The sequence below is a fragment of the Vicia villosa genome, unplaced genomic scaffold (genome assembly GCF_029867415.1).
Source record: "Vicia villosa cultivar HV-30 ecotype Madison, WI unplaced genomic scaffold, Vvil1.0 ctg.000210F_1_1_3, whole genome shotgun sequence".
NCBI lineage: Eukaryota > Viridiplantae > Streptophyta > Magnoliopsida > Fabales > Fabaceae > Vicia > Vicia villosa.
In genome coordinates this window covers 96,519-240,697 of record NW_026705075.1, presented here as the reverse complement: position 1 = coordinate 240,697, position 144,179 = coordinate 96,519, and the positions used below count along the sequence as shown (strand labels likewise).

General features: G+C 35.5%; 4 protein-coding genes and 2 long non-coding RNA genes across 8 annotated transcripts; 4 read left to right on the top strand and 2 right to left on the bottom strand.

The window, feature by feature from the left end:
- Positions 1-11,435: 11,435 nt before the first annotated feature.
- On the bottom strand, positions 11,436-13,421 carry LOC131625372 (uncharacterized). The gene is made up of 2 exons (XM_058896236.1): positions 12,570-13,421; positions 11,436-12,308 (listed from the first exon to the last, which is right to left on the bottom strand). Exons 1-2 carry the CDS (start codon positions 13,419-13,421, stop codon positions 11,436-11,438), a joined length of 1,725 nt encoding a protein of 574 aa, XP_058752219.1.
- Positions 13,422-47,472: 34,051 nt separating this feature from the next.
- LOC131625370 (mitochondrial thiamine diphosphate carrier 2-like) lies at positions 47,473-50,940 on the top strand. Its single transcript, XM_058896234.1, has 8 exons — positions 47,473-47,626; positions 47,709-47,908; positions 48,000-48,122; positions 48,211-48,322; positions 48,829-48,956; positions 49,942-50,094; positions 50,239-50,379; positions 50,494-50,940. Exons 2-8 carry the CDS (start codon positions 47,792-47,794, stop codon positions 50,707-50,709), a joined length of 990 nt encoding a protein of 329 aa, XP_058752217.1. The 5' UTR covers positions 47,473-47,626; positions 47,709-47,791; the 3' UTR covers positions 50,710-50,940.
- Positions 50,941-62,690: 11,750 nt separating this feature from the next.
- LOC131625376 (uncharacterized) lies at positions 62,691-67,505 on the top strand. Its single transcript, XM_058896239.1, has 4 exons — positions 62,691-62,836; positions 63,024-63,066; positions 64,167-64,916; positions 65,036-67,505. Exons 2-4 carry the CDS (start codon positions 63,061-63,063, stop codon positions 66,998-67,000), a joined length of 2,721 nt encoding a protein of 906 aa, XP_058752222.1. The 5' UTR covers positions 62,691-62,836; positions 63,024-63,060; the 3' UTR covers positions 67,001-67,505.
- An 8,395-nt stretch (positions 67,506-75,900) lies between these two features.
- LOC131625375 (uncharacterized) lies at positions 75,901-80,984 on the bottom strand. The gene is made up of 4 exons (XM_058896238.1): positions 80,824-80,984; positions 80,596-80,638; positions 78,764-79,513; positions 75,901-78,644 (listed from the first exon to the last, which is right to left on the bottom strand). The coding sequence occupies exons 2-4, from the start codon at positions 80,599-80,601 to the stop codon at positions 76,728-76,730; spliced, it is 2,673 nt and encodes an 890-aa protein (XP_058752221.1). The 5' UTR covers positions 80,602-80,638; positions 80,824-80,984; the 3' UTR covers positions 75,901-76,727.
- A 38,418-nt stretch (positions 80,985-119,402) lies between these two features.
- Positions 119,403-121,436, top strand: LOC131625369 (uncharacterized). Of its 2 annotated transcripts, XR_009290844.1 has the most exons (4): positions 119,403-119,903; positions 120,006-120,135; positions 120,376-120,445; positions 120,590-121,436. It is a non-coding gene; the product is annotated as an uncharacterized LOC131625369 (long non-coding RNA). The 2 variants fall into 2 exon arrangements; XR_009290843.1 differs by having other exon boundaries at positions 119,403-120,135.
- A 15,522-nt stretch (positions 121,437-136,958) lies between these two features.
- LOC131625368 (uncharacterized) lies at positions 136,959-138,995 on the top strand. Of its 2 annotated transcripts, XR_009290842.1 has the most exons (4): positions 136,959-137,462; positions 137,565-137,694; positions 137,935-138,004; positions 138,149-138,995. It is a non-coding gene; the product is annotated as an uncharacterized LOC131625368 (long non-coding RNA). The 2 variants fall into 2 exon arrangements; XR_009290841.1 differs by having other exon boundaries at positions 136,959-137,694.
- Positions 138,996-144,179: the final 5,184 nt, after the last annotated feature.

Below are 144,179 nucleotides of genomic sequence, written 5' to 3'. Positions count from 1 at the left end.
TTGAATATTAGCGGGAATATGAAGTTACTGATTAAAATGTTAAATATTAACAAGAACATGAAGTTAACCCCCAAGGGTTGGCCTAGCGGTGGAGGCTTGGAACTTGAGAGTGTGCTTCTCTCAAGGTCCTGAGTTCGAATCCTGCTTTGTTCTGGCGGGGCCCCTGCTAGTGGACGAGCTAGTGGACATATTGAATATTAACGAAAATAATATACATTTTTCTATTAAAAATACACATCTGAAACAAAAGCACGTCTCGTACCAGAACCCGTGCGAAGGCACGGGTTTGTTACTAGTTGATAAATAGGTGTGAGTGGTAAGAAATGTGAAAAACTATGTTAAAATAAAGAAAAGAAAAAAATTGCTTATAAGATAAATAATAATAAATTAGTAAAGAAATAAATATAATAAGATAAATAATAACAACTTAATAAAAAATAAAAAATTGCTAATAAGTTATATAATAATAAATTAATAAAAAAATAAATATAAATTAGAATTGTGAAATTACAAAGTTAATCTCAATTTTGGCTTCAAAATTGTGAAGAGACTTAACAACTTAATAAGATACTTTAAAGTTAAAACTGTAATTATAAATTATTTAGATGAAAATAGAAAAATATTTAGAGATTAATTGTTATGCACTGTCAGTGTAAAATACTTTACGGTCAATGCTTCACAACCACTCACAAGCATTACTTTATATGAGATTAAAGAAAAAGTCAAATATTTATAAAATTTTAACGGTTGTGATTCACTGACAGTGTAAAACTTCTTTACATAGTGTATTTCAATTAAAATCAAATATTTATTGTATAATCATTTTAATAATAATAATCTATAACTCTATATATATATATATATATATATATATATATATATATATATATATATATATATATATATATATATATATATATATATATATATATATATATATATATATATATATAATGAGAGACGAAAGGAATAAAGGGATGTGTTGATGTGCATAAGGTATATCCTTAGGCACGGTGCATAAGTCTCGTACGAGTAATATTTAAATTATTCCGAGTAACATTTTAGTTAGAAACGAGTAATAATATCATAATCCATGAATAATATATGTATTATTTATACACATCTATTAATTATGAGTAATGATTAATTATGAGTAATGAGTACACTATTCTGAGTAATATTTACACCACTCTGAGTAATATCAAATTTTAACTATTTTGAGTAATATATTCATTGTTGTGAGTAATATTTATACTATTTTGAGTAATATATTCATTGTTCTGAGTAATATTTATACTATTTTGAGTAATCTGTATATTATTTTGAGTAATCTATGCATGGTGCATAGATTTTTATCTATGTATGCTAACTGCACCCAGGAATAAATATCAACCATTAAATTCACTAAGAAAGAATGTTAATACATTAATGTGACTATTAATTTCTCTCTCTTGATTAATCTAATAATTAATATTTGTTTCTTTCATCTCTCCTTATAAAATGATTTCAATATATATATATATATATATATATATATATATATATATATATATATATATATATATATATATATATATATATATATATATATATATATATATATATATATATATATATATATGGGATACCTCTATTAATTGTTTTTTCATTTATTATTTTATTATATATTAAAAACTAAAAATACTAGTGGTTAATCTTCCACTAACTTTGTTGTGTTTCTTAACTTCTTACTAACTTTTTATAACTTTATATTCTCTAACTTTATTTTGTTTTTATGCAGTAATTTATATCTAAGGTTCTCTTCCTTTACCATTTTCAAATTTATACTTTTTTTATTCCTATCTAAAGTGTATGGCTCCATATTATATTAGATTAGTTTAGGGTCAAATCTTTTATACTCTCGAATTTTATCTATTCTCAATTTCTTTAGAAAAATTTTTTTGAAGTAACAATGAAAATAATTTGTATTTATATTTCTTCACTTTAATTTAATTGTTTCTTTTTCTATACTAATTTGTTGGGCATGCATGTGGTATATATTTAAGACATTAAGCATACACTTTTTTAGATGAGTTAAATTTTATAATTTATTTTTGTGCATTACTTATAGTTTATTTTGTGTATAATATATATATATATATATATATATATATATATATATATATATATATATATATATATATATATATATATATATATATATATATATATATATATATATATATATATATATATATATATATATATATATATATAAAGAGAGAGATTAACCAATTAGAACATAGAACATAGATCTATAAAATATATGTTCTACATTAGACACCGTGAAGTATTATATTAACCATTAACACATATTTATTTATTTGTTTCATGGGTAATTAAAATTGAAGAGTCTTTTGAAAAATAATTTATGCTTCTTAATATTACTTCTCCAAATATAAACAGTGAAAAATATAGAATAAGCCTTTTATTTTGGCAATAAATACTGTTGGTGATTTTAGTATCATCAATGTATTTTGGTAGTAATGTGATTTACTATAGGCCAATGCAATTATGCGTTAAGTTTGAAATGAGTTAGGGTAGTGCGGAGTGCACGCTCGTCGAGCCAAACGTGTAATTGAATACGAATAATTGAAACGGGGTTCCAAGGGGCGTAGCCCGTGGCGGGGTGCGGGGCAGCGCCCCGTCGGGGTATAAGGGGCAGAGCCCCTGGCGGGGTGCGGGGCACCGCCCTGTCGGGGTCCAAGGGGCAGAGCCCCTGGCTGCCCTTTCGTAACCGATATAACCGTTTTTCTGAAAAGTTGTGCCTTTTCGATTTCAGTTATTAATCTCCTATATAAGGAGTCATTTGGCCTCAATTTTGGTACACGAAAATTATACTTCCTCTCTACATTCCTGATCTGTTCTCTATTGTCAGAAACAGATTGTTCTTCGAGAATTATCCCAGCAAAGATTTCGTGAACCCAGACAAGAATAGGGTCGAAATACTTTATTCGGAAAGTGAACAAACACGATTCTTCGAAGTTATCCAGGATTATCATACCCGAATTTCTAACAAATACTCTTATAACTAAAACCACTTATTATTTTAATTATCTTCCTATTAAAATATCCTGTAACACTTGCTAGAACCAAGAAATTGACACAACAATACACTTTAATTTAAATTGACACAATAATACAAATAAATATGAGAGAGAGAGAGAGAGACTCACAATAACGATGTTTTGTTCAAAAGAGCAAATTATATTTTTGCAAGACGTATATCGAAAACTTCATAAAAGACATATACGTTTAGCCCAACAAAAAAAACGGTGTGACATATGTGGAGGAAAAGAAAGAGTAAAATGTTAAAGCATATTGAAAATGTTATTGATCATATTAAGTTTTATTATACTAATCATATTTAAATAATATTATTTTTAATAAGATGTATAACACAAACTTTATAAAAAAAGACGCCCTATCAATAAAACTCTATTAATTTAAAAAAATAATAAAATTAGTTGCAGTTGGTGAAATTTTTAAATTATTTAACAATTGTAGTTGTTTCGGGCTATCCATGAGACTCACAAATGCATAAGTTAAATAACAATGAATGGCAACGTTTGACGCAAAACACATGAGCTCGTTTTCCACACCAAATAGTTAACTTCTCTCGCAAACCCTTATCTCAGCCATCCAGATTAATCTGACGGTTGACTGCATCTCACATCTCATTACACATGTTTTGTTGTCATTCAAATTTCATTTTCACTCTCTTACTGACTTGAGCATTGAAGTGTTAAACTTGCAGGTCAGCCCTTTTTTCATGCATCGGAAGCATCGAACCACCCCCAACAAATTTCACCTCCCTTAAATCATCCATCAAATTTTTCAATAATGGAGGCTTCCAAAGCTACTCGATCCGCCGTCCAATAGAAACCCATTGAAGCTTCCAGGAATCCTTCACTTCCTCCTCAAGGGACACACTATCAAGTTTTAATAACAGTTTCATATGTTCCCTCGCCACAAGATCTTGTCCAAATTTCAGGCAGATCAAGAAGCATTTCAACCTCCCTTGTTTCTCAAATATGCATCGCAAATTCAGATAGGTGAACCTTCATTCATACTTCCACTACCGCTTACCATGCATGGACAAGAAATGCTATTCGACTTTCAACCGTTGTATGGTAACTCTTGGTTTGTAAGGAGCCAACGATCTGTTCAATAGTATCTGCCAAATGGTGCAACTACAAAACTCTCAAGCCTTAGTGGGGAGACTAACTCAGATTGAAGAAAGTCTCCACAACAATCCAAAGAACAATATTATACAAGAGACAGCTTTGTACAAAACCATCATCTCTAAATCAAGAAGGGACCTAGAAAAGATCCAGAAGTCACCAAGTCGACAAAGAGATAATCATGGTACGTATTTCCTTGATCCTGAAGGAGGGAGACATAGTCATACTCCCCTAAAGTTCTCCATCCTAGGAAGAAGATGCTCTCGTTCGACGAGGAAGAAAAACTCCATGTCAGCTTGTGTCCTAGACAATATAATCCTAAAGATGTTGGAGAAGTCTATGAAACTCTATAGCTACAACGATATGGGATATACAAACGAGCATCTCGAACATGTAGACAACTGACTGGATAAATATCATGTCAACTGAGTTATGAAGTGCAAGATCTTTACACTAACCTTGATCGAAACATCAGTATCTTTATACAAGCCCCTTCCAGATGGAAGCATAGATTTTTGGTCTGGCTCGTGCCAATAGCTACGACCACCTTGTTGAAGAACTTGTTTAGTAGAGTACAACCATACATCAAATATGAAGAAAAAAGTTTTACCAACGGGGATTAAATAAGTATTAAGAGGTGCAAGCTCTAACATCGGCCTATATTGTCTCCTTGTTCTTTGATATTCGTCGTGCTTCGGGAAGAGACCAGAAGGAGGGATCCTTTTGACTTGGTAATGCTTCTCTGATCTCATCGACCATGGAGATTGATATTCATATTAGCCCGGGTTTTTCGGAAAAATTCCCAAGGTCAAAGTCAGGAGTTACATTCTCCATTGCAAGATACTACTTCGGCAATCTAGATTTAAATTAAACGGATATGCTCGTGGAACTATGCAAGAATCAAGAGTCGATTACCACAAATTAAAAGACTATTCCAAATTGGAACCATAATTAAGTTTGAATTGAGGTAGTGGAATCCTAATGCAGTGTTACAAGTCTCTAGAGCGATTGAACGTTGTGATGAACCTACAAAGTTAACACTCCAATGCTCAATATCATCTAAAAATGATAATTTGCTAGTTATTATCTTCTAATCTATTCCCTTCACCCCTTCTAGATTTGATACATCATACTGACCATTAAGTGGTATCATGATATTGGATTTTGGTTAAGAGGAAGTGAATAAATGGGTGAGTGGGGTTTGTGGGAAAGTTATAATATATTTATAATTATAAACATGTTGAATTAGTAATGGAAGATATTTATTAAATATTAATTGGCAGTTATAAAAAATAATTTTGAATTAGTAATGGAAGGTATAAATTACGTGATTGCTCTATTGAATTTTTTAGAATTTAATTATTTATTATTATTAATTATGATAAATTATTCAATTTTTGTATCAAAATAAGATAAATAAATATAATTAAAAAAATAAAAAAAAATTACAAAACAACCTTCAATTTTGGCGCAAAAAATTATTAAGAGACTTAACAACTTTAATATATAAGATATGACCAAGTCATAATGTGGAATTGAATGGATAAAACTTGAAAATAAAAAGGTGAAGTATAATTAGAAGAATAGAAAATTTTGATTCCTTCTTTAGAGGTCTATAATTAGTATTTCATCTTTCATCGCAAGGCAACCTCAGAAATGGAGAATGCTTCATAAGCCCTTCATCAATGTAAAATTCTCTAAAATTAGCACTTGTACATAAGAGTGTGAACTATTTCTTATGAGACATGATGAAACCATTGCAGAATCTTGTGAACAAGTTAAATAATTGGATAAAACTATATCAAATGAGAATTTAATGAACATAGTTCTTATATGTTTGACCAAAGATTAGAATCAAAGGTAACAATCATAAAAAAATTAAAATATAAAAATATTGGAAATAATATCCTTCCTTGGTAAACGTGAAGAGCATGAACAATTTTTTTGAATGTTGAGTAAGTAGGAAGAAAACAGTAAAATGAAAGACAAGGGAAAGACAAACATAATATTGCTCTAAAGGCCTTACTATCTAAGGCCGAGATTGAAGAGAATTCAAATAGTAGTGATCTTGAAAATGATACAACAAGTGATGAATAATTGACCTTGTTTGTAAAACGATACAACAAGTATATTAAGAATTATGGTATACAATATAGTGACAAAAACCTTTATGCATTTCAACATGTCATGAAATAAAGAAGGATTTGACAAGAAAGATAGAATTTAAATCCAATTCTATAAGTATGAATAAAATAATCATATAAATAAAGAATGTCTTAAATATGGATCTATGTGCTTACTTACGGGTACAACTATCAGTAGACGAGCTATTGTTTATGCCATTTTTTATTTCTTAAAGAACTCTTTAAGTCTGGTGTGAATAATAGAATGACACTCTTTTCCCCTACGTGGATAAGATTTTTAATAAGACTCCCCATATTTGTATTTGTATTGTGTCCATTTTTGTCGGGTCATGTGTTGAAAAGGACTAGTGAAACCTTGAAATAAACGATGGACCTTCACTGAATGATTATTTCCACCCCACGAGGTGAATACAAATGTTAAACCTTAAATGAAGAATCCTTGTTTCCCCATAAAGTGAATACAAATGATGGGACTTAACTGAAGAATATTGCCTTCGTACATGGCTAATACATCGTTAGACTGTCATAGAAGAATCCTTGACACCTTAATAAGTTGCTCATTTAATGTCAATATAACAAATAACAGAAAGGATAACACTAAGAATTTCATAAACAAACCTTCAAAAGCATGAACATAGTCAATAAAGAAAAGCACTTAAAAGGTGTAGTTACAAACTCTCCACCAAAGGGCGAGAATACGAATTACATACAAAATAAAAAGAATTGAAGCCGCACCAAGCCATGCTTGAGGGAATTTCCTTCTAACGGACTGAACTAAATTCTCGCCAGATGGACTCAACAAAAGTCTCGCTTGAGAGACTCAACTTAAATTCTCATCTGAGGGACTCAACTAAAAGTCTCGTCTAAGAGGCTGAAATTAAAGTCTCACCTTAGGGACTTAACTTAAATTCTCATATGGGGACTCAAATTAAATTCTCGCTTGAAGGACTCAAGTTAAAGTCTTTCCTGAGAGACTTAACTTAAACTCTCGCCTAAGGGACTTAACTTAAAGTTTCGTATGAGAGACTCAAATTAAAGTCTCGCTTAAGGGACTCAACTTAAAGTCTCGTATGAGGGACTCGATTTAAAATCTCACTTGAGGGTCTCAACTTAAAGTCTATCATGAGGGACTTGTTAGAACAAGATTTGTTCTGATCAATATTCTTAGTTTTGATGATAACAAGGATATGAATTTTGTGTGAGATAATGTGGTACTCTAATACACTGCAATTTCCTTTTCAGGAAATATATATAAAGAGTATGCACAAATCAGCGCTCAGAAGCTTTGTCTCAGAAGGTTCAGCATGCAACATCAGAACATGGTCTGGCGAGACATCAGAAGATGGTCAAAGCAGAATCAGAACATGGGTCTATGGAAGCATCAGAAGAACTTGAGATCAGAAGCAGAAGCACTGAAGTTCTCATGGTATCACGCTCAGAAGCACTTCAAGGTCAGAAGACAAGAAGATGCTTTGCACCAAGCTGTTTGACTCTGATGATATTCAAACGTCGTATACACAAACATCATATCAGAAGCAAGTACAAGTGGCAGGCTACGCTGACTGACAAAAGGAACGTTAGAAGCTATTAAAGGCAACGTCAGTAGACACAGCGTGAACAAGGCTCAAGGTAGTTGACAAAAGAGTGAAACATTAAATGCAATGCTGTACGGAATACGCAAAGCATTAAATGCTCCCAACGGTCATCTTCTCAAGTGCCTATAAATATGAAGTTCTGATGAGAAGCAAGGTTACCAATTCTGAACGATCTTATTCTGAAAAACTTGCTGAAACGCTGTTCAACTCAAAGCTCAGAAACTTCATCTTCATCAAAGCTCACTACATTGCTGTTGTAATATATTAGTGAGATTAAGCTTAAACATTAAGAGAAATATCACTGTTGTGATTATAGCTTTTCAGAAGCATTGTAAAACTCTTATTTGATTACATTAATTTGTAAGTAACTAGAGTGATCAAGTGTTGATCAGGATACTCTAGGAAGTCTTAGCTTGTGTCTAAGCAGTTGTAATTAGAGTGATCACGTGGTGGTCAGGATACTCTAAGAAAATCTTAGCTTGTGTCTAAGCATTTGTTCCTGGAGTGATCAGGTTGTGATCAGGATACTCTAGAAGACTTAGTCGTGGGCTAAGTGGAAAACCATTGTAATCTGTTGCGATTAGTGGATTAAATCCTCAGGTGAGGTAAATCACTCCGTGGGGGTGGACTGGAGTAGTTTAGTTAACAACTAACCAGGATAAAAATAACTGTGCAAATTGTTTTTATTGTTCAAGTTTTTAGACTACACTTATTCAACCCCCCCCCCCTTTCTAAGTGTTTTTCTATCCTTCAATTGGTATCAGAGCGCCGGTTCTAAGGTGCAAGCACTTAACCGTGTTTAGAAAAGATTCAGGAAGAGAAAAACGCTTCAGTAAAAGATGGCTGGTGAAATTCCAACAGATCCACCTGCATCTACATCTGGCTCTGCTGAGCAATACAACGGTAACAATGGTTATACTAGACCACCAGTATTTGATGGTGAAAACTTTGAATACTGGAAAGATAAACTGGAAAGTTACTTTCTTGGTCTAGATGGTGAACTATGGGATCTTCTGATGGATGGTTACAAACATCCAGTGAAAGCTAGTGGCGTAAGGCTTACAAGGCAAGAAATGGATGATGATCAGAAGAAGCTTTTCAAGAATCATCATAAATGTAGGACTGTTTTGCTGAATGCTATCTCTCATGCTGAGTATGAGAAAATATCTAACAGGGAAACTGCCTATGATATATATGAGTCATTGAAAATGACCCATGAGGGAAATGCTCAAGTCAAGGAGACCAAAGCTCTTGCTCTAATCCAGAAATATGAAGCCTTCAAGATGGAGGATGATGAAAACATTGAGAAGATGTTCTCAAGATTTCAAACGCTAACTGCTGGATTAAGAGTTCTGGATAAAGGCTACACCAAGGCTGATCATGTAAAGAAGATTATCAGAAGCTTACCCAGAAGATGGGGTCAAATGGTGACTGCATTCAAGATTGCCAAGAATCTGAATGAAGTTTCGTTGGAAGAGCTTATCAGTGCCTTGAGAAGCCATGAAATAGAGCTGGATGCAAACGAGCCTCAGAAGAAAGGTAAGTCTATTGCGTTAAAATCTAATGTTAAAAAATGTACTAACGCTTTTCAGGCTAGAGAAGAAGATCCTGAAGAATCAGAATCTGAAGAAGAAGATGAACTGTCCATGATCTCCAGAAGGGTAAACCAACTCTGGAAGAGCAAGCAAAGGAAGTTCAGAGGCTTTAGAAGTTCAAAGAGATTTGAACGAGGAGAATCTTCTGGTGACAGAAGATCTAACAAGAAGAAGGCTATCTGCTATGAGTGCAATGAGCCTGGACATTACAAGAACGAGTGTCCAAAGCTTCAGAAGGAGAATCCCAAGAAGAAGTTTCATAAGAAGAAAGGTCTTATGGCAACATGGGATGATTCTGAATCAGAATCAGAATCAGACTCTGAAGGAGAGCAAGCCAACTTCGCGCTGATGGCTACAGAAGATGATGGATCAGAATCTACATCAGAATCAGATTCTGAAGAGGTATTTTCTGAACTATCTAGAGAAGAGTTAGTTTCCAGTTTAACAGAACTTCTTGAACTCAAGGCTCATCTTAGTATCAAATACAAAAAGCTGAAGAAACAGTTTGAATTTGAAACTAAGAAGCTGGAATTGGAAAATGAAATTCTGGACTCAGACACGCGATGTCGTACAGGATGTCACGACATTACTATCTGAAAGCTTTTAAACAAATGAACAGAAAGTAAACTGAATATCAACACAAGAAAGTTGTTAACCCAGTTCGGTGCAATCACACCTACATCTGGGGGCTACCAAGCCAGGGAGGAAGTCCACTATAAGTAATATTAATTCAAGGTAATACAGATCAAGATTACTCCTTTCACTTAATATCTACCCAATGCAACTTCAATCTAAAACTTCTTAGATCAGAGATCCTACTCACTCCCCCTCAATCACAGCAGTGATGACAAATGCTCTACTAATAACAGAAGAAGACACACTTCAAAGACACAACTTGATCTTGCTTAAAAGCTTTGATCAAGTACAATAGTACTCTTGCTTAAAAGCTTCGAGTACTTCTTACAACTCAAACCAAAACACCTAGACCAAGACAATCATCATGATGATTGTTTGGCTTACAAGAAAGCTAGAACGCAAAACTTAAAAACAAAGAACTCTCAAAGCTTCTCAGTACAAAACCCTTAATCCTAGTCTGCAGCTTCTTCGTAAAATATATAGTCTTCATAAAACGCAGCAGCTGGGCCTTGGATCCAAATTAGTTTTAACCTAATAAAACTAATTTCCATAAATCAAGGAACTAAAAATAATAACCATCAAAGACGTCCTTGAATCAGATCAGAATCCAACATTTCCAAATAAAGCGCATAGGATCTTATCAGATTACATAACCATAAAAAGTAACAGAAAAGAACGTAACAGCTGCGAATGTCATGACATCGGCCTTGACATTAGGTAAAGGCCTGCATAAGAAAAACTTCGCAACAGAGAAAGCATGTCATGACACCAGTTTTGACAAGATAGAAACACAATGAGTTTTACCAAAAATTACAGCCAATCAACAACATCTACAAACTCCCCCTTTGGCAAATTTTTGGCTAAAACACTAATTGATGTAACCAAACAGATATCAGAGCATACACAACAGCCAACAACAGAAAAATAAATTCTGTAAGCAAACAACAGCAGCCAACAACAGAAAAATAAATTCTGTAAGCAAACAACAGCAGCCAACTTGATTAAACACCAGAAAACCAGAAAACATCTAATTAATCAACTGTTACAGAAACCACTTGTCATTGTCAGGGAGAGCCAGGGAACAACCAAAATAAAGAAAACAACAAACCAACCATGTCCATCAACCAACAGGATCAACAACAAAAAAAACCAAAAAAAACCACCAAAACAACCAACACAAAACACAACCATTACTCCCCCTTTTTAGCCACAAAAGGAGCCAAAACCCAACCAGAATCAGAGCTAATCATCAGACCCATCACTGTCTTCATCACTAGAGCCACCAGTATTGTCATCAGAATCAACAGCATCACTGCTCCCAGTATCCTCAGAGCCCTCACCATCCTTAGCCTCTTCCTCAGCCCCACTAGCAGCACCTTTGTCTTCATCCATATTGTCACCAGCAAGATCATCATCTGTAGACTGCTCAAGACTTTGGATGAGCTTTTCAAGCTTTATCTTCCTGTTGTCCAACTCCTGACAAGTCTCTTTCAGCTCAGCAATAAGAAGGGCTTTGTTCACAGATTTGCTGGGTTGTGATGTCCCAGCAGATGTCATGTCATCAGACCTCTGGAGCAGTTTGTAGTGAAAAGACAAAGCACTCTCCCTCTTACATACAGAATCTTTACTTTTCAGAATTCCAGGGTGTTGCTTGAGGATTATCCCACATATCAGGGATGGGAATGCAATAGGGAGCTTGGTAGCAGAGGTACCAGCATGCCTCATAGTTTGATCAAATATATAAGTCCCATAGTCAAATTTTGTCTTGGTTCCCACAACATAAATAAATCTTCCTAGGCCAACAGCAATGGTAGAAGTGTGATTGGTAGGTACCCAGTTAGCAGCACCAATTTTGTGTAGCAATGCATACCTGACATTAAGAGAACTAGCAGACAGTTTGCTCTTTATAGGCCACTTCTTAACCTTACCACCAGTGATTACTTTGCACACCTCGTTATCAGTCACTTCAAGCTCAGGTTGAGCCTCAGCATCTCTACCTAGATATAGGTTGATAACAGCAGGGGAAAAATCTATACACTTTCTTCTAACATACACCTTATGAAAATCATCAGTTCTTCCATCACCACAATCTTGAGACAAGTTCACAATAAATTCCTTCACACGCATTTCATAACACTTTGAAAAATGAGTGACAGTCTTAATCAAACCTGCAGACTTGATGAGCTTCATGACCTCTTGACATTCCAGAGCATCATTTGCTAATTCTCTTTCAAGAGCCAGCCTTCTTTGATAAACAAACTTCCACTGGATGGCATTTGAAGCATAGTGCAAGTAAATGTTGTCCAGAGGAACATCACGAACCTTTGTGGAGGATTTTGTGACAGCAATCTTCTTCTTTGATGGGATGTCAGGGACATCACTTAAGACATCATCTTCAGGGGCAGAAACACTTCTTTCCTTCCTCTTCTTCACTGCAGTCTTGCTCCCAGTGGTTGAAGGTTCAGCAGGGACCTTCTTGATCTTCTTTATAGTGACATTCTTTTGAGGAGTAACTTGAGGAGTAACTTGAGGTTTGGAAAAATCTTGATCACAAACCTGTTTGCCCTTACGAGTCTTGACTCTATGAGAGATGCTAGAGATGAGCTCATCATCAGCAATGTCAATAGAATCATCCAGATCATCCAGATTCACCACATCATGCACAGTAGGGCCTTCATTAAGGGTTTCTTTAGAAGGAGCAACAGGAACCTCTTCAGCTTTCTCAGGTTCAAGAATCTCAGCATCTTTAGTACCAGATGTTTCAACATTGATAGCTTCAGATGTCTCAACATCTTTGGCACCAGGGGTCTTCTCATCATTGTTGTCAACAGATGTCTCAACATCACCCTGATCTTTGCTAGCATCATCTTGACCATCTTGATCATCTTTGCTGTTCTCAGAGGCAGGAATTTGGGCTAGAGGAACAGATATTCCATCAACCTGGTGCCCTTCATTCAAGATTCTTGTGACAATACCTGCGATCGCATTGTGAACATAAGCAGAGCCCTCTCTGCCTTGAGCAGAAAAAGTTTCTGGAACAGATCCACCAGTTGATTTTCTTGCATGCATCTTTCTTGGTGGATTACGAACAGGATCGGTAGCAGGAACAGAGTTCAATGGCACAACATTCAACACAACATCTTGATCACTCACCACATTGGGTGCCCTAGATCCTGATGCTGTTTCAGAGGAAGGAGACGATTTCTTTGAGGGAGAACTCTGAGACATGATGAGAGAAAATGGAATGCTGGGTAAAGGTTTGTGAATGCAGAGACACAGAGAGGTAGCGTGAGTGTTGAGGATAGGTTTTGGGGGAATGGAAACCGTTTGGGCAAATTGTAAAAGGGGGGGAAAATACACTTTAATGTGTAATGATAGCAAATATTTGGAGAGAGAAATAATGTTGGCCCCACACCCAATTAATTGCTATAATCCTTCACAAAGACAAATGCCTAGTTTACTTCTTAGATTTTCAAATTGATTTGCATCCAAGGCTTTTGTGAAAATGTCAGCCAGTTGAAGATTTGTAGCAACATGTTCCAAGGCAATTATTTTATCCTCAACAAGATCTCTAATGTAGTGGTGTCTAATATCAATGTGCTTGGTCCTGCTGTGCTGAATGGGATTCTTTGAAATGTTAATGGCACTTAAGTTGTCACAATATAATGTCATGACATCTTGTGTGACATTGTATTCTGTTAACATTTGTTTCATCCAAACAAGCTGAGAGCAACTACTTCCTGCTGCAATGTATTCTGCCTCTGCAGTGGATAAAGACACACAATTTTGTTTCTTGCTGAACCATGAAATAAGATTATTCCCCAAGAAGAAACATCCTCCTAAAGTACTTTTTCTGTCATCAGCACTTCCAGCCCAATCTGCATCACAATATCCAGTGAGAATAGGTTCACACCCATGAGAGTAGAGCATTCCATACTCACAAGTACCATTCACATATTTCAGGATCCTTTTGACTTGGTTGATATGACTGATCTTGGGATCTGCTTGATACCTAGCACACACCCCAACAGCAAAAGCAATATCAGGTCTACTGGCTGTGAGATACAGCAGGCTTCCTATCATGCTTCTGTATAAACTTTGATCAACACTGGTTCCCTTTTCATCTTTGGACAATTTTAAGTGAGTAGGAGCTGGTGTTCTTTTGTGAGTAGCATTTTCCATTCCAAACTTTTTAACAATGTTTGTAGCATACTTACTCTGAGAGAGAAAGATTGAGTCTTCCATCTGTTTAACTTGCAGCCCAAGAAAATAAGTTAATTCTCCAACTAGGCTCATTTCAAATTCTGATTGCATCTGATCAACAAAATGTCTAGTCATCTTGTCTGACATCCCACCAAACACAATATCATCCACATAGATTTGAGCAATCAGGATCTTCCCTCCTTCATCTTTAACAAAAAGAGTTTTATCTATCCCTCTTTTCCAGTACCCATTACTAGTAAGAAACTCAGTTAGTCTCTCATACCAAGCTCTAGGGGCTTGTTTCAGGCCATAAAGAGCTTTTCTTAGTTTGTACACATAGTCAGGATGGTTTGGATCAGCAAAACCTTTAGGTTGCTCCACATAAACTTCCTCATTCAAGTATCCATTCAAAAAGGCACTCTTCACATCCATCTGGTATAATTTGAATTTTAGAATACAAGCAACTCCTAGCAGTAATCTAATTGACTCAAGTCTACCAACAGGAGCAAAGGTTTCATCAAAGTCAATTCCTTCAACTTGAGTGTATCCTTGAGCAACTAGCCTTGCTTTGTTTCGGATAACAGTTCCCAGTTCATCTGACTTGTTCTTGTAAACCCATTTTGTTCCAATGACATTAGTACCTTTAGGTCTTGGTACCAGCTCCCATACTTCATTCCTTTCAAACTGACCTAATTCTTCCTGCATGGCATTAATCCAGAACTCATCTGTTAATGCTTCCTTAACATTCTTAGGTTCGATTTTTGACACAAAACAAGAGTTTGAAGCTAGTTCTCTTGACCTTGTAGTAACTCCACTGTTGAGATCTCCTATAATAAGTTCACTAGGATGATCTTTTTGAACTCTTATAGATGGACTCTTGTTAGGAGGTTCAGTCTCAGACTCTGTGATAGTAGGACTGCAATCATCTTCTCTTGTAGATCCTTCAGCTGTGATATCCCAGAATGTTCCGACATCTTTTGTGACATCTGCTTGATTGTGGACATCATCAACCACAACATTTATGGACTCCATTATTACTCTGGTTCTTGAGTTGAACACTCTATAGGCTCTACTGTTTGTAGAGTAGCCCAGAAAGATCCCTTCATCACTCTTGGAATCCATCTTCCTTCTGTGATCTCTATCAGCAAGAATGTAACACTTACTACCAAACACATGGAAGTATTTGACAGTGGGTTTTCTTCCCTTCCAGATCTCATATAGTGTGGTAGAGGTTCCTTTTCTTAAGGTAACTCTATTATGGACATAACAAGCAGTATTCATGGCTTCAGCCCAGAAGTAGATAGGAAGATTCTTAGCATGGATCATAGCTCTGGCTGATTCTTGAATGGTTCTATTTTTTCTTTCAACAACCCCATTTTGCTGTGGAGTAATAGGTGATGAAAATTCATGATGTATTCCTTCAGAGGAGCAGAACTCAGCAAACTTTTGATTCTCAAATTCCTTTCCATGATCACTTCTAATTCTCACAACACCATTTTCTTTTTCTCTTTGAATTCTATGACACAGGTCCTTGAAAACATCAAACACGTCTGACTTTTCTCTGATGAAGTTTACCCAAGTGTATCTGGAGTAGTCATCCACAACCACATAAGCATATTTCTTTCCTCCAAGACTTTCCATTTGCATTGGTCCCATCAAGTCCATATGGAGCAGTTCAAGAACTCTGGAAGTGGTCAGATGTTTAACCTTTGGATGTGACATCCTGGTTTGTTTTCCTACCTGACATTCACCACATATTCTCCCTTCATGAATTTGTAGATTAGGAATTCCTCTCACAGCTTCCAGAGAAATAATCCTTTTCATACCTCTTAGATGAAGGTGGCCAAGTTTTTGGTGCCACAGCTTTGCTTCTTCTTCTTTAGAACATACAGTTGAGTAGCTGGATTCATGGGACACCCACAAGTAGCAGTTATCTTTAGATCTGACTCCCCTCATTACTACTTCCTTTTCTTCATTAGTAACCACACACTCAGCTTTAGTGAAGTTGACTTGGTATCCTTGGTCACAGAGTTGGCTGATGCTTATGAGGTTAGCAGTCAGGCCTTTGACCAACAAAACACCTTCTAAATTTGGCACTCCTGAACAGTCTAGTTTTCCAACTCCTTTGATTTCTCCTTTAGCTCCATCACCAAAGGTTACATAGCAAGTAGAGTGAATCTTGATATCAACAAGCAGATTCTTGATTCCAGTCATGTATCTGGAACATCCACTGTCAAAATACCAATCTTCTTTGGCTGAAACTCTAAGAGATGTATGGGCTATTAAAGCCATATTTTTAGGTTTCCATTGTTGCTTCTGGATGGGCATGATCTGCTTAGGTTTGTAGTAAGGAGCTTGATCTGGGTATCCATATAATCTGAAGCAAAAGGGCTTAATGTGTCCAAATCTTCCACAGTAGTGACATCTCCATCTTTGAAACTTTTTCTTCATTCCACTTTTGTCTTGATGTTGAGTCACATGTTTTGACATTGGTTTCAACATCTCAGCTTCAGGTTTAGCTCTGCTATTATCTTGGGAATGTTTCTTTGTACCAACAAATCCTATACCAGACATATCTCCTGAACTTTTTCCAATCTGCAAAATCTCCTCCAACATATCCGAGCCACTGTTCAACATTTTTACAGATTTTGACATCTGATCAAGCTTTGATTGTAACATGATAATTTCACTGTTTAGTTCAGATATAGTTTTACTAAGTCCTTTGTTATCAGCCTCCAACTGAACTATGTATTTCTTCTGCTTTTCACCTTGTTGACAAACTTCAGCACTTCTGATACACAGCTTTCTGTAGGAGGCTGCCAGTTCTTCAAAGGTTAGCTCATCTTCACTAGAGTCTTCATCAGAATTACAAACCCCAGTAAGGGCTGTGACATGTTTGGCTGATTCTTCTTCAAAATCACTCTCAGACTCTTCATCAGACCAGGAGACTGACAATCCTTTCTTTTGTTTCTTGAGATAAGTAGGACATTCAGCTCTAATATGTCCATACCCTTCACATCCATGACATTGAATCCCTTTGCTGTGATTGTACTTTTCTTCTGGTTTTGCTCTTCTACCAGAGTCATAAGATCTGCTGGTATCTGATGAGATGTTCTTGGCATTAGGTCTTGGCTTCTGATCCATTCTTCTCATTATTTTGTTGAATTGTTTACCAAGCATAGCTATAGATTCAGATAGATTCTCTTCTCTATTTTCCTCTGCTTCTTCTTGAGAGTTGGACACAAAAGCTACGCTTTTGTTTTTCTTTTCAGAATTGTCACTGATCCCCATCTCAAAGGTTTGAAGAGATCCTATTAACTCTTCTACCTTCATTTTGTTGATGTCCTGTGCCTCTTCTATAGCTGTAACTTTCATATCAATTCTCTTAGGTAGGGATCTAAGGATTTTTCTTACCAGCTTTTCATCAGACATTTTCTCTCCCAAAGCTCCTGGGGTATTAGCAATATCAAGAATATTCATATGAAAATCCTGAATACTTTCATCATCTCTCATCCTTAGATTTTCAAACTTCGTAGTTAGCAGTTGAAGTCTTGACATCTTCACTTTGGAGGTGCCCTCATGAGTAGTCTTGAGGGTATCCCAGACATCTTTGGCTAGTTCACACTGGTGTACTAGTCTGAATATATTCCTGTCAATTCCATTGAATAAAGCATTTAAAGCTTTAGAGTTGCCAAGCGCCAATGCCTCCTCATCTTTGTCCCATTCTTCCTCTGGTTTAAGAGTTTTCTTGCCATCTTTATCAGTAATGACAGGATGTTCCCATCCTTTGTTCACAGCTCTCCATGCTTTACTATCCACGGATTTCAGAAAAGCCACCATGCGAGGTTTCCAATAATCATAATTGGAACCATCCAGAATGGGTGGTCTAATCACAAATCCACCACCTTCTTTGTCCATAGTACCAGAAAATACTGTCCCTAGATCTCACCCAGTAAAAAACAGGCAGGGTGCCTGCTCTGATGCCAATTGAAATTCTGGACTCAGACACGCGATGTCGTACAGGATGTCACGACATTACTATCTGAAAGCTTTTAAACAAATGAACAGAAAGTAAACTGAATATCAACACAAGAAAGTTGTTAACCCAGTTCGGTGCAATCACACCTACATCTGGGGGCTACCAAGCCAGGGAGGAAGTCCACTATAAGTAATATTAATTCAAGGTAATACAGATCAAGATTACTCCTTTCACTTAATATCTACCCAATGCAACTTCAATCTAAAACTTCTTAGATCAGAGATCCTACTCACTCCCCCTCAATCACAGCAGTGATGACAAATGCTCTACTAATAACAGAAGAAGACACACTTCAAAGACACAACTTGATCTTGCTTAAAAGCTTTGATCAAGTACAATAGTACTCTTGCTTAAAAGCTTCGAGTACTTCTTACAACTCAAACCAAAACACCTAGACCAAGACAATCATCATGATGATTGTTTGGCTTACAAGAAAGCTAGAACGCAAAACTTAAAAACAAAGAACTCTCAAAGCTTCTCAGTACAAAACCCTTAATCCTAGTCTGCAGCTTCTTCGTAAAATATATAGTCTTCATAAAACGCAGCAGCTGGGCCTTGGATCCAAATTAGTTTTAACCTAATAAAACTAATTTCCATAAATCAAGGAACTAAAAATAATAACCATCAAAGACGTCCTTGAATCAGATCAGAATCCAACATTTCCAAATAAAGCGCATAGGATCTTATCAGATTACATAACCATAAAAAGTAACAGAAAAGAACGTAACAGCTGCGAATGTCATGACATCGGCCTTGACATCAGGTAAAGGCCTGCATAAGAAAAACTTCGCAACAGAGAAAGCATGTCATGACACCAGTTTTGACAAGATAGAAACACAATGAGTTTTACCAAAAATTACAGCCAATCAACAACATCTACAGAAAATTCTGAACTGAAGGAAAAAGTTTTAAATCTATCCAAAGATAGTGGATCTCCTTCTGAAACAGAAAAATCCATTCCTAGCATGAATCATATTCTGAAAGAATATGACTCGAGCTTCAGAAAGTTATTATCTAGAAGTATTGACAGAAGTCATCTTGCTTCTATGATATATGGTGTTTCTGGAAACAGAAGGTTTGGCTTTGGCTATGAGGGTGATACCTCACATAAATTTGAATCCATTGATGATCTGAAGATCACATACAAGCCATTGTATGATCAGTTCAAATATGGCCATGCACATGATATTAGGCTCACTTCACATGCACGGAGTTTTAACACTGTTCACACCAAGAAGCATGTGACACACCCTAAGAAATATCATGCTGACAAACCTAAAGAATATCATGCTGTTCCTCCTGTTAAATATTTTGCTAAACCCAAGTTCAATCAGAACTTGAGGAGAACTAACAAGAAAGGACCCAAGAAATTGTGCGTACCTAAGGAGAAGATAATTTCTGTTGCAGATATCCTTGGCGGCAAAGAGGACAAAAAGCAAAATGTCATGGTACCTGGACTCTGGGTGCTCGCGACACATGACGGGAAGAAGGTCTACATTCCAAGACCTGGTGCTTAAACCAGGTAGAGAAGTCAAGTTTGGAGGAGATCAGAAGGGCAAAATCATTGGCTCTAGAACCATAAGTCTTGGTAACTCTCCTTCCATATCTAATGTACTTCTTGTAGAAGGATTAACGCATAACTTATTGTCCATAAGTCAATTAAGTGACAATGGTTATGATATAATCTTCAATCAAAAGTCTTGCAAGGCTGTAAGTCAGAAGGATGGCTCAATCCTATTTACAGGCAAGAGAAAGAACAACATTTATAAGATTGATCTTTCTGATCTTGAGAAGCAGAAGGTAACTTGTCTTATGTCTGTTTCTGAGGAGCAATGGGTCTGGCACAGAAGATTAGGACATGCTAGTTTGAGAAAGATTTCTCAGATTAACAAACTAAATCTGGTCAGAGGACTCCCAAATCTGAAATACAAATCAGATGCTCTTTGTGAAGCATGTCAGAAGGGCAAGTTCTCTAAACCTGCATTCAAGTCTAAGAATGTTGTGTCTACCTCAAGGCCGTTAGAACTCTTGCACATTGATCTGTTTGGCCCAGTCAAAACAGCATCTGTCAGAGGGAAGAAATATGGATTAGTCATCGTTGATGATTATAGCCGCTGGACATGGGTAAAGTTCTTAAAACACAAGGATGAGTCTCATTCAGTGTTCTTTGAATTCTGCACTCAGATCCAATCTGAGAAGGAGTGCAAAATCATAAAGGTCAGAAGTGATCATGGTGGCGAATTTGAGAACAGATTCTTTGAGGAGTTCTTCAAAGAAAATGGCATTGCCCATGATTTCTCTTGCCCTAGAACTCCACAACAAAATGTAGTTGTAGAACGAAAGAATAGGACTCTACAAGAAATGGCCAGAACCATGATCAATGAAACCAATATGGCTAAGCACTTTTGGGCAGAAGCAATAAACACTGCGTGTTATATTCAGAATAGAATCTCTATTAGACCTATTCTAAATAAGACTCCTTATGAATTGTGGAAGAACAGAAATCCCAACATTTCATATTTTCATCCTTTTGGATGTGTGTGTTTCATTTTGAATACTAAAGATCATCTTGGTAAGTTTGATTCTAAAGCACAAAAGTGTTTCCTTCTTGGATATTCTGAACGCTCTAAAGGCTACAGAGTATACAATACTGAAACATTGATTGTAGAAGAATCAATCAATATCAGGTTTGATGATAAGCTTGGTCTTGAAAAACCAAAGCAGTTTGAGAATTTTGCAGATTTTGATATTGATATATCAGAAGCAGTAAAACCAAGAAGCAAAGCTGCAGAAGCTGATAGTCTCAGAAGCAATGGATCAGAAGATCAAGTTGCTGCATCTTTAGAGAATCTCAGGATTTCTGAAGAGCCAACAGTCAGAAGATCACCTGGACTTGCTTCAGCTCACTCAGAAGATGTTATTCTTGGGAAGAAAGATGATCCTATCAGAACAAGATCATTTCTAAAGAATGACAATCAGAAGCAGTGATCAGAATCAGAAGGCGTAAAGTCTATTTAGAAAAATACAGTTGTCATCTATTTTTTGATGATGAACACGTGTATGTACGGTTAGTACAAAGCGTGCAGTTGAAAAGACGCCGACCTAGGTAACTGTGTTAAATCATTTCATTTACCACGTTCTCTCTCCTAATGTCATTTCTCATTAAATGCATAATAATGTTTTTTTAATCAATTTCTTTTCAAATCATTTAAATAACCCGCTTCACCTTCATTTTTTTCTCCCTCTCTATCTCTTTTGTGCATCTCTTTCGTTGCATCCGTTTTCAAACCCTAGTTTCTGATTTGATCTCAAAGCATAATCATCATGAACTAATCTTCAAGTTCATCAAACCCAAAAGAAAGACTCACTTCTACACAGATTCTTCTTCGCAAATATGGGTATGCTCCTTTGAAAACTTGCATGATTCCCACGGACGAACTGGAAGTTATTTGTGAATGTGCTGTGGACTTCGACAATCTTAGAGCAAATGGTTTTCTGTGTGACGTCAGAATATTGGAGCAAGGATGGTCGAAATATCTTGATAGACTGGTTGGACCAATTTATCCTGAACTCGTGAAGGACTTCTGGGTACATGCAACGGTTACCCCAACTGCTATAATTTCCTTCGTACTACGGCATGAAGTGGTTATTACTGAAAAACTCATTAGGAAGCTGTACAATCTGAATGATGAAGAAGGTTGGTCTGGCTTTCGACTTGGAACGGTTAACTGGCATCAAGTTGAAAATCAAATCTCTCTTGCCTTCGGAGCTGATTCTCATAAAACGGGTACCTTGAGGCCGTTTTATCAAGTATGGGCTGAGATTATTCTGGGTTCTCTTCACCACAGAAAGAAGATGTTCTCTCCCTCCGCCTACATCATCCCGGATCACAAGTACACTCTCTTCTGCATTGGCAGAAAGATAGAACTCAACATCTCTCACATTTTATTTGAAAATCTGAAGACTTCTATAGTTGAATCAAGAGAAGATGAAAGGGCGAAGTACCCTCATATTCCTAGAAAGACTATTCCTTTCGGAAGAATGATTTCAAACATTCTGATTAAAAGCAAATTGCTGGACTCCATCAGAACACTTGATGCGTCCCATTTTCTTGGAGTAGTTCAGGGTCCCATCTTCAATGGTGTGGATTTGTTCAGACTAGAGCTCATCCAGAATGTATCTTCTGTGTGCACAAGCTTTCCTGACATTCTGTCAAGAAGAGTTGTTGTTGAAGGTTTTGTCTCATTGTTTCATAATGAACTTCATCAGGTTGTCAAGCTTTACCTGGAAGATTGTGTTAGGAAGCAATCAGATATTGATCCTGCTTGGATCCGTGGCAGAGTACTTCTGTCCAAGGCTGATCTTCTGAAGAAGGATCAGAAGGAACAATAGGCAAGGCTAAAAAGAAAGGCCCGAGAAGATGAGGCTAAGAAAGCCAAGAAGCTGAGGGTCACCTATGACCCTGACAAGGTGGACTCTGCTGAACGCAGGGAGAAAAGGATCAGAGACTCCTTTCACAGAACCAGATCTTCACATGCTTCTTTTGAACACGTCTCCAGGCAGGTTTTTACTCCACCTCCTTCTGTCCCTAAACCTTCTCTCCAATCACCTACATCTGAACCAAAACTAAACTTCACTTTACCAAATCCTTCTCCATCATCTCTTTCCTCTCCAATTCTAAATCCCACACCTCTAAGTATTCTTCCCCCAACTCCTTCTGATAAATCTTTCTCACCAATTCCCTTTACAAATACTCCATCCTCTTCTCAACCTATCTTTTTTGATACTCCATCCTCATCAATCATTCTCTCAGATATCCCTTCTTCCTCATCCACCGCACCTCCACCTTCTATATCCCATCCCTTACCTACCAGAAAATCCAAACCCTACTGTCTTCTCTACCCTGACTACAAATTCACCTTCAATCCGCCTGAACCTGAACCCTATACCTACCTAGAACTTTTCAGACATGAGGTGATTAGCAGTCTAGACCTTCTGAAGGATGCCTTCCTAAATGGTCTGGATGATGTTTCTACAAGAAATCTCTGGAAAAGTTTTCGCAAGGATTTTCAAGTAGAAGCAATGGGAGTACAGAAAAGACTAGTGGCTGCTGCCCCTGGTTACCATGGTTACCTTCTGGAGGGTGATAATGGTATATACTACCATCCTCTCAGAAATTGTGTTGCTGCTGAGGAGAAGCAGTTTGTGGATGATATGGAGGAAGCAAGACTGGCTGCTGCATTGGAAGCTAACCCTTACAGGGAGATTGTGGTCTGGATACCTCAATATCCTGTTCTACTTGGGGATTTCAAGACTCTCTTTGACTTTTTGAGGGAAAACCCTTCTAAGAAAGACCCAAGCTTGGTCATTCCAGAAGTTGTTGACACACCAGAAGTTGAAGGTCCTTCTGCCCCCAGGAATCTAGCTGCCATTCTTCAGGCACTTGAGAATGGAGATTCTGAGGTTCCTGCTGCAGAGTATGGAGATGTTTCTATGCAAGAAGCAGATGTAGAAGATCATGTTGCTGAATCAGTTCCTGTTGAGGAAATCCCTGCAAATGATCTATCAATGGAAGCTACAGATCACAATGCCATCCCGTTGGATAGAAGCTGTGAAGCTTCTTCTGATGAACCTTCCTGTCTTGCAAGGACTCTGGAAGTTCTTCAGAAGACCCAGGATGAGCAAAGCTCAGTCAATGCTGAGTTTAGAGCTTTCATAGAGAAGCAGAATGAGCACAACAATGGGGTTCAAGAGATGCTGGCCAAGATCTTGTCAAAGCTAGGGTCATCTTAGATTGAGTCTTAGTTGTTTTGTTTTTGCTTTTGCTGCATCTGTTATGTGCATCTTCTCTTCCTTATCTTCTTGTACTTCTGTCTTTTTGAGCTTCAATGAAAATTATCTTTTTCTTCCATGTGTTTCTTTTTGTTTTTCATCTGAATCTTTTATGTTTTTGATGTTATGACAAAAAGGGGGAGAAATATGTGATAAATGATTTGATTTAATCAGTTGCTTTACTAACAAAATATGTGATAAATGATTTGATTTAATCAGTTGCTTTACTAACAGAACTTGCAAAGTTCTATGCTTTAAGTTGTGTTGTTGCAGGAATTGAAGATTCTCTTTAAAGATCAACATAAGAAGCAACAAGATGAATCAAGCTCTTGGATTCTTGAAGCAAGCTGAGTGCTATGAAGCTTCAGGATCAGAAGCAAGAAGGAAGAATGTTCAGATATTCTGATGATAGAATATGATCTGAAACATTATGTCTATTTGTTCTGATACACTTTATATGGATCTGATACATTTTATATGGCTCTGATACATATTATGTGTTCTGAAACATATTCTATGTTATGGCTCATTCATGCTGACTTTTGTCGTTTAGTTTTGTTCTGTAACATTTCAGGATGTAGAGATGCTCTGATGAAGCTATGGTACATTCAACAATGTTCTGATACAATCTAGCATGAAGTGATGTAAGAAGAAATTCAAGCTCTGAAGTTGTCCTGATGGAAGCAAGAATCAGAAGCTGTGAATGATCTGAAGATCAAAGAAATTCAAGTTCTGAAGTTGTCCGATGGAAGCAAGAATCAGAAGCTGTGAATGTTCTGAAGATCAAAGAAATTAAGTTCCGAAGCTGTCTGATGGAAGCAGGAATCAGAAGCTGTGAATGTTCTGAAGATCAAAGAAATTCAAGTTCTGAAGCTGTCCGATGGAAGCAGGAATCAGAAGCTGTGGATGTTCTGAAGATCTAAAGAAATTCAAGTTCTGAAGCTGTCCGATGGAAGCAGGAATCAGAAGCTGTGAATGTTCTGAAGATCAAGCATATGTGAACGTCTCTACTGAAATACTCAGGGAAGTCTTTTATTTATAAAATTCTTCTAGTATTAATTTCAGGGGGAGAATATTCATCTCAGGGGGAGATTGTAAATCTCAGGGGGAGACATATTCACATGCTTATGCTATAGCTGTGTAAACTGTCTTTAGCCGTCTGCTCTTTCTGATCGCAAATTCATATCATTTATATATGTTTTTGTCATCATCAAAAAGGGGGATATTGTTAGAACAAGATTTGTTCTGATCAATATTCTTAGTTTTGATGATAACAAGGATATGAATTTTGTGTGAGATAATGTGGTACTCTAATACACTGCAATTTCCTTTTCAGGAAATATATATAAAGAGTATGCACAAATAAGCGCTCAGAAGCTTTGTCTCAGAAGGTTCAGCATGCAACATCAGAACATGGTCTGGCAAGACATCAGAAGATGGTCAAAGCAGAATCAGAACATGGGTCTATGGAAGCATCAGACGAACTTGAGATCAGAAGCAGAAGCACTGAAGTTCTCATGGTATCACGCTCAGAAGCACTTCAAGGTCAGAAGACAAGAAGATGCTTTGCACCAAGCTGTTTGACTCTGATGATATTCAAACGTCGTATACACAAACATCAGATCAGAAGCAAGTACAAGTGGCAGGCTACGCTGACTGACAAAAGGAACGTTAGAAGCTATTAAAGGCAACGTCAGTAGACACAGCGTGAACAAGGCTCGAGGTAGTTGACAAAAGAGTGAAACATTAAATGCAATGCTGTACGGAATACGCAAAGCATTAAATGCTCCCAACGGTCATCTTCTCAAGTGCCTATAAATATGAAGTTCTGATGAGAAGCAAGGTTACCAATTCTGAACGATCTTATTCTGAAAAACTTGTTGAAACGTTGTTCAACTCAAAGCTCAGAAACTTCATCTTCATCAAAGCTCACTACATTGCTGTTGTAATATATTAGTGAGATTAAGCTTAAACATTAAGAGAAATATCACTGTTGTGATTATAGCTTTTCAGAAGCATTGTAAAACTCTTATTTGATTACATTAATTTGTAAGTAACTAGAGTGATCAAGTGTTGATCAGGATACTCTAGGAAGTCTTAGCTTGTGTCTAAGCAGTTGTAATTAGAGTGATCACGTGGTGGTCAGGATACTCTAAGAAAGTCTTAGCTTGTGTCTAAGCATTTGTTCCTGGAGTGACCAGGTTGTGATCAGGATACTCTAGAAGACTTAGTCGTGGGCTAAGTGGAAAACTATTGTAATCTGTTGCAATTAGTGGATTAAATCCTCAGAGGAGGTAAATCACTCCGTGGGGGTGGACTGGAGTAGTTTAGTTAACAACGAACCAGGATAAAAATAACTGTGCAAATTGTTTTTATTGTTCAAGTTTTTAGACTACACTTATTCAAACCCCCCCTTTCTAAGTGTTTTTCTATCCTTCAGGACTCAATATAGAGTCTATTTTGAGAGACTCGACTAAGCGTCTTTCCTGAGGAACTCAACTTAAAGTCTCTTCTGAGGGACTCACCTTAAAGTTTCATTTGAGGGAGTCAACTTAAAGTCTAGCTCGATGACCCGACTTAGAGTCTCGCTTGAGGGGTTCTACTTAAAGTCTCGCCTATGTGACTCAACTTAAAGTCTCGCTTGAGGAATTCAACTTAAAGTCTAACCTGAGGGACTCAATTTAAAGTATCTCCTAAGGGACTCAAAATTAAAGTATCGCGCAAAGATAAAGGGACTATTTACTAGAATAATCTTATTGGGCATAAAAGGTGGCCCATGATGATAAATTGAGTGAAATTCCACGATGTTGTACTCGACCGCCCAATTGGGTTCGGTCACTATATTGGTTTGGTCGCCATATTAGGTTTGATCGCACGATTGGGCCCAGTCGCCTTGGTCTACATAAGTTGGGCCTGAACACCATAATCTGTGAGTGATCCATTTGTTTATAAAACATGGACTATGAGGTATTAGAGTAATATTAGTCAAAGGAATAATAAGTCTTTCATTACTTCCATGTTCTTGATCATGGAATTGTGGAAACCACCTCTTGACTCTCTATACTAAGCTCAAGAGACAAATACTAGATATATAGTAGAAAACACCGCTTGACTCTCTATTATTGAGAATCGACTTCTAATTCCTACGATACCATAACTGCATGTTCATTCTCTGATTGATCAATTTGTAACCTCTTCAAGTCACCGAATCAAGAGCATTCCAAATCAAACACGAGAATCCATCGCGTTTCGATTCGATTAATCATCTTCTTAAGTTTGATTCTTCAAATTTCCAATTTTAACAATTTCAAGGGATCTCTATATCTAAAACTACTCGTTTCGCTACCGTGCGAAGTTGTCGCTGGTGCTCTAGCAACGAGCAATTATCCGCCTTTACCTTCTCCGCAAGGCATCACAAATCCTGGAACGGGGATTCCAATAATCTAGATCTGGTCCAAGATCCACAAATAACTAGGTCTATTCAAGTTGCTCGAATCAATATTTTCGTCCACCTCCAGTTCTACAATCAGAAACCTTGCCTGGTCTCGAAGTGCTACAAGCAAACCTCGGAGTGCTCGACGCGAATGAACTGTTGAATAATGTGTACAACATCGCTTGACACCAAAACTCAAACACACTTGAAGAAAGGCTACAATGCCTTTGAAGAAAGTCCCCATAATGCACCACCTTATGGAAACACCGTTTAGAATGTTGCATCTAAGAGGACACGTATTGCCGTCCTTGAGCCATTTGGGACAAAGAAAGACAAAGCTCCTTGATTGAGAGATCAACATAGGAGCAAGAAGCATCAAACTACATCCTAGAGCCTCTTGGGAGGAGACTGAGGTAGTAACGCTCTTTCCTCTACTCAAGATTAAAATCAACTAGGAAAGGTGCAGTCGAAGCATTTGCTATCTCATAGGATTCTGGAATGCAAAGTTCTAAAATCCATGGAGAAATTGCCTAATATGGGGCATATATGATGGGAAAAAAGACACCGGCAAGCATGTGCAACTCATAAACGGTTGACTAAACTACTTTAGCATCAATGAAGCATCCAAGTGCAAGCTTATTTCTTATTCGCCATGGTCTTCACCAGACGAGTCACTTGGTCGGAGAGAGAGAGAACCCGCAAGATTCAAGGGAAGCAATGCATTTTCCAACCCGATGTGAGAGGTAGAAGCTTTATCTAATTCCATCAGGTGTTCATTCCCCTGAAGCTTTAGATCGCAAATGCTCTTCTCCAACCGTTACTTCTCAGCATGATGTCGGTCAATAAGGTTTTGCAAGCTTTAGCTAAAAAAATGATTACATGCACCTTAAGGTGCATGTTGTTAAAATAGGCCTTCATAAAAATGAATGGAATTATTTTAGAAAATACCATAAGAGTTTGTTAAAATATATCCACTTACTTTTATGAAGGTGTGTTTTAGCAAGCTTTAACTAAAAAATAATTAAATGTATCATGAAGTATATGTTGCTAAAATAGACCTTAATTAAAACAAATGGCTATATATATATATATATATATATATATATATATATATATATATATATATATATATATATATATATATATATATATATATATATATATATATATATATATATATATATATATATATATATATATATATATATATATATATATATATATATATATATATATATACACACACACACACATATGAGGTTTTCTAACATAGATCCACTTGTTTTTATAAAGGTCTATTTTAGCAAGCATTAACTATATATATATATATATATATATATATATATATATATATATATATATATATATATATATATATATATATATATATATATATATATATATAGACACACACACACATATGAGGTTTTCTAACATAGATCCACTTGTTTTTATAAAGGTCTATTTTAGCAAGCATTAACAAGTGGATCTATGTTAGAAAACCTCATATGTGTGTGTGTGTCTATATATATATATATATATATATATATATATATATATATGAGTACTCTACATGCAGTACACTCAGCAAAAAAGAGAGTCTACAGGTCTACTTTCGCATAGTGACGGCATTTCCATTTTTGACCACTTGATCTGACTGAATTTGCTCCTTAAAGATAGTCAAAGGACGGTGGAAGTGATCGACTTGCTACAAAGCATTTTCAAGCGACTGCAAAAACTGCCTTGAGGGTAGCATTCTTACAGTCATCCAACTGGTGAGTCAACAAAGCATTATGAGGGCGCAAGGACTCTAATTCTCTTTAAGCAGATGCTAAAATGCCTCGAACGGAAGTCTGAACTTATTTCTTATTCGCCACGGTCTTCACCAGATGAGTCACTTGGTCGAAGAGAGAGAACCATCAAGATTCAAGGGAAGCAATGCATTCTCTAACCCGATGAGAGAGGTAGAAGCTTTATCTAATTCCATCAGGTGTTCATCCCGCTGAAGCTTCAGATAGAAAATGCTCTTCTCGAGTCGTTGCTTCTCAGCATGATGTCGGTCAATTAGGTGTTGCAAGGGTCTGTTTTTTACCTCCTCCACGAGAGTACCTCTTTCGAAGTATCTCAAATTGCTGATAAAGTTCATTAGTTGGGTTTTCTTGTAATGAGCCTCTTCAAAAACCCCTTCCTTAAATACGTAAATACGGTTCCCCAACAAAAAGTGACCCTCAATCTAATACTTGGGGAACAACTCGTCACGCATGCCTTTTTACTCTGCCGTAAATGCTGCAAACCACAACATAGGCTTTACGGCCGACAAGGGTTACTAAAAAGAATCAATCCTCAAATGGTTGAAGCTCCAAAAGAGGTCAAAAGTCATGAATAGTCTATTCTAGATAGATTAATCCTCTACCCCTCACCTCTGGTCGTCTAAATGCGGTGGCATTTGAAGAGATGAAAGAAAAGGGTCACATAAGGCTCTCCATTCAAATATTCACACCAATACAAGTATGCATTCACCCATGCCCAACTTGTATAATGAAGTTGTGAAGGAGCCATTGTCAGGTTCTTCAGGACCTCTATCTCAAAGATAATAAAGGGAAGACGGAGACCCATGACGGAGAAAGTGCATTCATAGAAGAGAATGGCGCAATCGTCGTACTTGTCGCATATTTTTTATCCTCGGATGGACTCATAATTCCCTAATAGGAAGGTGGACCAACTTACGTAAAAGTGTCATCAAGACTGCCCATATTCGTAAAAGCAAAAAAAAATTGAAGAGTAGACAGAATCCATCCAAGAAGATGGAGTATTCTTTTAGGGCTCTTAAGGACTTTTCAATGATTTCTTGTCCATAATGTGCTAACTTTTAAGATGCAGTGAAGTAAAATGCCAAAGAAAAAGATAGTTGCCAACCTAAGGAAGAACTAAAAAAAAGTACTCATTCTTCGAAGATTATAATCTAGCATGCAAAAAGAATAGACCAAATATGTCTAATCACTCCCACGTAGAACCCAAGAGTTTTAGTTCCTAGGAGCCGTTATGATAACACTTCCGAAAAGACATTTCGAAGCATGAAGCATTAAATGCACGAATCCCTAAAAAACTTAATTGTTTCCCTTTCGTCTGTTTGAAGGTGATAAGTATAGTGGTCAACATACGAGGCTGATGCAACAAGCCCATTACGCGCAAACAAGGGCTTGAGGGAAAATTATTTTGGATTGACCATATCGACCTTTGATCGACCACTGTAATACGGTGAACTGACTTTTTAATAATCGAAATGTACGGTAAGCAAGAGTCGCCACCGACTTTTATTTTATCCAAATTAATTAGAAAGGCTAAAAGAACAGGAAAAACCTTTTAAATAAAATAGGGTTCGGGGGGTAATTATGCAAAGGGAAGGTGTAAGGCACCCTTTGCATCCATGGTTATCCATGGGCTCTTAACTTGCTTTGCTCTTTTTGTTTCAGAAAGGTAGAAAAAGAAGATATGGACTTTAGCTCGTAAATGAGCGTAGCCATATTGAAGAATTTTGAGAAAGAATATTTGAAAGTATTTCAGAGCAAGGCAAAGCAACTTAAGAGCAATTTACCTTATATTTGAGAAATCTGTTCTTTCAGCCTTTCAGAGCGAAAGGGTCTATCCTTGCCATAAGAGGGCAGGAAGCCTTCCATTTGGAGGTTTAAGGGTCATCGAAACATCCTTTACCATAAGACTATCCCATGCCATAGAAGGGCAGGTAGTCTAAGGCAAGGATCAGAATAAGCCTTTTCGTAGGCAGCCAGAAGATACCTCAGCCTTTTTCCGTAGGCAACATCCGAGGGTCGAGGTCATTTGTGTATCGAAGGCAGCATCATTAGGGTCGTGACATTTTTATCGAGGCAACACGGCTGAGGTATCCTCGAATTCGAGGGACATGGCTTATTCTGCAGAAAAACGAAGGCAACAGGCAACAGGCAACAAGGCAACAGAGAGGGTTACCCAAAAGGTGTGCGTGTGTGCAACAATCACGTGATTAATTCGATTAAATTATCTTACAATTAGTGAGGCTAATTCGATTTAAAGTTGCACTCCCTAAATTAATAACCACGCAGTTATAGAGTGATAATAATAATAATAAAGGGAAGGGGGGAATTGAAACCAGCGGAGGAAAGGGGAATTGAAACCAGCGGGATAATAAATAAATAAGTCTGACATAAGTAATAATTAGGGTTTAGAGTTACCGACTATGCGAGGCTTTGGCATTTGGCAAACCTGAAAAGGCGGAAAAATGGCAAACAGAAATAGGGTGAGTGCATTATCGGTTCGGAGGCAAACATTATAACCCTAAAAATAAAGAACAATGAAATTTAAAAAATAAATAAAGTAAATAGTCACTTAGCTTCTAATTTGATCTGATATGGTTAGAGTCGGAGGAAACCTCGGAGGTAACCCTGAAAAGACAAGGCAGAACGAGAAGGTGAACGCAAGGCAAACCCTAACCAAAATCAATTAAAAGAATAAGATTAAATAAAGCAGCACACTTATCTTCGAGGTTTGTTGAAGGCGCGCACTCGAGGCGAATCATATGGCTAACCCTGAAAAGGCACAGAAGAAGAAGATTTTTAGTGCATGGCATGATCTTCGTAAACCCTGATTAGGGCACAAGTTGATCAAGGTTAATAAATAAAACCAATTAAATTAATTAATTTGAATAGAGAAAATAAAATCAGGCAAAAAAAACATTTTTTATTAATTTGGAGTTAAATGAAATAATTATGATTTTTTTTTTGAATAATTTTAACATGATTAATTAAATTAAGTAAATATGATTTAGAATTAAAAAATATAAATAAATAAATAAATAAAGAATATTAAAAGAAAATAAAAATAATCATTAGATATTAATAATAATAAAAAAAGGTTTAGAAATAAAGAATATAAAATTTTATTATATATAATAAAAATCAAATAATGAATATATATATAAATATGAATATATAAAAAAACATGGAGATTATGCAATTAAAATCAAAAAAAATTGGAACTTAGCTGGCTTGATCCTGTGTGACGCACGCGTGGGGACTATGGTGTACCTGCACGCTCATGTTCATTGGATCTGGAAGGAGAGTCATCTGACGGCTGGAGTGATGGGGACACATGATAACGCATGGACCAAGACGCGCTGGATCTGACGTCTCCACTACATCTGCGCGCGCCAAAAACAATTTGAAACCGGCCAATCGCGTGATGCCAGCGCGTCGTCTTCCCCACAGATTTTCTGCAATTCCCTTTTTACAGCGCATATTACCAAAGCGCTGTAAAAACTCCAAGCTTTTACACCTGCGAAAATAGCGAATCCTACCTAGGGCACAAATAAATCTTTCGCGGGGGTCCAGTCCAACTCGTCTTGACCTCGCGAATCTGTCCATGTCAATCACATGCCCTAATTTTACCTGTATTACAAACCCCTAATTTGGATCTTCGAACCCTAACATGGTGATACATTCATAATAGCATAATAACACGCCAAATTCTCCAGAAACGATCAATACACAATATTAAACACGAATACATGAATTAAAATTGATGATGATGCATGAGTAATGCTAATCGAGTAAATTTTGAATGATGCAAACCGTGGCTTTGAGAGGTTGATTCTGAGAGTAACGATCGCGTTCAATGATCCAAACACCTCCAGTTACCTTCAAGGAATGTATTGCAATGCTTTGGAACCTCTGAATTAGCCTCAAACTCCAAAACCGAATCTCACTTTTCTTGAGATTTTATGAACTCGAATTAGGGTTCTTTGAGGCTGCCAAAACATGTCCTTGTGATCTGAATTGTTTGTGTATATATACTAGAAGGAGTTAGGTCAACAATTATAGAAGGAATCTAATTGAATCAAAGATTGCCATTAGAGAAAATTTGATTGAGAATTTTGTTCAAGAAGCTTCCAAATTTGGTTCTAATCTCAATCTTTCCTCTTCACACTTATTTTGCACGAAAATATATATATAATGGAGCATGATTGTGATTTGGATTTGATTGAAAACAAATTCTTTTCAAATCTTTTTAATTTTCATTAATTTTATTGAATTTTAAGTGAATAAAATTCCTATAAAATTAATTAAAATCACATAAATTCGTGGCAAATGATTTATGGGTTCTAGATGGATTGTGGATCAAGATTGACTCAAAGTTACTTAGGCCCACTTGTAAATTTTTTGAATTCCTTCACATTTTTCCCTAACTTTGACAAGGTCTATCTTCCTTATTTTTTGAGGTATGGAGGTGTTCTAGGACATTTTGGAAACCTTGGAGAGTCCTCTAACAAATGTCTTTGGTCCCGTATCAAAATCATTTTCCATTCTCATTTTATGACTTTTTTGAAAAAAATGTCTTTTTGTTGACTTTTGAAAAGGACCTGTAATGTATGAGGCCATAATTCTTAAACCATTGACCTATGAGCTTTGATTCTTGTACCATTGGATAGAGGAGTGAATTCCCTTCAAAATGAGCTTTGGTGGGAATTTTTCTGATGAAGTATGAATTTTTGGTGAATTTTCAAAGTTTGGTTGACTTTTTCAGTTCATGCCCAAAATAGTAACTCTTGACTTTTGACTTTTCTGATCTTTTCCTGCATCATCATGATCAATCCTTGATCAAATGATGACTTTAGGGTTATGAGGATGTTGTTGACCAGGTATCTGGAACTTTTGACTGTATTTTGGCTTGAAATGACTATTTTGCCCTTGAGAGTCGACTGTTGACCTAGTCAGGATTTGAGGGACTAAATTTGCTCTGTTTGACTTGAAACTTTATATGGAGATACTTTGGGATGTTAGTGACCCTATGGAACCACCTTGAGCCATTGATTCAATGATTTTCCTCTGAATTATTCAAACCCTAGTTTAGAGTTTCTGTGTGGGAGACTGTGTTTTGGAATAGCATGGGCAAATTTTGGGGTATGACAGCTGCCCCTGTTCAATTATCTTAAACCTGAAGATGTAGAGTGGTCTGCATGCCAGTCGGTATCTGAAGGTAGAAGATGATTGAACATAAGAATACCAAGAAATTTGCCCTATTTGAAGTAGGGACTTTTGTCGGAGATGGGCTTGTGGATGCCATCTGGTAGTTGAAGTCTGAGATGATGTTGTTTGCGCGTTGATCGTGTCATTTACCGTTCGTAGTAAATGAATTAGATTCTTGGGAATTGATCGTGTCAGTACCGTTCGTGATACTTGAATTAGGTCTTTTGTCGTGTCAGTACCGTTCGTAGTAGCTGAATTAGACTGGGAAAGTCAGTGATCGTGTCTACACCGTTCGTAATGATAGAATTAGATCTCTGAGAGTTGATCGTGTCAGTACCGTTCGTAGTAACCGAATTAGATCTTAGAAGCAGTTGATCGTGTCCACACCGTTCGTGATGATGGAATTAGATCTCTGCAATTTGATCGTGTCAGTACCGTTCGTAGTAACTGAATTAGATCTTGGAGAGATAATCGTGTCTACATCGTTCGTGATGATAGAATTAGATTCTCTTGTCGTGTCAGCACCGTTCGTAGTAACTGAATTAGACTTAGTTGGTCATTGATCGTGTCTACACCGTTCGTGATGATAGAATTAGATCTCTGAGCGTTGACCGTGTCAGTACCGTTCGTAGTAACTGAATTAGATCTTTTGTCGTGTCAGTACTGTTCGTAGTAGCTGAATTAGACTTTGAAAGTGATCGTGTCATTACCGTTCGTGGTAAATGAATTAGATCTTTGAGCGTTGATCGTGTCAGTACCATTCGTAGTAGCTGAATTAGATCTTGGCAAGTTGGAGATTTCGTTTATTTGTTGGTACCTGTATTCTGAAAAAGGTAAGGTTAATCTTTATGCAATGTCATGATGCATGGGTTATGTAATGAATCCCTCAAAATAAATGAGAGCTTTTGCATGTTATGTATGAGTTCATTATGAGGTAATGTATGCAGTGTATGAACATGTTTATGACATATGATATGTGAATATGATTTATGTTGTCTTTGATTAAGAAAGTAGATCTTTATGTCCTTGTAATTGTACTGTCTGATCTTGTCTTGAAGATGCTCAGCTGGGAATTTATGATTTCTGCTTGGAGATGGTCAGTGACTTGATGTTCCCTGATTGGTGATAAAGATATTGATAAATCATGTTGGAGGAGAGCGACAGTGTTGAAGATGTAAACTCTGTTGGGCAGCCATGTCTTTATCGGGGGCGTTTGAAGATATCTTCTTAATGATTACTCTTGTGGGGATATGATCTTGTGAACCCGGCTTTGTGGGGAGACATGGGTGAAAGTTGCCCCCAGTATTATAGTAACTACTACTTGATTTAGGACACGTCACTTAAAATGTCAAACGGGACTTGTATAGATTTGCCCCAGTTAGCAGGAACTTTGGAAAGATTCACCTTGCGAGGACTTTATAAGATGTGCACTTTAGGAGACATGCCCCTAGTAATCATATGCCCAATATGGTGTCCTATGTTGGTTGAGAAGTAGCTTCAGATCTTCTTGGATGCGTGCCCCTGATTATTTTGGCATCCTTGAGAGATTCTCGGAATCTTGTCTTGATTGCCCCAGATTGTTTGGACAAATAGTTTGAAACCCACTTGAGGTGTATGCCTTTGATTGTTTGGCTTTTGAGAGATTCTTATAATCTTGACTGGGTTGCCCCAGATTGATTGGGCAAAGCATGCCATGCCCCTTGTATACGTACGAGACATTGCTTCTCGGAGTAATCTTGTCTGTTGGGATAACTTTTAGTCATTAGTTGTGCCATGTGCAAGTTCTTTCTGATGCTAGCTTTTGAAATTATGTAGCAGAATATGTTTAATAATGAATTCATGAGATGCAATGCATACGTTTGTCTTGAGTTTTTGAAAAACATTAAAGCAAGAGATGTAAAAGTGTGATGTTTGTAAAAACATGATATTTGTAACAATGTGATGTTTGTAAAAATGAAATATCCACTCAGCATTTTTGGTAAACCTTAAGGAGTCAGGATACCTTTTTGGCGGCAGTATGCTTTCGAACTAACCATGCTTCAGTTAGGGCTTCCGAGGGTTGTAACGTGGCTTGGTTCACGGTTTAAGAAACAAAGGATAAAGGCTCAAAATTTATTTATACCCATCCCATTCTTCATGATGTTCTTCAGTCCTAAGCTCAGTTAATTCAACTTATGCATTCAGGTTCCAAGAGACTTTCAGATTCGCACCTTTGATCATGATGATGGTTCACAAGCAAAGAGAACCTTTGAGATGGCAGTCACTTCTTCCTTTTGGTAGTCACAACATTGTGTTATTCAGGAATTTATTGACTTCTCTTTTTTCATCATTTTTTTTTCTAACTTTTGCCTGAATTGTCTTTTTTGAGCTTACAGTCAGCGGGATGCCTTGATTTTGCCTAAGTCGTTTTTTGATTTTTGACTTAGCAGGCTTTTCTTTGTATATATATTTTTCATTTTTTTTTTTTTGAAAGATATTGACTGCCTTGTTTGATGATTGATGAACCGTCATTGGCTTTTGATTGACATCTCCAACACTTCTTTGATGTGTACGGATGAACGCTTGTGATTGAAACCTTTGTTGAAAGGTGTACAGAGTGATTCTCTTAAAATAGAATGCACAGCCAAATAACTGAGAACTACCCTGCCCCAGGTTAAAAATGCGGGTGTTTCGTACAAAAAGAAACTTCTACTCCTTAGGCTCAAAGGGGTTGACGAGGGATTAACATCCTTATATCTCCATTTTTTAGGGATTTGAACAAATGCCTGTACATCGTCAACACGGTCTGTTCGAAAGCATAGTGTATGAAATTGTGGTATCGTTTTCGTCATTCTCCCTCAAAAGGCTTACAGCTTTAGTTGAGTATCATAAAGAATATGCAAAGTAAAGATGCAGTTTAGATGAGTGATAGCGAAATAATTTATTCAAGACAAATATATGCAATGCACTGATGATGATTATTAAAACAAATAATGTCTATCATAATTTGAATGTTTAAACAAACAGAATAGAAATTGCAAATGAAAGTAAAACTAATGATCTAAAGTTCATCCACTATGACATTAATCAGTCTTGTAGTGATTGTGCCTGGGAGCAGGGATCACTATAGGAGTCTGGGGATGAGGAAATTCAATTTCACTAGCATCGATCATGTCTTGAATCTTGTTCTTCAATGGCCAACAATCATTTGTATCATGTCCAGGGCTATTGGAGTGGTATGCGCACCTCGCATTGGGCTTATAGTTGGGAGCGGAAGTGTTGGGCTTTACAGGAGGACCCCTCACAGTGATCAAGTTTTTTCTCAACAAATGTTGTAATGCCTGAGCCAGTGACATGTTGATCTTTGTAAACTGGCGTTTAGATGTATTCGACTTGCGTCTTTGTTGCGGAGCTAATGTAGAGGTCAGAATTGTCCCCACAAATTGGTTGGGTTCATTGTGATCTTTCTGGTCGTACACAACGTGAGGTTCCTCAGGAGACTGGCAGTTAATGATTTTGTCATCGATTAAGTCTTGGATCTTATTCTTCAGTGTCCAACAGTTATTAGTGTCATGTCCAGGACTATCAGAGTGATATGCACACCTTGCATTAGGATTATAACGAGCAGAGGAAGTACTAGGATTCCTCGGAGGGTCCTTCAAAGTGATTAGCCCTTTCTTCAGCAATTGTTGCAACGCTTCGGCCAGAGTCATATTGATCTTTGCGAATTGGCGCTTGGGTGTATCTGACTTGTGTCCTTGTTGTGGAACTGGTGTAAAGGTCAGAATTGTCCCCACAGATTGGTTGGGTTCATTGCGACCTTTCCGATTGTACCCAGCATTAGCCATGTGAGGTTCCTCAGGTGAGTGGAAGTCAATGGTCTTGTCATCAATGAGGTCTTGGATCTTGTGTTTCAACGGTCCACAATCCTCTGTATCATGACCAGGACTATTTGAATGGTAAGCACATCTCGCATGATACTTATACCCAGGAGTGGGGTTAGTAGGAAGTGAATATGGAGGCAATAGAGTTATCAAGTTCTGATTGAGCAGTTGTTGCAGAGCTTGAGATAGCGGCATGGGTAACGGAGTGAATGACCGCTTAGGCTTGGACTTCCATTTATCTTGCACACCTTGCCCCCTTTGTTGGTCCTTCTCCTTCTCGGACAGAAGTGCCTTTAATTCTTCTTGCCCCTTGGCCAAGTGAAAGATTATTTTCTGGAACTGGTTGTTCTGAGCTTGGAGATTCTTCACAGATTGTTCGAGATTCATCTTTGTTACTGAAATAAACAGCACAAAGATGAGGCATTTGTCTTTATGAAACCTGTGATGCGATGTTTATGAATGATATGATTATGCATATGCAATGTTTTCAAGGAATTGAAAGAATTTTAACTCGTGTTGAAACAAAAAAAAACATTATTTATTAATTAAATTGTAAGGTCATAACCCCAAAAGTTACATTAAGATAAAGAAATTAATAATAAATAAAGACACTAAATTCCAGGATTTTTGTCTTCCTGACGACGCCTCCTCTTTAGGACTCGGACTTCTTCCTTGTGTGCCTTGATCATTTCCTCTCTTTCTTGAACAAGCCTAGAAATTTCGTTTTCCCATGAATTAATCTGATCTGGAGAAACAAAATCTTCAATCTTCCATTTGCGGGAAAAGTAATCAAGTAAAGTCTCTTTCTCTTTGGCATCTTGTATTAACACCTCTTTTTCAGCTTCCACTTTTAGTAAGCGTCTCTCAAAGTCTTCCCTTTCCCTTTTCAGTCGGTTAACAGTTGCAACCAGGTCTTCATTTGGAGCAGGAATGTATGGCTCAAATGCAATTGGAGCAGCAGGAGGAGCTACCCTTGGAACTATGGGCGTATCAGATGGATAAGGCATCCCAAATTCCATAACTCGATCATAAACCCATTGGAAATATGGATCCCATGGCATGTAATTTCTCCTTCCTATATCCTTTGCGCCAACTTTCTTTACTTTCATCCAAGCTTTGATGAAAAGGTCTCTCTTCTTCTCTTTGTCGGAATCATAATGGAAATATTCTGCACTGAGATACAAAGAACGTGGTTTATCCTTCAAGGCAAAGCCGAACTGATGTCGAGCTAGAATGGGATTATAAGTTATTCCTCCACGAACACCAAGAAGAGGTATATTAGGGAAATCTCCACAACTATCAAATAGCAAGGTTCCCTCAAACTTCTTTTGGTACCATAGGATGTCGTCGAAAGAAAGCTTCATAATTCTTTGAGCCCAAGTTAATCCTTCTTCATTCTTTCTTACGGAGAGAGGTAAGTGCGAAATAAACCACTTATGTAATAGAGAAGCACATCCTAGGACACAACCTTTCCTTTTTGATGCTCGGAAATGAATAGAATGTAGCAAGTCACCAAGTAAAGTAGGAACCGGATTCTTGCTAAGGAATATATTGATAGCAGCCACATCAACAATTTTGTCATAATGGAAAAACAAAACTTGTCCATAAATTAAGAGAGACAACACAGCTTCCAAGGCATCCATACTTGAAGCTTTAGCAAGAATCTCCGCTTTTTCGTAGAGGAAATCAAGGGGTAATCCAGAATACTCTTTCTTACTAATCCAAACCTTCTCAATTTCTGATCTCGGCAAGTGCAGGGCAGCAGCAATGACTTCCAACTTAGGCTCTTCTTCTTTACCAGTATAAGGAATTTTATTAAGCACAGGGAGTCCAAGCAAGTAGGAGAATTCTTCCAAGGATGGTACTAACTGAAAATCTCTATAAGTGAAGCAATGTAGTAACGGATCATAGAATTGAACCATGGTGTTGAGAAGAACTTCATCCACATTAGTTTGTACCAAACTTATGAGTGTATTGAGAGAATCACTGAATTTGAGAGAACCAGAGATGTTGTCGCAGAAAATCTTCAATTGTGTTGGCACTTTCTTGAAATTGAGGAAGAACGGTTTACGGCCTTTTGTTTCCATATTCAAACAACCTACAAAACAACATACGGTTAAAAAACCTCCAATTCCTTGAAATGGGTTAGTCATGCCATGTATGAATGATGCATGTATGCATGATGCACATACACAGGTAAATCCACACAAATCACACAATTTTTGGATTAAGGCTTGCGTGGAGTTTGATCAGGTGTCCTTCCCAAAGGTATTTCTACGGATAAGGAAATTTCAGCAACGGGTTCTACCAAGTGACTCAGAATTGTCGACCCTCCTAAAGCACCCTCGAACATGATACATACATACCATGCAATGATACTTTGAGAAAGAGCCTATCTGAGCTGTAGTATCGGGTAGCGACTATGCTCTCAACATACATCAAGAGTAGTCCCCCCACTACGTTCCTAAAAGCCAGGATGGGTTAAAGGTAACTAACGGTCCTTGAGCTCCGACTCACCCACAGGTATCCACATGAACCTCCCTCATACAAGAGAAGCAAGTAAACACCCATAGAGGCCTAACTCAAGCGTGAACTCTCATATTGACCAATCCCAAGCATACACAAGGGAGGTCGCCATGACTATGCCACTTCCTATCTTAGATGTACTTGAATCCGGGAATAGGATTCGTCCTTCAGTTAATTCCCAAAACGCCCCTGAAAAATAAAACAAACAAAGCAAACAATAGAAAACATTTAAAATGAATCCTAAACTTTTAAGGTAACCCCTCTTAATCGAAATATCCCCAGCAGAGTCGCCAGTTCTGTAATACGGTGAACTGACTTTTTAATAATCGAAATGTACGGTAAGCAAGAGTCGCCACCGACTTTTATTTTATCCAAATTAATTAGAAAGGCTAAAAGAACAGGAAAAACCTTTTAAATAAAATAGGGTTCGGGGGGTAATTATGCAAAGGGAAGGTGTAAGGCACCCTTTGCATCCATGGTTATCCATGGGCTCTTAACTTGCTTTGCTCTTTTTGTTTCAGAAAGGTAGAAAAAGAAGATATGGACTTTAGCTCGTAAATGAGCGTAGCCATATTGAAGAATTTTGAGAAAGAATATTTGAAAGTATTTCAGAGCAAGGCAAAGCAACTTAAGAGCAATTTACCTTATATTTGAGAAATCTGTTCTTTCAGCCTTTCAGAGCGAAAGGGTCTATCCTTGCCATAAGAGGGCAGGAAGCCTTCCATTTGGAGGTTTAAGGGTCATCGAAACATCCTTTACCATAAGACTATCCCATGCCATAGAAGGGCAGGTAGTCTAAGGCAAGGATCAGAATAAGCCTTTTCGTAGGCAGCCAGAAGATACCTCAGCCTTTTTCCGTAGGCAACATCCGAGGGTCGAGGTCATTTGTGTATCGAAGGCAGCATCATTAGGGTCGTGACATTTTTATCGAGGCAACACGGCTGAGGTATCCTCGAATTCGAGGGACATGGCTTATTCTGCAGAAAAACGAAGGCAACAGGCAACAGGCAACAAGGCAACAGAGAGGGTTACCCAAAAGGTGTGCGTGTGTGCAACAATCACGTGATTAATTCGATTAAATTATCTTACAATTAGTGAGGCTAATTCGATTTAAAGTTGCACTCCCTAAATTAATAACCACGCAGTTATAGAGTGATAATAATAATAATAAAGGGAAGGGGGGAATTGAAACCAGCGGAGGAAAGGGGAATTGAAACCAGCGGGATAATAAATAAATAAGTCTGACATAAGTAATAATTAGGGTTTAGAGTTACCGACTATGCGAGGCTTTGGCATTTGGCAAACCTGAAAAGGCGGAAAAATGGCAAACAGAAATAGGGTGAGTGCATTATCGGTTCGGAGGCAAACATTATAACCCTAAAAATAAAGAACAATGAAATTTAAAAAATAAATAAAGTAAATAGTCACTTAGCTTCTAATTTGATCTGATATGGTTAGAGTCGGAGGAAACCTCGGAGGTAACCCTGAAAAGACAAGGCAGAACGAGAAGGTGAACGCAAGGCAAACCCTAACCAAAATCAATTAAAAGAATAAGATTAAATAAAGCAGCACACTTATCTTCGAGGTTTGTTGAAGGCGCGCACTCGAGGCGAATCATATGGCTAACCCTGAAAAGGCACAGAAGAAGAAGATTTTTAGTGCATGGCATGATCTTCGTAAACCCTGATTAGGGCACAAGTTGATCAAGGTTAATAAATAAAACCAATTAAATTAATTAATTTGAATAGAGAAAATAAAATCAGGCAAAAAAAACATTTTTTATTAATTTGGAGTTAAATGAAATAATTATGATTTTTTTTTTGAATAATTTTAACATGATTAATTAAATTAAGTAAATATGATTTAGAATTAAAAAATATAAATAAATAAATAAATAAAGAATATTAAAAGAAAATAAAAATAATCATTAGATATTAATAATAATAAAAAAAGGTTTAGAAATAAAGAATATAAAATTTTATTATATATAATAAAAATCAAATAATGAATATATATATAAATATGAATATATAAAAAAACATGGAGATTATGCAATTAAAATCAAAAAAAATTGGAACTTAGCTGGCTTGATCCTGTGTGACGCACGCGTGGGGACTATGGTGTACCTGCACGCTCATGTTCATTGGATCTGGAAGGAGAGTCATCTGACGGCTGGAGTGATGGGGACACATGATAACGCATGGACCAAGACGCGCTGGATCTGACGTCTCCACTACATCTGCGCGCGCCAAAAACAATTTGAAACCGGCCAATCGCGTGATGCCAGCGCGTCGTCTTCCCCACAGATTTTCTGCAATTCCCTTTTTACAGCGCATATTACCAAAGCGCTGTAAAAACTCCAAGCTTTTACACCTGCGAAAATAGCGAATCCTACCTAGGGCACAAATAAATCTTTCGCGGGGGTCCAGTCCAACTCGTCTTGACCTCGCGAATCTGTCCATGTCAATCACATGCCCTAATTTTACCTGTATTACAAACCCCTAATTTGGATCTTCGAACCCTAACATGGTGATACATTCATAATAGCATAATAACACGCCAAATTCTCCAGAAACGATCAATACACAATATTAAACACGAATACATGAATTAAAATTGATGATGATGCATGAGTAATGCTAATCGAGTAAATTTTGAATGATGCAAACCGTGGCTTTGAGAGGTTGATTCTGAGAGTAACGATCGCGTTCAATGATCCAAACACCTCCAGTTACCTTCAAGGAATGTATTGCAATGCTTTGGAACCTCTGAATTAGCCTCAAACTCCAAAACCGAATCTCACTTTTCTTGAGATTTTATGAACTCGAATTAGGGTTCTTTGAGGCTGCCAAAACATGTCCTTGTGATCTGAATTGTTTGTGTATATATACTAGAAGGAGTTAGGTCAACAATTATAGAAGGAATCTAATTGAATCAAAGATTGCCATTAGAGAAAATTTGATTGAGAATTTTGTTCAAGAAGCTTCCAAATTTGGTTCTAATCTCAATCTTTCCTCTTCACACTTATTTTGCACGAAAATATATATATAATGGAGCATGATTGTGATTTGGATTTGATTGAAAACAAATTCTTTTCAAATCTTTTTAATTTTCATTAATTTTATTGAATTTTAAGTGAATAAAATTCCTATAAAATTAATTAAAATCACATAAATTCGTGGCAAATGATTTATGGGTTCTAGATGGATTGTGGATCAAGATTGACTCAAAGTTACTTAGGCCCACTTGTAAATTTTTTGAATTCCTTCACATTTTTCCCTAACTTTGACAAGGTCTATCTTCCTTATTTTTTGAGGTATGGAGGTGTTCTAGGACATTTTGGAAACCTTGGAGAGTCCTCTAACAAATGTCTTTGGTCCCGTATCAAAATCATTTTCCATTCTCATTTTATGACTTTTTTGAAAAAAATGTCTTTTTGTTGACTTTTGAAAAGGACCTGTAATGTATGAGGCCATAATTCTTAAACCATTGACCTATGAGCTTTGATTCTTGTACCATTGGATAGAGGAGTGAATTCCCTTCAAAATGAGCTTTGGTGGGAATTTTTCTGATGAAGTATGAATTTTTGGTGAATTTTCAAAGTTTGGTTGACTTTTTCAGTTCATGCCCAAAATAGTAACTCTTGACTTTTGACTTTTCTGATCTTTTCCTGCATCATCATGATCAATCCTTGATCAAATGATGACTTTAGGGTTATGAGGATGTTGTTGACCAGGTATCTGGAACTTTTGACTGTATTTTGGCTTGAAATGACTATTTTGCCCTTGAGAGTCGACTGTTGACCTAGTCAGGATTTGAGGGACTAAATTTGCTCTGTTTGACTTGAAACTTTATATGGAGATACTTTGGGATGTTAGTGACCCTATGGAATCACCTTGAGCCATTGATTCAATGATTTTCCTCTGAATTATTCAAACCCTAGTTTAGAGTTTCTGTGTGGGAGACTGTGTTTTGGAATAGCATGGGCAAATTTTGGGGTATGACAACCACCACAGAAGGACCTCACTCCTTCCATAATCTTCTCAACACACAAGATTTATCATTTTGTTGATCACAAAGGATCTCAACTTCAAGTACATCCAACGACTCTCCGCAATCCACTTATAACAAATAGCGAGCTCGTTTTCTCCCTCTCTATATATAGAGAATGCACTAAATTGAGGTAACAAGTTTCAAATTTATTTTTACTCCACCATTCTTTCTCACATAATGACTTGAGCGTTAGAGTGCTAATCTTGAAGGTTCTCCACTTTATCGCATCTGAAGCCTCAATCTGCCGTCATCAACGTTTCTCAACTCATTTATGATTCTCAAACGAAACAATATGAAAAAGTCAAATCAAATCAAATAAATGAAATAAAATATTTAAACCAATTTTAATAATTATATACCAAAAGTATTTTTGATTTAAAATATCCAAACAACACTTGTTGTTTAAAATCGATTTTTAAATAAGGCATCAAAACACAAATTACATCCCTTCAAATATATATATTTTTATGGAAATCTATAAAACCAATTCAATCAAAATTAAGTTTAGTTACTTCTAAACCAAACACACAATAAAACTAATCACAAGTGCTAGGTGTAGTTAATATTTAATATTTAATGAGAGGATAACATTTGGTCTCCTAACCAACCCTTCTTAGTTATCATTTGATTAGACTCAACACAAAAATCACACACGAAGATGGATAGATAGCCATAACTTTTTAGATTCCAAGCCACATTTTTTTAAAGTATTAATTCATCACTTTCACGATATAAATTATGTCCACTTAAAGTAGGCCAAGTTGATATAAAATGTATAAAACAATATTGGTGGTGGAAGACCACCAAAGTTTACTTATAAGACAAACTATAGACTAATCACAATTAAAAAATTGACCATGGCATAACCATGGTGTTGTTTTATTCCAACGTGCACTAATCGTTTAATTTTGATTGAAATGAATTATTATAAAATCTTTAAGAACTTAAGTTTACGACCAGAGGTAGTTTACAGTATGAAAAACTCATATACTATTCCCTCCGGTCCTATTTATAAGAAAAGATTCTTTTTTCATATACATTTAATAAATAATGTATCAGGACAATATGTTGTCAGATACATTATTTATTGAATGTATTTAAAAAAGAAATCTTTTCTTATAAATGGGACTAGAAGGGAGTAGTACTTTTCAATACTTTTGATTCATAGATTGAAAACTTAAGAAGACTATTTCTTCTTATAAAACAAAAATCTTATTTCTTAAAAATCACTTATCACTAAAAAAAATCTATTACATATATAAAATAACAAATTTATTAACCTAAGAATTAAAATATATGGCCCCCTTTCTATGAAACGGTTCCCTTTCTATGGGTCCTCTTATATGGACTTAAAAAAAAAGTCAAAAGTTGTACTCCAATTATTTTAATAAATTATCACCTACCATTTTTAAATTTTTTTTATAATTAAATTATTTTATTAAATATCACATTTTTTTATTAATAAGAGATAGATAAAGGAAATCAGAAGGTGGCTGAATTAGTAACAATAATAGGATAAATTTCGAAATACTTTATTTTACATACTTATTTTGTGAATATTTTTTTAATTTTTTTATCAAAATTCTGCGAGTATATTCAATGTGCATGATTTATTTTCTCCTCTAAATATCACATTTTTATTCATTTTTTCTACACATAGCATTATTAATATTGGTCTTGATTCTCATGCATTTGATATTTAATTTAATTATTTTTTATAAAAATCATTAATAAAAATATTTACAATTGAAATTTACTAACTTGTTTCTAGAATACTTTTACATTAATTGAATGATGATGATCATGGTTGAAAGAAAAAAAAAAACTAAAAGTGATATAACTTAAAAGTTTGTATGATTGTAGAAAAACAAGGAATTATTTTATGAAAAGTAATATATTTTAAGTTTGGATATTGACATATTAAAAAATTTTAAAAATATCACTTTTATGCATTTTATAATCGATATATTTTACATAAGTATCTTAATTATTAATTATTTTTATAATCTACTCCATTTATTATGTACTACATGGTACGGATTTTATACTAATTATTTTAAAATTAAAACTGAATTGCTTCAACCAATCTTATTAATTAAACAATAACAATATGCTAAACAAAAACTATCCCAAGAATCTCTCTATCAATTAAAAAGCTCCTAAATTAACTACATAAAAAAAAATCTTTTTACAATTCAAATAAAATATCTCTTGAATAAAACAAAAAAAACCCTAATTAAGCGATACCCAAATTCATACTAGTACAGTACTTAGTAAATTTTCCGTCAAAAAGAAGAAATTTGACGAAAAAGGAAAAAAAAAAAAAAAAGCGTAGCAAATCTGAATCAAATAACAAGACATAATAAACCAAATCACAATTTTATTTTCTTTAAAAAAAAAAAAAAGTAGCGATTCTTTTCCTCTCTTCTTCTTCTTTTCTCCATTGCCTCCTTCTTCTTCCCTTACAGGTTTGTTTCTGTTTTTTTACCCTTTTCATTAAATTTTCAATTAAACCGAAACCCTAACAATAAAATCGATTTCATGTTACAGGTTATTGTAATTATAATTGTAATAAGTATAAAAAGTGTAATCTGAAAAGGGAAGAGTTTTTATTTTTTTTTAAATTTGTGGTAATGGAGGAACCTAGCCAAGTGAAACGTGCTATTATTGATTCATCTGCTGGAGCAATTTCTGGGGGAATTTCTCGTACTGTAACATCGCCTCTTGATGTTATTAAGATTAGATTTCAGGTTTTTTTTTTATGTTGTTTTGTTTCATTAATTTGAGTATCATTAATTGTCACTGTTTCATTATTGTTGTTGTTGAAATTTATAACTTCAGGTTCAACTTGAACCGACATCTTCATGGGCTTTACTGCGAAAAGATTTGGTTATAACCGCGCCGTCGAAGTATACTGGTATGCTTCAAGCTAGTAAAGATATTCTTAGAGAAGAAGGATTTAAGGTAGTACAAATAAAGCAACCTTGTTTTTCTGACCTTCAAGTTTGTTTTTTGTTGATAAAAGAGTGATTTTTCGTTGGCATGTTTATAGGGTTTTTGGCGAGGGAACGTACCGGCTTTGCTCATGGTTATGCCGTATACCGCGATTCAATTTACAGTTTTACATAAGTTAAAGACTCTTGCTTCTGGTTCTTCTAAGCCAGGTACTAATTTGCTTCATTAGCTAGGTACTAATTTTACTTCATAGAAGTTAGGTCCATAACTATAAGCTAGTTATATTCATTCTAGGTCTGTTTAGACAGGCTTATTTCTTGTAGGACTGTTTGGAAGAGTAGCTTCTGACACGTTTATAAGCGGCTTTCAGGTTATTTCCATAAACTCTATAGGATAGCTTATGAAGATAGCTTATATATTAAAATTTATGAATTTATTTTATCTTTTGTTGTACAAAGAAGTTATACACAAATACTTATATGATAAGCGCTTAGATAAGTTTTTTATCCAAACATGGTCTAATGCCAACTTAGTTGGCATAAGGCGTTTTGTTAAGTTAATTGATTGGTTTATATGCACTATAGTTGCAAGCCAAAATCTATGCACATGCACACAGGTTTCTGTAGAAATATATCTATGAAACAGGAAATGAATTATATCTTCTACTATTCTAGAGTTATATTGTTGATTTTTGGGTTGCTTTTTGTTTCTGCAGAAAACCACACTAATTTGAGCCCTTATCTATCCTATGTCAGTGGCGCCCTAGCTGGGTGTGCAGCTACGGTTGGTTCATATCCTTTTGATCTTCTCCGAACTATATTAGCTTCTCAAGGCGAGCCAAAGGTATATGCATTAATAAATTTAAATCTGTTATAGTTTCAAAGTAAATTTGTGTCATGTTTTTTAGTGTTCTAAAGGCCAGTGAAACAAATTAATGGTCTGGTTTTTTCTCGCCATTATTATGACCGCCTACATCTCAATCTTTGTGCTTCTCTTTGTATCCCCCATTGGTTCCTTGGCTTATTACTGGTATAGCCAACACAGTTTTTTCAGATCCGATCATACCATGTGAGTTGTGTTTCCTAGAGAGGCACATACTTTTGGAATGCATCATACACCTTAAAGAAGTTAAATATGATATTACTCAAGGCATTGAACTACAAAACAATGAAATATATATTTGATTGTTCTCCTGGTTAATGTGTAAGTCTAATTTACCTTAGTAATTTGCTCAGATTGTTATCGAATGAATAATCACGGTAAACTCAATAGTTGATAATTGATGAGGGCAACAAAACAACTTATATTTATATTTCTAACGAAAAGATGAGTTGTGGCAGTTTCCCTCACAAACTATAACATCTATCCACCGCTTTTCGAAGGAAAAAAAAACATATATCCACTGCCGGTTAACAGATTGAGTGACGACAGTAGACAAGTATTCTTAAATATTCTGATTCTTTACTATGAAGACCCACTGAAGCTTGGATGGAGAATAAATTGAAGCAGGATACCTCTGCTTACTAATACTAGTGCTTCCTGGGCTTGTATTATTAATTATTGATTCTTTGCCACCAGAAAGCCTTGTGTCGCCTCTTGAAGGATTACTATTACTGAGCAGAAACATAAGGGTGGTCCTTTGAATTCTATAGGCAAATTCAAGTCTGTTATTAGTTAATTCGTGACCTCTGCCTGTGTGTGCATAGGCCACTTATGTTCTTTTGTTTTGAGTTGTGTGGAAATACTAATCTCTGGTGTTGTTTTATTCCTTTTCAAACTAATTTGTTAGTAGCAAGGTTTTGAAAATATACTTCCATCATTTATTTAGGTGTATCCAAACATGAGGTCAGCATTTTTGGACATCATCCAGACTCGTGGATTTCAAGGCATGTATGCTGGATTGTCTCCAACTCTAGTTGAAATTGTACCTTATGCAGGTTTACAATTTGGAACATATGATACTTTTAAGCGTTGGGCCTCGGTAAAATTCCATCCTTTCTATTTAATATCTCATTTTTATTAGTTGACTCAATTATGTCCTGCATGCAACAGATGTTGGTAAGTTGTTGTAGATTGTCTTAAAATTTTATGTGTTGTCATTTTAAATCTTTGCATAAACTTGTAGGCTTGGAACCATAATAGATATTCCCACACCACAGGAGATGATACTATTTCTAGCTTTCAGCTTTTCCTTTGTGGGTTGGCGGCTGGAACATGTGCTAAACTTGTCTGCCATCCTCTTGATGTTGTCAAGAAAAGATTTCAGGTAAAACAATGTCGATGTTAAACTTGAATTTGCAGTGTCTTTTATGATTAGAGAAAGCAATTCTGTCAATATATCAATGTAAAAATGGATCTTCATATTTTGTTTACTATACAGATCGAAGGGCTTCAAAGGCATCCAAGATACGGAGCTCGAGTCGAGCATCGAGCATACAGTAATATGTATGATGCGGTGCATAGGATATTTCGGGCAGAGGGTTGGGCTGGACTATACAAGGGGATAATTCCATCAACTATTAAAGCTGCACCTGCTGGTGCTGTGACATTTGTTGCATATGAGTTGGTATCAGATTGGCTAGAGTCCTTGACTTGATTTTCCCCCTCATTTTGATGATTTTTTATATATATTCTTTTTCAAAATAGAAATTGATTGTTTCATAGGTTAGGAAGAAAGGAGGAGAAATATGCTAGATATTTTTTTATTAGTGCTAGTTGATAAGATTGTACTTCCTTAAGATGGAAGATGGTCAAAAGGAAAACTGAGATTTAACATCAACACATTTTACCTTTTCCTTCATAGATTTAATTGGCAACTTTGCCTGTTTTTGGATGGTTGTTTTTTGATATTTAGTGTGATATTGAATTTCTGAATGTAAATTTCCAAAATAATAGTCTCAGTGATATCTGAATGTAGAACCAAGCATATGCGTACTATATCGCGACTGTGAAGATGACCAAGTGATATGGATTATGATTCAATTATGGAGACTCTAAATGTAGAACCAAACATATGCATACTCCATATCGTGACCCCGAAAATGACCAAGCGATACGGATCATGAATTTATGATTTTGCATAGTGCAGAAAAATGTCCATAACAGAATAACATATATCTTGTTTGATTGTTGGATCCATCAAAAAAGGAGCCAACATTTTTTTTAATTTGGGAGCGGTTAAAAAATTTACTATAGATTAAAAATTTAGTTCCGACACAAGACACGCACGGAAAAAAAAACAAAAATGTATCGCATAGCTGGCTTAAAGCCACAAGAACAACAAAGCAGTAAAGGATTGTGTCACCAAAGAGAAAAACGGTATAGTCTCTTACTACCAAAATGGTAACTGTTGTTCTCTTTCTAGATCAACCAAATAGTAACGAGTCATATGATATTAAAACAGGATGATTTCGTATTACATCCTACTTAGTTTAAAAGAATCATTTGAAAAATTGAAATTGCCCTTTAGTATTTGAAAATATATTTTTAGATGCACCATTTGTATCATACAAAAAGCGAGTAAATTTAAGGTAACCCTATAGTCAAATTAAAAAAATAATTCGGGAATATATCTCCGGAAATTTGATATAATAAATTATTTCAATACTATTATATGAATATTTTCAGAGATGTAATTCCAGTAAAATGTACTAGAAATTGGAAACCTGTGACCTTTGTATGTCAGATTATTCCGGAGATGCATTTCTGGAAAAAAATCAAAAGTAAAATTGATAAAAACAGGATTTTGCATGATCAACTTCATTTGCCATATTTTTCTTAAACCCTCTCCAAAAACCTTTTCATTCTCAATCAAGTTTTTCACTCCAAATTTCTATTATTGCGCTTCATCAAATCAAAAGGAGCTAAAGGAAGTGGAGTTTAAGGTAAAGTTCATTCATTTCAAATCTCATTTCTCACATTAATCTGGATTTGAAACAAAAAAGGCCACACTTTTACCGAAAGTTTAGTTCCAGAATTTCTATGAATTCGCCTGGAGATATTTTTCTGAAAGTTGTCTGTGCTGATTTACCAACAATCTTTTTCGTGTTATGGACGTTTCTTAGTATTTATGTTTTTTATTACATTAGGTATGCCCGATGCTATCCCCAAAGTTATTGTGTCTTAAGATGCTTCACCTGTCCTAGTGAAGGTAGTAGATATTCAGAACCATTTAATAAATAAACAAGAGTATGAATTTTGTGATGACATGCTGCAATGGATTCGTACAAAACCACCAAATTGGGGTTTGGCGTTGTCATCAGAAGGTCCGATAGTGGTTCAAATAGAAGAAGTGCATTTGTGACATTGAGATGCGAAAGAAGTGGTAAATATAACCCATCTTCGAAATTTCAAACCAGATGAAACCGATTCGAGAAAATGTGAATGTCCATTTAAGTTGCGTGGTTATCGGTTGACAAATAATAAATGAAGATTTAATGTGATATGTGGTTTACATAACCATGATTTATGTGAAAAGTTAGTCAGTCATCCAATTGCATGTCGCCTCTTGCCGGAAGAGAAAGAACGTGTTTTCAACATGACACTAAATTTGGTATCTCCCAAAAACATACTTGCAATCTTGAAGCGCAAAAGACCCGGGAATATCTCAAATATCAATCAAGTGTACAATAGGCGATATCATCATAAATTAGAGCTTATGGGGATAGAATCCAAATGCAACACCTCTTGAAACTTCTAGATGATAACAATTACGTATCTAGGCACCAGAGATGCGAGGATGAAGTAACCGTAAGAGATATATATATATTGGACTCATCCTGATTCCATAAAATTGTTCAATACTTTTCTCACTGTGCTTATAATTGATTCAACGTATAAGGTCAACAAGTACAATCCTTCATTATTGGAAATTGTTGGTGTTACGTCTACTCAGCCCTGTCCCGCCCCCATTTTTTGCGAACTTTTGTATAGGCATGGCAACGGGTCGTGGCGGGGGCGATTCCAAGCATATCCAGCCTCACCCCCCAGATTCAGCCCTGCCCCAAACCCGATCGAGAATAATAATTTGTACCCCGTCTCCAACAATGAACGGGTTTCTCCGCCCCACCCCTGCCCCCATCCGCATAAATTATAAAAAATTTAAAATGCTTATTTTTTTCTTAGCAATATAAGTTAATAATTAAACTAAATAATTAATTATTTTAAAAATAATCATAGTGTTTGATCATTTTTATTTAATTTATATTTTCAAAATAACAAATAATAATTCTAATAAATAAAATATTTTAACATTTAAAAAATGTAAATGAATGATAACAATATTAAAAATAAGGATAATAATTTAAATTTAATAGGCAGGCGGGTGGCTGCGGCCGTAATTAAAAATTAGGTTTTCTTTACACCCGCCCCTAATTTATATTTTCAAAATAATAAATAATAATTTTAATAAATATGATATTTTAACATTTAAAAAATGTAAATGAATGATAACAATATTAAAAATAAGGATACTAATTTAAATTTAATACATTTATTTAATTCCAGTAATTCTAATAATTCCAATAATTGCAATTCTTGATGGTTTATTTTATACATTTATTTATAAATATATGTAATATTTTTTAAGTAAATTTGTTAAAAAGTTGCTTTAATAAAAATTTGTTTTAAAAAATAAGTGAAAAGTTTAATTAAAAGGTAAAAAAAAGTCTATCAATCTATTAAAAAAATATAAATAAAAATAGGCGGGTAAGCCCGCCAGCCCACCATCTTGGCGAGACAGGCCTGACTTTTATGCCCATTTTACTTGGCGGACATGCCCCCCGCTCGTTTTTTGGCGGGCATAAAGCGGGGCAGGCGACCCGTTTTGCCACCCCTACACCCGTCCCCACCCTCAATTAAATTGAGTTTTTTCCGTTAAATTCGAAGTGGGGACGGACGGGTCCGGACGAGGTCGAATTTCCGTTAAATTCGAGGTGGGGACGGACGGGTCCGGACGAGGTCGAATTTATTTGTCATGCTTCTTTTTGTACGACAGATTGCGATACTTGATAAAGAGGATGATTAAAACTATTTTTTTCAAAGTATGGTGCAAATCTATAAGATGAGGGTGTGATATAAATTCATAGAATATGTACGATATTGAAGAGGTTTCATATAATGTAGTCCAAGCCCAACTTTTGGTTGACATGGACAGTTGAATATATTAACTTTGTATCTTTATAAAATATTCTATTCTAATTTAGGTGAATTTTATATTTTTGAATTTAATTTGGAAACGATACCCTCAACTAATTAAACTGTACGAATTAAAATTAAAAGTAGTGTGCATATGCATTTTGTTCCGAAAAATAGTATTTACATAATTCTAAATTACGACAAGGTTAAAATTTTAAACTGATACCGTTCAAATTCTGAAAATGAACGTATATAAAAAAAAAGCAAAAATAAATTTTGACATAAAATTCTACGGTGAAACACAAAGCTGATATTATGTTTCGCGCACACAATAGAGACAGGGATAATTTAGTAAATTCGAAGACATTCTAATGAAATGGTTACGTAACGCGCTTCATGTAAGCGGTATGATATGATATGACAGCGTAGCAGTGGTCCCCACTGACCCTCCCGTTAACACACGACCTTAATACCTCTGCCCTCTGTTTCACTCTTCGTCTGCGGGTGCTACTGTTGCATCAATACTTTTTCATCTTTATGTCTATATGCATTATGCAACAACATCTTCATGCAACTTTTGCTCGAATTTGATTTTGAATACATTATTTATTTCACAAAATTTCAACATAAACATAATAATTAATAGTATTTGGTACTTTTTTATGAAACTATCATGCTTATGAATGAATCACGCTGCAAAAATATATACTCATGTATGTTCCTATATAAAAAAATATTTATCATGATATTTATTAAAAAAAAGTGATGCCATTGACGGTGTAAAATAACCATCAATCAATTACAACCATGTATTCAATTAAATTATTATTTTATTTTAAAAAAATTTTGACGACATGGTAAATTAATAATTTTTATTGGATGAAAGTATAAAATTATTTTACACTGTTAGTGCATATCCATTAAATTATTTATTATGTCTCATTTGTTCTGAAAACATTAATTTGTGTAATTATAATATGAGTTCAACGGTTTCGTTACATTGCCATGACATGACCATGTCATGTCATGTCATATCAGTAATTTAAAGTTTTTATACTGCCCGTACAATTATTCCCTTTTCTCTTAATAATATTTAAAAATAAATAATATCTAGGGTTTTATTTTCAAACTCAACTAGTAACAAACCCGTGCACACGCACGGGTTCTGGTCTGGTACCCACATTTGTTTACATAATATATTTATTTTAAATTGAAGGTGAAAAAAATAATAGATCAATAATAGATTTTTTCGTATATAAAAATGTTTAAATTTATAATTGATTTTTCCCGTATACCATTTTTGGATCATAAATACCATCTTTCGTATATAAAAATATTTAGATCAATAATAATTTTTTTCCCGTATACAAATATTATTTTTATTTAGGTATCGATTACAAAAATATATGGATCAATAATAAATTTTCGTATATAAAAATATTTAAATTAATAATAGATTTGTTCCTGTATACCAATTTTGAATAAAAAAATTTTGGATCATAAATACCATTTTTCATATATAAAAATATTAAGATCAATGATAATTTTTTCCCGTATACCATTTTTGAATAAAAAATCTAGATCATAAATATCATTTTTGTATATAAAAATATTTAGATCAATTATAAATTTTTTCCCGTATACAAATATTATTTTTGTTTAGGTATCGTTTACAAAAATATCTGGATCAATGGTAAATTTTCGTATATAAAAATATGTAGATCAATAATAAATTTTTTCCCGTATACTATTTTTGAATAAAAAATGTTTGGATCATGAATACCATTTTTCGTAGATTAAAATATTTAGAACAATAATAATTTTTTTCCTGTATACAAATATTATTTTTGTTTAGGTATCGTTTACAAAAATATATGGATTAATAGTAAATTTTCGTTTATAAAAATATTTAAATCAATAATAGATTTATTCCTGTATGCCATTTTTGAATAAAAATTTTTGGATCATAAATACATTTTTCATATATAAAAATATTTAGATCAATAATAAAATTTTTCCCGTATACCATTTTTGAATAAAAAAATTTTGGATCATAAATACTATTTTTCGTATATAAAAAATATTTAGATCAATAGTAAATTTTTTCCCATATACTAATATTATTTTTGTTTAGGTATCGTTTACAAAAATATCTGGATCAATAGTAAATTTTCGTATATAAAAATTTGTAGATCAATAATAAATTATATCCCGTATACCATTTTTGAATAAAAAAATTTTGGATCATAAATACCATTTTTCGTATATAAAAAGTATTTAGATCAATGATAAATTTTTCCCGTATACTAATATTATTTTTGTTTAGGTATCGTTAATATCTGGATCAATAGTAAATTTTCGTATATAAGAATATGTAGATCAATAATAAATTATTTCCCGTATACCATTTTTGAATAAAAAAATTTTGAATCATAAATACCATTTTTCGTATATTAAAATATTTAGATCAATAATAAATTTTTTCCCGTATACTAATATTATTTTTTTTAGGTATCGTTTAGAAAAATATATAAATATATGGATCAATAGTAAATTTTCGTATATAAAATATAAAAAAATAGAGTAAAAGAGGAGGGAAAATAAGATTTTGAAATTTGAATTTGATTTCTTGTTGTTTATTTATCTCTCTTTTTTCTTTTCCATAAAAGGTACTTATAGTATTGATAATGGCATAAAAATTAAATTACATAAATACAAATTTTGAAATCACATTTAAAAAGAAAACAAATCCTTAATGGTTAAAAAAAAGTTTGAATGTATTTTGACATTAAAATAATGGTAATTTTTAGAATCAATTATAATGGCTTCTGGACACAAATAAATAAAATTGATTTTTTTTTTCTATTTTCATCATATTATAGGGCCTGTTTGTTTAAGCTTCTAAAAAATGGATTTTTTTCTTTGTATTCTTTAAAATAGATTTTTCAAAACTGTTTTTCAAAATATTAAAAAAAAATTATATTCGTTTTTTCTAAAATGAAACACTAATTTTGACATCCTAGAACATAAACATAGATTATTGAAGACCAAAACTTTGTCAAAGTCGCAATTTTTTCAAAAAGTTGTATTTTAAAAATGATTTTATGAAAATCTATTTGAAATAGCTTCAAAATTAAGTGATTTGTTGAAATTTTGATATCCAAATTTTTTACCCATAAATAGATGAAATACTTGAAATCACATTTTAAGAATAACTATTCAAATAAAATTTTCATTTGAAGCTTTTATAAAAAGTTTCTTTGTAACATTTTTTCCACATAATTTTATAACACTATAAAAATCATTTTTAAAAATTAATAATTAGAATAAATATGTTGGAGCAAAATCATTTTTTTAAATCTAATAATTAGAATAAATATTCCAATCAACTTTACATTGCTTTTGAAAACTAATAATGGAAAGGTGAAGAGAGAGAAAGAATGGTTAAAAATGAGAGGGAGTGATTTATAAGTTATAATAATGTTGAATAAAATATTAAGATTATATTAGACAATTGTGTGGATAGACAAAAATACCAACAATTTTAATAGGTGTAAGAAAATTAAGGATGAGTATTTTTGTAAAAACCAGAACCACTTATTTTCTTATATTATAGATATTTCTTATTGAATATATTAATATGGAAAATTTTTAATAGGATAATTATTTTTCTTTTATTTATAATTTTTTTGGAGATATATAAAATGACAGTCAATGTTATTTTTGTTAAGTAGCTTATGTTTCAATATATATATATATATATATATATATATATATATATATATATATATATATATATATATATATATATATATATAGATGTATTATTAGAATTAAGTGTATACTGCAAACATAAATTACATCATTATATACAATTATATAACTAACTAATTTCTAGTTAGTAATTACTACAAGTGAAGATAATTATAATTGTCTAACCATAATATAACAAATTACTTCTAATTTTTAAAACTGAATCACATATCTAATATCTTTCATAATTAAATTTTTTTAAGGTCCTCATTTCCATTAATCCTTTGAGGTTTTCAAATCTTGGTTACTTTAAGGATTTTTGTTAGAATGTCAGTCAATTGCAATTCAGTCTTGTAATATTCAACCTTTCAATCTTTTTTGCCAACTGTATCCTCGAGGAATGGTACATCCTTCTATGTGTTTTCTCCTACCATGACGTATAATATTTTTTTAAAAAATCAAATACTGATTAATTATCCACTAGCAATTTGATTTCCACACAATTGCTCACATTCAACTCTTAAAGCAACATCTCTAACCAAAGTGCTTGATATGCAACATAAGAGGCTACAACATACTTTGCATAACATGAAAACAAAATCAAATTTTCCTACTTTTTTGAACTCCATGAGATTGCTGGATTCCTTAACCACATGTCACTGTAGTCAATATTTTAGTTTTAAGAATTTAGTGATAAAATGTAGAATTAGTAGGTGGATTTCTTATGCCAGTGAGCATTGGAGGAACTTTTAAGTCACAACTTACACATGATTACAATACAAAGCCCAAGTTTGGTCTTGAACATCTAGATGTAAAATAAAATTTTATTGATAAGAACATTTGGGATAAGTTTGTGAGTGTCATAGTTCTAATGCATTCTTGGTTAGTAGTAATCTTATTTTGTGAAGAATAATCTTATTTTGTGTTTTGTTGATGCTTTTTAGATACAATCCTGTAAATTAATATTTCCACTATGTTTATAACATGCTAAGAGTTAAACGGGAGAGGAAAACAAATCTAAAACTATATATCCCCATAATTTGTCTCGTGGAAGATATAAAAAACGAGGGGAAGAAATGATTAATGTAAAAAGAGTTAAATGTACCAAGAGTTAAATGATTCAAATCCAAGCGCCTTCAATATCTCATTTTATCGTCACAAAAAGGTAATGTCCTTATATATCACCACAGTTAATTTAGTCAACCGTGGTGTAAAGTCTAATCATTTCATCACGATTCATCCTGTCAATCGTGATGAAAAGTGATATTTTTTAAGCATTTAAGCGAAAGTATCTCTCGCTCAGTTCATAAAAGTCATTTCTCTCAAAATAAAACCCTAACACATTTCACTCTTCTATCTCTAAAGAAGACCCTAACATCCATGTCACTCATCACACATACTGCAATCTTCAGATTCGTCTTCACTGATCTCCACCTTCAGGTTCGTTCATTAAACTTATGCTCCAATTTCGTTTACATTTCTTGTTAAAAATGATTTCTCATTTTTTTCATTTGGTGAATGTTCCATGTAATGATGTTAATGTCATGGTGTTTTTTTTTCTTTATAGGAAAAGTGAATGAAAAAAATCACCTTAACAAAGCGTATACTTTTGCTACGGTACATATGGTTTGTGTTGCTATGAAAAATAATACAAGATGTATGAAGCTATCGTGTAAAATTCATCCACCTTGTATTTACTTTTCATAGTATCATAAATTAAATGAACTTCATTTTTTATTTCAGTTCCACGATTATTTTCAATAAAAGGTGCGTTCTTGAAATATTTTATTATATTTTGTGTTGTTGTATGTTATTGTATATTATGCATGTTATCAGTGTTTTGTTTATAAAATATATGTTTTTTAACGTTGTTGTATGTTATTATTGTATTGTTGATAAATGTTGGTGTATTTTCCTGTTGTTGATTAATGTTCTCAGCACAAGAACAAAACATTGCTAAGTCTAAAGAGACTTTCTTGTGACTTAACAATGTTTTATTCTTTAAAATTCTTATGCAGATTGACATAAGATCAAGTTGAGTTTATTATATTGAATGTAGATTGTTTATTTCACTAACCCTTCACTGAAAATACATTTATTTAAATTGACATAGAAATTTATAATTTGAAAATTAAGTTGTATTTGAAAACCAACTTATATCAATCAATATTTTCTAAATTGCATTCGACTCATAATTCATATTACGCTCTTTAACCCAGTGGCGGAACCAGAAATTTTAGGGAGCCTGGGCAAAAAATTTACACCTTTGTTTTTACTGATTTTACACCCTATTTCTACTAATTTTTCTCTTGATTTTGTCTAAAAATTTTGTCCAAAAATTTCACACCCTGTTTTTACTAATTTTGTCCTTAATTTTATCCATGATGTTATCTAAAAATCGACTATTAGATGAGGAGTATACAACAAAAGGAGGGGTTGAGCCCGAGCGCATGCCCGGGCTCGCTGGGCTGTAGCTCCGCCCTTGGGGAGGGGTTGAGCCCGGGCGCATGGCCAGGCTCGCTGGGCTGTAGCTCCGCCCCTGCTTTAACCTATAGAATGTGATTCAATGACCTAATTCCTTCATTGCATCGATATCTTCTCTTATAGTTTAATTTGAATAACATAAATTTATTTGCCAAGTTTACCTCATCATCGTCACTTATCATCATGATTTTTATTATGATAAGTAATCAACATAATAATCATGATAAGTGACGATGATGAGGTAAACTAGGCTAATAAATTGATGCTATTCAAATTAAACTAGAAGCAAAATAATCGATGTCATGAAGGACTTAGACCATTGAACCATATTCTAAATGTTAAAGAGTAAGATATGAGTTGTGACATGCATGCACTTCGAAAAATAGTGGTTTGTTTAAGTTGTTTTTCAAGAATAGTTTAATTTTCAGATTATATACTTCTCTATCAATTTGAATGGTTGTATTTCTTTAGTGATATGTGTGAAAAAACAAGCAATCTACATATTATATAATAAACTCTAGATACTTTCCACAACGGTTATCTATTGTAACCGTGATGCAATATTATTTATATTCCAAATAAATTAGGATTTATGTTACTCTTGGTCTATTTGAGATTTTTATTCGACTTCATTTTTATTTTTCTTTTGTTTGTGTGGACTTCTTCTTTCTAATTACACAAAAGTCTTATAATTGGGAGGTAAAACAAGAATAAACACAAAAAATCAGGACTTGTTTGAATGAATTTTTGTTTTTAGTTTTTTAAAACTATTTTGTAAATAAGTTTTAGAAAAGAAATTTGAAGAAAAAAAAGTTTAATAATTTTCCTTTTAATAATTATTTTAAAGTTGTACAATATTACGAATTTGTCGTTAATGAAAAATATACCTTTTTTCTTAATTTTTTCTTCTTTTTAATCTCCAAAACTAAAAATCAAAAATTAAAATCTCTAAAACCTATTTTAGTTTTTTAATTCTTAAAACTCTCAAATAGAAAATAATTTTTCTATTATTTTCAAAATTATAAAAATCTAAAAAACAGTTTCACAAAACTAAATCAAACATAATTTTATATTACTACTAAATAAATTTATGAGATTGTAAATATTTTAAAGTATACGTCATTCTATCAAATTGTCATATTTATTATCAATTTACTAATTATTCTTTAGTTACTTATTATAAATTTAATTTATAAAATTTATATTGAATTGAGTCTCTTGTTCGTAAAAAGATTAATATGAATAAAATTTGATAAAAAGACCTTTTATTTAAATCTATTCAAGAGTACCTGACAAAATTATAACGCATGTTTTGATTAACATTTTACTCAATACCACAATAAGATGTAACGCGTGTTTTGGCCAATATTTACTCAACCACACACATAACATAACGCGTGTTTCGGTCAATGTTTGCTCAACAACACAACGTCATATAATGCGTGTTCCGGCAAAAATTTACTCAACAACATAGCATTATGACACGTCTTTCCACGTTTTTTACAGACTACAAAGTGTAATTTTTAAGTTATTGTAATTTTTCGCCGCGGTTTTAAAGAAAAGCGAGACATAGAACCAAACACACGCAAATGAAAACAGATTATTTACAACATTTTTGGTGCCGCCATCTCTCATGTGCCATATCTCGCCATTAGATTTAAATCTATTGGTTTAATTTTCTTTCAATTTTTTCTTTCCTCTCTCTATAGATTAATTTAATAGTTTGGATTTAAGCATAATAGTGAGCCGGAGATATCTAAAGGGAGAGGATCCATATCTCAAACAAATAACTTTGATGGTTTATGAAAAAAAAGGACATGAAGAAACAAAACTTGATGGCTATGAACAAGTGCTAGAAATGGAAAAGTAAGATTGCATATCAAAAACTATTTCTAGATGAAACAAAATTTCTCAAACTCATAACAATAAAAATAATAGCATGAACCAATTCACGCAGTAGAATCTCCTCATCCCCTGTCTCTCTCTCCCACTCTTTCCCACCCTACTCTCTTCACTTTAGCATGATTGGAATCTTCACCGCCACGTGTCACTCCATCTTTCCACGCGCCACTCGCGCGTGATATAGTACCCCTCACTTTCTCTCACTTAATATTTTTAATTTTATTTTCCTCTATTTTTCTCTCTCTAGTTTTCTCTATATATCAACAAGAGGCAAGATAAAAGAGAACGACTTGGGCTTTTGTTTTTAGTTTTCATTTTTCATTTTTCTATTTTTTTTTTCTCGTAAAATTTTTCTTCTTTCTCTGCCTCCGTCGACTCTTCACCCACAGTGTTCTTCAATTCAACCCTCCTTCGTATCCATGAAACCTCTTCTCTCTTAACCAAACCAGGTATATATCTCTCTCTTTATACTCACAACAACTCTATGTGCGTGTGTGCGCGTGTCTTTATATATATACATACATATATATTACTATATATCCGTTTTCATATATATAAGTGCTTTCTTCACGTTTTCTTTATTTCCAATCCGCAACTTGCGAATCGTTCTATAACCATAACGACCCATTTTTGCAGCTTCGTGAGGGTCTCATCAGGTTCTTCTTCTGCTTCCATGGAGGTAACCAACCAACACTATAAAATTATTATTTTTTTAATATTTTATTTCGTGCTTTACTTGTCGTACAATTTTAATGTAGTTGAATATATCTTCGCGTAGTAAATAACACGAATTTTCGTGGATCATATTATTTAAGTTCGTACTCTGAAAAATGAAAACCCGTTGTTTTTCGTGTTTCCGGGCTGTTATTATTATACATATTATATATTATTATGTTTGTTTCGTGTTATTTTTTTCATTTTCTTTGTTGTTTGAGTTCTGTTTTCTGGTTTGAATAAATTGCGGCGCTTTTTTGTAATCGAGAGTAATGTGCTTGGTAGGTTTTCATGCATTTGTGTAAAGTTTTCAACTTTGGATTCTGGGTTTTACTTTTGTTTCGAGATAATGGATCTGGTTTATTCATTTCTTCTTCTTAGTTTGTTGCAGACTGCTCTGCCTCAGTTTTCCTCTGTCTACTTCCTTCAACAGATAAACATATATAGCTTCTCTGATTCTCATTATTGTGATTTTCTCTTGTTGTTACTGTTCTTATGAGTTCATTTTCTGGTTTGAGTTTTTTTTTTTTTAAATATTTTTTTTTCTGTTCCTAAATATTGTTGTTTAATTTGGGAATTTTGTAGTTATGCCTGTATGATTTATTTATTTGGTTTTTTAAGTAATATTAAATAATATTTATATTCATAGTCGGATTCAAGTGATTAATGAACTTCATGGTCGAATCCCTAGGGAGAATCTGAGGTTTAGTACTGCATTACTGGTGCCTTCACCGGTGAGAACCAGAGAACCAGAGGGTTTAGACCAAAACAAAATCCTTGATAAGATTTTTCTTCTATTTTTAATATAAATTATAAATTTTCTAAATTTTTTTTTCTCATTAGTTTATATTTCTCCTGTTTTGCTGATTGGAACCATGTATGATTTTAATAAGGAATATTTATAAATAAACTTTATCATGTTGAAACATTTTTGACCATAGGTTGATTTATGTTTACTCACAGCTGGAAGAAAGTGTTTGTTTCTGTTGGTACTTCATTACAAAAACATCATCAGGTTGAAAATCTTAAACCTTGCATGATAAACATGTTTAAATTTTTTGTCAGGTGAATGCAGTTCAAGTTAATAACAACCTAGCGAATGGTATCGATGAGCAACGAGATGAACAATCACTTTCTCCGGAAAGGTCCAATGCATATAATGTGTTCGGTGATCCGGATCCCGACTTATCTCCCCGGGTGGGTGAGGAGTACCAGGTTGAAATTCCTGCTTTGATTTCAAAATCCGAGTATTGTTTGATTGGAAGGAATGCCGACGAGGCAGAAAGTACTCTTCTTAACTTTGAAGTAGGATTACCTATTCCAATTATATGGATAAAGGATGGAGCAGAGAAGATCAACACCGATCCACCGAAAAATGAATGCAAGTTGAATCCTAAACTTGAGGCTATTGGCAGTACATTGTTCAATAGAAAGAATTCTAATATGCAGCAGGAAACAAAGATTGGGATGCAAGAGGAGGATAGACATAAAGGGCAGATTCTGGTTCCGGGTTCTCGAAGTGACAACTGGACTGAAGTTGAAGAGGCCGGTTTCGTCCTTGGTTTGTATATATTCGGGAAGAACCTCGTTCAAGTGAAAAAATTTATCGGCAATAAGAAGATGGAGGATATATTGTCATTCTATTATGGGAAATTTTATAAGTCCGACAAATATCAGAGATGGGATGGATGTAGGAAAATGAAAAGCAGGAAACGCGTTTTCGGGCAAAGAATTTTCACTGGACAAAAGCAAAACGAGCTTTTGTCTCGTCTACTACCGAATGTATCAAAGGAATGTCAAAAGAAATTACTTGAGGTACAGACTTAAACAATTCTGAAGTTTATGTCATTTTAATTTTAATATCGCTGTTTCTCTACTGTCATAGTATTTGCTACGAACATGTTATAACTTTTTTCAGTTCAATTGTTTCGTAGGCATCGAATGCATTTGTAGAGGGAAAAATGCTTTTAGAAGAATATGTTTTAACTCTAAAAGCTTCGGTTGGGATCAATGCACTTGTTGAGGGAGTAGGAATTGGTAAAGGGAAACAAGATCTTACAGGTATCTCTATTGATTCTGTAAAGTCCACTCCAGCCGTTCCGTTTCGCCCTGAAATACCGGTTGGTAAAGCATGTTCAATGCTTTCAACTTCAGAGATAATAAGCTATCTAACTGGTGACTTCAGATTAAGTAAAGCTCGAACAAGCGATCTCTTTTGGGAAGCTGTTTGGCCTCGTCTACTTGCCAGAGGTTGGCACTCGGAGCAGCCTAGATGTTATAACTATTCGGTTACTTCTAAGAATCCCCTGGTCTACCTTGTCCCCGGAGTTAAAAAGTTTTCAAGGAAGCTCGTGAAAGGGAATCACTATTTCGATTCTCTATCTGATGTCCTCAACAAAGTTGCGTCCGATCCTGAGCTAATTGATCTCGAGAAAAATGTGGATGATGACTTCACAAGCAAGGAAGGAAACGGGTGGACGAAAGATACAAAACTGGATACTGAAGATTCCCCGGCTGATCAGCCGCGTCATTGCTATCTCAAGGTAAAAACTCCAAATGACAGTGCAGATGTAATTAAATTCACTGTTGTGGACACAAGTCTAGTGAGCGAAAAAACGAGGAATGTGAAAGAAATGAAAAGCCTACCATCTGGAGTTTTAACAGCTTCTAGTTTGGAAATTGATTCAGATGATGAAAATACTTCTGAAGACGAGAAAACAAATGAATCTGAGTCTGTAAATAGGACATGCTTTGATAGTGGGAAGAACAATGTTACTAAAGCCGGTAAACTTAACACTGTTAAGGGCGAATCTTCAGACTTGAGTGGTTTTGAAAGCAAGCCTTCAAAAGAGAAGCTTCCAAGAAGCAACATGGCCTGCACTAGTGTATCAGCTGTCTCGATAGACCAGAAGACGGACTTCTTAGATAACAAAAAGAGAAAAGACCGTATGAAGTGTCAATCACCCCCGAGAATGGTATCTGATAACATAGCTGATCTGGTCCCTATTACGAAAAAGAGAAGGAGATTAACTGCATGTAGCCGTGCAAAGACAAACGGAAGCACGGCTAATTTCTTTGGGGCTCCTCCGAGAGTTAAAGAAGAGGAGGCCAGTTTCTGTGGGGATCAAGACAACTCCAAATACAGGAAGAATGCAACTGCTGATTTTTTGGCTCCTAGAGTAAAACAGGAGAAGTGTCCTTACAATCCAAAATCTAGTGATAGTGTTCATTCATCTGCAGAGAAGTTAATTCCACCTCAGGAAGTTAACTATTTAGCACGTTTTCCAACTCAGGAGACAAAAAAGTTAGCAGAACCTCTGCCAAATCTCGGCTCATTCATCTGCAGAGAAAGTGTTCCTGGTACGAGTTCCTCGGGCTCAAGGGAACAACCTCCGAAACCTCAGCCACGGACTATGATTGACCTTAACTTACCTGTTTCACCGGAAGTTGATGTTGATGAATCTTTTGTGAATGAAATGAAAGCTGATACAAGCAAGGAGTCAAACGACGTCAGTGCAGGGACAAACGTCGAACTGGTTGATCACTCAGAGCAGCAGCCTGATGTACAATCCCGGAGAACAGGCACGGTTGATCACTCAGAGCAGCAGCCTGACGTACAAGCCCGGAGGACAGGCACAAGAAACCGACCCCCGACAGCAAAAGTTCTGGAAGCTTTTGCCTTTGGATATCTAGACAAAAAGGAGAAACGTGTCAGAAGTAGGGACAGCTCAGGATCCAAAGCTTCGCGACGCGTGCGTCATAAAGCGGAAGGCTCTAGTAGCGGTGTTGTTGCAGATTCTGGAAAAGAGGAAAGAGCGAATTTTGCCTGTAACGGTAATGGTAGCACTGGCAGGAAAGGCGACGTGTTATATACAGGTTTCAACAATGATGTCTTATAATATGAGATATAATTTGTTTCTCTGTCTCAATACTTAGAGATAGCAGCATGTGATATTTCATTGGTTGAACTAGTACAGTACATTATACATAGTTTGATGTTAGATACAATCTTCGGATTCGAAGGAAGGTTTATAGCTTATAAGGCATTAAAGTCTTTCTCTCAGCTGTGTACATTACAGCATATGTGAAGTTGAACTTTTATGATTTTTCCATTTCATAGCTGTAATGCCAAAAACCAATCTCTTGGTGCCCCCACCCAGGTGAATTGTGAAAATGGAGCAGTTACAATGCAATGCAAAGTATTTGGCTTTCATTCTAAAGTTGATTGAATACATACACATATGATGTAACTTTCATTCATGACTGATTGTTGGTTGCTTGTGATAAATCAGTCTTTTCCTTAGTGATCCATGCAGTCTTTGTGGTAATAAGCATAAGAAACCCACACACAAAAACTTTCTTTCTTACAAGGAAATATAGCATATTTTTTAAGTGTATTATTTATTGGAAATTCTTTTATACCAATAATTTTCTATTATGAGTTTTAGTTGACCTAGAAATCCACGGGTCTTTTTCAAAGGGTACATTTTTAAGAGAAAAGAAAAATAGCTTAAACTCGTTTTAGTGTGCTTCCTTAGTCTTTGTTAGTTATTATTTTATTTCTTATTATAGTACTAAAGGGATTAGCTTATTTATAGGACAAGTAGTGAATTAGCCTAAGGCTATTCAATGCTTAAGCTTAATACATTTATTTTTTAAGAACCACAACAAAACCAACTTGTTCAAAACCATTCTTCAAAGAAAATTTCTTCACCCACCTCCTAACCTTCTTGTCCACCCCTGGTGAATTTACCACACTATCCCTTGTTTCGGAAGTTCATTTTCGAAAAGGTACTTTTTTTGTTAAAAAAGGTGTTTTCGGAAATGTATCTCCGAAAACGTGTTTTTTTTAATATAAAATATTGATTTCGGAGATGCATCTCCGAAATAAAGTTACTTTTCAGAAAATGTGGTGTTTTCGGAAGTTCATCTCCGAACGCACCCCCTTGGAGGAATTCGGAAATGAACTTCCGAAATATTCCAAGACCAAATTGGTCTTGGAATGTTTCGGATATACACTTCCGAAATAATTAATAATTATTAAAAAAATTAAAATCAAGGTGAATCAATACAATTAATAGGTATATATCAAGGTGAATCAATAAAATGAAGGTGAATGAATAAAATCAAGGTGAATCAAAACATCCTAAACTATTTGAAAGTTAAAAATTATTTTACTAACTTATATAAATCAAAAACATTTTAATTCCATAAGTAAATTTTGAATTATATAGAATTAAATATAAAATTTATTCATTAAATAAAATTAAGACAAAATCTTTTTTTAATTTTTTTAAACTAAATAAAAAATTATCTCATTTTTAATTATGAATCAGAATAGAAATATATAAATATATAATAATAATTATTAATTTTGTAAGTGAAATATATAAATATATAATATATAAATATATAATAATTAATATAAAAATATATAAATATATAATAATTATTATAAATTAAAACACTCATTTTTTTTAATTTTTATAATTATTATATAAATATATAAATATATTTATAATTAATATATAATAATTATTATATAAATATATAATAATTATTATAATTATTATATAAATATATAAATTAAAACACTTATTTTTTTAATTTTTTTTGTAAATATATAATGATTATTATAAATATATAAATATATAAATAAAAAATTATAACTCATTTTGTAAGTGAAATTATTTTAATTTTTTTAATTAAAATTATTTTAAATTTTAAAATATGAATCAGAATAGAAATATATAATAATTATTATTCATAACTAATAAATTATATCAAAATATATAATTATTATTATTTATTACTCATAAATTATATCAAATTTATAATATATAAATTAATTCATATCCTAAAATTAGTTTTTGGAATTTTTAGATTTTTTTTTGTTTTTTCGGAGATGCATCTCCGAATTAATCAAAATCCCAATTTTTGGGATTTTTTCGGAAATGCACTTCCGAAGTCTGAAAAAATTTAGAAAAAAAAATATTTCGGAAATGCATTTCCGAAGCAGGGGTAAAATGGGATTTTCGCTGGGGTGACTCCATAGGGAGGTGGATAAAGAAAAAACCTTCTTCAAATCCTCGTTGCAAAACATTTAGAAATTAAGTTATTTGTTTGAAATTTGAAAAAAAGTTGAAAATGCCACTGGACCGCTTAATTTGATTTAGAGATAAGTTTTGAAATCAAATTGAGGTTGAGGGGAATCAACTTTAATTACTACTGAACCAATTAACGATTAGTAATTTAAAGTTAATTTATATACGGTCATATTTCTCAATCTAATGTGATTGTTTTTATAAACAACACAATCGTTGTTGGATCTAGAGAGGATCATTACATTGAATTTTTAACATTGATCTTAAATGAATTTGACATCACATATTAAAATTAAATTTGTAAGGTATTTGATTTATGTGTCTTCTGATTTAAAAAGTGTTTACTCACACTTGATATATCAACAATCTCCTCTCAAGTGTGATTTCATCCATTTTTTATGGGTATTCTTCCCCTCAAATGAATTTTTTTTTTTCATCCATATCTACTTGCACCGCCGTTTGACACATTTAACTGAACATGCCACCTAAGCACATTACTAGAAAGACTTTCGATACAATGATCCTTTTTAATAAGAGTTGTATAAACACAATTTTGATTTAACAATAAAAATTAGCCGACAATATTAAACTTAGTAGAAGATATTACAATATTTCTCTTTAAATATGAGAATACTCACTTGAAAATTTTTATAGGAAAGATATTAATTATTTTTCTCTCTAATGAACTAAGGAGAAGAATGTTTGTGATGCGTAAAACTAAACTATTAGCTTTCCCTCCTTTTATAACCACATTAGACACTAATAATAATTTTCTCTTCGGCACAAACCAAAAGTATGTTTTACTTTTTTTTCTTCACGATAATAACAAGTTCTCATACTCAAAGTGTATAGTTTATAGATTGCATAATATATTCCTTCTTTAGCTTGTTTTTAGCAAAGTGAATAGTTATTTTGGTTTTTTCCATTGAATTTCCTAGACAAAGCACATTTTGAACCTTTCTAAAATGTAAACCGTGTCAATTACTACAAAAATAATTATTTTATTAGAGTAAATGTTCTAAAATAGTACTGCAGCAAATTAAATAAGAAAAATAAAACAAAAACATTTTCAAAATAATTTCATTATAGTATCAATCAAACAAATTTCATTAAGAGTTATTTTCAAATTTCAATCATAAAATTAGTGTGTCTATTTTTCATATTCTGTGAAATATTAAATAGATAAGAAAATTTCAAAGTAACAAATTGTATATCAAGATATTGTCACACAGTTGACAAGTCATAACTTTTAGTTTTTGGAGTGGAATGGTCAAAGTTCACCGCAAAACTTAACATAAATAATAAAATAATAAAGTTTAATACTAGAATATAGTAGTGTTAAAAAAAAAATATTATAAGCGTTGAAAAATTGAACATCTAATTTATGAGAGACCCTGTATAAATAAAAAAGGTTAGAAAGATAGGGAAATTATATGTTGAAGCAGTTTTTTTCATAATCCGTTTTCCAACTAACTTTGGTTGTGGATGAAGTGACATAAATTGTATCGAAGTTGTCGATTTTTTTTTTATTGAATACGATAGGAGCAATTATTATGCCATACGTGCTTAAAGTAGCGACGTGTCACTCGGTTTTAGTACCAACCAACTCAAATATAAGTGGGTGTCCACATAGTACTCCATACTCCATTCAAATTTTACGTATCCATGTCGGTTGCCAACTCCTTGGAAGTTTGAATCATACTTCACAATATTACACTGAAATAATTTTGATTGGACTTTAAAGAGAAACCGTTTGAAAGGGCCATCAGAGAAAATTGGCGGACGCAAGTTCGAGTTGTTCGATTGAAGCTTGAAATTAACATTTAAGTGTGGGTCGTTCGACTGAAGTCTCAGTCGTCCGACCCTAACTTATATTCATCATTAGTTTGTTTCTCTAATACATGACATATGAGGTGTCATTGAAAGGTTTGGTTGATCAAAATTGTCAGAGATTACTACTCCTTCAATTTAGGAGGAATAATTGTTCCTATGTTCTCACATATTTGTTGGGGAGTTGACAGAAGATTGTTTCCTTCTCATGATTCGGTTCATAGTTCGTGTCTACAAATATCTCAATCATTATAGTTGAAAGTTCATTCACTAAGAGACATGAACTCTCTTGCATTCTCTTACATAAGAGGGTGCAATATCTTCATTATTTTCGCAAATACAATCATAGTAGTAATATGATATTAATGTCTCTTATGAATCCTAAATGTTTAGCTCCTTATTACTCTCGGTATTTAATAAGTAACTATTTATGAAATATTTAAGCCTTTATTATTTGATTTTATTTTGTGTTAGCAAATTTTATTAGGTTAATTTAAGTAGGTTTTGCTTGTTTTAGTTTAATTAGCATGGGGCACATTATGTGCTCTCTTTTATGAGTTTGATATGTTTTTTATTTGTTTAGGACTGCTCTGGTGATAAGTTTCGTCATGCCAGAAATGTTGCTTCAATACAACCTCACTTTCTAGCAAGCCTTAGAGCTAGAAGACATTGTAAGGAGTGAAGGGCTTCAACCTTAGGGAAAACATGACAAGAGCTTGAAGATGGAAACACTAGCTAAGCTAGAAATCTGAATGAATAAGAACAAACACTACAAAACAAAATATGCGAAAGTTGTTGAACGCTGAAGTTTCTGCGCTGCTTGTCTGTCTGCACAACAGGTTTGCCACCAGACGTGTTGTCCCTTGCACGCTGATTTGTACTACCTAGTATTGGTATGAGAGGTTAAGAAGAAGGAATGTGTTGATTTTCATGGGCCAAATCAATGGATAAGCACAAGGCCCATGATCCAATGACTACAGGAAACCCTAAAAGTTAAGAGGATATAAAAGAACCACATTGAAGAAATGAAAGAAGGTTCAGAAGTTGACAGAGACACTAGAGAAATAAATTAGAAAAATATCTCATTTTGAGAAGAACATGTATGAACCATAAGTGAAGAGAATCTCCCCCTTCCTTTACTGAAGAAGTATTGAGCTACCAGGCATGACAGAACTCGCTTCTTACTGATTAAAGATTGTAAGGATTAGAAGTGTTACACTTAGGTTTTTATTTTCTTTTCATCAGTGTTTATAATGTTAACTTTGAGAATTTGTTGTTGTATTTCTTTTGCTCACCATGAGCTAAACTCTTTATGTTGAGCTATGTGTAGTTTGATGAAAATTTATATTTTGTGTTAGATGGTGTGATTTTAAGCGATACATTTTATCATGTGAAATAACGCTATACATTCGTTTCTTTGTTTGATCACCTTAGAAATCGGCAAAAGTTGATTAATGATTGAGAGATTTGTTAACTAGTGGAGCTCATGGTAAATATGTTTGAAAATATTAGGATAAACGTATTCACTAGATTAGTCTCTTTAGACATAAAGGACTACAACCATAAAAGCAATTAGAAGTTATATAACACATGCTTTAATGTTATTGTGAGACCTAGAGATTTGTTTCCCTAACTTAATGCATATATTTTGATGTTGTAGACATACACCACTATACCATTTTCTGCCTTATCTATCAAGAAGGATCTCATCAGATACACACAAAGTATAAAACTCATTAAATGGATCACCCAACATATCTCTCACTATTGATTTAACTTCTTTACTCTTATTAACTACTACACAACCTAAATCTATGACAACCAACCATTATTGTTATCTTTTTCTCATGGGTATTCACAAAGTTTTACATTGAGGATCAACTTAAGTTATTACGATCTATGTAGGATAAATACTTTTATTTTTATATCACTTGCTATCATTTGACTGTGTATACTTGCACATATAAATAACACAATAAGTTTTTGGCGCAGTTGTCGGGGGTTGTGTCAATAACACTTTGATTCTTTAAATTTTTTGTGAAAAGCATGTTTGAGCTTTTGAGGAATTATGTCTTCTAGTGACACGACATGTACGTGGGTACTGCATGCGCAGGTTGCTAACCCTAGTATACAGAGGAGACCATGAACTTGAGAGAACATACAAATTACTAAGGAGATTTCAAGCTACCGGTCATTTACCACGAAACCCTCTTTCTGCTCATTTGTTTGAAGCCTTTGAAGAACACTATGAAGAACCACAACCTTTGCAAGAAGGAGTCATGACAGAAAATTAGGTATTATGATGTGTTTGATCCCAATGCCTTGAACACATGAATCATCCCGTCAGAGATCACAGTGGCACAATTTGAGTTCAAACCTATGATATTCCAAATGATACAAGTTATTGGCCAGTTCAAACTTGTGTGTGTATGTGCGTGTGTGTGTGTGTGTCTAGGTTTGAAAACTTACTCCTAATCTTAATCATTTATTTTCTTTTAACGTAACGGTTTTAATTGATCATTTATATTTTAAGTAAGCAAAATATTTTTAAAAATGATTGTACAAATAAAATCAACATCATATAAAGGAAAATTATATATATGATTAAAGTTTTTTTGTTGAAAATCTTGGTATCCGGCCTTGCGACCGACTAATCCAAGAGGGACCAATCCCACCGTCCACTAGCGGGGGTATATGATTAAAGATTAAACTTCTATATTAAATAAAATAATTACATCAAAATTATGTATAGTGGTTAGTTATTATATTCGTATAGACTACTCTAATTTTTAAAAAGTAATTTGATTAAAATTTTTAAGGTTGTGTTTGTGGTCCTCCTAAATATCTCATATTTAGTCATTCAAAAAATTTCCTTCAAAGAATGGTCCTCCTAAAATTGTTAATCAGTAATTAAAAAATCCAGGCGCGCGTAAATGATATATATATATATATATATATATATATATATATATATATATATATATATATATATATATATATATTAATAAATAATTAAAAATTTCAAGCACACGTAAACGATATATTATCACGGTTAACATGAAGGTCGTTGTAATAATGTTTTATGAAAGGTCTTTTTCGTAATAGTGTTTATAACCAAATCCTTATTTTGGAAAATTTTACAAAGAGTTCTTATATGATTCACATTGTGAATAATTTTTTTTCATATCCTGAATGTTTCTTCATGTTTCATTATAAAAAGTTTGTATTCATGGATTAACGTGTTCATCCTAGTCTTTTTCTACATTTCTTTTGTAGTATCTTGGTGACAAACACACGAAAACTCATATATGATTAGAGTGATAATAACAATGGTTTTTGCTTTCAAAGTGTGAAACACTTTTTTCTTATCATCTTTGGTCCAAATATCTCTATCTTTATTTTCTACAACACCATCAATTAGATATGTGGGAACAAAATAACATTTTTAACAAAATTCCAGATATCATAATGCATCCTCTCTATAAAGATTCTGAACTTCACTTTCCACAAAGCAATCTCTTCTCTATTGAAGAATGAGGGTCTATTTAGTGAGTTGTTTGAAGTTATTTCTTTCTCTTGAGACGATCAGTCTTATAACAATGGTTAGACTTAGATACAACTTGTTGACAAGATGACTCCATACACTAGAGGGGTGAGTGTATTGTGATATTCAAATTTTCAAAAGATCTATTTATAAAAACTTTGATTTTGAAAATGTTTATGTTAGAAGGGATAAAATGACATAGATAAAGTGGTGGAATAATAGAGAAGAGAAGGGGCAGAGAATACAAGAAAAAATGGATAGGAAAATCACACCAGAGTTATCATTGTTCATCCTAAACCATTAGTCGTACTCAAGTTCCTAACAATTTCTCCTTGAGATTTCAAATAAAAACAATTCTGAGCTTTTCCTAGAGTCAACCAAAATAACCTTTCAAAACAAATTGAGTTTTTGCACATGTTCAGCCCAAAAGCCTTACAACAACAACTCGAGCTTTTACACATGCTCAAATCAATAACTTTAACCAAAGTTTTTAATTAGACCTAACTCAATAATTTTTACTCAAACTTTTTTTAGGTTTAGGTTGCAACCTCCAAATCCAATTAAAAAAAGATCACAAGAGAACTACACTCTTGAATAAATACTTGTAACACAACACCACTACAACCAGGGCTGACCCAATCAATTTAGAGGCTCTGTTTTAATTTTAAAAATGGGCCTAAATTTAAAAATAAAAAAGTTAATAATTAAAAATAACACTTCAAAAATACAATTGTATACTAATCGAACTAAATACTAAAAAAAATCATTGTATTGTTTAAATTATAAATTATTTTATATAAATTTTGTATAATTAATATTTTTTTTTTAAAAATATTATTTTGTTTAATTATTAAAAAATGTTGGGGCCTTTAAAATTTGAGGCCGGGTGTTATAGGACTCCTTGCAATTGTGCATGATCGGACCTGACTACAACACAACCCACAACCCTCAAATGAAACTTTTTACTCTCTTGGCAATAATACAGTTTTAGTAAAACAAGAGCTTTATATAAGAATAAGAGAAATAATGATAGAAAAAAGTTTTTATTTAGAAAACTAATGCATGTTAAAATGAGGAGAAACTTCATTTATTCATTTATATATATAGAAAAAAATCTGGCTCAATCAAAGGGAAACAATCCATATGGCTTTTCAATGATTCAATTAATTAAAAACATGTGATAATCGATTAACCAAACTAAAATAAAAAAGTTGGATTCTCTATATCACATAATCGATTATCAGCCCCATTAATCGATTAGGAGGCATTACGCTTTGATTTAATAGATTAAAGGGACAAATTAATCGATTATTCAATGCATTTTTACCTTCTTAATTGCTTAAACAAACTTCTAATGAATTAAGTGTTTTCCCAAATTGATTTTAAGAAGTTTATCAAAAGAGAAGATGTTTGAAAACACTTTTTGTGTGTATGTGCATTGTCTTAGTACCTCAAGATTTATTCTTGTTCCTTTACAATAAATTGATCAAAACTAAGGCGCTAAGCACAAGACCAATCGAGCTTTTACACTTCACATCTTTGAGTTCACAACTTCAACTTAAAGATAACAGCTTTAAGACTTCAAATTTCTTTGTTTGATTCAACATTGTCTAGTACCTTAACCTGAAACTTAATACATTTGATTGAGGAGGCTTGTGATATATCTTTCTTGTTCATATGCCATCATCAAGAATCTTTAGAAAAATTGTTGGGATCAAGACCATTTGACAATTGTCACCAACACAACCATTTGACACTTGTCATCATCAACATCATTATGTGATATTACCTTCACAACAGATAGAAACACAACATCAACTTCATTCCTTGTGATTCTTGGAGATTCAACATCATTTCTTCACCTCCAAGTCTGGAAGCAGTACTTTCTAATGATGAAGGTGACTCTCGATTTCGACCTTCGATTGCATATTCGAAGATTGTATCTAACATCAAATTCTGTATAATGTACTGTACTAGTTGAACCAATTCTAACATCAAATTCTGTATAATGTACTGTACTAGTTGAACCAATTCTAACATCAAATTCTGTATAATGTACTGTACTAGTTGAACCAATGAAAGATCACAAGCTGCTGTCTCTAAGTATTGAGAGAGAGAGAAACAAATTCAATCTCCCATTATAAGACATCATTGTTGGAAACCTGTATATACCACATCCCCGTTACTGCCAGCGCTACCATTACCATTGCAGGCGAAATTCGCTCTTTCCTCTTTTCCAGAATCTGCAACAGCATCGCTACCAGAGCCTTCCGCTTTATGACGCACACGTCGCGAAGCTTTTGATCTTGAGCTGTCCCTACTTCTGACACGCTTCTCCTTTTTGTCTAGATATCCAAAGGCAAAAGCTTCCAGAACTTTTGCTGTCGGGGGTCGGTTTCTTGTGCCTGTCCTCCGGGTTTGTACATCAGGCTGCTGCTCTGAGTGATCAACCGGTTCGACGTTTATCCCTGCACTGACCTCGCCTGATTCCTTGCTTGTATCAACTTTCTGTATCTCAGTCATTTCATTCCCAAAAGAATCATCAACATCAACTTCCGGTGAAACAGGTAAGTTAAGGTCAATCATAGTCCGCGGCTGAGGTTTTCGATGTTGTTCCCTTGTGCCGGAAGAGCTTGTACCAGGAACACTTTCTCTGCAGATGAATGAGCCGAGATTTGGCAGAGGTTCTGCTAACTTTTTTATCTCCTGAGTTGGAAAACGCGCTAAATAGTTAACTTCCTGAGGTGGAATTAACTTCTCTGCAGATGAATGAACACTATCACTAGATTTTGGATTGTAAGGACACTTCTCTTGTTTTACTCTAGGAGCCAAAAAATCAGCAGTTACATTCTTGCTGTATTTTGAGTTGTCTTGATCCCGACAGAAACTGGTCTCTTCTTGTTTAACTCTCGGAGGAACCGCAAAGAAACTAGCCGTACTTCCGTCTGTCTTTGCACGGCTACATGCAGTTAATCTCCTTCTCTTTTTCGTAATAGGGACCACATCAATTATGTTATCAGATTCTATTCTAGGGAGTGATTGACACTTCATACCGTCTTTTCTCTTCTTGTTATCCAAGAAGTCTGTCTTCTGGTCTATCGAGGCAGCTGATATTCTAGTGCAGACCATGTTGCTTCTTGGAAGCTTCTCTTTTGAAGGCTTGCTTTCAAAACCATTCAAGTCTGAAAATTCACCCTTAACAATGTTAAGTTTACCGGCTTTAGTAATATCATTCTTCCTGCTATCAGAGCATCTGCCATTTACAGACTCGGATTCGTTTGTTTTCTCCTCTTCTGAGGTATTTTCATCGCTCGAATCAATTTCCAAACTAGAAGCTGTTAAAACTCCAAATGGTAGGCTTTTCAGTTCTTTCACATTTCTCATCTTTTCATTCGCTAGACTTGTGTCCACAACAGTGAATTTAATTACATCTGTGCTGTTACTTGGAGTTTTTACCTTGAGATAGCAATGACGCGGCTGATCAGCCGAGGAATTTTCCGTGTCCAGTTTTGTATCTTTCATCCACCCGTTTCCTTCCTTGCTTGTGCTGTCATCATCCCCATTTTTCTCGAGATCAATTAGCTCAGGATCGGATGCAACTTTGTTGAGGACATCAGATAGAGAATCGAAATAGTGATTCCCTTTAATGAGCTTCCTTGAAAACTTTTTAACTCCGGGGACAAGGTAGACCAGAGGATTCTTAGAAGTAACCGAATAGTTATAACATCTAGGCTGCTCCGAGTGCCAACCTCTGGCAAGTAGACGAGGCCAAACAGCTTCCCAAAAGAGATCGCTTGTTCGAGCTTTACTTAATCTGAAGTCACCTGTTAGATAGCTTATTATCTCCGAAGTTGAAAGCATTGAACATGCTTTACCAACCGGTATTTCTGCGCGAAACGGGACGGCTTGAGTGGACCTTACAGAATCAATAGAGACACCTGTAAGATCTTGTTTCCCTTTACCAATTCCTACTCCCTCAACAAGTGCTTTGATCCCAACTAAAGCTTTTAGAGTTAAGACATAATCTTCTAAAAGCATTTTTCCCTCTTCAAATGCGTTCGACGCCTACGATACAATTGAACTCAAAAAAGTTATAACATGTTCATAGCAAATACCATGACAGTAGAGCAACAGCGATATTAAAATTAAAATGACATAAACTTCAGAATTGTTTAAGTCTGTACCTCAAGTAATTTTTTTTGACATTCCTGTGATACATTCGGTAGTAGACGAGACAAAAGCTCATTTTGTCTTTGTCCAGTGAAAATTCTTTCCCCGAAAACGCATTTCCTGCTCTTCATTTTCCTACTTCCATCCCATCTGTGATATTTGTCAGACTTATAAAATTTCCCATAATAGAATGACAGTATATCCTCCATCTTCTTATTGCCGATAAATCTTTTCACTAGAACGAGGTTCTTCCCAAATATATACAAACCAAGGACAAAACCGGCCTCTTCAACTTCAGTCCAGTTGTCACTTCGAGAACCAGGAACCAGAATGTGTCCTTTATGGCTATGCTCCTCATGCATCCCAATCTTTGTTTCTTGCTGCATATCAGAATTCTTTCTATTAAACAATGTACTGCCAATGGCCTCAAGTTTAGGATTCAACTTGCATTCGTTTTTCGGTGGATCGGCATTACTCTTCTCTGCTCCATCCTTTATCCAAATAATAGGGATAGGTAATCCTACTTCAAAGTTACAAAGAGTACTTTCTGCCTCGTTGGCATTCCTTCCAAACAAACAATACTCGGATTTTGAAATTAAAGCAGGAATTTCAACCTGGTACTCCTCACCCACCCGGGGAGATAAGTCGGGATCCGGGTCACCAAAAACATTATAAGCATTGGACCTTTCTGGAGAAAGTGATCGTTCATCTCGTTGCTCATTGATACCGTTCACTAGGTTGTTATTAACTTGAACTGCATTCACCTGTCCAAAAATTTAAACATGTTTATCATGCAATTTTCAACCTGTGGTCAAATATAATCTACAAATTCAAAAGTGAATTTTTGCCAATAGTGTTAGTGCCGTGTGATTAAACAAAAGCACTACATAATAATAACATAAAGATAGTAAGATTTATTTATAAATATTCCTTATTGAAATCATACATGGTTGCAACAGTAAAAGAGAAGAAATATAAACTAATGAGAAAAAAATTAAGAAAATTTATAATTTATTTTAAAAATAGAAGAAAATTTTTATCAAAGATTTTGTTTTGGTCTAAACCCTATGGCTCTCTGGTTCTCACCGGAGAAGGCTCGAGTAAACCAGTAAATAAAGTCTAATCAATAATTATTTCAGTGAGGACTCAAGCACAGGTTTTCCAGAGGATTCGACCTTGAAGTTCATTAATCCAACTATGAATAAACATACGGGCATAACTAAAAAATTCCCAAATTAAACAGCAATATTTAGGAACAGAAGAAAAATATTTAAAAAAAAAAACTCAAACAAGAAAATCAACTCATAAGAACAACAACAAGAACAGAAAATCACATTAATGAGAATCAGATTCAGAGGAGCTATATATGTTTATCTGTGGAAGGAAGTAGACAGAGGAAAACTGAAGGCAGAGCAGTGTCTGCAACAAACTAAGAAGAAGAAATGAATAAACCAGATCCATTTTCTCGAAACAAAAGTAAAACCCAGAATCCAAAGTTGAAAACTTTACACAAATGCATGAAAACCTACCAAGCACATTACTCTCAAATACAAAAAAGCGCCGCAATTTATTCAAACCAGAAAACAGAACTCAAACAACAAAGAAAATGAAAAAAATAACACGAAACAAACATAATAATATATAATATGTATAATAATAACAGCCCCGGAAACACGAAAAACAACGGGTTTTCATTTTTCAGAGTACGAACTTAAATAATATGATCCACGAAAATTCGTGTTATTTACTACGCGAAGATATATTCAACTACATTAAAATTGTACGACAAGTAAAGCACGAAATAAAATATTAAAAAAATAATAATTTTATAGTGTTGGTTGGTTACCTCCATGGAAGCAGAAGAAGAACCTGATGAGACCCTCACGAAGCTGCAAAAATGGGTCGTTATGGTTAGAGAACGATTCGCAAGTTGCGGATTGGAAATAAAGAAAACGTGAAGAAAGCACTTATATATATGAAAACGGATATATAGTAATATATGTGTATGTATATATAAAGACACGCGCAGACACGCACATAGAGTTGTTGTGAGTATAAAGAGAGAGATATATACCTGGTTTGGTTAAGAAAGAAGAGGTTTCATGGTTACGAAGGAGGGTTGAATTGAAGAACACTGTGGGTGAAGAGTCGACGGAGGCAGAGAAAGAAGAAAAATTTTACGAGAAAAATTAAAAAATGAAAACTAAAAACAAAAGCCCAAGTCGTTCTCTTTTATCTTGCCTCTTGTTGATATATAGAGAAAATTAGAGAGAGAAAAATAGAGGAAAATAAAATTAAAAATATATAGTGAGAGAAAGTGAGGGGTACTATATCACGCGCGAGTGGCGCGTGGAAAGATGGAGTGACACGTGGCGGTGAAGATTCCAATCATACTATAGTGAAGAGAGGAGAGTGGATGAGTGGGAGAAAGAGAGAGGGATGAGGAGATTCTACTGCGTGAATTGGTTCATGTTATTTTTGTTATTGTGATGAGTTTGAGAAATTTTGTTTCATCTAGAAATTGTTTTTGATATGCAATCTTACTTTTCCATTTCTAGCACTTGTTCATAGCCATCAAGTTTTGTTCATTGAAGTTTTTTTTGGGTTGATAAATCATGTAGTGTATGTTTGGTTTGGCTTTTGGAAGGGTCAAAAGCACTTCTATAGATATAGAATTGATTTTGAGTGATTTAAAGATGTTTGTTTAGGCAAAAGTAGAATTGATTCTGTGTCCAGAATTGATTCTACTTGAAGCTAGAATTTGTAGCTTCTGCCTCCAGAATTGATTCTGGATGTTTTTTACACTGAAATTTATTATTCAACTCACTTTTACGTAAATGTATCCAAACATAAATCAATTCTGCTAAACTCAATTCTGATAAATTCAATTCTACCAAACTCAATTCTGTTAGAATCAATTTCGTCTACCGCCAATCCAAACACACCCTAAGTTATTTATGAGTGTCTTTGGTTTTTTCTCTAGCTTTTTTAAAACCGCGCTGGAAAATCATGATAACATAATAGTTACACTTTGTAATTTATAAAAATCGTGGTGGAAAAACCTCTTTATGAGTGTGTTTCATTTTGTGTCTAGTTTTCTTAAAACCGCGGCGGAAAATCACGATAACGTAAAAGTTACACTTTGTAGTTTGTAAAAATCACGGTGAAAAGACATCTCATCATGTTGTGTTGTTCAGCAAACGTTGGCCAAAACATGTGTTATGTCATGTTGTGTTGTCGAGCAAACATTGGCTTAAACACGTCTTATATCATATTAGTGGTTGAGTAAATGTTGGATGGAACACGCGCTGTCATTGAGTAAAATGTTAGTCAAAACACGCGCCGTAAATTTGTCTATTACTCTTAAATAGATTTAAATAAAAGGTCATTTGCTCTATCAAATTTTATTCATATAAATCTTTTTATGAATAAGAGAAAAAATTCAATATAATAATTTTATAAATTAAATTAATAATAAATAGTTAAAGGATAAGTACTAAATTCATGATAAATATATGAATAAATATAACAAGTTAATAGAATTATGAATATTTTAAAATATTTATAATCTCATAAATTTAATTGGTAATTGCAGACTATTTCTTTAATTACTTTTTTTATCTCCTAATATCAAAGAAGCTCGTCCAAAAAAATATAAAATAAAGCATAATAAATGATTTAAGATAAACAGACTCTAAAAGGAACATAGATCCTAATTTCAAGAGAGGAGATGACCAATGACAAAAATCAATAAAACTAAGATTTGAATCACATCCAAGGTGTTTGTTTCGCAAATCATGCTTCGGTAACCCACTTTAGAACCAAGATTTAAACCGTGCTTAATATCTAACAACTCATATAATAATACAACTCTAGAACTGTCAAAGCTAACTAAGAAACCTCTCGTAGTGTCTCTGATCAAACCTACACACCCAATAACTAAGGAACTATAAATGAAATTCCATCAATATTAACTTTAATGGATCTTGAAAGAGGAGGAGTCCATAGCGTCAAAGTACGAAAAATAATAAACAATTCTCTAGTGAATGACACAAATAAGGGGTAAAGTCATCATGAGACAATCAAAATTTATGCACAACTTTTGAAATGAGCAACTAGTTATTCCCAAAAATCATGATGTTTTTACATGACCAAGATGACCAAATACCAGCTGAAAAAAGAATATCAAACTCACCATGAGTCATATAATGGAGTCTGTTCCGTTCTAGAACAAAAAATAAAGAGAGATGAGGAAGCTTCGTTGGAGTAGAGCTTTTGATACGGATGAGTAGGAATGTACCTGCAAGGTTAGCACTCTGACGCTAAAGTCAGTATATGAGAGAGTATAGAGTATTCAAATCATGTTTAAAACTTATTACCTGATTCGGCCCTATTTCTAATATATAGGGAAGGAATAATGGCCTCGCTATCTTTCATACGTGGAATACGGAGGACCGTTAGATGCGAATGAGGTGTAGATTTCCTATAGTAAGGTGTAGTATAATCTTCTCCTTACGATAAGGAGAATATTTTAGGAGCCTAACCACATAGTCGGTCAAGAGGCCATGACTCAAAACATATTATCTCAAGGTGGCTGGTGCAGGATAAATATGGTCGGCCCATAACAGTTGCCCCCAAGACTTACTGGGCATCACAGATACCAGGGAATCTTTAGTGATTACGGTCAGCTTTCCGATGACTCATCTTTGTTGTTCTAGAATTGAAACATTTAGAGTTTGTCGCTTAAGTAGTTGGGGACAAAGGCATTTAATGCTTTCTTGTAACATATATGTTTTTACTCACCTTGCTAACACGTCACCCTAAGTATGCAGGTTGGAGAATGATTACCATACCTAGAGTACTTAAGTGTCCTTTGTTACACGTTGGTTTTTGATTTATTGAAATTATTTGATTTAGTATGATTATTGTGTATTTATATAATTATGAGGTAATATTAATTAAGTGAATATAGAAGATGGGTGTGTGACCTTGAGGTGAGCGTATGGAGAGTAATTAGAAATTGGCATAATTTTATTAAAATTATTATAGTTTATTTCAATAATTAAAATAATAGTATTTCATTAGATTTATTTAATTTAATGGAAAAATAAAGGGTTGGGCCAATAGTGAGAATTATTAGAAGTGGAAGGGAGGAAGGAGTAATAGGGATAGCATTTTGGGTCTAAATTATAGTTACAATAAGATTTACACTAATGATATAAATTAGGAGTCTAACCTAAGTTTAGTGGTTTTTGGTTATCAATACGTAGAAAAACCAGAATTTGAGAAAGAAGGGCTAAAAGCTAGATAACTAAGAGGAGAGAAAGAGCTCAGGGCTTAAGGAAGAAGAAGAATCGTCAAACCAATATTTGTACTGCTAGGATAACCATGTAAGGGGATAATTGATTCCATAACGGGTATATACGTGAGGGGTAGAATGAGGACTCCTCAACCTCCAATAGGATTTGTGTGAATCTGTCATGAATTGTGGTTGTTATATGTTATTCTGAATTTCGATGATTGGTTGTGGTAATAATTTTGTTTTCATGGATGAATTCATGTAATTACATGTTGTGCTCTGTTTGATTGTTCCTCCATGGATGTGTTCTTGAAGCTTTTAAAAATAAGCCTGAAGAATATGTTAATTGGTGAATATAATGTGGTAATATTGGATTAAATGGTGTATAAAGTTAGATTATTCTAAATAAGTTGTTTTGGTATGTTAAGGTGTGATTGGGTAGATTTAAAAGTGACTAAAAGTTGCTGAAACATGAAATTCTGGAACTAATACAACATGTAATCGATTGGGCTTCCTATATAATCGATTGGTCCTTTGTTGAAAACTTAAAATTTGGGCAGAGAGCTTAGGGTAAATAATTGGTCCAAGGGGTGTAATCGATTGGTTTACCCATAAATGTGATAAATCAGTAACAGGGAGCAAGAGGTAATCGATTGGTCTCGGAGGGTAATCTATTGGTTGACTTCTTGTTTTGACCATAACTTGAGCTACGTGACTCCATATGAGGCACAATTTGAAGCGTTAGAAAACTAACACAAAGCTCTATCTAACGGTGATGGTTTGTGAGTTTAATTATGCATGTATATATGAGGAATGAAGATGAAATAGTATGAATACATTTATGTGTTGTCATGTTATTATGAAGGGGAAATAGCCAAGAATCAATTGTATTGTTCTATAATGTCGAGTGCTAATCCTACTAATTATGCTACTGTATGATTTTGAATAATTGATGATGTTATTTTGAATGTGTAAGTTGTGATGTTGATATGCTACCGTATGAGCATGAGTTATGCTAATGAATTATGCGATGTTGTTGTGGGATAATAGTTCGAAAAGGGAACTATTACTATTGGGTCCATGCATGTTTTGTTTTTTCGGTCAGGGACTTTAAACATTATGTTGTTTTTGCATTTACGTGTATTGACATACATCATTGTGTCGTTGTTGTTGATGAAATAGGCAAGTTGCAATCTGAGTAGGGTGGACTTGATGATTTATCCTTAATCAAAGTAGCGTGGATTCGGGGTTTGAGCATGGTGAACATGGTTCCTGGTGAACCAATTGTGGATGATATGTTACCATATGAATATGATTCTAGTTGATTTTGTGAGTCCCATTGCATATTTTGAATGATAAATATGTGTTTTATTGAGTATGTTGATGGATTGGGTGTGAGAATGAAGTTATGTGAATGTTGTAATTTATGTTCAGATGTTTGTATTCTACCCTGCAGCTTATGTCGTTTATCTTATTGATGTGAATTCTCATCCCCCTTGATTTGATGTTTTCCACCATGAACATCTTGCAGATAATCGGGATTTGAAGTAGTAGTTGTGAATGGAAGATAGCTTTTGAAGTTATTTCCATTTTGTTTCGTTGTTTATTTAGTGGTTATACTTTGATCATTTAACATTGGGGCTGGGACGCTTTTTTTAATTGTCGATTTCGAATTAACATACCCCTTATGTGCAATAGAGAAGTCAGAGCATTTGTAGTTCTGCTAAAAGAGAAACATGGGAGTTTGTTTTGTTTATTTTTATTGAGAATGACATTTTATTGCATTCGAGTGGGAAAAACCACATGCCATCCACAAGTATAAGGGATTGGATATTTGCATCATCTTGATATGAAGATTTTACTTGGATTGACTCAACAAGCATGTCTCACATTCATGTGGAAAATAACAACCACTTAAACCTACATCATATGGGGCTCTTAGGGAATTGCACCACTACGGGAACAGACTAAGGTTTTCTTTTTTAAAAAAGGTTTTAAAGAAAAAGTATGCAAGTGCACAAAAGAGTTTGATAAGTTTGATTCTTTTTAGGGTTTTTGAAATGGTTTGAATATGCTTTAGGTGTTTTAGCATTTATTCACCATATCACATGTGTCACTATTCAAGATAGAATCTTCCTATGTGGCGTCATATATATATATATATATATATATATATATATATATATATATATATATATATATATATATATATATATATATATTATTAATTTAATTGTGAAGTGTCTTTTTTATTATTGTTTTGAAATATATAACTTACACTTAAGTGGTATTATTTATAATATTAAAATGTTCAGTTTAATTTTTCCTCTTATTTATTGATGTTTAATATGGTTTATGTCAACATTGTTGATTCATGGGAGATAATCACTTTATCCATACATGTAACTTATTTATGTTAGGTGTTGTTGTTAATGTTTAGCAAGTAAAAGGTTTAAAGTTGTTATTGTTGAGACTAGAGATTTAATGTTGTTTTTTTTATTAACCTAATTTATATTTCGTTCAAATTATTGATATTTAACGACTATACACCATTAACAGAAGAAGACATACATGACGTATGTTCACATTGTGAAATGTGCTTCCTAGAGCTTTATTTACTCACAAGAATGTTGATATCTCTTAGTTGTTTCCTTGTGTTAGAATTGATCTTGATAATATAGCATTCAATCACTTTCTTGATTGATTCAAGATTCCCGATCTTCACTCTTCACTCTAGTGATTCAACCACACCTTGGTTGCAAGATGATTCATTCACACAATGTTTTGAAGAGAGGGGATAATTTGATAGAAAAAGAGAATTGAAGATGAAATTATATTTTTGAGAGAAAGGAAAATGTGATTGTTGATTCTAATGAATACAAAGTTTATTTCTGTCTAAAGTCACAACTGTGAATTCTCTCTATTCCCCCTCATAATAAACAATAGGTGCCCTCCTATTTATAATGATATTAATTATACATCAAGCCATCTCTAACTAACTATTTGTCTTACTAACTTTGACAGGTTGTATTCGACTCTATCTCGAATACACACTTCTTTTACTTGTTGTATTCAACTTTCAGTCGAATACATACAACTTGACTATCTGCAACTTCATCATGAATCCCTCGTCAAGTTCTGCAAATCAAGAAACTGATCGTAAACAAAAGAGAAAGGCAACTGATGAACCAGAAATCAAACCAAAAAGAGTAAGGATCACCTATGACCCTCTCAAAGTGAACCCGTTTGAAGCTATGATGTCTGGAAACTACTCTAGACGTGTGTATCAACCTCTTGACGGTATCCCTCAATCACCTTCCTCTTCACAAACATCCACCACCTCTTCCTCTTCATTCATCTCTCTGGAACCACCTTCTTCACCATTTGATATCTCCTCTCCTTCAACCCATCCCTCAGATATATCCTCATCTCTCTCACACCCTTTTCCCACCAGAACACCTAACCCCTACAGTTTTGTGTTTCCCGACTCCAGGTTCACTGTCAACCCTCCAACACCTACCACTCAATCATTTCTAGAGCTTTTACATTCTGATGTAAATAGCTGGTTGGAGATTCTGGGCGCTGCTCACCTTAACCATCTGGATGAGTATGCTACTTGCAACCTCTGGGATGCATTTCGTCAGGATTTTCTGGTTAGGGCTACGGACGTCCAGAGAAGGATCATGTCTGACGCACCTGGTGTTCGTGGTCGTCTCTTGGAAGCTGGTGAAAGCAGCTATCACCATCTCATCAGGAACAGAAGAGTTCTTGAAGAGAGGATACCTGCAGATGAGATGGAAGAAGAAAATCTCTGCAGAGACATCGTGGTTTGGAGACCATGGTACCCTGTGCTGACTGGAGATTTTTAGTGGTTGTTTGATTGGTTCAGAATGAACCCTTCTGAAAGTGCTCCTCACATGGTCTTTCCATAAGTGGTTTATCCTGCTGAAGTTGCTGGTCCTACTCCTCTAACAAACCTAGCAGCTATTCTTCAGGCGTTGGAAGTTGGAGCTTCTGTGTTGCCTGAACCAGAATATGCTGAGGTTGGTCCTGAGTCAGACTCAGATGTTGAGATGGAAGGTACAGAAGCTGAAGACCTCCCAGAAGATCGTCCTGCTGAGATTGTTGTCCCTGTTGGCAGAAATTCTTGTGCTTCTTCTTCTGGTGTACCCTCAGCTCTGATGGAGACCTTGGAAGCTCTGCATCAGAATCAAGCTATGCTGGCTTCTCGTTTGGACGCGCAAGAAGCAGCCAATGCTGAGTTTCGCTCCTTCATGGCAAGGCAAACTGCAAGCACTAACGGGGTTCATGACATTCTGGCGCAGATTTTGTCTAAGCTAGGGTCTTAGTCTTCGGTCTTTGTAGTTTTCTCTCCTTGTTGCATCTGTTTTCTGCATACATCTTTTGTAATCCTGCTTGTTTAAATTAATGAAAAGTTTAATTCTGTTTCTTTCCTTTGTCGTTTTCTACATCTGAATCTTTTATATTCTTTTTGATGTTATGACAAAAAGGGGGAGAAAATATATGATAAATGATCTGATTAATATTATCAGTTACCGGGTAAAAAGGCCCCACATTACTAACAGAACTTGCAAAGTTCTATGTTTTTAAGTTGTGTTGTTGCAGGAATTGAAGGTTCTCTTTAAAGATCAACATAAGAAGCAACAAGATGATGAAGCAACTCTTTAGAGAATCAAGCTCTTGGATTCTTGAAGCAAGCTGAGTGCTATGAAGCTTCAGAATCAGAAGCAAGAAGGAAGAATGTTCAGATATTCTGATGATAGAATATGATCTGATTCTGAATGTCTATTTGTTCTGATACATTCTATATGGCTTATATGGCTCTGATACATATTATGTGTTCTGAAACATATTTTATGTTCTGATTCATTCATGCTGACTTTTGTCGTTTAGTTTTGTTCTGTAACATTTCAGGATGTAGAGATGCTCTGATGAAGCTCTGGTACATTCAACAATGTTCTGATACAATCTAGCATGAAGTGATGTAAGAAGAAATTCAAGTTCTGAAGCTGTCCCAATGGAAGCAAGAATCAGAAGCTGTGGATGTTCTGAAGATCTAAAGAAATTCAAGTTCTGAAGCTGTCCGATGGAAGCAGGAATCAGAAGCTGTGAATGTTCTGAAGATCAAAGAAATTCAAGTTCTGAAGCTGTCCGATGGAAGCAGGAATCAGAAGCTGTGAATGTTCTGAGGATCTAAAGAAATTCAATGTTCTGAAGCTGTCCTATGGAAGCAGAAATCAGAAGTCATGAATGTTCTGAAGATCAAGCACATGTGAACGTCTCTACTGAAATAATCAGGGAAGTCTTTTATTTATAAAATTCTTCTAGTATTAATTTCAGGGGGAGATTATTCATCTCAGGGGGAGATTGTTAATCTCAGGGGGAGACATATTCACATGCTTATGCTATAGCTGTGTAAATTGTCTTTAGCCGTCTGCTCTTTTTTATCGCAAATTCATATCATTTATATATGTTTTTGTCATCATCAAAAAGGGGGAGATTGTTAGAACAAGATTTATTCTGATCAATATTCTTAGTTTTGATGATAACAAGGATATGAATTTTGTGTGAGATAATGTGGTACTCTAATACATTGCAATTTCCCTTTCAGGAAATATATAAAGAGTATGCACAAATCAGTGCTCAGAAGCTTTGTCTCAGAAGGTTCAGCATGCAACATCAGAACATGGTCTGGCAAGACATCAGAAGATGGTCAAGGCAGAATCAGAACATGGGTCTATGGAAGCATCAGAAGAACTTGAGATCAGAAGCAGAAGCACTGAAGTTCTCATGGTATCACGCTCAGAAGCACTTCAAGGTCAGAAGACAAGAAGATGCTATGCACCAAGCTGTTTGACTCTGATGATATTCAAACGTTGTATACACAAACATCAGATCAGAAGAAAGTACAGGTGGCAGGCTACGCTGACTGACAAAAGGAACGTTGGAAGCTATTAAAGGCAATGTCAGTAGACACAGCGTGAACAAGGCTCGAGGTAGTTGACAAAAGCGTGAAACATTAAATGCAATGCTGTACGGAATACGCAAAGCATTAAATGCTCCCAACGGTCATCTTCTCAAGTGCCTATAAATATGAAGTTCTGATGAGAAGCAAGGTCAACAAAATTTCTTGACGATTTCTGTGAATAATTAACTTGCTGAAACGCTGTTCAAATCAAAGCTCAGAAACTTCATCTTCATCAAAGCTCACTACATTGTTGTTGTAATATATTAGTGAGATTAAGCTTAAATGTTAAGAGAAATATCACTGTTGTGATTATAGCTTTTCAGAAGCATTGTAATACTCTTAGAATTGATTACATTAATTTGTAAGTAACTAGAGTGATCAAGTGTTGATCAGGATACTCTAGGAAGTCTTAGCTTGTGTCTAAGCAGTTGTAATTAGAGTGATCACGTGGTGGTCAGGATACTCTAAGAAAGTCTTAGCTTGTGTCTAAGCATTTGTTCCTAGAGTGATCAGGTTGTGATCAGGATACTCTAGAAGACTTAGTCGTGGGCTAAGTGGAAAACCATTGTAATCTGTTGCGATTAGTGGATTAAATCCTCAGGTGAGGTAAATCACTCCGTGGGGGTGGACTGGAGTAGTTTAGTTAACAACGAACCAGGATAAAAATAACTGTGCAATTTTTTTTTATCGTTCAAGTTTTTAAGACTACACTTATTCAAACCCCCCCCCCTTTCTAAGTGTTTTTCTATCCTTCAATTGGCATCAGAGCGCCGGTTCTAAGGTGCAAGCACTTAACCGTGTTTAGAAAAGATTCAGGAAGAGAAAAACGCTTCAGTAAAAGATGGCTGGTGAAGTTCAAACAAATCCAACTGCATCTACATCTGGCTCTGCTGAGCAATACAACGGTAACAATGGTTATACTAGACCACCAGTATTTGATGGTGAAAACTTTGAATACTGGAAAGATAAACTGGAAAGTTACTTTCTTGGTCTAGATGGTGAACTATGGGATCTTCTGATGGATGGTTACAAACATCCAGTGAAAGCCAGTGGCGTAAGGCTTACAAGGCAAGAAATGGATGATGATCAAAAGAAGCTTTTCAAGAATCATCATAAATGTAGGACTGTTTTGCTGAATGCTATCTCTCATGCTGAGTATGAGAAGATATCTAACAGGGAAACTGCCCATGATATATATGAGTTATTGAAAATGACCCATGAGGGAAATGCTCAAGTCAAGGAGACTAAAGCTCTTGCTCTAATCCAGAAATATGAAGCCTTCAAGATGGAGGATGATGAAGATATTGAGAAGATGTTCTCAAGATTTCAAACTCTAACTGCTGGATTGAGAGTTATGGATAAAGGCTACACCAAGGCTGATCATGTAAAGAAGATTATCAGAAGCTTACCCAGAAGATGGGGTCCAATGGTGACTGCATTCAAGATTGCCAAGAATCTGAATGAAGTTTCTTTGGAAGAGCTTATCAGTGCCTTGAGAATCCATGAAATAGAGCTGGACGCAAACGAGCCTCAGAAGAAAGGTAAGTCTATTGCATTAAAATCTAATGTTAAAAAATGCACTAACGCTTTTCAGGCTAGAGAAGAAGATCCTGAAGAATCAGAATCTGAAGAAGAAGATGAACTGTCCATGATCTCCAGAAGGGTAAACCAACTCTGGAAGAGCAAGCAAAGGAAGTTCAGAGGCTTCAGAAGCTCAAAGAGATTTGAACGAGGAGAATCTTCTGGTGACAGAAGATCTGACAAGAAGAAGGCTGTCTGCTATGAGTGCAATGAGCCTGGACATTACAAGAACGAGTGTCCAAAACTTCAGAAGGAGAATCCCAAGAAGAAGTTTCATAAGAAGAAAGGTCTTATGGCAACATGGGATGATTCTGAATCAGAATCAGAATCAGACTTTGAAGGAGAGCAGGCCAACTTCGCGTTGATGGCTACAGAAGATGATGGATCAGAATCTACATCAGAATCAGATTCTGAAGAGGTATTTTCTGAACTATCTAGAGAAGAGTTAGTTTCCAGTTTAACAGAACTTCTGGAACTCAAGGCTCATCTTAGTATCAAATACAGAAAGCTGAAGAAGCAGTTTGAATTTGAAACTAAGAAGCTGGAAGTGGAAAATTCTGAACTGAAGGAAAAAGTTTTAAATCTATCCAAAGATAGTGGATCTCCTTCTGAAACAGAAAAATCCATTCCTAGCATGAATCATATTCTGAAAGAATATGACTCGAGCTTCAGAAAGTTCTTATCTAGAAGTATTGGCAGAAGTCATCTTGCTTCTATGATATATGGTGTTTTTGGAAACAGAAGGTTTGGTTTTGGCTATGAGGGTGATACCTCACATAAATTTGAACCTATTGATGATCTGAAGATCACATACAAGCCATTGTATGATCAGTTCAAATATGGCCATGCACATGATATTAGGCTCACTTCACATGCACAGAAGTTTAACATTGTTCACACCAAGAAGCTTGTGACACATCCTAAGAAATATCATGCTGACAAACCTAAAGAATATCATGTTGTTCCTCCTGTTAAATATTTTGCTAAACCCAAGTTCAATCAGAACTTGAGGAGAACTAACAAGAAAGGACCCAAGAAATTGTGGGTACCTAAGGAGAAGATAATTTCTGTTGCAGATATCCTTGGCGGCAAAGAGGACAAAAAGCAAAATGTCATGGTACATGGACTCTGGGTGCTCGCGACACATGACGGGAAGAAGGTCTACATTCCAAGACCTGGTGCTTAAACCAGGTGGAGAAGTCAAGTTTGGAGGAGATCAGAAGGGCAAAATCATTGGCTCTGGAACCATAAGTCTTGGTAACTCTCCTTCCATATCTAATGTACTTCTTGTAGAAGGATTAACGCATAACTTATTGTCCATAAGTCAATTAAGTGACAATGGTTATGACATAATCTTTAATCAAAAGTCTTGCAAGGCTGTAAGTCAGAAGGATGGCTCAATCCTATTTACAGGCAAGAGAAAGAACAACATCTATAAGATTGATCTTTCTGATCTTAAGAATCATAAGGTGACTTGTCTTATGTCTGTTTCTGAAGAGCAATGGGTCTGGCACAGAAGATTAGGTCATGCTAGTTTGAGAAAGATTTCTCAGATTAACAAACTAAATCTGGTCAGAGGACTCCCAAATCTGAAATTCAAATCAGATGCTCTTTGTGAAGCATGTCAGAAGGGCAAGTTCTCCAGACCTGCATTCAAGTCTAAGAATGTTGTTTCTACCTCAAGGCCGTTAGAACTCTTGCACATTGATCTGTTTGGCCCAGTCAAAACAGCATCTGTCAGAGGGAAGAAATATGGATTAGTCATCGTTGATGATTATAGCCGCTGGACATGGGTAAAGTTCTTGAAACACAAGGATGAGTCTCATTCAGTGTTCTTTGAATTCTGCACTCAGATCCAATCTGAGAAAGAGTGTAAAAGCCTAAAGGTTAGAAGTGATCATGATGGTGAATTTGAGAACAAATTCTTTGAGGAGTTCTTCAAAGAAAATGGTATTGCCCATGATTTCTGTTGTCCTAGAACTCCACAACAAAATGGAGTTGTAGAACGAAAGAATAGGACTCTACAAGAAATGGCCAGAACCATGATCAACGAAACCAATATGGCTAAGCACTTATGGGCAGAAGCAATAAACATTGCATGTTATATTCATAATAGAATCTCTATAAGACCTATTCTAAATAAGACTCCTTATGAATTGTGGAAGAACAGAAAGCCCAACATTTCATATTTCCATCCTTTTGGATGTGTATGCTTTATTCTGAATACTAAAGATCATCTTGGTAAGTTTGATTCTAAAGCACAAAAGTGTTTCCTTCTTGGATATTCTGAACGCTCTAAAGGATACAGAGTATACAATACTGAAACATTGATTGTAGAAGAATCAATCAATATCAGGTTTGATGATAAGCTTGGTCTTGAAAAACCAAAGCAGTTTGAGAATTTTGCAGATTGTGATATTGATATATCAGAAGCAGTAGAACCAAGAAGCAATGCTGCAGAAGCTGGAAGTCTCAGAAGCAATGGATCAGAAGATCAAGTTGCTGCATCTTTAGAGAATCTCAGGATTTCTGAAGAGCCAACAGTCAGAAGATCACCTAGACTTGCTTCAGCTCATTCAGAAGATGTGATCCTTGGGAAGAAAGATGATCCCATCAGAACAAGGGCATTCCTTAAGAACAATGCAGAATGTCAATTAGGTCTTGTTTCTTTGATCGAGCCAACTTCTGTTGATCAAGCTCTAGAAGATCCAGACTGGATATTTGCCATGCAAGAAGAACTAAATCAGTTTACAAGGAATGACGTATGGGACTTGGTTCCTAGACCAAAAGGATTTAACATCATCGGCACTAAGTGGGTGTTCAGAAACAAGCTAAGCGAGAAGGGAGAAGTGGTAAGAAACAAAGCCAGACTGGTTGCTCAAGGTTATAGTCAGCAAGAAGGGATTGACTACACAGAAACCTTTGCACCAGTGGCCAGGTTAGAATCTATTCGTCTATTAATTTCTTTTGCCACTCAACACAACATCACTCTTTATCAGATGGATGTTAAGAGTGCCTTCTTAAATGGTTATATAGATGAAGAAGTTTATGTCCATCAACCTCCTGGTTTTGAAGACTCCATGTCTCCAAATCATGTTTTTAAATTAAAGAAATCATTATACGGATTGAAGCAAGCTCCTAGAGCTTGGTATGAACGTTTAAGTTCTTTCCTTCTGGAAAATGGTTTCACTAGAGGAAAAGTGGACACTACTCTCTTCTGTAAAACATTTAAAAAGGATATTTTAATTTGTCAAATATATGTTGATGATATTATCTTTGGAACATCTAATGCTACACTTGGAAAGGAGTTTGCTGAGTCTATGCAGGCTGAATTTGAAATGAGCATGATGGGAGAACTCAAGTATTTCCTTGGGATTCAAATCAACCAAACTTCTGATGGAACATATGTTCATCAAACGAAGTATGTGAAAGAACTTCTGAAGAAGTTTAATCTTTCTGAAAGTAAAGAAGCCAAAACTCCTATGCATCCAACATGTGTCCTAGGTAAGGATGAGGTAAGCAAGAAGGTAGATCAAAAGTTGTACAGAGGTATGATTGGATCTCTTCTATACCTAACTGTTTCTAGACCTGACATTCTCTTTAGTGTTTGTTTGTGTGCTAGATTCCAATCAGATCCGAGAGAATCTCATTTAACTGCGGTTCAGAGAATTTTGAGGTATCTGAAAGGTACTACTAATGTTGGTTTAGTTTACAGAAGATCCAAAGATTACAACTTAGTAGGATTCTATGATGCTGACTATGCTGGAGATAGAATTGAAAGGAAGAGCACTTCTGGAAGTTGTCAATTTCTTGGAAGTCATCTGATCTCATGGTACAGCAAGAAGCAAGCTACACTTTCCCTCTCAACAACAAAAGCAGAATATGTTGCTGCTGCAGGTTGTAGCACACAAATGCTCTGGACGAGAAGTCAGCTAGAAGATTATCAGATATATGAGAGTAACATTCCTATCTTCTGTGATAATACTTCTGCTATATGTTTATCTAAGAATCCTATCTTACATTCAAAAGCTAAACATATTGAGATTAAACATCATTTCATAAGGAACTATGTTCAGAAGGGTGTTATATCTTTAAACTTTGTGGATACAGACCATCAATGGGCTGATATCTTTACAAAACCCCTTGCTGAAGATAGGTTTAAGTTCATTTTGAAGAATATCAGTATGGATTTATGCCCAGAATGAGAAGATGAGAAGATCTTATGTATGAGTATCTTCTGAAATGAGATTGGATTAGTCTTTTATAAGAAGTTCTGATTGTAATCAATTAGAAGTAGTGATTCTGTTATTACTAACGTTTCATTGTCTAAGTTGACTCAGAATCTCTTTAAAAGTAAAACAGTTGTAACTGGCTATCCAGATGGTAAACACGTGTTCACTATTTCTGGACAAGCGTGCGTGCAGTTGAGGGGACGCCTACTTAGGTAACTGTGCTAATCACTTCTTTTGTCATTATTATCTCTCCTCACGTCATGTAACATTAAATGCTATCCATCATTTCCTTTTATTTCATTTTCTTTTAATACTCTTCAAACGTTTCTTTTCCCTCTTATATTTCTCTCTCTTGCATTCAGTTTCTTTTTCGCCCTCTCTCTCTTTGCATTCATATAGTAAACCCTAGCATTTTTCACTATCTGCAACTTCATCATGAATCCCTCGTCAAGTTCTGCAAATCAAGAAACTGATCGTAAACAAAAGAGAAAGGCAACTGATGAACCAGAAATCAAACCAAAAAGAGTAAGGATCACCTATGACCCTCTCAAAGTGAACCCGTTTGAAGCTATGATGTCTGGAAACTACTCTAGACGTGTGTATCAACCTCTTGACGGTATCCCTCAATCACCTTCCTCTTCACAAACATCCACCACCTCTTCCTCTTCATTCATCTCTCTGGAACCACCTTCTTCACCATCTGATATCTCCTCTCCTTCAACCCATCCCTCAGATATATCCTCATCTCTCTCACACCCTTTTCCCACCAGAACACCTAACCCCTACAGTTTTGTGTTTCCCGACTCCAGGTTCACTGTAGACCCTCCAACACCTACCACTCAATCATTTCTAGAGCTTTTACATTCTGATGTAAATAGCTGGTTGGAGATTCTGGGCGCTGCTCACCATAACCATCTGGATGAGTATGCTACTTGCAACCTCTGGGATGCATTTCGTCAGGATTTTCTGGTTAGGGCTACGGACGTCCAGAGAAGGATCATGTCTGACGCACCTGGTGTTCGTGGTCGTCTCTTGGAAGCTGGTGAAAGCAGCTATCACCATCTCATCAGGAACAGAAGAGTTCTTGAAGAGAGGATACCTGCAGATGAGATGGAAGAAGAAAATCTCTGCAGAGACATCGTGGTTTGGAGACCATGGTACCCTGTGCTGACTGGAGATTTTTAGTGGATGTTTGATTGGTTCAGAATGAACCCTTCTGAAAGTGCTCCTCACATGGTCTTTCCATAAATGGTTTATCCTGCTGAAGTTGCTGGTCCTACTCCTCCAACAAACCTAGCAGCTATTCTTCAGGCGTTGGAAGTTGGAGCTTCTGTGTTGCCTGAACCAGAATATGCTGAGGCTGGTCCTGAGTCAGACTCAGATGTTGAGATGGAAGGTACAGAAGCTGAAGACCTCCCAGAAGATCGTCCTGCTGAGATTGTTGTCCCTGTTGGCAGAAATTCTTGTGCTTCTTCTTCTGGTGTACCCTCAGCTCTGATGGAGACCTTGGAAGCTCTGCATCAGAATCAAGCTATGCTGGCTTCTCGTTTGGACGCGCAAGAAGCAGCCAATGCTGAGTTTCGCTCCTTCATGGCAAGGCAAACTGCAAGCACTAACGGGGTTCATGACATTCTGGCGCAGATTTTGTCTAAGCTAGGGTCTTAGTCTTCGGTCTTTGTAGTTTTCTCTCCTTGTTGCATCTGTTTTCTGCATACATCTTTTGTAATCCTGCTTGTTTAAATTAATGAAAAGTTTAATTCTGTTTCTTTCCTTTGTCGTTTTCTACATCTGAATCTTTTATATTCTTTTTGATGTTATGACAAAAAGGGGGAGAAAATATATGATAAATGATCTGATTAATATTATCAGTTACCGGGTAAAAAGGCCCCACATTACTAACAGAACTTGCAAAGTTCTATGTTTTTAAGTTGTGTTGTTGCAGGAATTGAAGGTTCTCTTTAAAGATCAACATAAGAAGCAACAAGATGATGAAGCAACTCTTTAGAGAATCAAGCTCTTGGATTCTTGAAGCAAGCTGAGTGCTATGAAGCTTCAGAATCAGAAGCAAGAAGGAAGAATGTTCAGATATTCTGATGATAGAATATGATCTGATTCTGAATGTCTATTTGTTCTGATACATTCTATATGGCTTATATGGCTCTGATACATATTATGTGTTCTGAAACATATTTTATGTTCTGATTCATTCATGCTGACTTTTGTCGTTTAGTTTTGTTCTGTAACATTTCAGGATGTAGAGATGCTCTGATGAAGCTCTGGTACATTCAACAATGTTCTGATACAATCTAGCATGAAGTGATGTAAGAAGAAATTCAAGTTCTGAAGCTGTCCCAATGGAAGCAAGAATCAGAAGCTGTGGATGTTCTGAAGATCTAAAGAAATTCAAGTTCTGAAGCTGTCCGATGGAAGCAGGAATCAGAAGCTGTGAATGTTCTGAAGATCAAAGAAATTCAAGTTCTGAAGCTGTCCGATGGAAGCAGGAATCAGAAGCTGTGAATGTTCTGAGGATCTAAAGAAATTCAATGTTCTGAAGCTGTCCTATGGAAGCAGAAATCAGAAGTCATGAATGTTCTGAAGATCAAGCACATGTGAACGTCTCTACTGAAATAATCAGGGAAGTCTTTTATTTATAAAATTCTTCTAGTATTAATTTCAGGGGGAGATTATTCATCTCAGGGGGAGATTGTTAATCTCAGGGGGAGACATATTCACATGCTTATGCTGTTAGAACAAGATTTGTTCTGATCAATTATCTTAGTTTTGATGATAACAATAATATGAATTTTGCTTAAGATAATATGGTACTCTAATCCAATGCAATTTCCCTTTCAGGAAATATATAAAGAGTACGCATAATTCAGCGCTCAGAAGCTTTGTCTCAAAGGGTTCAGCATGCAACATCAGAACATGGTCTGGCAAGACATCAGAAGATGGTCGAAGCAGAATCAGAACATGGGTCTATGGAAGCATCAGAAGAACATGAGATCAGAAGCACTGAAGCTCAGAAGATGGTATCACGCTCAGAAGCACTTCAAGGTCAGAAGATCAGAAGATGCTATGCACCAAGCTGTTTGACTCTGATGATATTCAAACGTTGTATTCACAAACATCAGATCAGAAGAAAGTACAAGTGGCAAGCTACGCTGACTGACAAAAGGAACGTTAAAAGCTACTAAAGGCTACGTCAGTAGACACAGCGTGAACAAGGCTCGAGGTAGTTGACAAAAGCGTATAACATTAAATGCGATGCTGTACGGAACACGCAAAGCATTAAATGCATTCAACGGTCATCTTCTCCAACGCCTATAAATATGAAGTTCTGATGAGAAGCAAGGTTAACGAATTCTACATCTATTCTGTGAATATCAACTTGCTGAAACTCTGTTCAAATCTAAACTCAGAATCTTCATCTTCATCAAAGCTCACTACATTGCTGTTGTAATATATTAGTGAGATTAAGCTTAAACGTTAAGAGAAATATCACAGTTGTGATTATCGCTTTTAAGAAGCATTTGTAATACTCTTAGATTGATTACATTAAGTTGTAAGGAACTAGAGTGATCGTGTGGATCAGAATACTCTAGGAAGTCTTAGGAGTGAACTAAGCAGATTGTAACTAGAGTGATCGTGTTGATCAGTAGACTCTAGAAAAGTCTTAGAGGGTATCTAAGCAGTTGTTCCTGGAGTGATCAGTGTGTGATCAGAAGACTCTGGAAGACTTAGTTGCTGACTAAGTGGAAAACCATTGTAATCCGTGCGATTAGTGGATTAAATCCTCAGTTGAGGTAAATCATCTCTGCGGGGGTGGACTGGAGTAGTTTAGTTAACAACGAACCAGGATAAAAATAACTGTGCAATTTATTTTTATCTGTCAAGTTTTAAAGCTACACTTATTCAAACCCCCCATTTCTAAGTGTTTTTCTATCCTTCAATTGGCATCAGAGCGCCGGTTCTAAGGTGCAAGCACTTAACCGTGTTTAGAAAAGATTCAGGAAGAGAAAAACGCTTCAGTAAAAGATGGTTGATGAAAGTGAAAAGTCTACACCTACACCTGCATCTACATCTGGCTCTGCTGAGCAATACAACGGTAACAATGGTTATACTAGACCGCCGGTATTTGATGGTGAAAACTTTGAATACTGGAAAGATAAACTGGAAAGTTACTTTCTTGGTCTAGATGGTGATCTATGGGATCTTCTGATGGATGGTTACACACATCCTGTAAATGCCAGAGGCGTAAAGCTGACAAGGCAAGAAATGGATGATGATCAGAAAAAGCTTTTCAGGAATCATCATAAATGCATAACTGTTTTGCTGAATGCTATCTCTCATGCTGAGTATGAGAAGATATCTAACAGGGAAACGGCCTATGACATATATGAGTCCTTGAAAATGACTCATGAAGGAAATGCTCAAGTCAAGGAGACTAAAGCTCTAGCTTTAATCCAGAAGTATGAAGCCTTCAAGATGGAGGATGATGAAGACATTGAAAAGATGTTTTCAAGATTTCAAACTCTTACTGCTGGATTGAGAGTTCTTGACAAGGGATACACCAAGGCTGATCATGTAAAGAAGATCATCAGAAGCTTACCCAGAAGATGGGGTCCTATGGTGACTGCATTCAAGATTGCAAAGAATCTGAATGAAGTTTCTCTGGAAGAGCTTATCAGTGCCTTGAGAAGTCATGAAATAGAGCTGGACGCAAATGAGCCTCAAAAGAAAGGTAAGTCTATTGCATTAAAATCTAATATCAAGAAATGCACTAACGCTTTTCAGGCTAGAGAAGAAGATCCTGAAGAATCAGAATCTGAAGAAGAAGATGAACTGTCCTTAATCTCCAGAAGGCTAAATCAACTCTGGAAGACCAAGCAGAGGAAGTTCAGAGGCTTCAGAAGTTCAAAGAAATTTGAACGTGGAGAATCTTCTGATGACAGAAGATTTGACAAGAAGAAGGTCATGTGCTATGAATGCAATGAGCCTGGACACTACAAGAATGAATGTCCAAATCTTCAGAAGGAAAATCCCAAGAAGAAGTTTCATAAGAAGAAAAGTCTTATGGCAACCTGGGATGAGTCAGAAGATGATTCAGACTCTGAAGATGAGCAGGCTAACTGTGTGCTGATGGCGACAGAAGATGACGAATCAGAATCTACATCAGAATCAGATTCTGAAGAGGTATTTTCTGAACTTACTAGAGATGAGTTAGTTTCCGGTCTAACTGAACTACTGGAACTCAAGTCTCAGATTAGTCTCAAATACAAAAAGCTGAAAAAGCAATTTGAATTTGAAACAAAGAAGCTTGAGTTGGAAAATTCTGAATTAAAAGAAAAACTTTTAAAATTATCCAATAATGTTGGATCTCCTTCTGATTCAGAAAAATCCACTCCTAGTCTAAACCATATTCTGAAAGAATATGATTTAAGTTTCAGGAAGTTCTTATCTAGAAGTATTGGCAGAAGTCAGCTAGCTTCTATGATATATGCTGTGTCTGGAAACAAAAGAGTAGGCATTGGTTTTGAGGGTGAAACCCCATACAAACTTGAACCTGTTGATGAAATGAAAATCACATACAAGCCATTGTATGATCAGTTCAAGTATGGCCACTCCCATGATATTAGGCACACTTCACATGCTCAAAGTTTTCACATAACACACACCAAAAAGCATGTGACACAACCTAGGAAATATCATGAAACTCACATTAAGAATTATCATGCTGTTCCTCCTATTGCTTACAATGTTAAACCCAAGTTCAATCAGAACTTGAGAAAATCTAACAAGAAAGGACCCAAGAAAATGTGGGTACCTAAGGATAAGATTATTCCTATTGCAGATATCCTTGACTGCAAAAAGGACAAAGCACAACATGTCATGGTACCTGGACTCTGGATGCTCGCGACACATGACAGGAAGAAGGTCTATGTTCCAAGACCTGGTGCTTAAGTCTGGAGGAGAAGTCAAGTTTGGAGGAGATCAGAAGGGCAAGATAATTGGCTCTGGAACTATAAAGTCTGGTAACTCTCCTTCCATTTCTAATGTACTTCTTGTAGAAGGATTAACACATAACCTCTTATCTATCAGTCAATTGAGTGACAATGGTTATGATATAATCTTTAATCAAGAGTCTTGCAAGGCTGTAAATCAGAAGGATGGCTCAATCCTATTTACAGGCAAGAGGAAGAACAACATTTATAAGACAGATCTGCAAGATCTTATGAGTCAGAAGGTGACTTGTCTTATGTCTGTTTCTGAAGAGCAGTGGGTCTGGCACAGAAGATTAGGTCATGCTAGTTTGAGAAAGATTTCTCAGATTAACAAACTGAATCTGGTCAGAGGACTCCCTAATCTGAAATTCAAATCAGATGCTCTTTGTGAAGCATGTCAGAAGGGCAAGTTCTCCAAACCTGCATTCAAGTCCAAGAATGTTGTTTCTACCTCAAGGCCATTAGAACTCTTGCACATTGATCTGTTTGGCCCAGTCAAAACAGCATCTGTCAGAGGGAAGAAATATGGATTAGTCATCGTAGATGATTATAGTCGCTGGACATGGGTAAAATTCTTGAAACACAAGGATGAGACTCATTCAGTGTTCTTTGATTTCTGCATTCAGATTCAATCTGAAAAAGAGTGTAAAATCATAAAGGTCAGAAGTGATCATGGTGGTGAATTTGAGAACAGATCCTTTGAAGAGTTCTTCAAAGAAAATGGTATTGCCCATGATTTCTCTTGTCCTAGAACTCCACAGCAAAATGGGGTTGTAGAACGAAAGAATAGGACTCTGCAAGAAATGGCCAGAACCATGATCAATGAAACCAATATGGCTAAGCATTTCTGGGCAGAAGCAATAAACACTGCATGCTATATTCAGAATAGAATCTCTATCAGACCTATTCTAAATAAGACTCCCTATGAATTGTGGAAGAATAGAAAGCCCAACATTTCATATTTCCATCCTTTTGGATGTGTATGCTTTATTCTGAACACTAAAGATCATCTTGGTAAGTTTGATTCCAAAGCACAAAAATGTTTCCTTCTTGGATATTCTGAACGCTCAAAAGGCTACAGAGTATACAATACTGAAACATTGATTGTAGAAGAATCAATCAATATCAGGTTTGATGATAAGCTTGGTTCTGAAAAACCAAAGCAGTTTGATAATTTTGCAGATTGTGATATTGATATATCAGAAGTTGTTGAGCCAAGAAGCAACGCATCAGAAGCAGAGCTTCTCAGAAGCAAAGAATCTGAAGATCAAGTATCAGCTTCTCTGGAGGATCTAAGTATTTGTGAAGAACCATCTGTCAGAAGATCATCCAGACTCATCTCTGGTCATTCAGAAGATGTCATTCTTGGAAAGAAGGATGATCCAATCAGAACAAGAGCATTCCTTAAGAACAATGCAGACTGTCAATTAGGTCTTGTATCTTTGATCGAGCCAACTTCTGTTGATCATGCTCTAGAAGATCCAGACTGGATAATTGCTATGCAAGAAGAACTGAATCAGTTTACAAGGAATGATGTTTGGGATCTTGTTCCTAGACCAGATGGATTCAATATAATTGGTACAAAATGGGTCTTCAGAAACAAGCTCAGTGAGAAAGGTGAAGTGGTAAGAAACAAAGCCAGACTGGTGGCTCAGGGTTATAGTCAGCAAGAAGGGATTGATTATACAGAAACCTTTGCACCAGTGGCCAGGTTAGAATCTATTCGTCTATTAATTTCATTTGCCACTCAACATAACATCACTCTTTATCAGATGGATGTTAAGAGTGCCTTCTTAAATGGTTATATAGATGAAGAAGTTTATGTCCATCAACCTCCTGGTTTTGAAGACTCTATGTCTCCTAATCATGTTTTTAAACTTAAGAAATCATTGTATGGATTGAAACAGGCTCCCAGGGCTTGGTATGAACGCTTAAGTTCTTTCCTTCTGGATAATGGTTTCACTAGAGGAAAAGTGGACACTACTCTCTTTTGTAAAACCTTTAAAAGGGATATTTTAATTTGTCAAATATATGTAGATGATATTATTTTTGGAACATCTAATGCTACACTTGGAAAGGAGTTTGCTAAGTCTATGCAGGCTGAGTTTGAAATGAGCATGATGGGAGAACTCAAGTATTTCCTTGTGTCATACCCCAAAATTTGCCCGATCAATTCTCGTCTAATAATTTATCAAGGGTATTAAAATTAAGAGTTATGGGGTTTAACATATCTATTGTTAAACCCACGCTCTTATAAAACTATTTTTATTGGGGTGTAATTAGCAGGTATTTTGAGCCCAAAACCAGTCAGTCCATTTATCTCATCATAAGGGTTTTTATTAAAATATTATTACTGACTCTTATTAGAATTTTAGCATTATTAATTTTAATATTATTAGTATTAGGATTATTATTATTTAATTAATTCTTATTATTATTTTATTATTATTAAAAATGACAAAATTTATTGGGTTATTTCCCTTTTGGGATTTTTAACCTAATTTCTAACATTATAAATAGAACCTTTGACAATCCTATTAGGGGGTTTTTTGGATCTTCTTCCAATTTCACGTACTTTTTTTCACAAATTCACACATACTCAAAACTACGTTCTACGTTCTTTTCTCTTCTCCCTTGGAGGGTTTGTCTTAGGGTTTGTCTTGAACATCCCTAATCCGCCATTGTCGATCAACTGACAAGAGCTGACGAACCCTTTCCCCTTTCAAACTAATTTGCAAACCACTCAAAACTATATATATATATACCGCTTTCGTTTATTAATATATAATATACATTCATTATATATATTTTTAACTTTTTATATGTAATCAGCACTGTTTGTGTTTGTTTTATATATTAGATGTTGTTCAGGTATCAAGCATGGCGGTTAGGTGCGGTATATTATACAAATATTTTTACGTTTACGTTATTTAGTATAAGTATATACTGTGTGCAACATCTTTAATATAAGTATATACTGTTTACGTTTTTAATAATAAAAGTATCAAGAATGATATTTTTACACTGCACATGACAACTACACCGTATTTTCCTACGGTTTGATATTTCTATAATATTTAATAATTAATTTTTCACTTATTCCAATACAAATGAATGCTTATCTTTCCTGTATTCTATCTAGTGTAAGTATAGGTGTATGATTTTGGGTGTATGAATAGCACTCCTCTAAAAGTATATATTGTTATGTTTTGTTCTATATAATATGTTGTTCACATCTTTTATATAAGATCCTATTGCGTTTTGTTTAGTAAATTTTCAGGGATGAGGATTTATATAATATACTTTTCGGCTAAAACGGGAACAGCCGATGTTGCATTTTGTTTAGGCTAAAACGTGAATAGAGAACTTTCCAGTTTGGCTTGCAGGTGCAAAAGGTAGACGAAGAATGAAAGTTGAAATCAATCTATGACTATCCTTCCTGATCCAGCGCGCTGCTGCCCCACGCGCTCACCATGCACCCTCAGTTTTATCTCCAATAATCCAGATCTAACGTACAGAAGCTGCGCCTCTACCATGGAGCCTTAGAGGCCAGCAGCACAGGATTGATGTCCAGGTTTTCTTAATAATCCTTTATTTATTTGTTTTAAATTATTTATATAATTATATAGTTGGTTTTAATTATTTTTATTATATACATCATTTAATTTTAAAATCATATTAATAATATAATTAACATTAGGATTATTTTCTCGATTATTCAATTATGTCGATTAATTTATTTTATCAGTTTTAACTGTTAAATCACAAAAACCCTAGAAGATTGTTATCAAGGTATTAGGGTTTGCCCAATCCCACTGGCCATTTGGCCAAAGTGTTAGGATTTTTTATTTATTATTCGTTTCGACTGAATTAATCGGTCGCGATGGTTAATAATAAATTATTTAATTGATTAATATAAAAATACATTTTATTTTGCTAAAAGGTTTTAACCATCTTATTGGTTACGATGATTAGCATATTTCCCTTTAAAAATCCGTTATTATTTGTAATCAAATCTATTGATTATGAGGGGTAACGGTAAAATGAAATAAATAAAACACATCAATTTGCTAACGATGATAATCGAATCAATCGATTAGAATAATTAGCAATGCTTTTATTAATCTGTTAATTATGGTGATCAAACCTATTGATCATCGCGATTAATGGTAACAAATTAAAATCAGGGTTGTACGCCCAAACCTCAAAACACTTTTCAAACCTTTCAAAACATCAATATCAAACTACGGATTTTCATCCTCATTCAAAACTGCGATAGGCCATTCAAAAAGCCTTTAAAACAATTCCCAACCATAACAAATCTAATTCAATTCTAGGGCGTACAACTCTGTGCCCGAACTACGTAGACTCTGATCCTCCCTAAGGAGGTACGTAGGCACTTGGCAACAAGGCGAGTCCCCCTCCCTAAAATCTCAATTTTCCCCCCTTCTCATTTCCTTAGCTATTAACCTTAATAATTAGCCATAAACCTTTACTGTGAATATAAAACCTTAGGAAAGGGTTTAGGGTGCCTAACACCTTCCCTCGACCTGAATATAGTATCTTACCCTGATCTCTTAATTGCATAGGTTTCCTATTCGCCTTGGTAGAATAGGTGGCGACTCTAAATATATAAATTTTTAGGCAGGTTGCTACAGCTGGCGACTCTGCTGGGGACAACTTAAATAGTGAATACTATGCTCCTATACGTTTTAGGTTTTGGCAGGGTTTGGGTTTGACAACTTTTTAGGGTTTGGCTAATTCGCCTTTTTTTAGGGTTTGTAATTATTATTTTTTTATTTTTTTATTTTTTTTTAAAAAAAAATTGTTTATTTGTTTTTTATCTAAAAATATTTAATTGTTTATAATATGTTTATATTTAATTATTTATGTTAATATATTTATATCTAATTGCCTGTTGTTGTATTTTTATATGCATTGCTGGTATTTTCTATGCTGTGTTAAACCCTAAGTGTGGGAGTTAACTTTGAGATCAATAGGGGAGTATGAATCGCCTACGAGTCTCATTGATAACTCCACTCGGAGTGGGTTGAGTATTCGGAAATGTCCAAAACGAGGCTTGACTTTGTTGAGGGCAGGACTGGATACTTGGCTGATCTCTCCGGGAACCTACCCCAAAAATTCGAACCTCATGGATAAAATGAGTTGTTCTAAAATCCAAAGAGACAAAAAGTCTCGGAGGCTACGAACGACCCCATGAGACCTTCTAGAACCCCCCTATAATAAGGTTGGCTCCCAAGAGCCGCTACGTCGAACCTATGAACCTGGATTTCTTGAAATATGATGATCTGATTTGCATTTTTGTCTTGTTTGATTTGTTTTTGTTTTGATTGGTTTGTTGCTATATCTTTGTGTTTGCATGCATCATTCCTCAGGGGCATTCTTGCATCATATTTTATTCAAAAAAAAAAGAAAGAAAAAAGGATATCATACATATCATGCATGGCATACACATCATTTTCATGACATTAAGAGAAGATTCCTCTTCTATCTCTAGAACAAGGGACCATTGGGAAGGATAACCTAACATCCCGACCATATTATCCAACAAGATTTCAGCAGAAGAGATCAATGGATCAGCAAAAGCAACAGGGTGGCCAACGCACCTGGAGGTCCAAGCCAAAACGATCATTCACTCCGTTGTACATGCCATTGTCTCAAGCTTTGCAACGTCTGCTCAACCAAAACTTGGTAACTCTGCTGCCTCCATACTCAGCTCCGGCTAACCCCGCTCCTGGGTACAAGCATCAGGCTAGGTGCGCTTATCATTCAGATAGTCCTGGTCACGATACAAAGGATTGTGGGCCGTTAAAGCACAAGATCCAATATTTGATTGAAGAAGGGCTCATTGAGTTCGAAGATCCTAGCAAGTCTAAAGCCATAGGTGGCTCGATGGGGGATTTCTCAGATCATTAGTTCTGTTTTCATTCGCAATTTCTTTCCGTTTGTTTAAACATTAGTCTTACAGCATATGCTGTGTACTTTACAATAATCATTAATGCATTGCTTACGTTTGTCTTGATTTATTCCTAGTGTTCTCACTATATTTAAAACTGTGTTTTTACCTAGTTTTCTTATTTGTGATATTCAACTCTAGTTAAAAGTTTTACACCTTTAGAGGGAGAATGACGAAAACGATACCATAATTTCATACACTATACTTTCGAACAGACCGTGTTGACGATGTACAGGCATTGTTTCAATTCCTAAGTAACGGAGATATAAGGATGTTAATCCCTCGTCAACCCCTTTGAGCCTAAAGAAGTAGGAGTTTTCCTTCATATAAAATAAAACCCTTCATATACAACCTGGGGTAGGGTAGCTGCTCAGTTAACTTAATCATTCCAAATTGTTCCTTTGAACATAATCACCGATGGTTCCCCATCATCATTAAATCCGGCAGTCAATATCCACGAAAGCAATACAAAGGCCTGCTAAGTCAAAACCTATTAAGGAGACTTAGGCAACATTGGGGCATCCCGCTGACTGCAGTTTTAAAACAAACAGTTCAGGCAAAAGTTAGGGATAATAAAGTCGAAAAAAGGTTACTATGTACCTTCGACAAAAGAAAAAATTACAAAAAAGGAGAATGACTGCCTTTGCAAATAAACCTTTGGTTTTTGAACCATCATAAATATCAATGTTATAATTCCCAAAGTCTTTTGGAGCCTAAACGCATAGTCAACTGAGCATAGGACTGGAGAACATCACGAAGATTGGGATGGGTACAAATAAACTTTGAGCCTCTATCTTTTGTTTCTTTAAACCGTGAACCAAGCCACATTACAACCCTTAAAAGTCCTAACTGAAGCATGGTTAGTTCGAAAGCATACTGTTACCAAAGGTATCCCGACTCCTTAAGGTCTACTATAACTCTTGAGTTGATATCACTTTCTTACAAAAAAAAACTTTGTTTCACTCAAAAAAAAAAATGTTTTTAAACTTTCAAGACAGACATATGCATTCGCATCTTATGAATTACATTATGAAGTACACTTGTCTATGTAGATTCAAATGTTTAAACATCAGGGAGGAGTTGCATGGGGCATGGCTAATGGCTAAAAAATCCTACTAACTGACGAAGAAGCTTTAAAAAAACTCGTCAAAAGAAGAAACATCCCTTACGCATGACTGGGATGACTAATGTGTACACACGGCATAACTCGTCATTATCCCATTTACATGGGGCAATCTAATCAAGATCCATAGAATCTCTCAAAGACGCTGAATAGCCCATAGGGAAAGCCCATTACCTGGGGGCACGTTGCAAAGGTCACTCAGTAGCAGATGGCGTCAATGCCACTCTCACATCCTTTCCAGGAACCTGTATAGGATATTTCTCAATTTGTCCATATAGTCTTCTTTAAGACATGTTCAAATACTTTTTACCCTTTCTAGGAGCCCTCTTCAGACAGTCTTTTAAAGACCCACCTTCTTATCCTTTCTATTTTCAAACCCTTTCAGACAGTCTTCTCTAAGATATATTCATTTCCAAGAACCTTTTCTAGGTAGTCTTCTGTAAGACATCTCTTAACTTTTTTTAGTTAGTCTTTTAAGACATATTCAAACTTCTCTCATGCTTCCAAGAACCTTGTCAAACTTTGTTTAAAGTAGAGAGTCTTCTATAAGACAGTCTCATATCCTTTCTAGGTTAATCTTCTTCAAGATGTTTTTCCTAAGTTTTGTTTAAAACCCCACATTCCTCAAAATAGTCTTTATCCTCTATAGGAATACTTTTGACCCTCTGCACAAACATATCCATTCGAGCTTTGTTTAAAGCGCAGTCTTGTTTAAGACAATTTCCCATTCTTTCCAAGGACCTCTTCAGGTAGTCTTATAGAAGACATCATCTTACTCTGAGTACTCAGCAAATCACTGGCTGTCAGGCGTGACCGAAACGCATGAATCATTCTGAAAAGCATCTGCTTCACATTCAAATCAACACCTAGCATCAAGGAGACCTCGAAATTGGTCTAATCAAAGACGATCATTCCTGATAAAGACCCTTGAATAGGGAAACCACGTTCAAAGAGTTTTCCTAAAACAGGGGCATACAATCAAGGATCCTATTGACTAGGGGCATATCTTTCAAGAATTCAAACACTGGGGCAATGCATATCAGGCAAGACATGGTGAAATTCGAGTTCCCTCTAAAGGTCCCTCCTTCAAATTAAGGGGCACGTCTCTCAAAATTTTTGATATCGGGGAAATCACACTAGAAGCGTTGTTGCGTAGTTGATCTTCCCACGCTTGTACTATTTACGTCCCGCAGTGTGGGATCGGCATACATGCATAATTCTCATTTATTTTGAGAATCTCATTACATGACACATGCATCATGACATTGCATAAAACTAACGCTGCCTTTTCAGGTCACTTCATAATCAAAAGGATGTTATCATCCAATTACAGCGCAAATACGATCGTATCAACGATTCAATCTTAACAGATACAATTCCAATACCTCATTCCAAGTCTTTCTTCAAAGACAATCCAGAAGCAATCAAAGAATTTCTAACCTTCCCAAGCAGTCTTGTTTAAGATGTATCCTAACCTTTCTAGGCAATCTTGTTAAAGATGTATCCTATCCTTTCTAGGTAGTCTTGTCTAAGACGCTCTATGTCCTTATTAGGAACCTTTCTAGGTAGTTTTGTTTAAAACGTTTCATATCCTCTATAGGAACCTCTCTAGGTCGTTTTGTTTAAAACATTTCATATCCTTTATAGGAACCTCTCTAGGTCGTTTTGTTTAAAACATTTCATATCCTTTATAGGAACCTTTCTAGGTAGTTTTGTTTAAAACGTTTCATGTCCTTTATAGGAACCTTTCTAGGTAATTTTGTTTAAAACGTCTTATGTCCTTTATAGGAACCTTTCTAGGTAGTTTTGTTTAAAACGTCTTATGTCCTTTATAGGAACCTTTCTAGGTAGTTTTGTTTAAAACGTTTCATGTCCTTTATAGGAACCTTTCTAGGTAGTTTTGTTTAAAACATTTTATGTCCTTTATAGGAACCTTTCTAGGTAGTTTTGTTTAAAACATCTTATGTCCTTTATAGGAACCTTTCTAGGTAGTTTTGTTTAAAACGTCTTATGTCCTTTATAGGAACCTTTCTAGGTAGTTTTGTTTAAAACGCTTTATGTCCTTTATAGGAACCTTTCTAGGTAGTTTTGTTTAAAACATCTTATGTCCTTTATAGGAACCTTTCTAGGTAGTTTTGTTTAAAACGTCTTATGTCCTTTATAGGAACCTTTCTAGGTAGTTTTGTTTAAAACGCTTTATGTCCTTTATAGGAACCTTTCTAGGTAGTTTTGTTTAAAAACATCTTATGTCCTTTATAGGAACCTTTCTAGGTAGTTTTGTTTAAAACGTCTCATGTCCTTTATAGGAACCTTTCTAGGTAGTTTTGTTTAAAACATCTCATGTCCTTTATAGGAACCTTTCTAGGTAGTTTTGTTTAAAACGTCTCATGTCCTTTATAGGAACCTTTCTAGGTAGTTTTGTTTAAAACGTCTTATGTCCTTTATAGGAATCTTTCTAGATAGTTTGTTTAAAACATATCATTCCCTTTATAGGAACCTTTATAGGTAGTTTTGTTTAAAACATGCCACACCCTTTATAGGAACCTTTATAGGTAGTTTTGTTTAAAACATATCGTGCCCTTTATAGGAACCTTTATAGGTAGTTTTGTTTAAAACATGCCATATCCTTTATAGGAATCTTTCTAGATAGTTTTGTTTAAAACATATCGTTCCCTTTATAGGAATCTCTCTAGGTAAGTCTTGTTTAAGATATCCCGTATCCTATCTAAGAGCCTTTCCAGGTGAGTCCTGTTTAAGACGTTTCATATCTTTTTAGGAGCCTTTCTAGGTGAGTCTTATTTAAGACATATCATGCCTTTCTAGGTAGCCTTCTTAAAATGTTTATCCAATCTTTTCTAAGACGCACTTAGTTCTTTTAAAGAACTCCTCAGTTAGTCTTCTCCAAGACATTCTTCCTAAGCATTGTTCAAAGCCTAAGCTTCTTCGCATCAACCTTCGATATACTCTATTCAGGAACCTTTTCAGGTAGTCTTATGTAAGACATTACTTCCTCTCTCCTCAGATACAATCAAATGATCCAGGTCTGAAAAGCATATGCTTTAGACAAATATCCTGCCAGGTAAATGGGTGGCATCTATAAGCCCATCTCCCGCGGAACTCCTTCCCTACGCAAGCAAATTTCAGGGCATTTCAGTGTCCAATCATCTTCTACCTCTTCAGGTTTAAGAAGATTGAACAGGGGCAACTGTCATACCCCAAAATTTGCCCGATCAATTCTCGTCTAATAATTTATCAAGGGTATTAAAATTAAGAGTTATGGGGTTTAACATATCTATTGTTAAACCCACGCTCTTATAAAACTATTTTTATTGGGGTGTAATTAGCAGGTATTTTGAGCCCAAAACCAGTCAGTCCATTTATCTCATCATAAGGGTTTTTATTAAAATATTATTACTGACTCTTATTAGAATTTTAGCATTATTAATTTTAATATTATTAGTATTAGGATTATTATTATTTAATTAATTCTTATTATTATTTTATTATTATTAAAAATGACAAAATTTATTGGGTTATTTCCCTTTTGGGATTTTTAACCTAATTTCTAACATTATAAATAGAACCTTTGACAATCCTATTAGGGGGTTTTTTGGATCTTCTTCCAATTTCACGTACTTTTTTTCACAAATTCACACATACTCAAAACTACGTTCTACGTTCTTTTCTCTTCTCCCTTGGAGGGTTTGTCTTGAACATCCCTAATCCGCCATTGTCGATCAACTGACAAGAGCTGACGAACCCTTTCCCCTTTCAAACTAATTTGCAAACCACTCAAACACGATTTCAAATCATTCAAACTCAATCACAAACTCAAGCATTTTCGGCCGATGATTACCTATGAGGCCTCCCCAAAAAAAAAAGTTTTTTTTGGCCATTGTTGTCTCGATCTGACAATGGCCTATTTTCACTATACATGGCTTTTGGCCTTTGGTCATTGTTGACTCGATCTGACAATGACTCTGTCAAAACTCTTAGGTTTACCCTAATTTAACCTTTAGATTGTAGGTTTTGATATATATATATATATATATATATATATATATATATATATATATATATATATATACCGCTTTCGTTTATTAATATATAATATACATTCATTATATATATTTTTAACTTTTTATATGTAATCAACACTGTTTGTGTTTGTTTTATATATTAGATGTTGTTCAGGTATCAAGCATGGCGGTTAGGTGCGGTATATTATACAAATATTTTTACGTTTACGTTATTTAGTATAAGTATATACTGTGTGCAACATCTTTAATATAAGTATATACTGTTTACGTTTTTAATAATAAAAGTATCAAGAATGATATTTTTACACTGCACATGACAACTACACCGTATTTTCCTACGGTTTGATATTTCTATAATATTTAATAATTAATTTTTCACTTATTCCAATACAAATGAATGCTTATCTTTCCTGTATTCTATCTAGTGTAAGTATAGGTGTATGATTTTGGGTGTATGAATAGCACTCCTCTAAAAGTATATATTGTTATGTTTTGTTCTATATAATATGTTGTTCACATCTTTTATATAAGATCCTATTGCGTTTTGTTTAGTAAATTTTCAGGGATGAGGATTTATATAATATACTTTTCGGCTAAAACGGGAACAGCCGATGTTGCATTTTGTTTAGGCTAAAACGTGAATAGAGAACTTTCCAGTTTGGCTTGCAGGTGCAAAAGGTAGACGAAGAATGAAAGTTGAAATCAATCTATGACTATCCTTCCTGATCCAGCGCGCTGCTGCCCCACGCGCTCACCATGCACCCTCAGTTTTATCTCCAATAATCCAGATCTAACGTACAGAAGCTGCGCCTCTACCATGGAGCCTTAGAGGCCAGCAGCACAGGATTGATGTCCAGGTTTTCTTAATAATCCTTTATTTATTTGTTTTAAATTATTTATATAATTATATAGTTGGTTTTAATTATTTTTATTATATACATCATTTAATTTTAAAATCATATTAATAATATAATTAACATTAGGATTATTTTCTCGATTATTCAATTATGTCGATTAATTTATTTTATCAGTTTTAACTGTTAAATCACAAAAACCCTAGAAGATTGTTATCAAGGTATTAGGGTTTGCCCAATCCCACTGGCCATTTGGCCAAAGTGTTAGGATTTTTTATTTATTATTCGTTTCGACTGAATTAATCGGTCGCGATGGTTAATAATAAATTATTTAATTGATTAATATAAAAATACATTTTATTTTGCTAAAAGGTTTTAACCATCTTATTGGTTACGATGATTAGCATATTTCCCTTTAAAAATCCGTTATTATTTGTAATCAAATCTATTGATTATGAGGGGTAACGGTAAAATGAAATAAATAAAACACATCAATTTGCTAACGATGATAATCGAATCAATCGATTAGAATAATTAGCAATGCTTTTATTAATCTGTTAATTATGGTGATCAAACCTATTGATCATCGCGATTAATGGTAACAAATTAAAATCAGGGTTGTACGCCCAAACCTCAAAACACTTTTCAAACCTTTCAAAACATCAATATCAAACTACGGATTTTCATCCTCATTCAAAACTGCGATAGGCCATTCAAAAAGCCTTTAAAACAATTCCCAACCATAACAAATCTAATTCAATTCTAGGGCGTACAACTCTGTGCCCGAACTACGTAGACTCTGATCCTCCCTAAGGAGGTACGTAGGCACTTGGCAACAAGGCGAGTCCCCCTCCCTAAAATCTCAATTTTCCCCCTTCTCATTTCCTTAGCTATTAACCTTAATAATTAGCCATAAACCTTTACTGTGAATATAAAACCTTAGGAAAGGGTTTAGGGTGCCTAACACCTTCCCTCGACCTGAATATAGTATCTTACCCTGATCTCTTAATTGCATAGGTTTCCTATTCGCCTTGGTAGAATAGGTGGCGACTCTAAATATATAAATTTTTAGGCAGGTTGCTACACCTTGGAATACAAATAAATCAAACATCAGAAGGAACGTATGTTCACCAAACCAAGTATGTGAAGGAACTTCTGAAGAAGTTTAATCTTCTAGACAGCAAAGAAGCCAAAACTCCTATGCATCCAACATGCATCCTAGGTAAGGATGAGGTAAGTAAGAAGGTAGATCAGAAGTTATACAGAGGTATGATTGGATCTCTTCTATATCTGACTGCTTCTAGACCTGACATTCTGTTCAGTGTTTGTTTGTGTGCTAGATTCCAATCAGATCCTAGAGAATCTCATTTAACTGCTGTTAAGAGAATTCTAAGGTATCTGAAAGGTACTACTAATGTTGGCTTAGTCTACAGAAAATCTAAAGAATACAACTTAGTAGGATTCTGCGATGCTGACTATGCTGGAGACAGAATTGAAAGAAAAAGTACTTCAGGAAGTTGCCAATTTCTTGGAAGTCATTTGATCTCTTGGTATAGCAAGAATCAAGCAACTATTGCTCTATCAACAACAGAAGCAGAATATGTCGCTGCTGCTGGTTGTAGTACACAGATGCTCTGGATGAAGAGTCAGTTAGAAGATTATCAGATATTTGAGAGTAACATTCCTATATTCTGTGATAATACTTCTGCTATATGTTTATCTAAGAATCCTATTCTTCATTCAAAAGCTAAACATATTGAGATTAAACATCATTTCATAAGGGACTATGTTCAGAAGGGTGTTATATCTTTAAACTTTGTTGATACAGACCATCAATGGGCTGATATCTTTACAAAACCCCTGGCTGAAGATAGGTTTAAGTTCATTCTGAAGAACATCAGTATGGATTTATGCCCAGAATGAGAAGATGAGAAGTTCTCATGTATGAGTATCTTCTGAAATGAAAATGGATTATTTTTTATATCAGAAGTTCTGATTGAAATCTTTTAGAAATTATGATTCGGTTATTACTAACGTTTCATTGTCTAAGTTGATTCAGAACCTCTTTTAAAGCAAAACAGCTGTTACGTTTTATCTCGGGATGGTAAACCTGTCGTTACTATTCATGGATAAACGTGCGTGCAGTTGAAGGGACACCGACCATAGGTAACTGTGCTAGTCACCTCATTTGTCTTTATTATCTCTCCTCACGTCACGTAACATTAAATGCTATTCATCATTCGTTTCATTTTATTTTCTTTTAAATACTCTTCAAACTCTTCTCTTTCCCTCTCATCTTGTTTGTATTTGCTAGGAATGTTTCTCATCTTGTTAAACATAGGAACTTCTTGTAATATCTTTTGATTATCAATGAAAAGTTTCTTTGCTTTTACATTCCAGTGATTCTATTTGTCGTTTTATGCATCTAAATCTTTTGAAATATTCTTTTTGATGTTATGACAAAAAGGGGGAGAAGATAAATGATAAATGATTTGATTAATCTATCAGTTGCTGGGTAAATCTCCCACACATTTACTAACAAGAACTGCAAGTTCTACATGGTTTAAGTGTTTTGCAGGTGTCGCGGGCGAAAAATCGTTTTTGTTTCCTCTTTTTTGTGGATGAGACACCTGATGCCTTCTTTGGGCTCGAGTGCTCAAAAAAATGATTTTTCTTTTGTACCGACCAAACTTTTTATTATTTCCAAAGGAGGAAAAGGAAAAAAGCTGCAATAACCTAAAAGTGGGGGGAGAGATCTTTGGGTAAGAGGGTTGGTTATACGAAGGGAAGGTATTAGCACCCAACGTATCTATAGTACTCTATAGGTTTCTTTGTTATGTTTTATTCCATTCTTGTTGTGGTGGAGGTTCTTGTGAAATAGGTGGGACCTAAGGTGTTTGTTTGATTATGCTCGCAAAGATCATCGCGATCCTCTGCATACATATCCCCTAGAGGGAATCAGAGCATCTGTAGCTCGGGGTCTACGGGTGCTAAGGTTTGAATGGTTTTTTTTGTTTTGTTTTGCTCGCCAAGGATCGACCTTATGCCTACGTATTCTCAAAGGGATGTTGAGAAAGTCAGAGCAATCGTAGTTCCCACTTATGCTAGTGGAAGCAAAGAAAAATAGACAAATGTCGTCTAAATGCTAGATGTATCTAATCTATATCATCACATACATCTGTTTGATTTTTGTTTAAAAATCTTTTCATTATAAGCCCGGGGCCATGCCACTTAGGGTGCTTAGAATGATAAAGATGTTTTTGTTTAACCAGCCTTGTGGCAAAAACTTTCAATGAAGTCAGCCTTGTGACAAAAAGTTTTAATTAATCAGCCAGCCTCGTGGCAAAAGTTTCAATGAAGTCAGCCTTGTGACAAAAACTTTGATTAATCATCCAGTACGGTGGTAAAACAGTTTGATTGATTAGCCAGCCTTGTGGCAAAAAGAAATTTGATTGATTAGCCAGCCTTGTGGCAAAAAAAAGTTTGATTGATTGATTGTTTGTGATGATATATAAGAGATACTCCTAGTATAGAGATGAAAAATGTCTAATCTCCTAGGGTATTTGATTTGGATATTGGGGATGCTTATAAGAAGCCCGTGGGTCCTTGTACGAAGCCCAAGAGGAGGCTATCCGAGGGTCCTTGCATTGTAAGCCCAAGAGGAGGCTATGGGAGGGACAATCCGGGGTCCTTGCATTGTAAGCCCAAGAGGAAGCTATGGGAGGGTCACTCGTTTGTACAAAGCCCAAGGGGAGGCATGGTATAGTTGGTTTGAGCTCTTAGAGCGATTTCACCGGGAAACCATACTCTTTGTCCTAACCTAAACTAGTGGAGATTCTTTGCACGAAGCCCAATAGGAGGCTATGGGGAACCTAGTGTTGTACTAAGTTGAACAAGCATATAACATAATCACAAATGTGAACAAGTACAAACAAATATGCACAAGTACATGAACAATTACATGAACAATTATACATATATGACAGAGTGTGTGTATATAATGGAGTTTATGAAGGAAATATACCTGTAAGCATGATCCATTTGTATACACAGGGCTCGGGACTCACACTCGGGGAGAGGTCCATTTGAGTTTATTCAAAACTATGTAAACAGGTATTCACAAAAGGGCTTGGGACTTATACCTACATGGAGGCCCATGGTATATTTTTGGGAAGATTTAAAGAAACCTTCATTTTTGGTTTGTTATTAAAGTTAAAAATCAAACTGATTGAGATATGTACAAAAGGCGTACAATGAAATACCTAATTTCATGTACTGGAATGGGTATGTACAAAAGGGGCTTGGGACTTATACCTACGTGGAGGCCCGTGTTTTATTTACAAAACATGGTTGACTGTTTATTTACAGACGCGTTGTTTGAAAAAACGGTTTGAAGATTTGTTTTGAAAGAGTTTTCTGTACAAAGAAAAACTGTATAAAGAAAAGGAAAGGGACTTATACTCTCTAATATTCGAGAGGCCCATGTTTTATTTTCATAAAACATGGTGGATGGTTTAAAAAAGAGTTGAAAGATTTGTTTGTTAAAAAAACTGTTTGGAAGTTTATTTGGAAAAAAGTTTTCTGTTAAAACAAAAACTGTACAAAGAAAGACGAAAGGGACTTATACTCTCTAATATTCGAGAGGCCCCACATCGTTTTGAAAAACAATGGATGATTTGAAAGTGAATTGATTACTGTTGTGAAAACAGTTGATTGAGTTTTAGGCTTACCTCGAAGAATGAGAAAATTGGATTTCTGAGTTTGAGGTGTTACCGTGATCCTCGAGTGGTGTGCTTTGAATAAATTAGGATTTTAACAAATGTTAAGCATCCTCACCAGCAGAAAAGAATAGTCGGATAAGCTCACAGCTTTCAGCACTTCATGATCATCTAATAATTGTTTATGGACTTCTACAGCAAACAGAAGACCAAACAAAACAGAAAAAATCCAAAAGACAACAGAGAAATAATCTCGAAGTCTCGGATGAAGTTAGAAAACTCAAGTAATGTGCAACAGTAACCAATTAGAAATTTAAATGATTAAATATGAAATATCAAATTCAAATAAAAATTAATTCTAAAAGAAAAGATATATTTTTTTTGTGATTTTTTCATGAAAAGATAAAAATAATCAGAAACCATAAAGATAATATGCATCTAATATATATTTTTTGGAGTTTTAATAAGAATTAAAAAAAACACACTTATAAAAATATTGAAAGAAAACTTTTAATCTAAAAAAACATATTTTTGTCATTTTAATAAGGATTAGAAAAAAATGAACTTAAAATCCTACATTAAAATAAAAATAACTTAAACTCATGAAAATAAAAATAAAATAAGAGATGAATTAGTTAAAAAAGAAACTAATTAAATGGGCCGGGGGGTTTAGACTGAAATGGGAGGTGCATGGCCCAAATGAAAAGCTAAAATAATTCTAAAAAAAAAAAGGGGGGGCGGACCGGGTCGGGTCAGAATGACCCGGATCCGCCCATGTTACTAGTAAAACACATGGGTTGGAAAACAAAAAAACCCTAAACTATGGGAATGAGGCAGCGCCTCTTGCATCTCTCTTTCCCCTTTTTTTTCTGAAAAACTCTTCATCTTTCTCACGTTGAGCAACAACAACTATGGCCTCTCTCAGTGAAACCAAGTCTACTGCAAGAACGTGGCTCTCTCTCTTGGAACAAAACAACAACAGCGAAAGCCTCTCTTTGCTCTTCTCACGCTCTCTCGGATTCTCACCGTGAGAAACAATGGCGAACTCAAACTTTCCCTCGGTTTTGTGACGAACAACAAAAACAAACGAAAACCTCTCTTGACCTTGACTCACAGCGGCCATGGAAGAGAAATCAGAAGCAAAATTCTAGGCTTGTGTCTTTAATTTCGTTTTCAATTTTGTTTAACAGTATAACAACAAATGTTTATGCATTTTTTTATTTTCGGTTTCCAGATGAACACTATATTTGCAGATATGATTTAAGCAGTAATATTGAGATTGAGAGTGGAAACGACTTACTTGAGGCAAGGAGGATTTTGCCGGATTTATGTTGAGGTATGTATCTTATTCTGCTTTTGGAAACCGAATTTGTTGTTGTTGATGTTATTCTGAGTTGTTGGATTGATGTTGCTGAACTGCTTCTGAATTGTTCGCGAGTTGCTGCTGCGGATGATTGATTCTGCACCGCGAGTTGTTGTTGACACAACTGTTGTCGCTGCTGAATTTTGGAATGGTTGTTGCTGTGATGCTGAGTCGTGATTTTGCAGCGTCGGTGTTTCGATTGCAGGTGAGCAAGAACCTTCAATGATGTTGTTATTGCAACTATTGTTGTTGCTGAATTTTGATCCTTTTAAAGAACAATTTGAATTGTTGCAAATTGTTTGAAACAAATTTGAATTGTTGTTGTAGAAGCTTTGAATCCGTTATGAACTTTTGTTGCAATTCATGTTGTTACAGCTGCTGAATTTTTGCTTTGGGTTGTTGTTACCGCTGTGATTCTGAACCGTGTTGCCATTCACACCTGCAGGAACGATTGGAAGCTCGAAGACTGTTGAATTTTTTTTTTGAGAGTTTGTTGTGATGAAGATGAACAAGCTGTAAGTTACTCTCTTTTCTCCCTCCTTGCGATTTTTGAATTGAAACCGTGTTGTTCTTGATGATGGAACAACTTTGAATTATTGTTTGAAACAACTTTTGAATTGTTGTTACTAACAACCTCTTTTTTTTTGAAATTGTTGTAGGCTTTTTGATGAAGGTGATGCCACAACACCTCTCTTTTTGGATTTATGGGATACTTGAAGTTCAACTTCAAGTGGTTGGAAGCTTGAAGATGAAGATCTTCAAGTAAGGTATGAAGAACTACCTTTTCCTCCTTCCTTACTTTGGAACTAAGAAACTTTACAATTATGAGAGAAGTGAGAAAGCAAGTAGTTAAGGTTGCTTTGGTGTCTTTTGCTTCAAAGAGATCATTTCCTATTTATAGGCAAAGCTTAGGATGTGTTAGGAATTAGGAAACTTGATTGGAACGTTATGGTCATTGCAAGAATAGGAATATATTCTTCATCATTGCAAGAATAAGAATAAGAATATATTCTTCATCATTGCAAGAATAAGAATAAGAATAAGAATATATTCCTTATGTCATTATGCAAAGATATTCTCATGATATAAGCCATGTGTGTAAATTTTTATGTCATTTTATGATATCTCTAAGTTGCATAATTTTATGACATAAAAATCTCTCTTTGACATTCTTTGACTTTTGCTAATTTCACCCCTCTTTTTGTTTCTTTTTTCATGTTGCATGAGGACCTTTGAAGAAAGAATGAAGAAATTTGAACTTGAAGAATGAAGACTTTGAAGAATGAAGAATTCAAGAAAGTCTTTGAAGTTTTTTTCTTTTTTCTTGTAATTCATTCCAACTTGAAAAATGTATGAACTTTGTATTCTTGAAATGATGTAATTCTTGAACTTTAGATAAAGTTCCTTTTGTAATCCATGTGTAACTTAGAACTTGTTTTATGTAAAAGAATTCCATTTGGAAATATTCTTTTAGAATCTTGAATGAAATTGTATGGAACTTGAATATTTCTTGAATGAACTTCAAATGCAATTTTCTATGTCTCTAATCAATTCTTGAATTCCTTTGAATGATCCTTTTTCAAAAGTAAATGGTGGAATATTCTTGAAGTAGTGAAGTTTGTTCTTGCACCAATGAACTTCTAATTCTTGAATTTATGGTTTTAAACCATACTTGAAATAATCTTTCAACAAATGGACTAAAAGATATTCCTTGCAATTTCAGTGAAATTTCCATGAATTGTTTCAGACTTGTACCAATTTTCAAATAATCCATATGAATCAATTCTTCACCATAATGAATCCATAAACCAAGAGTCGCGAAATAAATTCCAAACGAATCTCTTAAATCACACAAATGGCAATGACGCATAAAAACTGGAAAACCGCCATGAACACGAAATTATCTTGCAAAGAATGAGTGATTGAATGAAGAATCCTAATTTGGTCGATTCAAAGCCTTTGAGCTTATTGAAGTGAATCTTTGAGGACCAAATGGTGACTGTGAATCTTGAATTGAGATACAATTTCTATTGGATTTTGTCATAGGGATTATTTGAGGATGATTGAAACTTTTGATTGACTTCCTGGGGATTTTTAGGGTTTCCCAAATGTGATCCCTGATTTCAGTCCCTGATAGTTCAAAACCCTGATCTGAGGATTTGTCTGATCAATCTTGGTGTAGGAGATGTTATGAGCCAATGGATTAGGTCAAAATGATGCACTTGAGGTCTTGATATCATGTCCCAAGCCATTAGGTCAATCTCTGAGCAAAAGTCAGGAGTATGCTATCTTCAGTCAAAACCCTAATTCAGTCGATTCAGAGCCTTTGAGCTTGTTGAGATGGATCTCTGAGGACCAAATGTTGATTGTTGATGAAGATGATTCATTTGAAATGAAGGGAGAACAAAACCCTAATTGATTGTTATTTGCACTGATGAGTGATTTCCTGATTAAACCCTGCTGAGTCACAAGTAGCAAACACAAGCTATGCAATTTGTTAGAGATGCAAATGATGCATATGCTATGATATGAGGTGGTATCTTAGGTCAAAAATTGGGGTATGACAGATGCCCCTATTTAAGTTTCTTCAACCTGAGACATGAAGATTGAAAATCTTCGTTTTGATAGGGTGGAAGAGACTTAAATATCAGAAGACGCGAATTTTGGACCTAAGATACCAAAATTGCGAATGATGCAAGGATATCTTTACCGAGGGAGTATCAAGAACTGACTCCGCTGGGGAAAAGAGATCGGGAAGGATGTCTCAATCCGTTTTAGGAAGAGAATCCGTTTTTTTCGGGAAAGCAAGTGTATGCTTCGCCTGGGAATGATAGCTTTGTAAGAAAAGCTTACCTATCGACATTACCGACTATCTGCATGGGGATAGACTTGTTTAATAATGCGAAGGTGAAAGGTATGAAACTGTATTACCGACTATCAGCATAGTGATAGACTTGACAAAGTAAAAAGAGTTTCAAAGGTTCGGTTAATATTATCGACTATCAGCATTGGGATAGACATGTTAAATAATATAACCAGAACAAAAGGTTACCGACTACCAGCCTCGTGATAGTGGTTCTGAAGACATGATCAATTATCAGCCGAGTGATAAAATGATCTTGGAGACTTTGCTAGGGGAATTACTGGTTATCCAGCCTTGTGAACAGTAATAAGGCCCTGATTGTCAAATGGTCTTCAGGATTGATTTCCTTGAGAGGAAAAAGCTTTTGAAAGAGACATAAGCCGCTCAGATGATAAGGCTATTGCTTATTGTCTGTTTTTTTTCACGACTCTATTTGAGGAATCGGAATTTGAATCTCTGGTAAAGACAAGGTTCTAACCATGAATGAATTGGAAAGAAACAGTCAATCAAGACTTTGTACCCATGAGGAATGAACTCAACTGGGGATTTTCTCCTTTGTTTTGAGAGGAGAAACTAAAGCAACCTTCTTCCACGAGGAATGATCTCAGTGGGGAACTGGAGAAAGAATGATATTCTTTTCTGCTTATGGGTGACAACCTACTTGGAGAGATGACACGCCCATTTTTGTTTCTTTTTCTTCTTTTTTCCTTTTTCCTTTTTTTCTTTTTTCGAGGATAGATATATCCTGAACAAGTGATTTTTTAAGCAAACATGAAAAATACAAGAATGCATAAATGATGCAAATATGTATGAATGATGAATGTCGTGAATGTCGCATGCATGCTAACAATACTGACAGACAGAGGAGTATATACTGGAGAGGGACCGATGCCGCAATACAACCAGATACTTGGCAAATGTTTTTCAACACGGTGTAGATAACACAGGTGATGAATGATGCTGTGTGCTTTAAACTTCTCTGGGGAAGATGAGCATCTTTTCTCATTGAGATGAAAGAACCTCTTCACTGGAGATTGGAGATCTTCTTCATTGGGAATAAAAGACCTTCTTTACTGGGGATAGAAGAGCTTTTCTTATCATAATCTTTGATTCATCCTATGGAGATAGCTGTTGATGTTCCTTCCGTTGTTCACAACTCAAAGGAAAATTTCGCTTTTATTTTGAAAAAGAAAAGTGAAGTAAATTCATTTAAAACTTATTTTTTTCTTTTTTTTCAAAAACGAATAACACAATTAAAGCGTCATTTTGCAAGCTGAAAGAAATTAAAGATTGCAAACAAATGGGCACAAGGCTCAAATTTATTTAATAGGATGGAAATCAGCTAAAGGCGTGATTCCATGGAGTATTTACAAAATTTGAAAATGGTAATTATGCGGAAAAGGCTACATTGAAAGCAATAACTACTATTCCCCCTAACAACTTTGAGTTCCAACTGTGCTTGTCGCTTCAGATTGATAATGATTTGATTGAAGATCCTTTGATGAAGTACAGACTTTTCAGGTGACGAAGTATAGACTAATGCAGTTACTTTGTCATAAATCCCTAATTTTTGCCTAGATTGCCCTTTCAGGTTTTCAATCTACCAGGATGAATTTTTCTGTTTATTGTCTCTAATTTTTGCCTGGACCGCCCTTTCGGGTTTTCAGTCCACCGAGACGCTCATTTTTGCCTAAGTCGCCCTTTGCGGGTTTTCGACTTACCGAGCTGTTCTTTTGTATTTTTTAGACAAAGTATTTCTTGACTGCATCAGCATTCACAGGATGTGGGAGTTCATCACCATCCATGGTAGTAAGAATCATGGCACCGCCAGAAAATGCTCTTTTGACAACATACGGGCCTTCGTAATTAGGAGACCATTTGCCCCTAGAATCTGGTTGAAAAGACAAGATCTTTTTAAGCACGAGGTCGCCTTCTTGAAATTCACGAGGTCGAACCTTTTTGTTGAAAGCTTGTTTCATCCTTGCTTGGTACAACTGTCCATGGCATAGAGCAGTCATACGTTTTTCTTCGATTAAGTTCAACTGATCGTATCTGCTTTGACACCATTCAGCCTCTGATAACTTAGTCTCCATGAGGACTCTCATTGATGGGATTTCAACTTCTACGGGGAGCACAGCTTCCATGCCGTATACTAGAGAAAAGGGAGTTGCCCCTGTTGAAGTACGCACTGAAGTACGGTACCCATGTAAAGCAAATGGCAGCATTTCGTGCCAGTCTTTGTAAGTGACGACCATTTTCTGGACGATCTTCTTAATGTTCTTGTTAGCAGCTTCAACGGCGCCGTTCATTTTTGGTCTGTAAGGAGAAGAGTTATGATGCTCAATCTTGAATTCCTCACACAATTCTTTCATCATCTTGTTATTCAGGTTTGAACCATTATCAGTAATGATCTTGCTGGGAACACCATATCGGCAAATGATATTATTCTTGATAAACCTCACAACCACTTGTCTTGTAACATTGGCGTAAGATGCTGCTTCGACCCATTTGGTGAAGTAATCAATTGCTACCAAGATGAAACGATGACCGTTTGAAGCTTTCGGTTCGATCATTCCAATCATGTCGATACCCCACATGGAGAAAGGCCATGGAGATGAGAGAACATTGAGTAGAGTCGGTGGCACATAGATCTTATCTGCATAGATCTGGCACTTGTGACATCTCTTCACGTGTTTGCAACAATCAGATTCCATTGTCAACCAATAGTATCCTGCCCTTAAGATCTTTTTGGACATTGCATGCCCGTTTGAATGAGTTCCAAAGGACCCTTCATGCACTTCATGCATTAACATATCTGCTTCGTGTCTATCCACGCATCTGAGCAAAACCATGTCGAAATTTCTTTTGTATAGCACATCTCCGTTCAGGAAGAAACTGCCAGAAAGTCTCCTTAGAGTTTTCTTATCTTTGTTTGATGCCCCAAGCGGGTACTCTTGAGTTTGAAGGAAGCGTTTGATGTCGTGGAACCACGGTTTATCATCGATGACTGCTTCAGTTGCAAACACATAGGCGGGCCTTTCAAGGCGTGTAATTATGACTTTAGGCACATCATTCCAGTGACTGACTTTGAACATGGAAGATAGAGTAGCCAAGGCGTCTGCCATTCGATTCTGATCTCGAGGTATATGATGCAATTCAACCTTGTTGAAGAAAGTCAACAGACGTCTTGCATAATCTCTGTAAGGAATCAAGCCAGGGTGGTAAGTTTCCCATTTGTCTTTGATTTGGTTGATCACGAGAGCTGAATCTCCATATATGTCAAGGATCTTGATCCTTAAGTCAATGGCTTCTTCGAGACCCATGATACAAGCTTCATATTCTGCGATGTTGTTGGTACAGTCAAATAGCAATCTGGCGGAGAATGGGATATGAGTACCCTTGGGAGTGATGATGATGTCTTCTCCATGTCTTCAGGAGCCATCTTGATCTGATTATAACCGGAGAAACCGTCCATGAAGGAAAAGACGTTGAACTTAGCGGTGTTATCAACCAGCATGTCGATATGCGGTAATGGAAAGTCATCTTTTGGACTGGCCTTGTTCAAGTCACGGTAGTCAACACACATTCTGACTTTGCCATCTTTCTTCGGAACTGGCACAATGTTAGCCAACCATTGAGGATACTCTGAGGTGACTAGAAAACCTGCGTCGAGCTGTTTTTGAACTTCCACTTTGATCTTGTTAGCCATATCAGGGTGAGTCCTTCGCAATTTCTGCTTAACCGGCGGACATTCTGGCTTCAATGGCAAGTAATGCTGAACAATATTGGTATCCAACCCAGGCATGTCTTGGTAGGACCAGGCAAACACGTCAACATATTCTTTGAGAAGGTCTGTCAACTTACTCTTGATATCAGCATCAAGCAGCGATCCAATGGTCACTTCTTTTTTTGTCTTCTTCAGAACCCAAGTTGATTTTTTCTAAAGGCTCTTTGTGAGGCAGAATGGCTCTTTCCTCGTGCTTAAGTAATCGAGAAATCTCGTCTGGGATCTCCTCTTCTTCCTCTTCTTCGGCTTCGAATACAGGAAACTCAAAGTTGGGAGAGGGCATAGGGTTATTGCATTCAATGGGTTTATCAATAGTTAATCTGCACATGTGATTTATATTTATTTCAGAAAATTTATGAATGCAGGAGTGTATGCAGATTTTTTTGAAAAAGTTTTTTTTTATTATTTTTTGGTTTTTTAGGATTACCATTTCCAGAAAAAAGCAAAAAATAAAACACATAATGTAGGGAATTCAAAATGACGCTTTATTTATGATTCATTTTTGAAACAAAGCCCTAAACACAAACTCATTTGTCTTGGGCAGGACAAAGAGGGAAACTTTTAAAACAAAGCCCTATACACAAAGTTATTTGGGCGGAACATTTAAAAGCAAAGCCCTATAAAACATCTCTCTGCTTTGGGCAAGGCAGGAGGTCAAAATAACAGCGAGGTGATTACTTTGAGCGGCGAACAACATTCGGAACGTCGACAGCCTTCCAGTAGCAACGAACTCCTCTGTGTATTATGTATTCAGGAAAATTCTCCCCAGAATTATCTTCAGTATTGACATTGACCGCTGGTCGAGCAGGATTTGAAGGTCCTGGTTTATCACCCTTGTTCTTTGTAGAGTTGAAACGGTCTTCTTCTACTTCTTGAAGAGCATAAGACGAGTCACAATCTTCAGAATTTTCAGGATGTGTTTCCCAGTCTTCAGGATGAAGAGACTCATTGTCAGCGACACTTTCTGAGTCAGTTGCGGGACCATCTTCCCCTTCATCTTCAAAAATGGCATTTATGTGATAATAACCATCTTCAGGATTATGAACCTTGGCAGATACATCGAATCCGAAATCTTCAGTAACTTCAGGCTGCTGAGAAAATTGACAGGGCTGATAAGCCTCTTCTGGTTGACTATTATGTTCAAAGGAATCTCCCCATCCAGTTGGTTGAATATCCTCAATCGCAATCTTGTAACTTTCAGGTGCAGTATATTTCACCATATAATCAAATTTTCCACTTGGTTGTCCCAAAGTGTCCCAGATTTCTGCAGGAACAGGCTCAGTTTCATTGCCTTTGGATTCTTCTGAAGGAGGATATGGTTCTTCCTGAGATATGTATCCCGAGTCATTGAGATAACATTTCCATTCTTCTTCAGGATCAGGTAGACCTTCTTCGATGCATTCCTCAATAAGGACATTGACCTCTTGAGGAATTGGGTTAAGGAACCCTCCACTATGGAACGTTTCTTTGATCGGACGAAGGGTTTCATCCTTCTTGGTGCCGTTTGAGAATGTTGGTGAGCATCCGAGACCTGCTCTAGTTTCATTCTTGGTCGGGATCACAACTTGCCCCCAGCCGGTGGTAGTTCCATCTTTCACTACTTTTACTGCCTCTTTGTAAGAAGAGATCGATGCTTTCTTTTTGGAAGATTCGTCTTCTAAAGAGAGACCTTGGAACGGAGTTCCTTCCACATCATCAGCACTGATGAAAGAGAAATTGGATAAATGGCTCACCATCAAGGCTTGTTCTCCACTTATTGTTACCAATTTTCCATTTGTTACAAACTTTAACTTTTGATGGAGCGTAGAAGTCACTGCCCCTGTTTCGTGGATCCATGGTCGTCCCAACAGACAGCTATAAGCAGCTTGAATGTCCATGACCTGGAAGGTGATTTGAAATGTATGTGGACCAATTGTCATGGGAAGGTTGACTTCACCGATAACAGATTTTCGCGATCCATCAAATGCTTTGACAACTACACCACTGAACTTCATAGGCATTCCTTGGTAAGACAAGCGAGCAAGAGTCGTCTTTGGCATCACATTCAAGGAAGATCCGGTGTCTACTAACACATTGGACAAAGAGTCTGACTGACAGTTCATAGAAATGTGCAAAGCAAGATTGTGATTTCTGCCCTCCTCGGGGAGTTCTTCATCACAGAAGCTTAAATTGTTGCAAGCAGTTATGTTGGCTATTATCCCATCAAAGTGATCAACAGTCACATCATGATCTACAAAAGCTTGATCTAAGACTTTCATCAGGGCTTCCCTGTGGGCTTCTGAGTTTAACAGCAATGAAAGTATTGAGATTTTTGAAGGAGTCTGCATGAGCTGATCCACAATCTTGTATTCACTTCTTTTGATAAGCTTCAAAATTTCATCAAAGTCTGGATTGACATTGGTTCCACTGGATTGACCAACATCAATGTTTGTATTACTGACAGGAGTTTCCTCAGGATTCCCCACTGGCGTATTGACAGGATTTTGCCTGGTTGCAGGAACAACAGGCTGCTTTGGAGGTAGTGGAGTATACACACGTCCACTTCTTGTTACACGACTTACATCAGCGATGTTTACGACAGATGAAAGAGTTGGTAAAGGAACTTCTTGTCCATTCTTTATCATTGTGGCATTGTAGTTGTATGGAACTGCCTTGTCAGAGTCATAAGGAACAGGTCCAGGTAAACAAATGATCAAAGGAGCAATAGGAACCTTCGGCTTGTTGTAAGTAACTTCCATGCGCTCCGGCATGTTGAAATGAGGAATGATGACGTTAACTGTAGGCATTTCCGAGTTGATATCTGAGACTAAAAGCTCATGCGGATAACATCCTATCATGTTAACTTCATTTTCATCCCTATTTCGGTAGATCTGAAGAGTACCATTATCCAACAAAACTTGGAGATCTCTTCTCACAATTGAACATCCGTGAGGATATACACAACATATTCTACAGGAACCGTATTGATGCTGGCGAAAATTCTGCCCCCGACAAAGAGTGGCGTGCATTTGTACCAAATTGGCTCTTGAGTAATTGATATTATAGACCCGGTATGGACCAGGACACCCATACACCATGTTTACAACATGCCCTCCATGATTGGGCAGCGGATTTGCTTGCACATTTGGATTCAAATTTCTGAAAGAGAGAAGATTAGATCTAACCAACCTCTGAACTTCATATTTCAAAGCTATGCAATGCTCAAGATCATGGCCAGGTGCTCCTTGATGATAAGGGCATGAGACCTCAGCTTTGTACCACCATGGGAGTCTCTCAGGTACTGGTGGTGGTGCTTTAGTTTGAATAAGGCCTCTTTCAATCAGTGCAGGGTACAATTCTGTGTAGGTCATCGGAATCGGATCAAACTGTGGAGCTCTTTGCACACGATTCTGATTATTGTTCAGCTGCTGAGCCTGTGGTCGAGGCTGTTGTTGCTGAAACTGTGGGGTAAATCCCGGATTCGGTGCTGAATTAACGACTGGCGCAATAGCAGCAATCTGTTGTCGACGATTGATATTTCCTCTTGGCTTCCCTTGGGATACCATGTCAACACTTTGTTCTTTCTTCTTTGGGAAACCACTTCCGAACTTTTTGGTTCCACTCGAAGATCCACCTTCTTTAGTCAAACGTCCTGTTCGGACTCCTTCTTCTAAACGCATCCCCATGTTTACCATTTCGGTGAAATCACTTGGAGCACTAGCAATCATGCGTTCATATTAAAACGGACTGAGAGTATTCAAGAAGATCTTTGTCATCTCTTTTTCTTTTAACGGTGGATTAATCTGAGCAGCAGTTTCTCTCCATCGTTGGGCGTATTCTTTGAAAGCTTCATGGTCTTTCTGAGCCATGGATCGGAGCTGATCTCTGTCTGGAGCCATATCCGAGTTATACTTGTATTGTCGGACAAAGGCCTCACCTAGGTCATTGAAAGTCCGAATATTAGTGCTATCCAAGCCTGTGTACCACTTCAGTGCGGCACCAGTCAAACTGTCTTGAAAGTAATGGATAAGCAACTGATGATTATCTGCATAAGTAGACATCTTCCTGGCATACATCACAAGATGACTTTGTGGACATGAACTTCCTTTGTACTTCTCAAAGTCAGGGACCTTGAACTTAGCTGGTATTTGTACACTGGGAACCAAACATAGCTCCTGGGCATTCTTTCCAAACAAATCTTTGCCACGGATAGCTTTAACTTCCAGTTGAATCTTGTTAAACTGCTCTTGGAGATCTCCCACAAGATTACGCTGATTTGTGCTATCACCCTGATCATGATAAATCTCATTGCCATCATAAGGAACAGTGTGAACCGTAGGGGTCGGAACTGTCATAGTGGGTTGAGAAAGTGCCATAGTGACTTGAGAAAAAGTTACCCCCTGATTTGGAGTAAATGCTGAACCTTGCGCAGCAGGCGCTTCAGTTGTAGCTGTTTGAACCCCAGAGAAATTATGGCGGAAATCTGTACCAAAGCTGAAAGGCGGGCCCCAACCTTCTGGCATGGAGAAAGATGGAATACCGAATGCAACTGTAGAAACTGGAGTAGTGACTTCAGATGTTACCGCTGCTTGACTGTTGGGTGGCGGCGGCTGATTCTGTGCGGCCATTAAGGAGTCAACCAGAGTAGTGAGACTTTCCAACTTTTCCTGAAGTGTGGTCACTGTACCACGGAGCTCAATATTCTCTTGTTCAGAGTGTTCCATTACTCTTCTTCTGTTCGAACGAGTATTGTATCTGTGATCTGATTGCGAGCGCGGTCGAGAAACTTTGAGACGCGACAGCTTGACGATCTAATGGAGAAAGATCCAAAAGATGAGACTCTATACAACAGACTCGATATGCAGAATGATGTATGCAAAAAGAAATTTATGATTTTTCCAAACATTTTTTAAGATTATTTCCTTGCAAACATTGGAACATAAACAAATCTTTTATTCATTCATTATATATTTTTTTTTTTTTTTGCAATAATGGGAAATGTTACAACATTGGAGCGTAGCTCCTTACAAAAGCAAATGATAAATGAAAATCTAAACAAATCCTAAACATCTTCATCAGATGAAGAACCAAATGCATTGTGCAGCTTGAGCTTCATGATTTCTTTCCCATAGTAAGCTTTCAACTTGGCCTTTTCAGCTCTCAGTTTGTCGACAACATTCTTCCAATCATCAGGAGTCGGAGCGTTGCTTGTCGAGGCTTCAAGATTCTTCTTGCTTTCTTTGATGTATCTTCTGATTGCGGCATCCTTCCGACGAATCTTCTCATCTTTGCTCATGAGCCATCCATCTTGATAATAGAGAGTTTCTTCGTGATCTTTCACTCTTTTCTTCAACTTTCTATTTTCCTCATCAGTTTTACGAAACTTTTCTTCCCAAGCGTCTTTTTCTAACCTCATCTTGGCTAAAATCTCTTGGTATTCTTCCGTAGTGTCAATGGGAATGTTGGGTAGTTGAGACACCACAGGGAACATGGGTTTTTCATAATCATAAGGCATTTGAAACTCCTTTGCTCTTTTCTTTACCCAGCAGGTATAGGCGTTTGTAGCAATGCAATTTCTTTCCCCACCTTTTTCTTTTCTTCGGACGTCGTACCAAGCTCTCACCATTCTTGTCTTCAACCTTTGAGGATCTTCCCCTTCTCGGTAAAAGTAGCATTCCACTGTGAGACCAATTGGTTTAACTGAATTTGCATATCCGAGTTGTCGTCGGGCTAGTACCGGATTGTAGTTAATTCCTCCTTGTGTGCCAATGAGAGGTACGTTGGCGAACTCCCCACAACTATCAATGGTTTCTGTACCACAGCGAGCCAGGGTATACCAATGAATATCATTATTAGCAAGAGACATAAGTCTTCGAGGCCAACGTAAGCCTTCTCGGTTTTCCGTGAAAATAGGGGACTTAGGTAAGTGTGAAACAATCCATTTGTACAAAAGAGGTGCACAACATACAATGATTCCACCGCCTTGGCGATTCCTATGATGGATAGAGAAATACGTGTCACCAAGCAAAGTCGGAACAGGATTTCCAATCAGAAAGATCTTTATGGCATTGATATCAACAAAGTCGTTGACGTTGGGAAACAGAACAAACCCATAAATGAGCAAGGCTAATACAGCTTCAAAAGCTATCATGTTACCAGTGTCAATGAAATCAAAGGCTTTCTTTATTAGAAACTGCGAAGTCAAACCCGGAAAATTTCCTTTGGTAGTCCAATTACTTTCTATTTCAGATTTCTTCAAGTGGATACTTGCTGCAATGACTAGTGACTTAGGAATGGCTTCCAAACCATTGAAAGGTATTTTGTCAGATACAGGGATACCCAAAAGATCGGCGTATTCTTCCAAGGTTGGTACCAACTGATAGTCTGGAAAGGTAAAACACCGGTAGACGGGATCATAAAACTGAACCAGAGTTTTGAGAAGTCCTTCATCAACATGAGTGTTCAAGATAGGCAAAAGCTTTCCATGGCTTTTCCTAAAATCAGAAGGATTTTGTACAGAAGATGCTAACTCTTTCAGCCTTTCCACATTAGGCATTTTGAAATCATACTTTTTGGTATGCCTTTTTACCCACTCCATAACTTAATCCTATAATGTTTGCAAAGAAAACTCTCTAAATTTTTTTGGAAAAATCATGTTTTTATGGAAAAAGATGGGTTTTTTTTTTTAATGAATGTATGAATGCATGGATGCGTGGATGCCACATATTCAAACATGGTAAAGCAAACATGGTAGTTCAAACATGGTAACGCAGACATGGTACTACAAACATGGTAATTCAAACATAGTACACATCGGTTTAAAGGTCCAGCGTCACGAGCATGAGGTCAGAGAACCAAACATGGGATAGTACTAGGGTTTATCACCTGCAAAACATGTTCTACTGATACGTCAGAGTCTACATTTTTCTTTCGGATATTACCGGCTTGCACAACTGAACTTGTGAGCTAGAAATATTCTCAAGAAAAACTCGTCTGAGTGTGGTTCTCCGCATGACAACTATCCAAGTCTTCACCTGGATCGTTTCTGCACCACGTCCTAATAAGGCCAGGATGGGTTGGGGTTCTACAGCCAACTCAGCTTCTACAGTTCAATGAAAGCAATAATGTCTTCGCAACTGAACTTGCTAAACATATACTACCAACAAGGAACCTCCACTGAGCGGAAGGATTCTCATGCTGACTTTTTAAGGACTGAACTCCTTGTATGCCATACATGACTATACCCTCCACCTAATTCTTATGTGTACTTAATCCGGGTTAGGATTTGTCCATAATGTATCACTTGTAACAGAATCACACCAGTAACAGGACCAAGGAACCACACATGTAACAAAAACATAACAAATAGAAATAACCCTTTCTTCGGAAACAATAAAAAGATGGTCCCCGGTGAAGTCGCCATTTTTCTGTCGCGGGAGAAAAACCGTTTTTGTTTCCTCTTTTTTGTGGATGAGACACCTGATGCCTTCTTTGGGCTCGAGTGCTCAAAAAAATGATTTTTCTTTTGTACCGACCAAACTTTTTATTATTTCCAAAGGAGGAAAAGGAAAAAAGCTGCAATAACCTAAAAGTGGGGGGAGAGATCTTTGGGTAAGAGGGTTGGTTATACGAAGGGAAGGTATTAGCACCCAACGTATCTATAGTACTCTATAGGTTTCTTTGTTATGTTTTATTCCATTCTTGTTGTGGTGGAGGTTCTTGTGAAATAGGTGGGACCTAAGGTGTTTGTTTGATTATGCTCGCAAAGATCATCGCGATCCTCTGCATACATATCCCCTAGAGGGAATCAGAGCATCTGTAGCTCAGGGTCTACGGGTGCTAAGGTTTGAATGGTTTTTTTTGTTTTGTTTTGCTCGCCAAGGATCGACCTTGTGCCTACGTATTCTCAAAGGGATGTTGAGAAAGTCAGAGCAATCGTAGTTCCCACTTATGCTAGTGGAAGCAAAGAAAAATAGACAAATGTCGTCTAAATGCTAGATGTATCTAATCTATATCATCACATACATCTGTTTGATTTTTGTTTAAAAATCTTTTCATTATAAGCCCGGGGCCATGCCACTTAGGGTGCTTAGAATGATAAAGATGTTTTTGTTTAACCAGCCTTGTGGCAAAAACTTTCAATGAAGTCAGCCTTGTGACAAAAAGTTTTAATTAATCAGCCAGCCTCGTGGCAAAAGTTTCAATGAAGTCAGCCTTGTGACAAAAACTTTGATTAATCATCCAGTACGGTGGTAAAACAGTTTGATTGATTAGCCAGCCTTGTGGCAAAAAGAAATTTGATTGATTAGCCAGCCTTGTGGCAAAAAAAAGTTTGATTGATTGATTGTTTGTGATGATATATAAGAGATACTCCTAGTATAGAGATGAAAAATGTCTAATCTCCTAGGGTATTTGATTTGGATATTGGGGATGCTTATAAGAAGCCCGTGGGTCCTTGTACGAAGCCCAAGAGGAGGCTATCCGAGGGTCCTTGCATTGTAAGCCCAAGAGGAGGCTATGGGAGGGACAATCCGGGGTCCTTGCATTGTAAGCCCAAGAGGAAGCTATGGGAGGGTCACTCGTTTGTACAAAGCCCAAGGGGAGGCATGGTATAGTTGGTTTGAGCTCTTAGAGCGATTTCACCGGGAAACCATACTCTTTGTCCTAACCTAAACTAGTGGAGATTCTTTGCACGAAGCTCAATAGGAGGCTATGGGGAACCTAGTGTTGTACTAAGTTGAACAAGCATATAACATAATCACAAATGTGAACAAGTACAAACAAATATGCACAAGTACATGAACAATTACATGAACAATTATACATATATGACAGAGTGTGTGTATATAATGGAGTTTATGAAGGAAATATACCTGTAAGCATGATCCATTTGTATACACAGGGCTCGGGACTCACACTCGGGGAGAGGTCCATTTGAGTTTATTCAAAACTATGTAAACAGGTATTCACAAAAGGGCTTGGGACTTATACCTACATGGAGGCCCATGGTATATTTTTGGGAAGATTTAAAGAAACCTTCATTTTTGGTTTGTTATTAAAGTTAAAAATCAAACTGATTGAGATATGTACAAAAGGCGTACAATGAAATACCTAATTTCATGTACTGGAATGGGTATGTACAAAAGGGGCTTGGGACTTATACCTACGTGGAGGCCCGTGTTTTATTTACAAAACATGGTTGACTGTTTATTTACAGACGCGTTGTTTGAAAAAACGGTTTGAAGATTTGTTTTGAAAGAGTTTTCTGTACAAAGAAAAACTGTATAAAGAAAAGGAAAGGGACTTATACTCTCTAATATTCGAGAGGCCCATGTTTTATTTTCATAAAACATGGTGGATGGTTTAAAAAAGAGTTGAAAGATTTGTTTGTTAAAAAAACTGTTTGGAAGTTTATTTGGAAAAAAGTTTTCTGTTAAAACAAAAACTGTACAAAGAAAGACGAAAGGGACTTATACTCTCTAATATTCGAGAGGCCCCACATCGTTTTGAAAAACAATGGATGATTTGAAAGTGAATTGATTACTGTTGTGAAAACAGTTGATTGAGTTTTAGGCTTACCTCGAAGAATGAGAAAATTGGATTTCTGAGTTTGAGGTGTTACCGTGATCCTCGAGTGGTGTGCTTTGAATAAATTAGGATTTTAACAAATGTTAAGCATCCTCACCAGCAGAAAAGAATAGTCGGATAAGCTCACAGCTTTCAGCACTTCATGATCATCTAATAATTGTTTATGGACTTCTACAGCAAACAGAAGACCAAACAAAACAGAAAAAATCCAAAAGACAACAGAGAAATAATCTCGAAGTCTCGGATGAAGTTAGAAAACTCAAGTAATGTGCAACAGTAACCAATTAGAAATTTAAATGATTAAATATGAAATATCAAATTCAAATAAAAATTAATTCTAAAAGAAAAGATATATTTTTTTTGTGATTTTTTCATGAAAAGATAAAAATAATCAGAAACCATAAAGATAATATGCATCTAATATATATTTTTTGGAGTTTTAATAAGAATTAAAAAAAACACACTTATAAAAATATTGAAAGAAAACTTTTAATCTAAAAAAACATATTTTTGTCATTTTAATAAGGATTAGAAAAAAATGAACTTAAAATCCTACATTAAAATAAAAATAACTTAAACTCATGAAAATAAAAATAAAATAAGAGATGAATTAGTTAAAAAAGAAACTAATTAAATGGGCCGGGGGGTTTAGACTGAAATGGGAGGTGCATGGCCCAAATGAAAAGCTAAAATAATTCTAAAAAAAAAAGGGGGGGCGGACCGGGTCGGGTCAGAATGACCCGGATCCGCCCATGTTACTAGTAAAACACATGGGTTGGAAAACAAAAAAACCCTAAACTATGGGAATGAGGCAGCGCCTCTTGCATCTCTCTTTCCCCTTTTTTTTTCTGAAAAACTCTTCATCTTTCTCACGTTGAGCAACAACAACTATGGCCTCTCTCAGTGAAACCAAGTCTACTGCAAGAACGTGGCTCTCTCTCTTGGAACAAAACAACAACAGCGAAAGCCTCTCTTTGCTCTTCTCACGCTCTCTCGGATTCTCACCGTGAGAAACAATGGCGAACTCAAACTTTCCCTCGGTTTTGTGACGAACAACAAAAACAAACGAAAACCTCTCTTGACCTTGACTCACAGCGGCCATGGAAGAGAAATCAGAAGCAAAATTCTAGGCTTGTGTCTTTAATTTCGTTTTCAATTTTGTTTAACAGTATAACAACAAGTGTTTATGCATTTTTTTATTTTCGGTTTCCAGATGAACACTATATTTGCAGATATGATTTAAGCAGTAATATTGAGATTGAGAGTGGAAACGACTTACTTGAGGCAAGGAGGATTTTGCCGGATTTATGTTGAGGTATGTATCTTATTCTGCTTTTGGAAACCGAATTTGTTGTTGTTGATGTTATTCTGAGTTGTTGGATTGATGTTGCTGAACTGCTTCTGAATTGTTCGCGAGTTGCTGCTGCGGATGATTGATTCTGCACCGCGAGTTGTTGTTGACACAACTGTTGTCGCTGCTGAATTTTGGAATGGTTGTTGCTGTGATGCTGAGTCGTGATTTTGCAGCGTCGGTGTTTCGATTGCAGGTGAGCAAGAACCTTCAATGATGTTGTTATTGCAACTATTGTTGTTGCTGAATTTTGATCCTTTTAAAGAACAATTTGAATTGTTGCAAATTGTTTGAAACAAATTTGAATTGTTGTTGTAGAAGCTTTGAATCCGTTATGAACTTTTGTTGCAATTCATGTTGTTACAGCTGCTGAATTTTTGCTTTGGGTTGTTGTTACCGCTGTGATTCTGAACCGTGTTGCCATTCACACCTGCAGGAACGATTGGAAGCTCGAAGACTGTTGAATTTTTTTTTTGAGAGTTTGTTGTGATGAAGATGAACAAGCTGTAAGTTACTCTCTTTTCTCCCTCCTTGCGATTTTTGAATTGAAACCGTGTTGTTCTTGATGATGGAACAACTTTGAATTATTGTTTGAAACAACTTTTGAATTGTTGTTACTAACAACCTCTTTTTTTTTGAAATTGTTGTAGGCTTTTTGATGAAGGTGATGCCACAACACCTCTCTTTTTGGATTTATGGGATACTTGAAGTTCAACTTCAAGTGGTTGGAAGCTTGAAGATGAAGATCTTCAAGTAAGGTATGAAGAACTACCTTTTCCTCCTTCCTTACTTTGGAACTAAGAAACTTTACAATTATGAGAGAAGTGAGAAAGCAAGTAGTTAAGGTTGCTTTGGTGTCTTTTGCTTCAAAGAGATCATTTCCTATTTATAGGCAAAGCTTAGGATGTGTTAGGAATTAGGAAACTTGATTGGAATGTTATGGTCATTGCAAGAATAGGAATATATTCTTCATCATTGCAAGAATAAGAATAAGAATATATTCTTCATCATTGCAAGAATAAGAATAAGAATAAGAATATATTCCTTATGTCATTATGCAAAGATATTCTCATGATATAAGCCATGTGTGTAAATTTTTATGTCATTTTATGATATCTCTAAGTTGCATAATTTTATGACATAAAAATCTCTCTTTGACATTCTTTGACTTTTGCTAATTTCACCCCTCTTTTTGTTTCTTTTTTCATGTTGCATGAGGACCTTTGAAGAAAGAATGAAGAAATTTGAACTTGAAGAATGAAGACTTTGAAGAATGAAGAATTCAAGAAAGTCTTTGAAGTTTTTTTCTTTTTTCTTGTAATTCATTCCAACTTGAAAAATGTATGAACTTTGTATTCTTGAAATGATGTAATTCTTGAACTTTAGATAAAGTTCCTTTTGTAATCCATGTGTAACTTAGAACTTGTTTTATGTAAAAGAATTCCATTTGGAAATATTCTTTTAGAATCTTGAATGAAATTGTATGGAACTTGAATATTTCTTGAATGAACTTCAAATGCAATTTTCTATGTCTCTAATCAATTCTTGAATTCCTTTGAATGATCCTTTTTCAAAAGTAAATGGTGGAATATTCTTGAAGTAGTGAAGTTTGTTCTTGCACCAATGAACTTCTAATTCTTGAATTTATGGTTTTAAACCATACTTGAAATAATCTTTCAACAAATGGACTAAAAGATATTCCTTGCAATTTCAGTGAAATTTCCATGAATTGTTTCAGACTTGTACCAATTTTCAAATAATCCATATGAATCAATTCTTCACCATAATGAATCCATAAACCAAGAGTCGCGAAATAAATTCCAAACGAATCTCTTAAATCACACAAATGGCAATGACGCATAAAAACTGGAAAACCGCCATGAACACGAAATTATCTTGCAAAGAATGAGTGATTGAATGAAGAATCCTAATTTGGTCGATTCAAAGCCTTTGAGCTTATTGAAGTGAATCTTTGAGGACCAAATGGTGACTGTGAATCTTGAATTGATATACAATTTCTATTGGATTTTGTCATAGGGATTATTTGAGGATGATTGAAACTTTTGATTGACTTCCTGGGGATTTTTAGGGTTTCCCAAATGTGATCCCTGATTTCAGTCCCTGATAGTTCAAAACCCTGATCTGAGGATTTGTCTGATCAATCTTGGTGTAGGAGATGTTATGAGCCAATGGATTAGGTCAAAATGATGCACTTGAGGTCTTGATATCATGTCCCAAGCCATTAGGTCAATCTCTGAGCAAAAGTCAGGAGTATGCTATCTTCAGTCAAAACCCTAATTCAGTCGATTCAGAGCCTTTGAGCTTGTTGAGATGGATCTCTGAGGAGCAAATGTTGATTGTTGATGAAGATGATTCATTTGAAATGAAGGGAGAACAAAACCCTAATTGATTGTTATTTGCACTGATGAGTGATTTCCTGATTAAACCCTGCTGAGTCACAAGTAGCAAACACAAGCTATGCAATTTGTTAGAGATGCAAATGATGCATATGCTATGATATGAGGTGGTATCTTAGGTCAAAAATTGGGGTATGACAGCAGGTATAAAGAAGTGAAGAGAATCTTCAAAGCAAACACAAGAAGCAAAACCATGGAAACTGAAGCAAGCTGAGTGCTGTCAAGCTTCAGAGATCAGAAGCAAGAAAGAAGAATGAATCAGAAGCACTGATGATAGAATTTGATCCATATTTGTCTATTTGATTTGACAAAATTCTATTTGCTCTGATATATTGTTTGCTCTGATACATATAATGTTATGGATCTGATACATATAATGTGTTCAAACATATATTTTATGTTCTAACTCGTTCATGCTGACTTTTGTCGTTTAGTTTTTGTTCTGTAACATTTCAGGATGTAGAGATGCTCAGATGATGCTCTGGTACATTCAACAATGTTCTGATACAAATCTAGCATGAAGTGATGTTGGTAGAAATTCAAAGCTCTGAAGCTATCCGAGGGAAGCAGAAATCAGAAGCTGCGAATGTTCTAAAGATCCAGAAAACTCAAGTTCTGAAGCTGTCCTGAATGGAAGCAGAAATCAGAAGCTGTGAATGTTCTGAAGATCAAAGAAATTCAAGTTCTGAAGCTGTCCTGAATGGAAGCAGAAATCAGAAGCTTTGAATGTTCAGAAGATCAAAGAAATTCAAGTTCTGAAGCTGTCCTAGATGGAAGCAGGAATCAGAAGCTGTGAGTGTTCTAGGGATCTAAGGAAATTCTAGTTCTGAAGCTGTCCTATGGAAGCAGAAGTCAGAAGCTAAGAATTCTCTAAAGACAGAAGCTTATATGATCGTCTCTACCGAAATAATCAGGGAAGTCTTTTATTAAAGTTCTTCGAGTATTTATTTCAGGGGGAGATTATTTATCTCAGGGGGAGATTGTTAATCTCAGGGGGAGACATATTCATATGCTTATGCTATAGCTGTGTAATTTGTCTTTTGCCGTCTATTCTTTCTGATCGCAAATTCATATCATTTATATATGTTTTTGTCATCATCAAAAAGGGGGAGATTGTTAGAACAAGATTTGTTCTGATCAATTATCTTAGTTTTGATGATAACAATAATATGAATTTTGCTTAAGATAATATGGTACTCTAATCCAATGCAATTTCCCTTTCAGGAAATATATAAAGAGTACGCATAATTCAGCGCTCAGAAGCTTTGTCTCAAAGGGTTCAGCATGCAACATCAGAACATGGTCTGGCAAGACATCAGAAGATGGTCGAAGCAGAATCAGAACATGGGTCTATGGAAGCATCAGAAGAACATGAGATCAGAAGCACTGAAGCTCAGAAGATGGTATCACGCTCAGAAGCACTTCAAGGTCAGAAGATCAGAAGATGCTATGCACCAAGCTGTTTGACTCTGATGATATTCAAACGTTGTATTCACAAACATCAGATCAGAAGAAAGTACAAGTGGCAAGCTACGCTGACTGACAAAAGGAACGTTAAAAGCTACTAAAGGCTACGTCAGTAGACACAGCGTGAACAAGGCTCGAGGTAGTTGACAAAAGCGTATAACATTAAATGCGATGCTGTACGGAACACGCAAAGCATTAAATGCATTCAACGGTCATCTTCTCCAACGCCTATAAATATGAAGTTCTGATGAGAAGCAAGGTTAACGAATTCTACATCTATTCTGTGAATATCAACTTGCTGAAACTCTGTTCAAATCTAAACTCAGAATCTTCATCTTCATCAAAGCTCACTACATTGCTGTTGTAATATATTAGTGAGATTAAGCTTAAACGTTAAGAGAAATATCACAGTTGTGATTATCGCTTTTAAGAAGCATTTGTAATACTCTTAGATTGATTACATTAAGTTGTAAGGAACTAGAGTGATCGTGTGGATCAGAATACTCTAGGAAGTCTTAGGAGTGAACTAAGCAGATTGTAACTAGAGTGATCGTGTTGATCAGTAGACTCTAGAAAAGTCTTAGAGGGTATCTAAGCAGTTGTTCCTGGAGTGATCAGTGTGTGATCAGAAGACTCTGGAAGACTTAGTTGCTGACTAAGTGGAAAACCATTGTAATCCGTGCGATTAGTGGATTAAATCCTCAGTTGAGGTAAATCATCTCTGCGGGGGTGGACTGGAGTAGTTTAGTTAACAACGAACCAGGATAAAAATAACTGTGCAATTTATTTTTATCTGTCAAGTTTTAAAGCTACACTTATTCAAAGCCCCCCTTTCTAAGTGTTTTTCTATCCTTCATATGCTATAGCTGTGTAAATTGTCTTTAGCCGTCTGCTCTTTCTGATCGCAAATTCATATCATTTATATATGTTTTTGTCATCATCAAAAAGGGGGAGATTGTTAGAACAAGATTTATTCTGATCAATATTCTTAGTTTTGATGATAACAAGGATATGAATTTTGTGTGAGATAATGTGGTACTCTAATACATTGCAATTTCCCTTTCAGGAAATATATAAAGAGTATGCACAAATCAGTGCTCAGAAGCTTTGTCTCAGAAGGTTCAGCATGCAACATCAGAACATGGTCTGGCAAGACATCAGAAGATGGTCAAGGCAGAATCAGAACATGGGTCTATGGAAGCATCAGAAGAACTTGAGATCAGAAGCAGAAGCACTGAAGTTCTCATGGTATCACGCTCAGAAGCACTTCAAGGTCAGAAGACAAGAAGATGCTATGCACCAAGCTGTTTGACTCTGATGATATTCAAACGTTGTATACACAAACATCAGATCAGAAGAAAGTACAGGTGGCAGGCTACGCTGACTGACAAAAGGAACGTTGGAAGCTATTAAAGGCAATGTCAGTAGACACAGCGTGAACAAGGCTCGAGGTAGTTGACAAAAGCGTGAAACATTAAATGCAATGCTGTACGGAATACACAAAGCATTAAATGCTCCCAACGGTCATCTTCTCAAGTGCCTATAAATATGAAGTTCTGATGAGAAGCAAGGTCAACAAAATTTCTTGACGATTTCTGTGAATAATTAACTTGCTGAAACGCTGTTCAAATCAAAGCTCAGAAACTTCATCTTCATCAAAGCTCACTACATTGTTGTTGTAATATATTAGTGAGATTAAGCTTAAATGTTAAGAGAAATATCACTGTTGTGATTATAGCTTTTCAGAAGCATTGTAATACTCTTAGAATTGATTACATTAATTTGTAAGTAACTAGAGTGATCAAGTGTTGATCAGGATACTCTAGGAAGTCTTAGCTTGTGTCTAAGCAGTTGTAATTAGAGTGATCACGTGGTGGTCAGGATACTCTAAGAAAGTCTTAGCTTGTGTCTAAGCATTTGTTCCTAGAGTGATCAGGTTGTGATCAGGATACTCTAGAAGACTTAGTCGTGGGCTAAGTGGAAAACCATTGTAATCTGTTGCGATTAGTGGATTAAATCCTCAGGTGAGGTAAATCACTCCGTGGGGGTGGACTGGAGTAGTTTAGTTAACAACGAACCAGGATAAAAATAACTGTGCAATTTTTTTTTATCGTTCAAGTTTTTAAGACTACACTTATTCAAACCCCCCCCTTTCTAAGTGTTTTTCTATCCTTCAATTGGCATCAGAGCGCCGGTTCTAAGGTGCAAGCACTTAACCGTGTTTAGAAAAGATTCAGGAAGAGAAAAACGCTTCAGTAAAAGATGGCTGGTGAAGTTCAAACAAATCCAACTGCATCTACATCTGGCTCTGCTGAGCAATACAACGGTAACAATGGTTATACTAGACCACCAGTATTTGATGGTGAAAACTTTGAATACTGGAAAGATAAACTGGAAAGTTACTTTCTTGGTCTAGATGGTGAACTATGGAATCTTCTGATGGATGGTTACAAACATCCAGTGAAAGCCAGTGGCGTAAGGCTTACAAGGCAAGAAATGGATGATGATCAAAAGAAGCTTTTCAAGAATCATCATAAATGTAGGACTGTTTTGCTGAATGCTATCTCTCATGCTGAGTATGAGAAGATATCTAACAGGGAAACTGCCCATGATATATATGAGTTATTGAAAATGACCCATGAGGGAAATGCTCAAGTCAAGGAGACTAAAGCTCTTGCTCTAATCCAGAAATATGAAGCCTTCAAGATGGAGGATGATGAAGATATTGAGAAGATGTTCTCAAGATTTCAAACTCTAACTGCTGGATTGAGAGTTATGGATAAAGGCTACACCAAGG

Bases quoted from the DNA above. Each gene is read 5' to 3' on its own strand.
- LOC131625372 (XM_058896236.1), bottom strand. From the start codon at position 13,421: ATGTCTCAGAGTTCTCCCTCAAAGAAATCGTCTCCTTCCTCTGAAACA. The intron at 12,309-12,569 runs GTCCCTGACATC...ATGCGTGTGAAG, and splicing joins AAGATGATGTCTTAAGTGAT to GAATTTATTGTGAACTTGTC.
- LOC131625370 (XM_058896234.1), top strand. From the start codon at position 47,792: ATGGAGGAACCTAGCCAAGTGAAACGTGCTATTATTGATTCATCTGCT. The intron at 48,323-48,828 runs GTACTAATTTGC...TTGTTTCTGCAG, and splicing joins TTCTGGTTCTTCTAAGCCAG to AAAACCACACTAATTTGAGC. The intron at 48,957-49,941 runs GTATATGCATTA...TCATTTATTTAG, and splicing joins CTTCTCAAGGCGAGCCAAAG to GTGTATCCAAACATGAGGTC.
- LOC131625376 (XM_058896239.1), top strand. The intron at 64,917-65,035 runs GTACAGACTTAA...ATTGTTTCGTAG, and splicing joins GTCAAAAGAAATTACTTGAG to GCATCGAATGCATTTGTAGA.
- LOC131625375 (XM_058896238.1), bottom strand. The intron at 78,645-78,763 runs GTACAGACTTAA...ATTGTATCGTAG, and splicing joins GTCAAAAAAAATTACTTGAG to GCGTCGAACGCATTTGAAGA.